This window comes from Eumetopias jubatus, unplaced genomic scaffold (genome assembly GCF_037043125.1).
Source record: "Eumetopias jubatus isolate StellerSeaLion01/CBP00866 unplaced genomic scaffold, mEumJub1_p1.0 scaffold_3, whole genome shotgun sequence".
Taxonomy (NCBI): Eukaryota; Metazoa; Chordata; class Mammalia; order Carnivora; family Otariidae; genus Eumetopias; species Eumetopias jubatus.
Window position 1 is genome coordinate 110,201,556 of NW_028274809.1, and position 144,179 is coordinate 110,345,734.

Here is a 144,179-nt window from a genome sequence, read left to right on the forward strand (position 1 = left end):
TTTAAGTTAATTAAAGAGAGATAATTAAAAGAGAGATCAGCCTGGATGGTCCTGACCTAATCAGGCGAGCCCTTTAAAAGAGGCCTTCCCAGAAATGAGAAATGTGAAGCCAGAAAAGCACTCCTTTGGGCCTTGAAAAGGCAAACCATTAGTTCAACAGGACATGAATTCTGCCAAAAACGCGTGGGCCTAGAAGAGGACTCAGATGAGCTTCCAGCCCTGGCTGATACCATCATTGCAGCCTTGTGAGACCCTGATCAAGGTCCCAGTGCTGACTTCCTGAATCATGGAAACAGTGTAGTAGGGTTCTCCAGAGAAATAGAACCAACAGGAGATATATTTGTATCTATTTACATTTATATTATTTATATCCCATATATATGTCTGCAATAGGATATCAATATCTATCTATCCATCTATCTATGTATCTATCTGAGGAGATTTATTATAGGACTTTGCTCATGTGGTTATGGAGACTAAGAAGTCCCCCACACTGCTGTCTGTAAGCTACAGAACCAGGAAAGCTGATGGTATAATTTGGTCTAAGCTGAAGGCCTGAGAACCAAGGGGCTGCTGATTTAAGTCCAGAGTGTGAAGGTCCAACAACCAGGCCAATGTCCAAGGGCAGGAAAAAACAGCCCAGCCCAAGAAGAGAGAATGAATTCACTCTTCTTTTGCCTTTTGTTCCATTTGGGCCCTCAATGGATTGGGTGGTATTTGACCATATTTGTGAGGGTGGATCTCTACTGAATCAAATGGTAATCTCTTCCAGAAACACTCTTATAGACACAATCAGGAATAATGTTTACCAACTTTGGGGGCATTCTTTAGCCCAGTCAAGTTGACACATAAATTAACCATAACAAGTCTACCCCTTGTCAACTATATACATCTCCTTAAGTCATAATCTCCAAAGAAACATAGTAACAAGATCATAATTTCTCTTAACATGATACTACTATCCTGCCTACAGCCCAAAACCCACTAACCCCTTTCCCAGAAGAGAAGGTAAAGTCCTTGAATGATGTGTGCTCTTTACTTTGATATTCCATAGCTCAAATACCATGATGTAAAATTAACAGTACCTAACACCATGATATAAGCATGTCTATGTTACATGATAAGAGGATAAGAGAGGAGAGGAAACAAAGATATTTTCTTAATATATATATTATATATTTTTATATGTGTTTATATATATAAACACAAGTGTATTCAATACAAAATAAGGAGGAAATACTCAAAGCAATTACAGTCCTCATTTCTGTAACTGGCCATGTGGTCGCAGCTGGTATTTATAACCACCTTCTTCTACTAACCACTTTTGTATTCACTTTGCCTTCAGTTGGTACCTCAGCTGGTCGTGGTTCTTTACGTGGTGGGGTGACTCAAACCTTCATTTCTGAAGGGTCTGGGTCATTACTAGTCTTGCCTGGATTACATTAGACTGCTTCTGCCATGGAAGGGACAGTGTTTTGTTTTACTGGAATAGACACTCTGGATATGGATTTACCTTCCATGCATGCAATGCTTTTGCCAAAACTACCATCTGTAGAATTACAGAATGCCTGTTCCACCATCATGGTATCAATCTTAATAACAGGACATGGAAATACTAAGAGACAGCCTGAGGGTGTCCTGAATTCCAGATATGCTCTTCTTTTCCTCTGTCATGGAGTACTTCAATTTCCCCTTGGTAGTCAGGACCAATCACCCCAGTAACCCCCTTCCTCGCCTGTTGATATTGAGGCCTGAGCAGCCCAAAGTAGCTGGGTGGCAGTCTTCACTTCCAGTTCAATGGAATCTTTGTTGTGTCTCCTGGTAGAAGCATCCCTTCCTTTGGAACTAAGATTTCTAGGCCAGGAGAGTATAAAGTCACAAGAATAGGAAGCAAACATTTTGCTTGTGGATAACAGTGAGTGGTGTCACTCCCATTTCTACCCCTTGATTCCTAGACCCCTGAATCCTGGCTCTGGGAGGAACAGCTCCATATGTTAGTTGCTGTTTTACAGCATATACAGCCTTTTGGAGAACCTTGCCCCAGTCCTGCAAGGTACTGCCACCAAGCTGGGGCTGTAACTGAGTTTCCAAAGCCAGCTACTTCAGGATGGTGGGGACATGGTAAGAGTGAATTCCACGAGCATGAGCCCATTGCTTCACTTCTTTTGCTGTGAAGTGAATTTCTTAAACTGTGGCAATGCTGTGCTGAATACCGTGATGGAGGATAAGGCATTCTGTCGTTCTACGGATGGTATTTTTGGCAAAAACATTGCATGCATGGAAGACAAATCCATATCCAGAGTGTTTATTCCAGTAGGAACAAAACACTGTGCCTTCCATGATGGAAGCTGTCTAATGTAATCAACTTGCCACCAGGTAGCTGACTGATCACGCTGGGGAATGGTGCCATAATGGGGGCTCAGTGTTGGTCCCTGCTGCTGGCAGTTTGGGCACTCAGCAGTGGTCACAGCCAGGTCAGCCTTGATGAGTGGAAGGCCACGTTGCTGAGCCCAAGCATAACCTCCATTTCTGCCATCATGGCCTCTTTGTTTATGAGCCAGTTAGGCGATAGCAGGGGTGCCTGGGGAAAGGCTGACTGATACCCATAGAATGGGTCATCCTATCCACTTGATTATTAACATCCTCCTCTGCTAAGGTCATCCTTTGGTGAGCATTCACATAGGACACAAATATATTCACATTTTTTATTTTTACCCAGAGATGTTCTTTTCATATACCTGTTCCCCAAATTTCTTTGTCACCAATTTTCCAATCATATTCCAAGTCTTTGATCATCGAACCAAATCATTGGCTCAGACATGGATCAGTGTATAATTGCACATCTTGCCACTTCTTCCAAGAAAAGTAAACAAGCTGGTGTACTATCTGAAGTTCTTCCCACTAGGAGGATTTCCCTTCACCACTGTTTCTGAGGGATGTCTCAGAAAGGGGCTGCAGAGCTATAACTGCCCACTTCCAGGTGGTGCTTGTATATCATGCAGAACCATGTGTAAACCCAGGCCTGAGTCTTTTCTTCCTCTGTTAGTCCATCATAGATAACTCCCCATGAGGCAACGGGTGCAGGATGGAGGCAAGAAGGCCATGTAGTAGGAGTGAGGAGCATGGGCATTGGGCCACTTCCTCATGTAATTTACTTGCATCTCAGGGCCTGCCTGGGTTTGATCACATATATACCACTTTCATTTGATGCTGGAGTGTTGCTGTGCATGCCCAACTTTATGACTTGGTGGGTCAAGTAACACTCAGTTCGTGACGGGCAGCTGAGGTCACACATAATTTGGTGGCCCATAGTCAAGCCTTCAGTCTCTTCTAGGGCCCAGAAGCAGGCCAAGAGCTATTTCTTGAAAGGACAGTAGCTATCTGTAGAGGATGGCAGGGCCTTATTCCAAAATCCTAAAGACGTGCAATGCAATAAACCTATAGGGGCCTGGGGCACCTGGATGGCTCAGTTGTTAAGCGTCTGCCTTCGGCTTGGGTCATGATCCCAGGGTCCTGGGATCGAGCCCCACGTCGGGCTCCCTGCTCAGCGGGAATCCTGCTTCTCCCCCTCGCACTCCCCCTGCTTGTGTTCCCTCTCTCGCTGTGTCTCTCTCTCTGTCAAATAAATAAAATCTTAAAACAAAAACCAAAACCTCTAGGGGCCTGTGAAAGGCTCCAGGCAGCATTCCTATCTGCTACTGCCACTTCAAGCACCACTGGACCTGGGGGTCATACAGCCTAAGTGTCAGAGCAGCTTGCACAGCAACCTGGACTGTTGCAGAACCTTCTCTTGTTCTGGGCCCCAGGAAAAACTAGCAGCACTTTGGGTCACTTGGTAAATGGGCCAGAGTAACACACCCAAATGAGGGGTATGTTGCCTCTAAAATCCAAAGAGGTTGGAGAGTTGATATCCTCCTAAGATAGGACAGTGCAGGTGTATTGCTGGTCTTGCTAGCTGAAGCCTGGCTCTGGTGGGCTTTATGGACAGGTATGGAGAAAAAGTCATTTGCCTGATCAATAACTGCATGCCAGGCACTAGGGGATGTTAATTTGCACAATGATGAAGCCACAGCTGGTACAGGAGCTTCACTTGGAGTTACCACCTGGTTTAGCTTGTGATAATCTGATGTTATTTCCTAAGACCCACCCATCTTCTGCATAGGAGGGCACAATGGGTCCCTCCAGGAATGCCAAATGCTTTTGATATGCTATTTTCCTAGGTTTGTACAGTTATAATGGTTTCCACTTGGCCTTTCCCATCGTAATAGACCTCACTGCACAGGTTGGAGAACAAACATGGGGATTCTGTTGGCTGCAAGTTGTGTCTACTCCAATTATGCATTCTGGAACTGGGGAAATAACCACAAGATGGGCTTGGGGGACCGACTGGGCCCACAAATGAGATGGACTGGAGTTAAAACTCCATTGATCACCTGGCTCCCTTGAGCCCCTACTCTGACCAGAGGGCCACCATGACATTTTGGATCTCCTGGAGTCAATGCCTATTCACAGCCAGTGTCCAGTAGTCCCTGATAAGTCTGACCATTTCCTTCTCCCCACTGCAGTTATCCTGGTAAATGGCAGTAGGTCCTTTTGGGGAAGGCCGGGAGAAAGATTAAGAGTATAAATTTTGGTAGAATACTGGGGTCCTTCCTCAAAGGGACCCATTTCTCCTGTTCATTCCTGGGGTTTCTGATCTGTGAACTGGCTCAAGTCTGGGAATTGATTGAGGGGCTGTGACTCTCTATTTTATGATTTCAATTAGACTTCTGTTCCTTTGACCTAGAACTTTTCTGCTTATATAGATCAAGTAAGAATTTGGTAGGCTTCTTATTGATTTCATTTCTAGGAGCACCATCATTAACCAGCTAGTGCCATAGGTCTGTGCCAGTCAGACTATATTCTGCTTGCTTTGATCTGCTGTCCTTTGTGGTAACTACACCCACCTTCCCTTTGATGTTGTAAAGCCAGAAAAAGCACTCCTTGGGCCTTGAAAAGGCAAGTAACCTTGAGTTCAATAGGAAATCAATCCTGCCAAAAACCTGTGAGGCTGGAGGAGGACTCAGATGAGCTCCCAGCCTTAGCTGATACCATGACTGCCACTTTGTGAGACCCTGATTAAGGCTGTAGCTATGTTATACTGGACTCCCGAAGCATGGAAACTGAAATGATAAATGTTGTTTTAACCTAAGTTTTTTTTTTAAGATTTATTTTTAAAATTTTATTGTTATGTTAATCACCATACATTACATCATTAGTTTTTGATGTAGTGTTCCATGATTCATTGTTTGTGCATAACACCCAGTGCTCCACGCAGAATGTGCCCTCTTTAATACCCATCACCAGGCTAACCCATCCCCCACCCTCCTCCCCTCTAGAACCCTCAGTTTGTTTTTCAGAGTCCATCGTCTCTCATGGTTCGTCTCCCCCTCTGACTTACTCCCCTTCATTCTTCCCCTCCTGCTATCTTCTTTTTCTTTTTACTTAACATATATTGCATTATTTGTTTCAGAAGTACAGATCTGTGATTCAACAGTCTTGCACAATTCACAGCGCTCACCATAGCACATACCCTCCCCAATGTCTATCACCCAGCCACCCCATCTCTCCCACCCCCCACCACTCCAGCAACACTCAGTTTGTTTCCTGAGATTAAGAATTCCTCATATCAGTGAGGTCATATGATACATGTCTTTCTCTGATTGACTTATTTCACTCAGCATAACACCCTCCAGTTCCATCCACGTCGTTGCAAGATTTATTTATTTATTTTAGAGAGGAGAGAGAGAGAGACAGCGTATGTGAGTGGGGGGAGGGGCAAAGGGAGAGGAGGAAAATCTCAAGCAGATTCCCTGCTGAGCGTGGGTTCGATCCCATGACCCTGAGATCATGACTTGAGCAGAAATCAAGAGTCAGATGCTTAACCGAATGAGGCACTCAGGCAGCCCTTAACTTGCTAAGTTTCTGGTAATTTGTTACACAGCTTGGAAAATGAACTATGAAAATATGGATAGATGTAATGAGAAGAAAAAGCAGGAATGATTCACATCCCAAATGCAATAATTGCAGCAACCTGCTACCCAGAAATCCATGAGTGCTTTAAAAATACCAATCCCGTGCTACTGAAATGACAAAAGTTAATATATGTGAGACTTTTAAAACACTTGTGTGCCAGTTTGAATGAAAAACATATATATACAATTTTTGGGTAAAGTATCTATTTTGTTTCTTGTAAGATAAAAATGTAAACTATATGTGAATCAAGAATTTTACTAAAGTCAGTCAGGCTGAGAGTCAACTATAAAGGTGTGGGCAGACCATTAGTGATACACTAGAACTGAAATAATATTGTATCACTGAGGCCTTCTTGAGGAATCTACTAGAGAGCAAGTTCTAGACAACAAAATGACTAAGGCACTGACATAAGGACTGGTGGTGAGCATTAAATACATAGTTTTTTCTAGAAATTAATACTAATTGAAGGTTAACAGGGAGAGTATGCTACCTACTGTCAATATGCTCTGGTATTGTAGGTATAGCACAACTATTTAAAAAATTGGGGGGAGCCCCTGAAGGAGGTGGAGCTTAATTCCCTACCTGCTGAATGTGAGCCATATTTCGTGATTATAGAAAGGAGGGAGGGAGGGGTAACTTTACAGTGGACAGCAGGACAAACCTGCTATGTCTGTGTATCTATCTACTAAAGAGTCCTAGCAACAATTACAAACCCAAAAAACAATGACCGTGCCCCACTGACTAGATTGTGCTATTAAAATACTACTTCCCAGTAAATAAAACCAGGGATTCTTGGAGAAATGACCAAAGAGCAGGAAACATATAAGATGTGTCTAGAATATTCTTGCCATACCGGATAGCAAAATCATATCAAAAAGAATCAAGAGCCACAGGACGCCTGGGTGGCTCAGTCATTAAGCGTTTGCCTTTGGCTCAGGTCATGATCCCAGGGTCCTGGGATTGAGTCCCACATCGGGCTCCTTGCTCAGTGAGGAGCCTGCTTCTCCCTCTCCCTCTGCTGCTCCCCCTGCTTGTGCTCTCTCTCTCTGACCAATAAATTAAAAAAAAAAAATCTTTAAAAAAAAAATCAAGAGCCAGCCTAAGGATGCTCCTACAAAAAGATACGATCAACCAATAAGTAACTCCTAATGAAAGAACACAATACCATAAGTAGTCTTCCAAAATAAAAAAAAGTCAAATATGAGCTGACCAAGACTCTGAATCCAGAGGACAGAGAATCATGCTTGAACTATAATATTAAGTACAATCAGCAAAAAATCAGACTGTAGGAAACTTCAAGTTAAAGGATTGGGTGTCTTTACAAATAAGTTGTAAGAAAAAAACAAGGGCCACCTACAGACTAAAGATTTTTTTAAAAGATTATTTATTTATTTATTTATTTATTTGAGAGAGAGCATGAGAGGGGGGAGGGTCAGAGGGAGAAGCCGACTCCATGCTGAGCAGGGAGCCCAATGCAGGACTCCATCCCGGGACTCGAGGATCATGACCTGAGCTGAAGGCAGTCACTTAACCAACTGAGCCACCCAGGTGCCCTAGACTAAAGATTTAAAAGGTGTATCAAAGACAATAAGAAAACAGGCAAGATAAACTGTAATGTTAAGAGAAATACACTTGGTTCCTAAAACTATAGAGAAATTTTTATAAAATGTGATTACTATAAATGTCAGGATAGAGACTTCCATTAATGGCAGAGTAGATTTACTAAGATAAATCACATTCTGGGCCATAAAATACATCTTAACAAATTTAATACTAAAGAAATTAGTAACAGAAAGATAGCTGGAAAATCCCCAAATACTTGGAGATTAAACCACACACTTTTAAATAGCATATGGGTAAGAGAAGAAGTCTTAAGAGAAGGTAAACATTTTGAACTAAGTGAAAATGAAATACAAAGTTCCAAATTTGTGGAATTCAGTGAAAGCAGTGTTTAGAAGGGAATTCATGGCCCTAAACACATATAGTAGAAAAGAAAAGATCTAAGAATAAAATAAAGTAAGCTTCCACTTTAGGAAACCAGAGAAAGAATAGCAATTTCATCCTAGAGCAAGGAGTAGAAATAATTAAAATCACAGCGGAAATAAATGAAATTGACAACAGGAAATGAATGGAGAAAACCAATAAAACCAAAAGTTGATTCTTTTTTTTTTAACAGTGCAGGTTTTTTTTTTTAAGATTTTATTTATTTATTTGAGAGAGAGAGAGAGAGAGAGAGACAGCACAGCCTGGGGGAAGGGCAGAGGGAAAGGGAGAAGCGGACTCCCCACTGAGCAGGGAGCCTGACGCAAAGTTAGATCCCAGAACCCCAAGATCATGACCTGAGCTGAACGCAAATGCTTAACCAACTGAGCCGCGAAGGTGCTCCCAAAAGTTGGTTAGTTTTTAAAGATTTATTTATTTATTTCAGAGAGAGAGAGAGAGGGAGAGAAAACATGGGGGAAGGAAGGGGTAGAGGGAAAGGGAGAGAGAATTTCAAGCAGACTCCCTGCTGAGTGCAGAGCCTGACAATGCGCAGCTCAATCTCACAACCCTAAGATCATGACCTGATCAAACCAAGAGTCAGATGCTTAACCAACTGAGCCACCCAGGCACCCCAAAAGTTAGTTCTTTAAAAATATCAATCAAGGGGCACCTGGGTGGCTGTCATTAAGCATCTGCCTTTAGCTCAGGTCATGATCCCAGGGTCCTGGGATTGAGCCCCGCATCGGGCTCCCTGCTCCTCAGGAAGCCTGCTTCTCCCTCTCCTACTCCCCCTGCTTGTGTTCCCTCTCTCGCTGTGTCTCTCTCTGTCAAATAAATAAATAAAATCTTAAAAAGAAAAAAATCAGTCAGGGGCACCTGGGTGGCTCAGTTGGTTAAGCGACTGCCTTCAGCTCAGGTCATGATCCTGGGATGGAGTCCCGCATCGGGTTCCCGGCTCAGTGGGGAGCCTGCTTCTCCCTCTGACCCTCTCCCCTCTCATTCTGTTTCTCACTCTCTCTCTCAAATAAATAAATAAATAAATGATATCTTTAAAAAATAAAAATATCAGCCAGATTGGTAAAACTATAGGCTAACAAAGGAAAAAATAGAAGTCACAAATTAACTATTATCAGAAATTAAAGAGGGGACATTAAATTATCAACACTACAGAACTAAAAAAGAATCCTAAGGGAATACTAGAAACAACTTTAAGCCAAAAAATTAGATAACTTAGATGAAATGGATGAATTCTTAGAAAGACACAAACCATCAACAGTGACTCAAGAAGAAACAGATCTGAATAGATCTATAGTAATTAAACAGATTGAGATAGCAATAAAAAAAAGTTCCCACAAAGAAAATACCAGGATCAGATGACTTCACTGATGAATTCTGAGGCATTACCCTGATACCAAAATGGAGAAAAATACCACACACACACACATACACACACACACACACACACACAGAGCAGTATCTTTCATGGCTATATACAAAAACAAACAAATAAGCAAAAAAACCTAAAAACAAAAATTAGCAAATGAAATCCATTTATAAATAAAAAGGAGTATACATGATCATCAATGGGATATATCCAAAGGAATGCAAGGCTGATTTAACATCTGAAAATCAATTAACATAATATATCCCATTAATAGGATAAAGAACAAAATCCACATGGTCATCTCAATAGATGAAGAAAAAGCATTTGACAAAATGCAATATCCTTACATGATAAAAACACTCAACAAAAGAGAAGGGAACTTACTGGATTCATAAAGGATATCTATGAAAAACCCACATCTAACACCACACTTAATGGTGAAATACTAAAGGTCTTTCCCCTAAGTTCAGGAAAAAGACAAGGATGTCCTCAATACTTTTATTCAATATTTATTAAAAGTTATAGCTAGGATAATTAGACAAGAAAATGAAATAAAATATATCCAGACTGGAAAAGAAAAAGCAAAACTCTCTCTTTGTAGATGACATGGTCTTATATATAGAAAATCCTAAGGAATCCAATAAAAAACCATTAGAATTCATAAACAAGTTTTGCAAGTTTACAGGACACAAGATGAATATACAAAAATCCACTGTAGTGACATCAGGGAAGATGGCTAAGTAGGAAGATTGGCAGAAATTGCCTGAAAAATTAGACACTGGTAACTCTGGAGTATGTGAAACATTTGCAGCATCCAGCAGAGAGTTTGATGAGAAGGCTGGTAAATTTTCTCAATTGTAACTTTGGTGAGAAAGGGGATACCATTTCCCATCCTCCAGCCCTGGAGAAGGCAGCTATAGGGTCAGCAGCCCATGATCCTGGTGTGGCTTGTTGGATCCAGAGTGGGCAAGAACAAGTTTGTTCTCCAAAAGTCAGGGTTGTGCATTCTGATTCTGTTTTTGGTCAGTGTGTGGCAGGCATGGAAGTTGGTGGTTGTTTCAACTCCCATGAGCTGAAGTGCCTCCCAGCCATGAAAGAATTTAAAGACAGGATGTATTTTTCTCTCTCTCTCAGGAGCCACATTTAAGGAAATCTTTGTCAGGTCACTGGATGACTATAGAGACAACAGAAGGGAAACATCAATGAACACATACAACAAAAAATACACACTTTGCAAGACCATATGGAAAAGCCACAAAGGATCGTTTCAGTCATCAACAAGAAAACCCAGCAATCCCTGATAAATGGGAGAATTAGATTTCCAGAATTACCACAACAATGCTCAGAATGTCCACTTCTCAACAGAAAATTACAACACATACAAAGAAATAGAAAAGTATGTTCCATCCACAGAAAATAGAGTTTGACAGAAATGATCCCTGGAGAAGCCCAGAAATTAGAACTATTAGTCAAAGATGTTACATCAACAGTCTTAAATGTGTTTGATGAGCTCAAGGAAACCATGGACAAAGAACTAAAGGAAATCAGTAAGATGATGTCTGAACAAAATGAGAGTATCAGTGAAGAAAGAAATTATAATGAGCAACCAAAAACAAAAATTCTGGAGCTGAACATTACGATAACTGAAACGAAAAACTCACTAGTGGGATTCAACAGTAGATTTGAGCAAGTAGAATAAAGGATCACTGAACTTGAAGATTAGACATTAATTATCCAGAAGAGCAGAAAGAAAAACAAAATGAAGAAAGTGAATAGTCTAAGGAGCTGAGGGACACCACCAAACATATCAACATATCCATTATAGGAATCCCAAGAGAAGAGAAAGAGAAAGGGGCAGAAAAAATATTTGAAAATATAATGCTTCCAAACTTCCCATGTCTGATGAAAGACACAGCCTAGAAACTCAACAAACTCCAAATAAGATAAACTTACAGGGATCCACACTGAGATACATGACAGTCAAGTTGCTAAAACTCAAAGACAAAAGGAGACTCTTGAAAGCAGCTAGAGAAGTAACTCCTCATGTACAGGGGATCCTCAACAATGTTAACAGCAGATTTCACATTAGAAGCCACGAAGGCCAGAAGGCAGTGGGATGACATTCTTAAAGTGCTAACATAAAACATGTCACCCAAAAATTCTATATCTAGCAAAACTTCAAGAATGATGGAGAAATTAAGACACTTCCAGACAAACAAATGCTGAGGGAGTTCATTACTAGTGTAGCAGCCCTATAAGAAATGCTAAAATGAATTCTTCAGGCTGAGATTATAGGACACTAGAAAGCAACTGAAAAACATCAGAACATATTGAAGAACACTAGTAAAGGTAATTTCATAGGTAAATATAAAAGCCATTTATTATTGTACTTTTGGTTTGGTTTATGTCTCCCTTTTTCCTGTATGATTTAAAAGGAAAATGCATGAAACAGATTTCTAACTGTTTGATAATGGTATACAATGTATAAAGATGTAATCTGTGACAGTAATAGCATAAAGAGGGAGGGATGGAGATGTACAGGAGCAGAATGTTTATATACTAATGGAACTACATTGATATTACCCAAAGCATATTTTCACAAATTTAGGCTGTTAATTTACTCCTAAGAAAATAACCTAATATATACAGAAACTGAAAGAAGGTGGGAATCAAATGGTACACTACAAAAAATCAACTACGTACACAAAAGGGCAGTAACCAAGGAACTAAAGGAACACAAACCATAGAACACACACAAATAAAATAGCTAACTAATAGAAGTAAATCCTTCCTTAACAGTAATCACATTAAATATAAGTGGATTAAACTCTCCTATTAAAAGATAGTGCTTGGCAGATTGGATTAAAAGACAGAATCCATCTGTATGCTATCTATAAGACACTTTAGATATAAAGAAACACAGGTTGAAAGTAAAAGGATAGACAAAGATATTCCATAAAAATAGCCAGCAAGAAAGCTGGGGGCGGGGGTTGCTATATTATAGTCAGACAAAAATAGACTGTAAATGAAAAAGGATGAGAAGAGACAAAGGAGGAACATTTCATATTGATAAAGCTTTCAATACAGCAATAAGACATAACAATTATAAATATATCCATACCTAAGGAGCTCCAAAATATATGAAGCAAAAATAGACAGAATTGAAGGGGAAAATAGTTCAACAATAACAGTTGGAGACTTCAATACCCACTCTCAACAATGGATAGAAACAACCAGACAGATGAATAAGAAAATAGAGAATGTGAACATCATAAACTGATTAGATCTAACAGACAGAGAACATTTAGCAACAGAATACACATTCTTCTCCAGTACATATGGAACATTCTCCAGAATAGTCCATATGTTAGATCACAAAACAAGTCTCAATAAATTTAAGTAGATTCAAACCACAAACAGTATCTTTTTCTTTTCTTTTCTTTTTAAAAAGATTTATTCATTTTAGAGAGCACACAAGAGAGTGAGCACGAGTGGGAGGGGGATAGAGGCAGAGGGAGAGGGAGAATCTCAAGCAGACTCCCTGCTGAGTACAGACCTGAGATTATGACCTGAGCCGAAATCAAGAGTTGGATACTTAACTGATTGAGCCACCCAGGTACCTCCACGGTATCTTTTTCAATCACAATAGAATGAAACCAGAAATGAAAACAGAAAGAAAACCAGACATTTTACAAATAGGTGGGAATTAAAGAAACACTCTTAACCAACCAAAAGAAGAAATAACACGGGAAATTCAAAAGTACTTTGAGACAAATGAAAACATAACATAGCAGAACTTAAGGAATGCAGCAAAAGCAGTGCTCAGTGGGAAATTTATAGCTGTAAATGTATATGTGGAAAAAAGGAATATCTCAAATGAGTAACTTTCATTGTACATCTTAAGGAGCTAGAAAAAGAAAAGCAAACGAAACCCAAAGCTAGCAGAAAGAAGTAACAGAACAGAGATAAATAAAATAGAAAATAGCAACTCAATGAAATTAAAAGCTGGTTCTTTGAGAAGATCAACAAAATTGACAAACCTTTATCTAGATTGACTCAGAATAGATTCAAATTACTAAAATCAGAAATGAATGCAGGGACATTACTATCAATTTTACAGAAATAAAAAGATATTCTACCAAAAGTAATGCAAGAAGAAATGGAGATATGCAAGGGTTGCCATGAGTGAGAGGGTAGTATTGAGGCTTGCTGGGGGAGAAGGCACCCTACACAATTCTATGGCTAGGTATAGACACTCCTATCCTTTTAAGGTAAAAACTTCAGTGGGAACCTTTGTCTGTAAAGATGGAAACAGTGTGGCCTTCTGAACAGACACTAAAAATAGCTCTCATCTCAAAGAACTCAGCACCTGTGTAACAGTATGAGAACTTAGATGCTGGGGAACAGCATTTGGTGAATGAATCCTTCCAGCCAGAGAGAGTTCTCTCTTTGGACTCATCACCTTGCATTTGTAATCAGATTGGATCACCTCCCATCATGACCCCCCTGACAACAGTTTTTCAATGAATCTTATGGTAAGACACCTTCCCCAAAGAAATGCAGTATCTATATACAGTCCATTGGTATATACTGGATCTTCAGGGAACACTACCATTACTAGTGAAGAATATATTAAATGGCTCAAGGGTTACTATGGAGCATTTTTCTATGGCTTCACAGTAAAACTCCTAGAACCACCTCCCATTTCTGCAACTAGGTGTTCCTTTAGAGTCAATGATAATGCACAAAATCCACAAATGTATGCAAGGCACATCCTGAAGGTTTAAACAAAAAGAAACCTGAAGATGTGTTCTGTTGCGGGGATAATGACAATTGATCTTTTTCTTTGGACAGACCTCTTTGATAGATGGTGTGGAAATATTCAGCTTTGCCAGGTTTGACAGTGATTTTTTTTATAGCTCATGATATGAAGAACAAATAGGCTCCAGAAAACATCTTCCAGTGACCATCCAATTTCTCATAACTATTCTATCCCTAAAATGACTAGTATTTTGCTGCTTCAATCTTGTAAGGATTTAGCCAATGAGAATGAACACATATTAAGACTGAAACACTGCCAGGAGCTTATAAGGCTAATGTGAGGCTCCAACTACTTAGAAAAAGCAAATACTGCCTTCTAAATCTTTGCCCCATAAATTTACCCACGTTGCCGTGTGCTGGTTTCAACATATTGTAGAAAGATGCAAAGTGCTGGTGAGGTGGATTGATGGTGAATCTACTCACATACCTGGATTCACTCCAAAACATAGTCATGGGGATAAATGTGAATTTGCCAAAACTTGTGGAAACCTTTAAGGGATGGAAAGAGTAGGTAATAAAATGCCTTGCAGTCCTCCAGAACTAAGGACCTTCAAGTAGGAGTAATTAACCAAATATTTGCACATAAATAGAAACTCCTAATAGACTTACGCTATAGACTTGATGTTTCTGTCCCCTCAAAATTCATGTTAAAATCCTAGCCCTTAATGTGATTATAATAGGAGGTGGGACCTTTGGGAGGTGATTAGGTCATTAAGGTGAACCTCCTGAACAAGATTAGTGTCCTTACAAGATGAGACACCAGAGAGCTTGTGTCCTCTCTCTCTCTCTGTTCTCCCCCATGTGAGGATACAACAAGAAGACTGTCATCTGCAAACAAGAAAGAGTGGTCTCACCAGACATCAGATATGCTAGCCCCTTGATTGTACTCCTCAGCCTCCAGAACTGTGAGAAATAAATGTTTATTCCGTAGTATTCTGGTACAGCAGGGTGAACTAAGATACCTGTAAGTGGTGAGATTGAATTAGTGATGAAAAATCTCACAACAAAGAAAATCCTAGAACCAGGTGGCTTCAGTGGTGAATTCTGCTGAATGTTGACATAAGAATCATTACCACTTATTTGCAAACTAAACAAACTAAAGAGGAGGGAATACTTCCAAACTTACTCTATGAGGCCAGCATTACCCTGATACCAAAACTCTACAAAGGCACTACAAGAAACTACAGACAAAAATTCTCTATGAATATAGATGCAAATACTCAAGAAAATACTAGCAAATCAAATTCAGCAGCACACAAAAAGGCCATCCCATGATCAAGTGGAATTTGTTCCTAAAATGCAAGGATGGTGTGACATATTAAAAAATAATCAATGCAGTAAATTACATTAATGAATGGAATAAAAGCAACAATCTTCTTGATGCAGAAAAAGCATTTGATAAAATATAGAAAAACACTCAATAATCCTGGAATAGTAGGGAAATTCTTCAACATGACAAAAACCCTGTATGAAAATCCAGCAGTTAACATCATACTCACTGATGAAAGACTGAAAGCTTTCCCTCAAAGGTCAGGAATAAAGCAAGTGCCAGGTTTCACCACTTTTATTCAACATAGTTCTGGAGGTTCAAAACCAAAGCAATAAAGTAAGAGAAATAGAAGGCATCCAAATTGGAAAGGAAGAAGTAAAGTTATCTCTGTACATAGATGACATGGCTTTACATGTAGAAAAACTTCATGATTCCACAAAAAACTGTTGGAGCTAATAAATGAATTCAGCAAACCTGCAGCATACAAAATCAACACACAGAAATCACTTGTATTTCTGTGCCCTGGCAATGAACAAGTCAAATGCAAATTTAGAAAACAACTCCAGGGTGCTGGGGTGACTCAGTCAGTTGAGTGTCTGACTCTTGATTTGGGCGCAGGTTATGATCTCAGGGTCATAGGCTCTGTGCTCAGCAGGGAGTTTCTTTGAGAGTCTCTCCTCCAGACGCTGCCCCTTCCTCCACTCGCATGAGCATGCACTCTCTCTCTCTAAAATAAATTAATAAATCTTAAAAAAAAGCAAAATTCCATTTACAATAGCATCAAAAGAATAAAATACCTAGCAATGTAAAATGGTATAGTTGCTATGGAAAATAGTTTGGTGGTTCTCAGAAAGCTAAACACAGAATTATCATATGATTCAGAAAGCCCACTCCTACTATATATCCAAAATGAAGTAAGGTACTTGAACAGATACTGGTATGCCAATGTTCATTAAAACATTATTTGCAATCCAAAAGGTGGAAACAATCCAAGTATCCATCAGCAGGTAAATGGATAAAATGTGATAGATACATATAACAGAATATTACTCAGACATAAAAAGAAATGAAGTTCTGATGCATGTTACCACCTCACTGAACCCTGAAAAGCTTATGCTAAGTGAAATAATCCACACACAAAGGACAAATATTGTATGAATCCATTTACATGAGGTACCTAAAATAGGCAAATCCTTAGAGAGAAACAGTTTAGAGACCACCAGGGGTTGGGGCAGGGGGAATGAAGAGTTATTGCTTAATGGTTACAAAGGGGTAATGAAAACATTTTGGAAACAGATGGTGGTGTTTATATACTGTTAATGTAATTTATGCCACTGAATTGTATATTCAAAATGGTTAAAGTGGCAACTTTTTTTTTTTTTTTTTTTAAAGATATTTTCTCGAGGGCTGCCTGCCTGGCTTGGTCGGCAGAGCATGTGACCCTTTTCTTTTTTTTTTTTTTAAGATTTTATTTATTTTTTGACAGAGAGAGACACAGCGAGAGAGGGAACACAAGCAGGGGGAGTGGGAGAGGGAGAAGCAGGCTTCCCGCTGAGCAGGGAGCCGGATGCGGGGCTCGATCCCAGGACCCTGGGATCATGACCTGAGCCGGAGGCAGACGCTTAACGACTGAGCCACCCAGGCGCCCCTAAAGTGGCAACTTTTATGTTTATATATTTACTGTAACTAAGAGACAATGTAACATATAAAAAACCACTGGGGGCGCCTGGGTGGCTCAGATGGGTGGCTCAGCGTCTGCCTTCGGCTCAGGTCATGATCCCAGGGTCCTGGGATCGAGTCCCGCATCGGGCTCCCTGCTAGGCGGGGAGCCTGCTTCTCCATCTGCCTCTGCCTCTGCCTCTCTCTCTGACTCTCATGAATAAATAAATAAAATATTAAAAAAAAACAACAACCACTGAATTGTATACTTTAAATGGGTCAAACTTATGGTATGTGAATTATATTTCAGTCAAGTTGTTTCCAAATAAATAAAAACTACATTTAGGGTGCCTGGGTGGCTCAGTCAGCTAAGCGTTTACCTTCAGCTCAGGTCATGATCCTGGGGTCCTGGGATCCAGCCCCACATCGGGATCTCTGCTCACTGGGGAGTCGGCTTCTCCCTTTGCCCCTCCCCACTGCTCATGCTCTTTCTCAAATAAATAAAATCTTTAAAAACATTTTTTTAAAAGTTGTATCTGAGTTTAACAAATGAAAAACTTTGAATACTATAGAACACTGTTGAAAGAAATTAAATTAGAACCAAATAAATGGAGAGGCGCCTGGGTGGCTCAGTCGTTAAGCGTCTGCTTTCGGCTCAGGTCATGATCCCAGGGTCCTGGGATCGAGCCCCGCATCGGGCTCCCTGCTCTGCGGGAAGCCTGCTTCTCCTTCTCCCACTCCCCCTGCTTGTGTTCCCTCTCTTGCTATGTCTCTGTCAAATAAATAAATAAAATCTTAAAAAAAAAGAACTAAATAAATGGAAAGACGTCCATGTTCACAGATCAGAAAATTTATTTTTTTTCAGAAAATTTAATATTAAGGTGGCAAAATTTCTCAAAATTATATAGATTCAACATAATACCTATCAAAATCCCAGATGACTTATTTGCAGAAACTGACAGGCATCTTAACATTGACCTGGAAATTCAAAGGACCCAGGACAGCCAGAACAATCTTGAAAAAGAGTAACAAAAGAGAACTCATATTTTCCAAATTCAAAACTTACTAAAAAGTTTAGGTGAGACAAGACAGTGTGGCCTAAGTTTAGACATATAGATCAATGGAATAGAATTGAGAATTCAGAGGCTTCTGGCTGGCTCAGTCAGTACAGCATGCAACTCTTGATCTTGGGGTTATAAGTTCAAGCCCCACGTTGGGTGTAAAGATAAGTTAAAAATAAAAATTTTTTAAAAATTTTATTTATTTGACAGAGAGAGGGAACACAAGCAGGGGGAGTGGGAGAGGGAGAAGAAGGCTTCCGGCAGAGCAGGGAGCCCGATGTGGGGCTCGATCCCAGGACCCTGGGATCATGACCTGAGCCGATGGCAGACGCTCAATGACTGAGCCACCCAGTTACCCCCAAAATAAAAATCTTATAAAAAAATTAGAGTTCAGAAGTAATTCTTCACATATTAGTTATATATCAGATATATATATATATATCTTTGACAAATTTCCAGGACAATTCCATAGTGAAATAATAGTCTTTTTAACACTTTTTAACACATCACAGCATATAAGGTTAATAGTATATAAATTTTGCCTGCTTTCCTATACACTACCAGTGAACAATTAGAATTTGAAATTAAAAACACAGTACCACTTATTTTATTTTTAAAAGATTTTATTTATTTGTCAGAGAGAGAACACACAAGCAGGGGGAGGGGCAGACAGAGGGAGAAGCAGGCTCCCTGCTGATCGGGAGCCTGATACAGGACTTGATCCCAGGACCCTGAGATCATGACCTGAGCCGAAGGCAGACGCTTAACGACTGAGCCACCCAGGCATCCCACACAGTACCATTTACAATAGCATACACACAAAATGAAATACTTAGGTTTAAATCTAATGAAATATGTACAAGATGTATATGCGGAAAATTACAAAACTTTTGAAAAAATAAAACACCTAAATAAATGGAGGTATCCATATTTATGGACTCGAACACTCAACATTATTAAGTCAATTCTTTCCCATTTTACTACAGATTCTATGTAATCCTAATCCAAATTCTAGCAGGGTTTTTCATAGCTATTAACAGATTCTAAAATTTATATGAAGAGTATAACTAACACAACAGTGAAGAACAAAGTTGGAGAACCCATACTGCTCAGCTTCAAGACTTCCTGTAAAGCTAGTGATTGAAACTGAGGGATAGTGGTGAAAGAATAAACAAGTATATCAACAGAACAGGAGAGAGAGCCCAGACATAATGCCACACAAATAGAGTTAACTCATCTTTGACAAATGAAGCAAAGGTAACTTAATAGAGGTAGTCTTTTCAACAAATGGTGCTGGAATAATTGGAAATACACACACACACACACACACACACGTACACAGACCTTACCACTGTCACAAAAATTATCTAAAAACCAATCACAGACCTAAATGTAAAACACAAAAAACTTCTATAACAAAACAGAAGAAAATTTAGATGATGTTGGGTTTGGCGATGAGTCTTTAGATATAATCCAAAAGCACAATCCACACAAAAAAAGATATTGATGTTGTACTTTATTAAAATTGAAAACTTCTGCTCTTCAAAAGGCACTATTAAGTAAATGGAAAGATATGCTGCAGACAGCAAGAAAGCATTTGCAAAATGCCTATCTTTCTGAAAAAGGACTGGTATTCTAAATATACCAAGAACTCTTAAAACTCAATCAGAAGGGTGCCTGGGTGGCTCAGTCTGTTAAGCAGATCTGGTTTCAGCTCGGGTTGTGATCCCAGGGTCCTGGGATCGAGTCCGCATTGGGCCCCCTGCTTCTCCCTCTCCCTCTGCCCCTCCCCATGCTCGTGCTCTCTCTTAAATAAAATCTTAAGGCCAAAAACCTCAATCAGAAAACAACCTAATTAACATATGAGCAAAGATCTGAATAGACACCTTACCAAAAATGATGTAAAGATGTCATATGAGCATATGAAAAGTGCTCAGCGTCATGTCATTAGGGAACTGCAAATAAAAGCGAGATACCACTACCTACCTATTAGAATGGCTAAAATCCAGAATGTGAACTAAACTGTGGAGAGCATGTGGAGCAACAAGAACTGTCATTCATTGTTGGTGGGAATATAAAATGGTACAGCCACTTTGGAAGAGTTTGGAAGTTTTTTTGGTAGTGTTTTTTTTTTTAAGATTTTATTTATTTATTTGAGAGAGAGCATGAGAGATAGCACGAGAGGGAAGAGGGTCAGAGGGAGAAGCAGACTCCTTGCTGAGCAGGGAGCCCGATGCGGGACTCGATCCTGGGACTCCAGGACCATGACCTGAGTTGAAGGCAGTCGCTTAACCAACTGAGCCACCCAGGCGCCCGGTAGTGTTTTATTTTTAAAGATTTTATTTATTTGACAGAGAGAGAAGACAAACAGGGGGGAGCCTAAGCAGAGGGAGAGGGAGAAATACTGCTGAGCAGAGAGCCTGATGCAGGACTGGATCCCAGGACCCTGGGACCATGACCTGAGCCAAAGGCAGTCGCTTAACCGACTGGGCCACCCAGGGGCCCCAGTTTGGAAGTTTCTTACAAAACTAAACATAATTTTACCTTATGTGCCAGCAATCACATTCCTTGGTTTTTATACAACAGATTCGAAAATTTATTTCCACATAAAATCTGCATGCAAATGTTTATAGCAGCTTTATTCACAATGGTCAAAAACCAGAAGCAAGCAAGATGTCAATAGGGAAATGAATAAACTTGCACATTCACACAGTAGACTACCACTCAACTACTCCTTTTACTAAAGGGAACAATTTATGATACATACAACAAATGGATGAATCTCAAATTAAGTCACAAATAAGTATGTACTCTATGATTCCATTTATATGAAGTTCAAGAACAGACAAAACTAATCTGTGATTAATGGACAGATCAGTGTTTACCTTGGTAGGGGGTGGAGGGGTGTTGACTACAAAGGAGCACTCTTTCTAGGGTTATGGTAATGTTACATATATCTTTATTTGGATGTCAGCTAAAGGTGTATGTATTTGTCAAAAAGCATAAAGCTATTAAGATTTGGGTATTTTGCTCTACATAATTGTATCACAATAAAACTGGTTATTTGAAAGAGAAAGTCAAGATAGTGGCTATTTGGGGGAAGGTAAGAGTTGTGATTGGGATGGAGCAGTTGTGGGGCTTCTGAGGTGATTGTTTAACAAAGTTCTATTTTTTACCCTGGGTGGTAATTTCAAAGTTGTTCTTTTAAAAATTGATGAAGCTATACATTTTTTCCATGTAGTTTTCTATATTTGTACTGTAATTTACAATAAAAAAAGTACAAAAAAATACATCCTTTCAAAGGTGTCCATTTTTTCAGATTTGTTGAACTGTATAATCTTTAACTTTTAAACTCTAAAATTGTAATTCTATATTATTACTGTGATAAAATCACTGAAAATGAAAATACTATAAGGTATTTCCCTATTTAATGAAGTTTTGAAATATCCAGGTTTTAAAAAAAAAATGATTTTCTAGACAAAGCAGATGGGTTAATGTTTCTTTGATTTTCCACTGTAGAGAAAAGAAGCCAAATCCAAGTCTTACCTCAAATATATTTCCAATTCTTTCTAATCTTTAAGTTTATGAGTGATACTTTCTGGACCAAAAGTCAGTTGGTCTCTGGACTATCTCCTGTTTATAAATCACTGGAAAGCACAATATAATATCAGCAATTAAAAAGTTATGTACAAATACATGTCCATATAAAGAACATAAACATACAAAAGAGTTGTATCTGTAATAACCCAAACCTGCTAACAGCCTGAGTGTCTTTCTACAGGTGAACGGATAAACAACTTGTGGAACATCCATGTGGTGGAGAGCTTGGTACTCAGCAACAAAAAGCAATGAACTCTAGAAACGGATAAATCTTAGGATAAATTTCCATTATGCTGAGTAAAAGAAAGCACATTCCCTCTCTCAAAGAATACATTGTATGACTTCACTCATATACAATTCCAAAAAATGCAAACTAATCTAGCGACAGAAAGCAGACCAATGTTTGTCTGAAGATGGGGGGCAGGTAGGGACGAGAACGAAGAAATCAGAGGCACCAGGAGAAACTTGGTTCTGATGGCAATGTTCACGACCTTGACCATGGTGATGGTGAAAAGGGCATGCATGTACGTCAAATCTTATCAAATTGTATACTTCGAGATATTTAGTTTATTGTAGGTTAGTCCTCAATAAAGCTGTTTTTAAACAACATAGTATACAGACAAGACTCTCCCAACTTCTGACTGTATAAAGCAAGGAAATACTGAAAACGCCATTGTTCCAACCTGCACTGACAAGCTTCCTTTGATGAGTTGTCTAAGTTTTGTTCAAATTGTGGTGACAATACTTTTGGAGAGAACAGGTCTGTAATGTAGGATCCCAAGTACCTGAATCATAGCTAGCACACCACATGAGATCACTGGGGCAGTATGTGCACAGGAGAAACTGAGGCAAAGGAATGTTCTTCTAGCACAGTCTAGCAAACTATACTGGTGTCTAGCAAACAGCCAATACTACCTTTTAAAGTTGGTTCCATGAAGCATTGGCAATTATTCTGAGGACTTCTTAGCCTAGGCTACACAGGCCTATGTGGCCTAACCAGCCCACTTTGCCTCTTCTCCAGTGCTATACCAGATGACAGCTTACCATTTCAACTGGAGGAAGCCTGTTGTAGGTGAGCCAGAGCGTTGGTCCCAAAGCCCTGGTCAGAACTGGCACAGACTCCGTCTTAAATCTATTCAGGTCAGGGCAAAGGGGAGAGCTCCAGGCCCATGCTGGCAACCCAGGTCCTCAGGAAAGAGAATTTCCAGCTAGAAGGGACAGAGATGCCTGCTTGTATTCAAAGGAAGCAAGCCTAGCTACCATACCATTCAGGCGGCTCAGAGGAAGCAAGAGCAATCTTGTGAAGAAAATACACCCTCCGTGCCAGTTCCACCCCCACTCCTAATTGTTCTGTAATTTGACAAATTTATACCTGCAATGGGACAAAATATAGTCTTGTATTTAAGATAACCAAGAGCCAACAGACTTTACCATGGTGACATCTTCAAAATACCAGAATAGGTGGAACCCATTTATGTGGAATAACAAAACTCTAGCAGAGTAGACTCTCAACATTGTGTAAGAAATTACAGGACACACACTCACGTGGTGATCAGCACGGCACTGATTTACTTTATAAAAAGATGCAAACTGCTCATGTACAAAAACCTCTTTGAGTCCTTTATTAACATTTGGAGATGTGCGGTACATACAATTAACAGCATCACACCAGCTACAGAAGTACAAATAACCAAGAATGTACTTCAGAACAAGGATCTCAGAGCAACTTCAGATGTTGCCTGCTCTGAACCTCCACAAAAACCCAACTCTGACACACGCGGGACAGACACTTTAACAATTTCACTTTGAAATGGTTCTTTAAAAAAAGGACAAGAATTAATAGTTCAAACCCTTTAGAGTGTGAGATGTGGCAAGTCTCTTGGTGCCATGGCACTGCTGTAAAAGGCCGGCTCAGGCATCTGAAGGTCAGACAGAGTAAGACCCGGCTGGGATGAGGGGAAGAGGTTTGATTTTCAGTGTAGAGCAATAACAGATGGTCCAAGTGGATACTTTCAGTCCAGGCTCAGTATGGGTCCTGCAGGAGTCCACCAGATAAATACAGTTTATAAACCAGAAGGCTGAAAACTGCCAGCCATTCATTTGTGTCACTGATTCTAACTGGCAGACACTGATGCATCAGGAGTCATTTATGACACAGCGAGTTTAAGAGGGATACGCCTGAAAGAGAGAATGGAGTTCACTGCATCAGAATAGCTCTGATCCGTTTGTGCCACTGGGTACCATGGGTCCCTCTGCTTTCTTGTGTGAATTAAGGAACACTTCCTTTATTTCAATGTTCCACTTTGAAAATAACCAAAACCCTCCCCCCACCCCACCATCATTCTTCATAAATTCTGTTTCCAAAGTCCTGATTCTTCTGGGTCTAGACTTTTTCCTTTCGCTTCAATTTTGACACCTTCTTGACAGTCCCGTTCTTGTTTAGAAGCTTCAGGACACGATCTTTATGATCTAAAACCTTAAGCATGGAGTCTCTGGCCTCACTGATCTGGTCCATCACAAGTTTACACCGCTGCATGTTTCCCTGCAACAGAAGACATCATCACCAATCAGTAATCGGGAGACTACCAGGCTTTCAAATAACTTTTCACCTATGGACTGAGGTCATTTTGAGGCTTCCACGTAGAAAAAATGTTTTAGTCTTTCTTGGTAATGCATGCTAAAGTAAATAGGTTTCTCTTTTTTTAAGATTAATTTATTTGAAAGAGAGCGCGTGCGAGCGGGGGTGGGGTGGTAGGAGGAGCAGAGGGGGAGGGAGAGAGTCTTAAGCAGACTTCCTGCCGAGCACGGAGCCCAATGTGGGGACTGATCCCATGACCCATGAGACTGTAACCTGAACTGAAACCAAGAATTGGACGCTCAACCAATGAGCCACCCATGCGCCCCAAACAGTAGGTTTTTACTAAAGATATTAGTGAAAGAGGGAAGGAAATGGGAGAAGTAAGACTGTCTAGTGACAACCCCATAAACTGGATGATCAGAGGGAAAGGGCTATGTCAAACCTGTATCAGTTCATTTATTCGGTGTAGATCATCATCAGTTGCCGCTTTTTTCTTTGGGATAATCCCTTCCTGTAGGTTGGTGAGTCTTTCATAAACATCATGTTCTAGATTTGTCTGCAACACACAAGAGGTAGGGCATCATGGCCTCAGAGATACTTTTCCTTGGTAACCTCAGGCAAATGCACCCACCTTGAATCACTTCTGTAAACTGGGATGAGAGCTGTTTGGGTGATAGAATCCTTTCTCCCGAGGACTAGGGCACTAATGTACAGCAAGGGAAATTGATCAACAACGATTAATAGGACAATCTGTCATAATTTAGGGCCCATCTTCAAGGATAACTTTTAAATACTGCCCTGAATTCACAACTGCTCTAAAAAAACAGTCTAAAGGTTTCAGTCTAAAGGAAACATGCTTTTCTAAATAACAAAAAGTAGCCATGGCACTACTTTTTTTTTAAGATACTCATAACAGGCATTGTTCTTCAGATCACAGCTACTCCAAAGATGGGAAAACTTCATGAGGTTGTTGTTTTCATTGCCCCCCTCCCTTCACCTCCTTGGTGAAGGAAGGATTCCCGCCCTAGGGTTATGGAGACGGACAAGTAACACCCGCCAACACTGGACACAGGAGATCAATAGCAGTTTACTAGTCAATATACTCACAGCCCAGGGGAGGAGGACACCACACACCACGCAGGGCCACGCAGGGGCTGCACTCAGGAACAGAGTGAACAAGCAGGGGCTGTAGGAGGCAGGCTTTGTAGTATCGAGAGGGAGAGGTGTTCCCTGGTTACCATGGGGACTGTGACAGTTTATTTAAACAATATCGCAAACTGGCAGGGAACTAAAGCCCACTAATCAGGAAGAAGTGGGAGTTGAGCCTGGTCCCTCTGATAACGAGCATTGTGGGGAGCAAGGACTTACAGTTAGGCCATTTGAAGCTGTTTCAGATTCACAGCAACACAAAATATAGAACCTTAACTGTAGGTCTTATACACAGTTGTTCAATGTGTTTTGGTTCTTGGTACCAGACTAAGATATGTTCGAATTATATCTATGGGATAAATATAGTAATTACAATACTATATTATATATTATACATAAAAATTCTGTATGACCCATGCTAATTGGGAATGCTTCAGAATTACTCAAAAGGAAACACTCTATGAACTCAGATGCCTCCAGCATCTGTTCCTCTCTTCAGCAGGACGTAACAACTACTAGAACTTTACCCACCAGCTGTAGCAACTGAGCAGCACAGAGGTGAACTTTCCAGCCTTGAGCACGACAGGATACCCCTTTCTGGTTAGCTATTTCCTGCAGCATAGCTTTCTTCTCTTCTGGAACCATAAAAAAATAAAAATAAAAAGTATATTTCAATTTTTATAAAGCAAAAATAATTTGGGTTCAAGCTACTGACACACTACTATTTTATCAAGAATTTCTTTACTTAAGTATCTTTAAATAATTCCTTTGCATTTAAGTTATTAGGAACAGAGGTCACAACATGAATAAAAGTTTCTCCTTTTGTTCACCCCAAAAGAATGCTGTAAAGACTTACTCTGCTAATCTAGTGAGTTTGAAAGAGAGCAAATTAATATTCTAATCTCTTAAAGGAAGGAAATGGTCTCTGGTGGTTTGGAGCCTTGCTCATGTGTGATGTTTGCAAGCATGCAGAGAATTGGGCATGAAGTTTTAGAAGCTTTTTGGTGTTATCTAGATCTTAGAGAAATGAAAGAATCAAATTTGAATAGAATTTCACATTTGGATAGAAAAGTCCAGTAACCGGAACTGTAGTAAAATAAATATGAAATGTATTATTTGGATTGGGGAGAGGGAAAGTAGGATTTAAGGGTACTTGTCAAAGGTGAGTTGAGCTGTGTATCTGAAGTTTTAACTACTGTTTAACTACAACTTAAAATGTATTTATAGGGGCACCTTGGGTGGCTCAGTCAGTTAAATGTCTCCCTTCGGCTAAGGTCATGATCCCAGGGTCCTGGGATGGAGCCCCGTGTCGGGCTCCCTGCTCCTTGGGAAGTTTCCTGCTCCCCCTGCTTGTGCCCTCTCTCTAATAAATAAATAAAATCTTAAAAAAATGTATTTATACATTAATTAAAAATTTAAATAATTAAAATTATTTAAAAATTTTTTTAAAGATTTTATTTATTTGAGAGAGAATGAGATAGAGAGCATGAGAGGGGGGAGGGTCAGAGGGAGAAACAGACTCCCCGCTGAGCGGGGAGCCCGATGCGGGACTCAATCCCGGGACCCCAGGATCATGACCTGAGCCGAAGGCAGTCGCTTAACCAACTGAGCCACCCAGGCACCATATTTTAAAATATTTTTAAAATTTTACTTTATTTAAAAATTTATTCTTGAAAAGACTATATATTTGTCAAAACACACAGAATGTAGAACACCAAGATTGAGCACTAATGTAAGTGATGAACTTTGGTGATAATGATGTGCTAGTGTAGGTTCATCAAATGTACCAAATGTACCACTGTGGTGGGGTGTTGACAGGTATGCATGTGTGGGGACTGGGGGTACATGCAAAATCCCTGTACCTTCTATTCAATTTTGTTGTGAAACTAAAACTGCTCTAAGAAGTTCAATTAAAAAAAACCCAACCCCTTCCAGTAGGCAAATATTAGCATGCATATGATTTGAAGAATTTTTTAAACTTCTGAGGTAATTGGAAATTCATTTGCAGTTAGTTGTAGGAAAGAACACAGAGATCCTAAGTACCCCCCCTTTTAAAAAGATTTTATTTATTCATTCGAGACACAGAGATACAGAGAGAGAGAGAGCACGAGCAGGGGGAGAGGCAGAGGGAGAAGCAGGCTCCCTGCTGAGCCAGGAGCCGGACGTAGGGCTCAATCCCAGGACCCTGGGATCATGACCTGAGCCGAAGGCAGATGCTTAACCATCTGAGCCACCCAGGTGCCCCAATCCTAAGTACTCTTTACCTGACTTCCGCCAATGGCAGCATCTTGTAAAACTACAGCACAATACCACAACCATGATGATGATGCAGTCTGACTATTCAGATTTTACCAGTTTCAGATGTACTTGTGCATTTCATTTTAAACATTTAAAAAAACTCTTTAGTTTGACATGATAGATTCAGAGAATGTTGCAAAGATGGAACAAGGATATATCTGATAAGAGACTTGTATATAGAACAAATGAAAAATTCCTATAGCTCAATAGTAAAAAGAAACCAATTAAAATGGGCAAAGGATCTGAACAGATATTTCTCCAAAAAAGACATACAAATGGCCAATAAGTATGTTCCAGTTTCTGCCTATTCCAAAAAAAGTTTCTATGAACAGCTGTGTACAGATTTTTGTGGGGACACAGGTTTTGATTTTTCTGGGATAAATGCCCAGGAGTATAACTGTTAGGTCATACGGTAAGTATATGTTCTAGTTTTTATGAAACTGCCAAACTGTTTTCCAGAGCAGCTAGCTCAGCGAAGTACGAGAGACAACTGACCTGTGGCATGACAGCGCTCTGCTCACCTGCTCTCCAGTGAAACTGGTGAAAATTTTAAAAATAACTATTTAGACCTATGGAAAGGCTCCTAAGGGGAAATAGAAAATCTATTCATGCAGTATCTATTCAAGCAAATCTGTGGTAAGAACAGTGAGTCCATGGTATCTGAACCAAGACCACTCCCTCTTTTCCTCTCCCAGCTCAGTGAGGTGGATCTCCACGCAGACTGCTGCAGCCCAGAACATGGGGTTCCCTCTCCTCCAGCTGCCAAGTGGAAGGCTATCTTCCCAGGAGGAGCAGGTCATCAGCATTTCCCAGCCTGCTCCCTGCTACTCAGGCTAAGTCCTAGGTGAGTACAACTGAGATGCAGGGGCTCTCTTCTGTTCAATCCCTAGTCTAGAATGGAGACTGTACCTTAGGGCAAGGTGTGCGGAGAACACTGTGAAACTTTGTGAAGGGATGGTTTTATGCTAGGAGAGGGAAGCCAAGAGGACCCCATGCTGCTCACTCCTCTTCCCCTCCACTTGATGCTCACCTCCTAGAGTAGGGTGTTACTTAAAGAGAAGGCTGCCATTATCCTCACCCCACCTCCAGAGGCCTAGCTCAGATTCTGCCTGGGGGAGAAACAGCCCATTTAACAGGTAGCTTCTAATCTTTTCCTAAAGGAACTGACTCCATTTGCCACAGACTATGAAGCTGCAACCTAAAAGTGCTCCTAAGAACAGTGGAGGTTGTAGTGAAAGGCCATCGGGAGATTTGTAGATCAAATGAAGATACAGACTAGACTGTGGGCTGACTAGTTTGTAAGAGAGACAAAGAGTATGATGGCTACGAGGAGTCCTTGTGGGGGCAGAACAAATATCAAACAATGACTTCAGTAACTACTCTGAAAGGAGCTATGATTTGACTGGAAGAGTTTGCAGAGGGATGTAATTTGTGTTCCAGAGCACATTCCAGTACTGTGTTCTGGTAGAGCAAATAGCACGGAATTAGCGGGGCTAATCAGCTGGGTGTGGTCAGGGAAAGAGTGGGCGAGAGCTCTACCAGTGCCAGTCATCCCAGGATGACTGCCAGCATACCTGAAGCTATGCCTCCCTAAGGAACAACATCGAAGGCTCAACACTTCTGGTGGTGGAGGTGATGAGACTTCACTACAATAATCTAACCAGTCACTACACAAATAAACAAGCAAATAACAATAACAAGCCTGGGGTGAGGTGGGGAAAGACCAGTATCCAGAGTTACCTAGACTGTCTAGTTTCCAACAAAAAATTATGAGGCATGCAAAGAAATAAAAGAAGTGTGACCCATACATAGCGGGGGCGGGGAGAAAGCAGGCAACAGAAAGAGCGACCAGACGTCAAATTTACCAGAAAAAGATTTCAAAGCAGCCACTATAAAGAAATTCACTGAATGGAAGGGATGTAGGAGTGAAGAAGAAAGGTATGATGATCATGTCAAATTAAGTAGAAACATCAATAAAGAGGTAGAAATTATAAAAAGAAAGGAACCAAATGGAAATTCTGGAGTTAAAAAGTAAAATAAAATACTTAAAAAAATTTACTTAGAGGAACACAACAGTAGATGGGAACTGGTACAAAAGAGAATTAGTCAAGTTGAAGACAGACTGATAGAGATTATGCAGGCTGAAGAAGAGAGTAAAAAGAATGAGAAAAATAAGCAGGGCCTCACAGAAATGTGAGACACTATCAAAAGCTTCAACACACAGGTGATGGGAGTACCAAAAGAAGACAGAAAGAAATATTCAAAGAAAAAAAATGGCTATGTCCCCAATTTATTGAAAAACAATAACCCAAATATCCAAGAAAGTCCAGGAACTCCAAGTATGAGAAATGCAACGATCTCAGAGCATCAACACTTGTTTTAAGGAGAAATGAGAGAGGCCAGAAGGCAGTGTGACTACAGGTTCAAAGTGCTTAAAGGAACGTACAAGAAATCTAGTTTCTCTGCATCCTCACCAGCATTTAGCATTATCAGTATTTTTGTTTCAGCTGTTTTGATAGGTGTGTAGTGACACCTCGATTTCAATTTCTTTAATGGCTAGTGATGTTGAACATTTTCTAAAAAATAAATTTTATGGTCCAGGACCCAACGAAAATAAATACTTCAGTACATTTTACTTGTTATGTCTCCTTCGACAACTCTTAGCTTGATGGTTTCTCAGATGGTCCTTGCTTCTGATGACCTTGACAGTTTTGAAGACTACTGGTCAAGTACTTTTGCAGGCTGCCATTCTATTTGGATTTGTCTGATGTTTATCTCAGGAAGGTATGATGATCTACCAGTGCCACAGTCATCTCAGGATTAGAATGTAGTTATAAGGGGCGCCTGGGTGGCTCAGTCGGTTAAGCGACTGCCTTCTGCTCAGGTCATGATCCTGGAGTCCCGAGATCGAGTCCCACATCGGGCTCCCTGCTCGGCAGGGAGTCTGCTTCTCCCTCTGACCCTCTTCCCTCTCATGCTCTCTCTCATTCTCTCTCTCTCAAATAAATAAATAAAATCTTTAAAAAAAAAAAAGAATGTAGTTATGAGAGGAGACATAGAGGTAAAGTGCCAATGTGGGAATATACTATTTTTTAAAAAAATTTCCAGTGCACATATTAGTTTCAGGTGTACCATATAGTGATTCAACAACTCTATACATTACTCAGTGCTCATCATAATAAGTGCACTCTTAATCTTGTTCACCTATTTCACCTCTGGCCCCCACCCACCTCCCCTCTGGTAACCAGTTTCATCAGTTGTTCTCTAACTATAGTTAAGAGTCTGTTTCTTGGTTTGTCCCCCTTTTTTCCTTGTTTTTATAATTCCACGAGTGAAATCATATGGTATTTGTCTTTCTGTGACTTATTTCACTTAGCGTTATACCCTCTAGATGCATCCAGGTTGTTGCAAATGGCAAGATTTTAATTCATGTTTACGGCTGAGTAATATTCCCTTGTGTATATATATCACATCTTCTTTATCCATTCACCTGCCAATGGACCCTTGGGTTGCTTCCATAGTTTGGCTATCGTAAATAATACTGAAATAAACGAAGGGGTGCATACAGCTTCTCAAATTAGTGTTTTCAAATTCTTTGGGTAAATACCCAGTCGTGGAATTACTAGATCATATGGTAATTCCATTTTTAGTTTTTTAAGAAGCCTCCATACTGTTTTTCACAATGGCTGCACCAATTTGCATTTCTATCAACAGCGTGTGAGGGTTCTTTTTTCTTCACATCCTTGCCAACATTTGTTGTTTGTTTTTGATTTCAGCCATTCTGACAGGTGTGAGATGGTATCTCATTGTGGTTTGGATTTGCATTTCCCTGATGAGTGATGCTGAGCATCTTTTCATGTGTCTGTTGGCCATCTGGATGTCTTCTTTTGAGAAATGCCTCTTCATGTCTTCTGCCCATTTTTAAATTGGATTATTTGGGGTTCTCTGGTGTTGAGTTTGAGTTTTTTTTTTTAAGATTTTATTTATTTGAAAGAAAGAGAGAAAGCACAAGTAGGCAGAGCAGGAGGGAGAGGGAGAAGCAGGCTCCCCGCTGAGTGGAGAGCCCGATGTGGGGCTCGATCCTAGGACACTGGGATCATGACCTGAGCCAAAGGCAGACGCTTAACTGACTGAGCCCCCCAGGTGCCCAAGTTATAGAAGTTCTTTATGTACTTTGGATACTAACCCTTTATCAGACAGGTCATTTGCAAATATCTCCTACCATTCAGTAGGCTTTTAGTTTTGTTGATTGTTTCCTTTGCTGTGCAGAAGTTTTTATACTGATGAAGTCCCAATAGTTTATTTTTGCTTTTGCGTCCCTCACCTTAGGAGACATATATAAAAAATGTGGCTACAGCTGATGTTGGAGAAATTACCGCCTGTTCTCCTCTGGGATTTTTATGGTCTCACGTTTCATATTTAGGTCCTTAATTCATTTTGAGTTTACTTTTGTGTATGGTCTAAGAACGTGGTCCAGTTTCATTCTTCTGCATGTTGCTGTCCAGTTTTCCCAATACCATTTGTTGAAGGGACTTTTTCCCAATGCATATTCTTGCCTCCTTTTGTCAAAGATTAAGTGACCATATAATTGTGTTTATCTATGGGTTCTCTATTGTTCCAATGATGTGTCTGTTTTTGTGACAGTACCATACCGTTTTGATTACTACAGTTTTGTACTGTATCTTGAAATTTGGAATTGTGACATTGTGACACCTCTAGTTTTTTTTTTTTTTAAGATTTTTATTTATTGAGAGAGAGAGAATGGTAGAGAGAGAGCATGAGAGGGAAGGTCAGAGGGAGAAGCAGACTCCCCGCCGAGCAGGGAGCCCAATGCAGGACTCGATCCCGGGACTCCAGGATCATGACCTGAGCCGAAGGCAGTCGCTTAACCAACTGAGCCACCCAGATGCCCTTGTTTTTCTTTTTCAAGATTGCATTGGCTATTCAGGGTTATTTGTGGTTCCGTACAAATTTTAGGATTATTCATTCTAGTTCTGTGAAAAATGCTGTTGGCATTTTGAAAGGGATTACATGAAATCTGTAGATTGCCCTGGGTAGTAATGACATTTTAACAGTATTTGTTTTTCCAATCCATGAGCACGTAATATCTTTCCATTTGTGTCATATTCAATTTCTTTCATCAATATTTTATAGTTTTCAGAGTACAGGTCTTTCATCTCCTTGGTTAAGTTTATTCCTAGGTATCTTATTATTTTTGGTGTACTTGTAAAAGGGACTGTTTTCTGAATTTCTCTGCTATTTCATTAATAGGTATATAGAAACACAACAGATTTCTGTATATTGATTTTGTATCCTGCAACCTCACTGAATTCATTTATCAGTTCTAGTAGTTTTTGGTGGACTGTTTCAGGTTTTCTATATATAGTATCATATCATCTACAAATAGTGAAAGTTTTCCTTCTTTCTTCCCAGTTTGGATGCCTTGTATTTCTTTTTCATGTCTGACTGCTGTGGCTAGAACTTCCAGTATTATGTTGAATAAAAGTGGTGAAAGTGGACATCCTTGTCTTATTCCTGATCTTTGCAGAAAAGCTCCCAGTTTTTTACCACTGAGTATGATATTAGCTGTGGGTTTTTCAAATATGGCCTTTATTATGCTGAGGTCTGTTTCCTCCAAACCCATTTTGTTGAAAGTTTTTTTTATTATGAATGGATGTCGTACTTTGTCAAATGTTTTTTCTGCACCTACTGAAATGATTGTATGGCTTTTTTCCTTTCTCTTGTTGATGTGATGTATTATGTTGATTGATTTGTGAACACTGAAACACCCTTGCATCCCAGGTATAAATCCCATTTGATTGTGGCAAATGATTTTTTTAAACACATTGTTGGATTCAGTTTGCTAATATTTCGTCAAGGATTTTTGCCTCTATGTTCATCAGAGATATTGGCCTGTAGTTCTTTTTTTGTGTTGTCTTTATCTTGTTTTAGTATCAGCATAATGCTGGCCTCAGAATGAATTTGGAAGCTTCCCTTCCTCTTTTATTTTTGGAATAGTTTGAGAAGAATAGGTATGAACTCTTCTTTAAATTCACCTGTGGAGCTGTCTGGTCCTGGACTTTTATTTGATGGGAGTTTTCTGATTACTGATTTAATTTCATTGCTGGTAATTGGTCTGCTCAAATTTTCTATTTCTTCCTGATTCAGTATTGGGAAGTTATGTTTCTAGGAATTTATCCATTTCTCCTAGGTTGTCCAATTTGTTGGCATATTTTTCATAATATTCTCTTATATTCCTTTGTATTTCTGTGGTGTCAGTTGTTCTTTCTCCTGTTTCATTTCTGTTTATTTGAGTCTTCTCTTTTTCTTTTGATGAGTCTGGTTAAAGGTTTATTAATTTTGTTGATGTTTTCAAAGAACAAGCTCCTGGTTTCATCGATTTGTTCTATTAAGTTTCTATCTCATTTCTTTTTTTTTTTTTTAAAGATTTATTCATTTAAGAGAGAGAGAGCAAGCAAGAGCATGAGCAGGCTCCCTGCTCAGCAGGGAGTCCGATGCAGGACTCGATCCTAGAACCCTGGGATCATGACCTGAGCCAAAGGCAGATGCTTAACCAACTGAGCCACCCAGGCACCCCTCTATCTCATTTATTTCTGCTCTAATCTTTATTTCCTTCCTTGTACTGGTTTGGGGTTTGTGTTAGGTTGTTTACTTGAGATTTTTCTTGCTTCTTGAGGTTGGCCTGTATTGTTACAAGCTTCCCTCTTAGAATACCTTTTGATGCATCCCAAAGATTTGGGGTCACTGTGTTTTTTCACTTGTCTCCCTTTGGGGTCACTGTGTTTTTTCACTTGTCTCCATGTATTTTTTGATTTCCTCTTTGATTTCTTGGTTGACCCATTCATTGTTTACTAGCATGTTATTGAATGTCCATGTATTTGTGTTTTTTCCAGATTTTTTCATGTGGTTGATTTCTAGTTTCATAGCACTGTAGTCAGAAAAGATGCATAGTATGACTTCAATCTTTTTTAATTTATTAAGACTTGTTTTGTGACCTAACAGTTGATCTATTCTGGACAATGTTCCATGTGCACTTGAAAAGAATGTGAATTCTGCTGTTTTGGGATAGAATGTTCTGAATATATCCGTTAGATACATCTGGTCCACTGTGTCATTCAAAGCCAGTTTCCTTGTTGATTTTCTGTTTGGATGATTTATCCATTGATGTAAGTGGGGTGTTAAAGTCCTCTACTATTATTGTATTACTATTGACTATTTCTTTTGTTTGTTATTAGCTGCTTTATGTATCTGCATGCTCCCATGTAGGGTGCATAAATATTTACAATTGTTACATCTTCTTGTTGGATTGCTCCCTTTATGATTATATAGTGTCCCTCTTTGTCTCTTGTTACAGTCTTAGTTTTAAAGTTAATTTTGTCTGATATAAATATTGCTACTCTGGCTTGCTATTCACTTCCATTTGCATGATAAATGCCTTTCCATCACTTCACCTTCCATCTACATGTGTCTTTAGGTTTGAAATGAGTCTCTTGTAGGCAGCATACAAATAGGTCTTGCTTTTTTTTTTTTTAATAAAGATTTTATTTGTCAGAGAGAGAGAGCGTGCGCACAAGCAGGGGGAGCAGCAGAGGGAGAGGGAGAAGCAGGCTTCTGGCTGAGCAAGGAGCCCGATGTGGGACTTGATCCCAGAACCTGGGATCATGATCTGAGCTGAAGGCAGATGCTTAACTGACTGAGCCACCCAGGCATTCCTAGGTCTTGCTTTTTTATCCATTCTGTTATCCTATGTCTTTTGGTTGGAACGTTTAGTCCATTTACATTCAAAGTAATTACTGATAGGTATCAATTTGCCATTTTGTTACCTTATTTTTTTTCCCAGAGAGTGAAAGCATGCACACGAGGAGGGTGGTGGAAAAGGAGGGGCAGAGGAAAAGGAAGGATCTCACGAAGGCTTGATCTCACGACCCTGAGATCATGACCTGAGCCAAAATCAAGAGTTTCATGCTCAGCTGACTGAGCCACACAGGTACCTGCTGTTACTTGTTTTATGGTTGTTTTTGTGGTTTTTCTCCGTTCCTTTCTTCTCTTGCTCTCCTCTCATGGTTCGCTGGCTTTCTTTAGTGATATACTTGGAATACTTTCTCTTTATTTATTGGGTATCTATTACCAGTTCTTGATTTGTAGTTATTATCAGGTTTATACTATAAAGCACCTTACACATATAGCAGTGTATACTGACAGTTGCTTAAGTTTGAAGAGAATATACTATTAACATGATCTTTCATTATTCATATTGACCTTGAGCACCTGGCTGAGATGGTGTTTTGTCAGGTATATCCATTATAAAGTTACTCCTTCACCCACCAAATTCAACTCTGTAAGAAAGTCTATGTGCAGACCACACTTAAGGCCTGGAAATTTCTATTCCCTTGAACATCATCTTGTGCATGTCATCCAAGTTATCCTCTTTGGTGAAATGTCTCTTCATGCCTTTTTGTCCATTTTCTAATTGGATTATTGTTTTTATTTATTGTTAAGTATTGGAAGTTCCTAATACATATATTCTAGATATGAGCTGTTTATGAGATATGTGGTTTGGTAATACTTTCTCTCAGTCTATAGTTTGTCTTTTCATCTTCCTAACAGGATCTTTCAGAGATAAAAAGCTTTTATTAAGTCCAGTTTATTTTCCTTTTCTTTTGTGGACAGCGTTTTTGGTGTTACGTCTAGGAACTGTTCACCATGCCCTAGGTCGTGAAGACTTTATCTCAGGTTTTCTTTTAAAAGTTTGGTAGTTTTACATTTCATATTTAAATTTATTATCCATTTTAAAGATTTGATTTATTTATTTGACAGACAGAGATAGTGAGAGCAGGAACACAAGCAGGGGGAGTGGGAGAGGGAGAAGCAGGCTTCCTGCCGAGCAGGGAACCCGATGTGGGGCTCGATCCCAGGACCCTGGGATCATGACCTGAGCTGAAGGCAGAGGCCCAGGCACCCCTCTATTATCCATTTTAAGTTAACTTCTGTATAAGATGTGAGGATTAAGTTTGGGTCTCTGGCTCTCTTTTTTTTAAACTTATGGATGTCTAGCACGATTTGTTGAAAATAAGACTCTCTTCCTCCACTGAATTTTTTTTTCATTGGGTCAAAAATCAGTTGAGCATATTTGTCTGGGTCTATTTCTACATTTTCCATTCCACTCCAGTCATTTATATGTATATCCCTCTGCAAATACCAACCTGTTTAAACTACTGTAGATAAACTATGCTTTAATATCAGAAAAAATGATTTCTCTTGTTTTTCAAGGTTATTTTAACTATTCTACTTTCTATATAAAGTTTAGAATAAGATTTACTGTGTCTACAAAAACCTTTCTGTGAGTCTGGTAGAACTATATTAAACCTATTGATCAATCTAGGGAAAACTTACATCTTTATGTTGAGTTTCAAATCCTTGAACATTGCATGTCTCTTCATTTATTCAGATCTCTTTCATCAGCATTTTGTAGTTTATAGCCAACACATCCTGTAATATTTTGCTATATTTATACCTAAATAGGTCATTTTTGGAGGATCAACTGCAAATGCCATTATGTTTTTTTTTTTTTTTTTGCTATTATGTTTTCATTATCAGTTTGCACAAGTTCATTCCAAATATCTAAAATTAAAATTGATTTTTGTGTGCTGACATCGTATCCTGTGACCTTGCTGAACTCATTTACTAGTTCCAGGAGTTTTTTTGTGTGTGTGTGTGTGTGGAATCCTGGAGATTTTTTTATGTAGACAGTGATGTCACTTGCAAATAGAGACAGTTTTATTTATTCCTTCCCAACCCATATAGTCCTTTATCTCTTTCTTGACTTAACGTGGTGTCTAGAACTTCCAGTACTAACGCTGAGTAAGAGTAGTGAGAGAGAGACCAGAGGACAGCCTAGTCTTTTGGCTAATCTCAGGTAGAAAGCATTTGGTCTTTCACTGTTAAGTACAATGTTAGTTGTAGGTGTGTTGCAGACTTTTTATCAAGTTAAGTCTTCTTTCCCTGTTTTTAAGAGATTATGAAAAAGTATTAGATTTTGTCAAATAATTTTTCTGCATCAGTTGATATGATTATGTTTATTTTTCTTCTTTAGCTTTTGCTATAGGTTGAGCTGTTCCCCCTCAAAAGACATGTTGAAGTCCCAACCCTTGTACCTATAAAGGTGACCTTATTTGGGAATAGGGCCTCTGCAGATGTAATCGAGTCAAGAAGTCATACTGAATTAGAGGGGGCCCTAAATCAATGACAGATGTCCTTGTAAAGAGACAGAGAAAGAGACGAGACACAGAAAAGAAGGCTATGTGAAGATAGAGGCAGAAACTGGAATGATGCAGTGACAAGCCAAATAATACTAAGGATTGCTGGCAACCAGCAGAAGCTAAAATGAGGCAAGGACAGATTCTCTTCTACAGCCTTCAGAAAGAGCATGATTCTGCTGAAACCTCACCTTGATTTTGGATGTCTAGCCTCCAGAACGCTGAGAAAATAAATTTCTAATTTTAGACCACTGAGTTTGTGGTACTCTGTAATGGCAGCCCTAGGAAATTAATACAGCTTGTTAATAATGGTGAATCACTGATTTTCAAATGGTGACCCAGCCTTGCATAACTGGCACAAACCCCACTCGATCAGGGTATAAAATGCTATTTATATGTTGCTGTATTTAATTTGTTAACATTTTGTTAAAGATTTCTGCATTTATATTCATGAAGAATATTGGTAATTAGTTTTCTATATTTGTACTCTCGTCTGGTTTTTGTGTCAGGAAAATACTGGCTTCATAAAATTAATATGGAAATGCTTCCTCCTGTATTTTAGAAGAGATTATAGAAACTGGTGTTGATTCCTCTTTAAAAGTTTAGTGGAATTTCCCAGTTAAAGTATCTGAAAATAGAGACTTCTGTTTGGAAGCTTCGAAACTATGGGTACAACTTATTGGTTATGACTAACAAGATTGTCTATTTGCTTCTGATTGAGTTTTGGCAGTTTGTGTTTTCAAGGAATTTTTCTGTTATCTTTCTCTTACTGGTTTTTAGTTTGATTCCATTCTGGTCAATGAGGATACCCTGTATGATTTCAATTCTTTTATATCTGTTGAAGTTTATATTTTATGATCCAGGATCTGATTTATCTATGTTTTGCAGGCACCTGATACAACGTGTATTCTGCTGCTGTTGGGAGTGTATTAAAGGTCTGTTAGATATGGTGGTGTGTAGTCCTTGCTGGTTTTTTGTCAAGTAGTTTTACTAGTTGCTGAGAGCAGGGTGTTGAAGTTCGAACTACCACTGCTCATTTGCCTACTTCTCCTTTTAGTTGTCCTATTCTTGCTTCATCTATTCTGAAACTCTTCATTTCTGTTCAGTACTTTATTAGTATGTCCTTCTTTGTCTCTAGTAATTTTCTCTCCTCTGAAGTCTACCTGATTTGACATTAACATAGCCACTCTTGCTTTATTTTTGCATTCTATGTATCATTTCCATCCTGTTACTGTCAATCTACTTGTCATTGAATCTGAAGTGAGTTTCTTAAAGATAGAATGGAGCTGGATCATTTTGTGGATCCACTCTGCCAACTGGTGTTTTAATTGGTATGTTCAGACTATTTAAGGTAATCACTGATATGTAAGGCTAAGTCTGCCGTATTATTATTTGCTTTCTGTTTATTTCCTGCATTTTTTGTTCTTCCATTTCTCTTTTCTTTCCTTCTTATGAAATTACCTGACCAATTTTTACTATTCCATCTTGATTTATATGAACATGACTTTAAAGCTTGGGCAAAGCAGATCAAAACAGATTAAACTATAAGTTTAATAGTTAGGGCACCTGGGGCTCAGTCATTAAGCGTTCTGCCTTCAGCTCAGGTCATGATCCCAGGGTCCTGGGATCAAGCCCCGCATCGGGTTCCCTGCTCCACGGGAAGCCTGCTTCTCCCTCTCCCAATCTCCCTGCTTGTTATTCCCTCTCTCTTGCTGTGTCTCCCTCTGTCAAATAAATAAAATCTTTAACAACAAAAAAGTCTAATAGTCAAGAGCCTATTTGTATCAATACTTTCAGCTGTCATATTACCTTTCCTGAGATAGTTTTTGAAGAATGAGTCCCAGAAAGCGGTAACAATCTTTCAGAATGGCTTAAAATGTTACCAGGCAATACTTGAAAACACTTTCCTATGATATGGAATTCTTGTGATGTGAAGAGACGTTTAGTAGCCCATGTCCTTCTTCCATTAAAGGTCACCACTCCCTGACCTTTGGAAATCTAGCTTGTTTTCAGAGCTCAAAGTATCTCATGAGGAAGAACCACTGCAAGGGCAGCCACCTTGGTACTTCCATTCAGAGACTAAATTGTCAGAACCCTCACCCTCGTTCGCAGACATTAGACAATACCATCCAACTCTGACTCATCTTGAGGCTTCAAGGAAACCCTCAGAGAAATTTCCAAGTAGAATTTATGCGAGGGAGTGGGGAATGTGACCAATTCTCTGAAAACTTACACTTCTCTGTGCAATTACATTTGAGATTAATGATGCTTAAAGCCTATCAGTAGAAATATTTGTAGATATTTGCAAAGTACTATCAGCTATTTTTACTACATGTGGGTTTATTAAAATATAATTCTCTGGGGCGCCTGGGCGGCTCAGTCGTTAAGCGTCTGCCTTCGGCTCAGGTCATGATCCCAGGGTGCTGGGATCGGGCCCTGCATCGGGCTCCCTGCTCTGCAGGAAGCCTGCTTTTCCCTCTCCCACTCCCCCTGCTTGTGTTCCCTCTCTCGCTGTGTCTCTGTCAAATAAATAAAATCTTAAAAAAATAGAATTGAAGGTTCAATAATTATGTAAAACTGCTTTTATTAGAACCAAAACTAAAGCTTACAGATTTTTCTTTTTTTTTTTTTAAGATTTATTTTAGAGATAGAGTGCACTAGCAAGAGAGAGCAGGAGTGGACAGGAGAGGGAGATGTGGGGCTCGGTCCCAGGACCTTGGGATCATGACCTGAGCCTATGGCAGATGCTTAACCGACTGAGCCACCTAGGTGCCCTGAAAGCTTATAGATTTCTAACCACAAAAGTAAAATTCTCTATAACTTTCTAACCAAAAAGTCAAAGTCATATTCATATTTACAACTGTGAATAACAATCCACATTCTTGGTTGGGTAAATCGAAAGCTTGACCAATTGCTAATTGCATTAAATACAGCAAACACATATATTCATGACTATGGGTGAGACAAAGCCTTCTTTAGATATGACACCAAAGGGTGCCTGGCTGGCTCCAGTCGGCAGAGCGTGCAACTCTTGATCTCCAGGTTGTGAGTTCAAACCCCATGTTCAGTGTAGATTACTTAAAAATAAAATCTTAAAAAAAAAAGATATGACACCAAAAGCACAACCAACAGAAGAAAAAATAGATAAAATGGACATCATCAAAATTACTTTTGTGCTTCAATAACACCATCAAGAAAGTGAAAAGATGGGAGCACCTGAGTGGCTCAGTTGTTAAGCATCTGCCTTCGGCTCAGGTCATGATCCCAGGGTCCTGGGATCGAGCCCCACATCAGGCTCTCTGCTCTGAGGAAAGCCTGCTTCTTCCTCTCCCACTCCCCCTGCTTGTGTTCCCTCTCGCTGTGTCTCTGTCAAATGAATAAATAAAATCTTTGAGAAAAAAAAAAAAGAAAGTCTGCCTACTCCTGGTCTAGATGTTGTTTCTCAAAGTGGGTAGGAATGCAAAGATTTAAAAAAAAAAAAAAGAAAGAAAGTGAAAAGAAAATCCATGGAATGAGAGAAAATTTCTGCAAATAATAAATCCGATAAGGGACTTGTAGCATTTAGAATATACAGAGAACTCTTACAACTCAATAATAAAAAGACAACCCGGGGTGCCTGGGTGGCTCAGTTGGTTAAGCAACTGCCTTCAGCTCAGGTCATGATCCCAGGGTCCTGGGATCGAGCCCCGCATCGGGCTCTCTGCTCGGCGGGAAGCCTGCTTCTCCCTCTCCCACTCCCCCTGCTTGTGTTCCCTCTCTCGCTGTGTCTCTGTCAAATAAATAAATAAAATCTTAAAAAAAAAAAAAAAGTAATTCTCAAGCACAACAACAAAACCATTTACTGAGTGTTTGCCCTGGACTATTTCAAGAGCTTCATATATGTTAAACAAAAGGTCTTTTGGAAAATAAACTTCCTGGGGCTTACAATGTATGTACATCTGACATCCTCGGGACCAGTGTGGACTATGTCAAATAACAATCTAGTACAGCTCTTCCGCAACTACGCTGGGGGCTGAAGAGGTCATCCTGTCACCACTTGGGTTTTTGGAAACTAGAAAATTATAATTCTAGCTTCCTATTCTACTGTGATTATAGTCAAGTGAAAGACCAATTTCATGCAACTAACCTTTAACCCGGACATCACTGTACCGCTGAAAGTGGTGGTAAGCAGCCTTCCAGGGGTTCCGATAGTGACGGAGCAAAGTAATGGGAGGTCTTGGACGCACTGGGACATACCTCACACCTTCTTCATCTATTCAGAAGAAAAGAAAAGAAAGATACTAAATAATTTATTATATATTGTCAAGAATCCTCACAGTATAACTCCAAGAAGTGATCCCTAAGTGAAACCCAATTATGTAAACAGCCTCAGCGACAGACTCCTGACTTAAGTGGGAAAGCTTCACATGACAATAGCTAGCCCAAGTGACCATTACCATTACCAATATACTCCTTGGGTGGAGACTTGCGTTTCTCAGCCTTCACCAAAAGACTCTTGGCAGTGGACTTCTCATCATCAGTGCTGTTTGTCTCCATCATATCCCCTTCTTCTGTTGAAATCACGTGCTGTTGCTTTCGAGGCTTTTTCCTTGGGGAGGCACCAGGTGGTAGGTCACTTGTAGGCATGGACAGGTTGTTAGCCAGCAATGCAAGAGATGGAGACACAGTGCTGGTAGCCAGGGGAGGAACTGCTGTCATAGGAAAAAGAGTACATACATGTATGAGAATCCCAAAATAATGGAAAGCTTCACTTGATTTCCAACCAATGAGAATGGTTAAGAAGACAGAAAAGAGAACTACCACTTACTGAGTCTTCCTATGTGCGTGGCACTGTGCTAAGCACTCTACTTAAGGCAGAGGGTGCCAACTGCTTTCTAAGATACCACAACTTCACCATCCTTAGAATGAGGACCCTCACAATTGGAGATGGACACACTTGCCATTCAGCTGAAAGACTCTATTTACCTGCCTCCTTTATAGACAGGTGTGGCCATATGAAAACAGAAGTGTGTTGTAGCACTTTTAATAAGCTACCTTAAAAGAAGGTGTGACCTTCTGTTCCTTGTCTTGTCACTCTGGAACTCAGATATGATAGCTAGAGTTCTAGCAGCTATCCGGAATCAAAAGCATGAGGGTCAAACTAGGGGTGGTAGGAGCCTGGATCCCTAATGATTTTATGAAGTCCACGTACTATCCCTGGACTGTCTACCTGAACTGTCTTTACTATTCAGAGCATACTAGGCATGGTCCTGAGGCCTGGAATGTTCTTGTTCCAGATATCCTAATGACTAGCACTTCATCTTTTTTAATGTCTATTCAAAAATCACTTCCTCAGTGAGGCCCTCCCTTTAAAGCTCTTCTTAAAATCACAGCCCCAGCCCTAACTTTCCCTTACACAGTCATACCTCACTTGATTGTGCTTCGCTTCATTGCACCTCGCAGATATTGCATTTTTCAAAAACTGGAGGTTCGTAGCCACCCTGTGTTAAAAAGTCTATCAGCACCATTTTCCCAATAGCATTTTCTCACTTCATGTCTCTGCATCACATTTTGGTAATTCTTTTTCATACTTTTTCATTATTATTATATTTGTTTTGGTGGTTGTGATCAGTGATTATGACTCACTGAAAGCTCAGATGATGGTTAGCAATTTTTAGCAATAAACTTTTTTCAGTAAAGTATGTACATTGTTTTTAAAGACATAATGCTATTATACACTTAATGGACTACAGTACTGTGTAAACATAACTTTTTTATGTATTGGGACATCAACAAATTCATTTGACTTGCTTTACTGTGATATTCCCTTTATTGCAATACTTGCTTTATTGTGGTGATCTGAAAATGAACCCACAATCTCCCTGAGGTATACCTGTATTTTGTCACTGCTTTATTTGGCGGTTTCTCTCCCCTGGTAAAATGTAAGCTCTAAGATGATGGAGATGTACTTGTTTTGTATAAGGCTGTATCATCAGTACCTGGTGTAGAGCCCGACAGTTTAAGGCATGATTACTGACAACTTCCTATCACAGAGAGGTTAAAGAGGCTATTCAAATCAAGAGAGAAGAACAGTAAAATTGAAAACATTTCATTTCCCCTCCTGGGTTATCCGTGGTGTCTTTCAACGAAGTCCTGAGGCTAAATATGGGTAAGATAGAAGAATATTTCATGGCGTAATAAATGAAAACAAACAGCAGGTTTAACAACTGCAGACACAGCACCACCACACCTCTTACTGAACAAACAGCACGGGGAATGGTAAGAGGGCAGTGCCGGCTAAAATGACTTGCCTTCCACTTTGGTTTTATTTGTATTTCATAAATTTTGTTCATTAAATGCTATTTTTGTAGTCAGGGGAAGAAGCAATATTTCTCAATAAATTACTAACATATAAACAAACAAAAACAAAACCTCCAAAGCGACCTGCATTTCACACATTGGAAGTTTAGAGTTGAGGAGAGGAGGGAAAGAAAGCAGTGAGGAGTTTTACGATTTTACTAATCACATGTAAGTTTATCAAGTTTCAACAACACAAATCTTGCTTCACTGTGTAACAGGGCAACAAAAATTGGCAGGGAATAAATCGTAAATAATTAGCACTTAGCTATGATCTTATTTTGACCCTTTCTTCTATTTTTAATTTTTTTATACTATAAATGCTTATAGTAAGGAAAAAAGTTCAAATAAACATTATACCACAAAGAACTAGAAAAAAAAGAAACTTAAATGAAATCTGGTAGAAGGAAATAACAATGAAAAATCAGAGACCAGAATAAACAATAACAACACTGAAAGTAATAACCAGTTTTTCCAAAACGAAGCAAAACAGGGAATGCTTGAACTACATTAACTAAGAAAAAAAGAAGACTCAAAACCAAAATGAGAAATAGAAAATATAACCACAGCAGCTTTATTTAAGGATATTCTTGGGGAAATGTTAATCTTTATGATTTGGTAAGAAATAAAATTGATGCTAAAAGGGCAGCAAAAATGGTTTTAGTTTTGAAAGGAGCCTAGCAGTCCCCTTCTTAAAATGAATGACATGCAAATTTACAATGGGCACCAAGGGGTCAGGCTTCACAACTGAGGGTCACGCAAGAGTCTGGCCCTCGAGGAAAGTCAAGTAAAGAGGAAGCAGCACGTGCCAATGAAGAGAACTCCATGAAAGAACCTACCAGAGACTGGCCTCATGATGTCCATTGGTTCCACTTCCTCTTTAACTTTTATCTCAGGTACTGGAGGGCCCAACACAGAAGAGAGACTGCCAGCTACAGCAGCTGATGGTGGAGGGGCAGCCGCAATGGTAGTGACGGGGGGAGTGACGGGGACTGCTCCTGGAATGGTTGAGAGGGCGACAGCTGGCTGTGATGGGGGGCTTGCGGCTGCGATCATGGTTGGGATGGTTGGTGGAGGCTGCTGAGCCGTGGGAGGGACTGCGATGGTGGGCTGATCATTATTTTGACTGGACACAGTCTCCATGGACACAGTAACTGGAGTGGCCATCGATACGTGGATCTCTGACTTAGGCTTGGCACTGAAACACAAAAGCAAAGATAATGCGGCAAACATCTCAGAGGGCGAGTGTTTGTCCAGGTCTTTTTGTACAATGTGTAGCACAACTTAGACTCTATTACTTGATTCTAGAAGTTGAACTTTAAGGTAAGCTTTAAAGGAAATTTAAGTTTTAAAAATATCCCTTCCTTGTGCCACCCCCGCCAAATTTTATAAGCAGTAATAAAATTAACTTAGAAAATAACATTTTAACGGAATCACTCAAAGTCATGTCATCAAAAGGCAACCAATTTTCACTGTGATAGTGTCTTTTTTTCTCCCGGAATTCCTTAATGCATATATTGTCTTAGGAAATTTCCTGTTTTTTAAAATCACAATTGTAGGCTCCATAGCTCAGGGGTTAGAGCACTGGTCTTGTAAAATCACAATTGTATTTACACTCAACCTATTTCTTATAGAAGAGGAAACTCACATACGTGGCAAAGACCAAAAGAAAATAAACTGAAAATAATTTTTCTCCACTTTACACACCCAGCCCTCTACCCAGAGGCATCGGTCTTACAACTTTCCAGTGTATTTTACCAAAATATTCTAGGCATCTAAAGTAGCTACAAATTTAATGTTTAAAAGTGTATACCCGGGGCGCCTGGGTGGTTCAGTCGGTTAAGCGGCTGCCTTCGGCTCGAGTTATGATCCCAGGATCCTGGGATCAAGCCCCATGTCGCGCTCCCTGCTCAGTGGAGAGCCTGCTTCTCCCCCTCCCTCTGCCTGCCTCTCTGCCTACTTGTGCTCTCTGTCAAATACATAAATAAAATCTTTAAAAAAAGGACAACTGTATATCCTTTTTTTCAGTTTTATTGGAAGTATTCACTCTGTCATTATAAATTATTCTTAAACATTTTTTTCAGTAAAACATATATATATACATATGTATTTTTAAAGGTTTTATTTTTGTGGTACCTGGGTGGTTCAGTCGGTGGTGTCAGACTCAAGTCATGATCTCATTGGTTGTGAGATCGAGCCCTGGGTCGGGAATCTATGCTCAGTGGGGAGTCTGCTTCAAGATTCTCTCCCTCTGCCCCTTGCCCCACCTGCACATTGCACCCCCATGCGTGTGCACGCACTTTCTCTAATAAATCTTTTTTTAATAAAGATTTATTTGACAGAGAGAGTGTGTGCAAGAGCATGAGTGGGGGATGGGCCAGAGGGAGAAGCAGACTCCCACTGAGCAGGGAGCCTGCAGTGGGGCTCCATCCCAGGACTCTGAGATCATGACCTGAGCCAAAGGTAGCTGCCCAACTGACTGAGCCACCCAGGCACAGCCTCAAATAAATAAATCTTAAAAAAAAAAAAAAAGATTTTATTTTTAAGTAGTTTCTGTACCCAATGTGGGGTTTGAACTCATGACCCTGAGATCAAGAGTCACATGCTCTACTGACTGAGCCAGCCAGGCACCCCAGTAAAATATTTCATTTAATAGCTGTAAAGGCTTACCTACTTATAGTACTAACCCTAAAAATTCAGGATAGGAAAAGCAATACAAAACAGTACCCCTCAAGTTCAAGGACAAGAACAACTGAATTTCCATAGGCAAAAAACTCAACATCAAACCAAACCTCACACCATACACAAAAATGAATTCAACACGGGTCATAAATCTGAGTGTAAAATGTAAAACTATAAACGTTTTATAAAAAAATACAAAAAACCCCTAGGACTATGTAAAGAGATCTTAAGACATGATACCAAAAGCACAATCTAAAAGAAAAAAAATGATAAATTGGGTTTTATCAAATTAAAAACTTTTGCTTTGCTAAAGACTATCTCAAGAGGTTGAAAAGACAAGGCACAGATTGAAAAAAAGTATTTGTGAACACATTGTTAGTTCCATTTATATGAGGTACCCAGAGTAGGCAAATCCACTGAAAAAGAGAGTAGAATAGTAGCTCCCAGGGGCTGGCGGTAGGGAAAATGGGAGTGGTTGAATAATGGGTAGAGCTGCTGTTCTTCAAGATCAAAAAGATCTGGAGATAGTTGCATAGTAGTAAGATTACGCTTAACGCCAATGAAATGTACACTTAAAAATGTTTAAGACAAACATACAAACCAAAACATGTATGTATGAAAAAAGAATTATATTCACAATAAACAACTCTGTAAACTCAATACTAGAAAACATACAATCTCATCAGAAAATGAGCAAGAAACATGAATAATGAACACACACTTCATTAAAGAAATATCCAGGAGACAAATAGGCACATGAAAAGATATTCAAGGGGGTGCCTGGGTGGCTCAGTTGTTAAGCTTCTGCCTTCGGCTCAGGTCATGATCCCAGGGTCCTGGGATCGAGCCCCGCATCGGGCTCCCTGCTCCACGGAAGGCTGCTTCTCCCTCTCCCACTCCCCTGCTTGTGTTCCCTCTCTCGCTGTGTCTCTCTCTGTCAAATAAATAAATAAAATCTTAAAAAAAAAAAAAAGAAGAGAAAAGATATTCAATACCAGTAGCCATTAGAGACATGCAAATTAAAGCCTCAATGATTTGGCACCATACCTCTATCAGAATAGTGAAAAGAAAATTTAAAAACTTCCTAACAGCAAGCATAGGAAAGGATGTGGAGGAACTTGATCTACAAAAACCTCCTAGCACTAAAAATGAGTTTAGCAAGGTTTTAGAATAAAAGGATCTCACATGCTGCAGGTGGGAATTTAAAACGGTACAGCCACTTCTGCAAAAACGGTTTGGAAGTTTCTTACAAAATGAAAAATATATGTAACTTAGCAACTGCACTCTTGGGATTTTTATCCCAGAGAAATGAAAATGTGTGTCTATCAAGAAAGTTGTACATGACTGTTCGTAGCAGTTTTATTCGTAATAACCCTAAACCAGAAACAACCCCCATGAACTTCAATAAACAAATGGATAAGCAATTCTGGTATATCCATATGATGTATCATTATCCACTCTAAAAAGAACAAACTACTGATACACGCTATAATTTGGATGGCTCTCAAAAGTACTATGTTGGGTGAAAATAAGCCAGCATCATTAGGTCATTGTATAAGAAATATGTATTTATATAATTACAAATATATAATTATATAAATAATTTAAGTAACTTATGAGATTCCATTTACACACAAGTCTCAAAATGACAAAATTCTAGTGGTGGCACAGCTAAGTGACAAGGTGCTAGGTTTGGGGGAAGGGTGTTTTTTTAAAAAAATATTTTATTTATTTATTTGACAGAGAGAGACACAGCGAGAGAGGGAACACAAGCAGGGGAGTGGGAGAGGGAGAAGCAGGCTTCCCGTGGAGCAGAGAGCCCGATGCGGGGCTCGATCCCAGGACCCTGGGATCATGACCTGAGCCGAAGGCAGATGTTTAATGACTGAGCCACTCAGGTGCCCCTGGGGGAAGGGTATGGTTGTAAATACGGGAATGTCTTTGTGGCAACAAAACAGATTCACATTCTGATTATGATAATGGTTACATAAATCTATTCATAGGTGAAATTTCAAAGTAGTGTACACCAAAGGAAAAAAAAACTGGTGATATTTTAATAAGATTTATAGTTAGTCAATAGCATTGTATTAATGCCAATTTTTTCTCAATAATTTTAATTATTCGAGAGAGTGCGCATGTCTGCACGCTTACACACACACACACACACACACAAGTAGGTGGAAGGGAAAGGGGAGAGGGAGAAGCAGATTCCTTGCTGCGCAGGGAGCCCACATGGGGCTCCTTCCCAGGACCCTCAATCCCAGGACCCTGAGATTACAACCTGAGCTGAAGGCAGATGCTTAACCAACTGAGCCGCCCAGGCACCCAGCCCATTTTTTCATTTTGAAAAAGTACAAGGGTATGTAAGATGTAATCATTGGGGGGAAGCTGGGTAAAGGGTACACGGGAACTTTCTGTATTATTTTTAAAACTTCTGCGAGTCTTAAATTACTTCAAAATAAGTAAATAGGGGTTGGATACAGGTTAGGATTATTCTGGAATTAAAGAGAATTAAACGATAAAACAACCAGAAATATCAGCAAAAATGTGGCAGTAACAATCTCTGAAAATTCTCTTTCATAAAAGCAAAACTGACAAAAATACCAGAAGCAATGTTTTCAGAACTCTGGAAATTAATAATCTGGCAAAATTAATCAAGAAAATTAGCTGAACCTCAGTAAGACCAGTAAACTCTGAGGGGTTTAATTTGCCCTATTTCTGTTCCTTCATCTCTACCACCACAATAGGCATGCAGACCAAGAGTCCATGCTCACAGTGAAAACCAGCAGCCTGGCAGCTACCAGAGGGATTAGAGCCCCTTCAAACCCTCTTTACCAGAGAACTGTCATTATATAACCTCTCTGGTTGTTCCCATTTGCAAGATTGTCTTATTTGATCTGGCCTGTCCAGTGTAAACAGCTTCTTCCTTACAGAGTTTGTTGGTATGTAACTGATCAGTTTCCCCACTGACTGATAGGATGGTAATATGTAGGGCAAATAATAAGCTACCCAAAAAGCTTTGAAAGAAAAATTGGAGAATGAAATGTCCACAGGTGCTTTGAAAAGCTCCAATGTATTTCTGGCAATTTAGGAAGCAACATATACTTGTAGGACTATGTGTATACCCTGGACTGTACTTATGCCCAGGAAAGAACTGAGAGGGACCCAAGTTCTTACCTCCAGCTGAGTGTGAGGCTCTGTGCAAGCAGGAAGAAAAAAAGTAAGACAGAGATGTAAAACTGCCTGCCTCAGTGTTGATGGGCCATTCCAAGACACACAGAGAGGCCCTTGGCAAACACAGGAGACTTATTGGTTCCAGACATTCAAGGAAATCTGTTCCATCATTAGCTGACTACAAAGCTAACAGAGAATTCAGTGGTCATGCTAGACAAAGATAATGATTTTAAAGAATTATTTTATAAAAGTCCCTAAACAAACAACCACAACTACAAGCAGCAACAACAAACCCTGGGGAGAGGTGGGAATCTGACTTTCAGAGCTGCTACATTACACTGTTTAAAATGCCCAGTTTTCAACAATAATTCCTAGGTATGTAAAGAAAGAAGAATGCACCGTTCAAACACGGGGAGGAAAAGCAAGCAATAAAACTGTCACCAAGGATGCAGACATGTTATAGACTTACTAGTTAGAGAATTTAAGTCAGCTATTATAAATATGTTTAAAGAACTAAAGGAGATCATGGCTAAAGAACAGCATAAAATGATGTCTCAGCAAATAGATTAATAAAGAGATAGAAATTATAAAAAAAAAAAAAAGACCAAAAAGGAATTCTGCATTTGAAAAGTTAAGAGCAGAAAGGAAAAAAAAAAAAAACTGGACTCAAAAGTATATTTCAGGAGCGCCTGGCTGCCTTAGTCGGTAGAGCACCCAACTCTTGATCTTGGGGTATTTTGAGCCCCACGTTGGGTATAGAGATTACTTAAAAAAAAATATGGCAGTTTTAAAAAAAAAAGTGTATTCCAGCAGTCATTAGAAGGAATCAATAAACTCAAAGATAGGTCAATTGAGATTATCCAGTCTGAGAAACTAAAAAAAGGAGGGAGGGAGGTGTACAGGAAGAAAAATAAACAAAGCCTCAGAGATCTTTGGGATAGCAGTAAGTGTACCAACATACACATAATGGGAGTCTCAGCAGCAAAGGAGAGAGAGGGGCAGGAAGAATATCTGAAGATATAGTGGCCAAAAACTCCCTAAATTTGATTAAAAACGTCAGTCTATTTATCTAAAAGTTCAACCAACTCAAGTAGGAAAAATTGGAAGAACCCACACTTAGAATACATCATAATTAAATTGTCAAAACACACAAGTAATTAAGCATAAAATTCTGTAACTTAATTACACCAAAAAAGGTAATATATGGCAAAATATTAAAAATTAAATCTAGCTGAATACTGTTTCCTCTATTTTACTATATGTTTACAGGTTTTCATATTAAGAACTTTAGAAGAGAATGTTCTAAGATAAAGTTGAAGACATCATCTACAAAGAAAAAGAGATTTTTAAAAATTAAGCAAGTGAGTGAGCATGAGCAGGGAAGGCGTAAAGAGAGAGGAAGAGAGAGAGAAAATCTCAAGCAGACTCTGCACTGAGCCCAAAGTGGGGCTCAATCTCACAACCCTGAGATCCTGACCTGAGCCGAAATCAAGAGTTAGACCTTTAATGGACTGAGCCACCCAGGCACCCTGAAAAAGAGATTTTCAATTTCAACTTCTCCCAGCCATTGTATTATTTAAGTGTGCAGGTAGGAATTTTGTTTATGGAAAGATGGCACAGACCTACTTTTTCCTGTTCTTCCTGCTAAGTATAGCTGAAAATCATGAGTACTATATATAAAACAATCAGAACAGCTGTTGAACGATGAAGACAGACTGGCTAGGGACCTCAGGACCAAAGGAATGACACTGCAGGGAATTCCTTGGGTTTCCTTTTTGCCTCATCTGTTCCAGACTGGGTCCTGGAGAACCACAATACAGAAATGTCAAAGGGCACAGACTAAAGTCCTAAGAAAAGTCTGCTCAAAGAACCAAGACAGGAGCAACTCAGCAAGATGGAAAACTTTTAGACAGTAACTGCTCTGCCCCGGAGAGACACCACAGAAGCAATTGTGGTCTCATCTCCATTCTCTCTTGCATATCTGTGGAGATCCCAGGCTTCCACACTTGCCAGGCTATAATAAGGCACCTCAATGTTCTCTCTACAATCTCACCACTGAAGTGGTGTCAAAACAGGCCAAACAGGGAACCTGGACTTCAGTCCCCCACTTGGCAGTAAGGAGGCAATGCTTTCTATTCCTTAACTGGGGTCGTCTGAGAGGAGAACTGCTAAAACATGAGGCTATAAATAAATTCTAGGGTCTTATAAGACCATAAATGTTCAGGTCCAAACAGAAAACTACTCATCTAATCAAGAGCCAGGAAAATCACAACTTGAATAGGAGATGAATGATGAAGGTATTATCAGATAAGGACACATATCATAAAAGTGCTTCAACAAGCAATGACAGATTCACTTGAAACAGATGAAAAAATAGAAAAATCTGAGCAAAGAAATCAAAGTTATAAAAAGAACCAAATGTAAATTATAGAACTGAAAATTACAATTGACCAAATAAACTCACTGGATATTGTCAGTAGTAGAGTGGAGACAGAATCAGTAGGGTTGAGGACAGATCAATATAATTTACCCAATCTCAACAACAGAGAGAAAGTGGACTTAAGAGTGAATGCACTCCACAGTGTTTGAGCTTGGAGTTGAGGCCACTGGCTGATCGATGAACTCACAAGTGTAGGTAGTGTGCTACATGAGGGGCAAGTCTTTCACTAACACTGCAAGGGTCTCTGGCTCAATGAGTGGAGTTTGATAGTAATTCTTGCTACAAGTAAAGAGGGCAGAATAAAGCCATTATCTGATATGCAAAAAACCCTGACATCTTATGTACTCCTTCTCTGCCACAAAAGAGATGCTCTAACAAATCAGAGAGTAAACCAAGTTAAAGGAAGTATACAGGCACCTGGGATGAGTTGAAGGGAATTCAGAGAATGATGGACAAAGGAAACACCAGGGATAATAGCTGGGCACCAAGTCCAGAGAGTAACCAGTGCAGACTGGAGTAGGTAGAACCAAGGCTTCAAGGAGGGAGGGATATAATCAAGAAAAAAATGGAACCGAGAGATCTGACACATTTGCCTGTATTTGGAGGATTTCTTTAGGTTTGGTGGAGAGTCTGAGGATGAATTAGTGACTGACAGAAAACACCTAAGCATACATAAGTAATAGCCTAGTAGTATTATGTGACTTCTTTTAAAATTCAATTTTTAAATTTATTTGAAGTTTTTGGATTTACTTCCTAAATCTATTTTGTTTTATAATATTTTAATTTTCCTTATTCTTTGGGCTTTGAATTAGTAATATATTCATGTTTCAAAAGATGTACTGAGAAGTCTCCCGCCCTCCCTTAACCATCCCCCTACTATCTCCAAACAACACCACTTGACTTCAGTATTTCACTGAATCTAAGCTGCCAGTAGTTATATATCAAATTTTGTGTACCACTTAAAAATACATTAATGATAGTATTGTGTCCTCAATTTTAAATCACATATCGGTTTCTGAGATGTTGACATGTATACGTTAGATCTTACTTGTATCATACTATGTTCTACATGGTTTTTGCTTCTTTTTAAAATTTTGCTCACTTTTTCCATTTCTATCCTCTATGTCTATACTGTTTTCTATTTTAATTTTACCTTCATTCTGTGGTTTCTTCTAGGTCTTTACTGAGTTCTGTCCCTTCACGTGTCACCCCTTTGTGTTCTGTCATTTAGTCTTGGGAGCCTGCATTTCATCTTTGTGTGTTTTTCTTCACTGAGGTGGTGCTGACTTCATTAAGTAATGTGAATTCACAGTCAGATTTTTTTTTAATATTTTATTTATTTATTCATGAGAGACAGAGGGAGAGAGAGAGGGGGGGAGAGAGAGAGAGAGAGAGAGAGAAGCAGAGGGAGAAGCAGGCTCCCAAGGAGCAGGGAGCCCAATGCCGGACTCGATCCCAGGACCCTGGGATCATGACCTGAGCCAAAGGCAGACGCTTAAACCATCTGAGCCACCCAGGCGCCCTTCACAGTCAGATTTTTAAGATAAGTTTCATCTGTCCTGCTTTTCTGGTAAGTGTTCTTACTGAACAAATGAGTATATTTTGTTGCTCTTTTTCTACTTTTTAATTTTAGTTGTCTTCCCACAAATATCCTTTTATTACTCATCAGTGAATGAGTTGGGCTATTCCTAAAAACAGCAATTTACATGAGATTCCGTTCACTTGGGCGTGGGAGTGTGGGGAGACTGCTCTGATTTCAGCTAGTTATTTATCACAGTCCAAATGCTCTCTTCTTTCAGGTGCCACAGAAACAGACTGCCAACTGCAAGTAAGGCCAGCTGGGACCTACCTTGAAACCATACTCAGTCCAGGGAAGACTCTGCAAATAGCCCCTCCTCACCCAAGTTTCTGCTGCTTACAAGGAATATACTTTTGTACTCCACAGAGTGCTCTTCACCTTCAGGAACCCTATTTTTTCCTAGCACCTTAAAAGTAACTCTAGTGCTACTTAAAAACAAAACAAAACAAAACACTTTTAGCAATGAAAAGTAATGTATTAAATTTGTAAAATTATCTAATGTTGGCAACAATGTGAAGAAATTGGGAACACATTTCATGAGAATATAAACAGGTACAGTGATTGGGTATCAGAATTTAAACTCTACATGTAATTTGACCCAGTAATGCTACTTCCAGAAATATATTCCAGAGAAATGTTTGCAAAGGGGCTCAATGATAAAAAGATCCACTGTATTACTTGTTTATTACAGTGACAAATGGAAATAACTTAAGTGTTCACTAATGGAGGATTAATTATGGCACCAACACATCTGGGAACATCACATAGTATAGGAATACAATCTCCTTTTCTAGTTTTTCATTTTCCTGATCTCCTAAAATGACATATCCTAAGGCATGGTCTTTGTACCACTTCTACTCTCTATTTATACTATCAATGGACTTTCTTCCACTCTCATGGTGTTAAAAAACATATATCTGCTTGTAATTCCCAAAACTTAATCCCCAGCATAATATATCTCTATCTTCAATTCTAGAAATGGACCTACTTTGGAATTTTTTAGGCAGCTATACACTTGACATCTCCACTTGGCTGTATCTAACCACTTGGAGATCTCAAAAGTAAAATATTTAAAACTAAACTCTTAGATTTTTTTCCCCTTGTTATTCCCGTAGCCTTCCTTACTTCAGAAAGGATAATTTCTATCTGCAGCTGCTCATGCAAAACCTCCCAGCTATCACTGGCTTCCTTCCCTTTTCTCTATCAGAAAATTCTGTCAGCTGTACCTTCGATACATATCCAGAATCTGAACTCATTTTATGACTTTTACTACCTCCATTCTGGTCCAAGCCTCTACAATAGTCTAAGGTTCCATCATCTCTCACTTGGTCTCCCCGCTTCCACTTTTGCTTTCTTGCAGTTTATTCCTAGCATGGTAGCCAGAGTAATCCTTTTAAAAATAAGTCAAATCATGTCACTCCTATGGCTGAACCCTCTGACAACATTCAGTCTCACCCAGAATAAAATCCAAAGCATTCTGAATGGCCTACAAAGCCCTACATCATCTGGCCCTCAGTTATATTGCTGAACCATGTTGTGCAACTCTCCCCTTGTTCTAGGTTGATTTCTCTTGCTGTTCCTTGTGTGTTCCTAACACACAGGCAGTCCTGACTTTGTAGATCCTGATATGTGCGAATTCTACTATATTGTATAACTATATTAAGCTAGTCCCCCACCAACTCTGTTCAAATTTCAGTTACCACTGTATTTTAACTGTGAGTAGTTACATAAACTATGCAACATTATGCAAACTTTGCTGCTAGCTTCTCAGTCCACAAATCACTATGTAACTAACAGTTATGCATCATGATCTATGACCAATCACATCACTTCCTTTGAAGTATGTCCGTGAGTGGTCAATGCACATCTGTTATTCAGTTTATGCAGACGGCAAACTGTGGAGCTGTACTGTCACAGATGGCAAACTGTGGAGCTGTACTGTCTCTTGTTTCCCAACTGATAAACCCAGGTGAAATTTTACAATAATGGATGAAAGAGAGTGAGAACTGGCCAAGAAAAATGAAAATGCAGGAAAAAACAGTAATTCTGGAAGTAAAATTGGATGTAATTAAAAGACTTGGAACAAACAACAGCAAAGACAGGATGAGCCCTAGGCTTGTGTGAAGATATGGTATGGACCATGTAGAGAGAATCCAATGAATGTTAAAAAAGATGGTAAAGTCATCTCATATCATCTTTTAGTTGAGACTACACTTGGAACAGAAAGCCACTATGGTGAAATGCAATATTTACTTCTACTTTGGATTGATGACTACTGAATGAATGAATGAATGAATTAAATCCCAGTCATTTAGGCCAAAGTGTTACAGTTAGCTGCTACACTGAAAGGAAATGGCCACTTACAAGGAGAATGAAAAACAACAATAAAACCTTTTTTGGCCAATAAAGGCTGGTTTATTTCAAAAGTTAAAAAATTAACGTTGATGAATTAATGTTAAGCTATGTGGTGAAGCTACAAGCACAGTTAAAAGATGCTGCGTGAAAGGGGTATGTGCACCCTGATGTTTACAGCAGCAATGTCCACAATAGCCAAACTATGGAAAGAGCCAAGATGTCCATCAACAGATGAATGGATAAAGATGTGGTGTACACACACACACACTGGAATATTATGCAGCCATCAAAAGGAATGAAATCTTGCCATTTGCAATGACGTGGATGGAACTGGAGGGTATTATGCTGAGCGAAATAAGTCAATCAGAGAAAGACGTTTCATATGATCTCACTGATATGAGGAGTTCTTAATCTCAGGAAACAAACTGAGGGTTGTTGGAGTGGTGGGGGTGGGAGGGATGGGGTGGCTGGGTGAGAGACATTGGGGAGGGTATGTGCTATGGTGAGCGCTGTGAATTGTGTGAGACTGTTGAATCGCAGACCTGTACCTCTGAAACAAATAATACATTATATGTTTAAAAAAAAAAAAAAAAAAAAAGAAGATAGCAGGAAGGGAAAAATGAAGCGGGGGAACGAGCCATGAGAGACTACGGACTCTGAGAAACAAACAGGGTTCTTGAGGGGAGGGGGTTGGGGGGATGGGTTAGCCTGGTGATGGGTATTAAAGTGGGCACATACTGAATGGAGCACTGGGTGTTATATGTAAACAACGAATCATGGAACACTACATCAAAAACTAATGATGTAATATATGGTAATTAACATAACATAATAAAAAAAAAAAAGACTGGATAAACAGGTTACGTAGACCTACCTACTTTCAGAGATGCTTTTCTTTTCCCTAACTTTTGTTTAATAGGTCCAAATATTTTACCTAGAATTATAAAGACTTGTTTGCACAACCCAGCATATTCTTTCTATGCTGGTAACCAATCAAAAATGAAAACAGTGAGATGTTACCTACCATATAAACAAAACATCTGGAAGAATGGTCACATATTTTTATCCAAAAAGCCTAAATCAAGCAAAATATGCACTGTGGGACACTTAGTTATAGTGTATTATTTTCAGCTTGGATAAAAACATTTTTTGAACAGAGCAGATTCCTTCAGATTGTAAATGCAATTAAGTTTCCACTTGGAATGATGTAATGTATGGTGATTAACATAACAACAACAACAAAAAAGATGCTGCGTGAATGTGCACCCGGATTCCACACATTAGTCAGGGCAGAGGGTTTTGATGAAAAAGATGAAGATGTCCTTAGAAGTGATGCTGGCAGAAAGTTTCACATTAAAGAAACTCTTGGAGATAATTTGCCACCATTGAAAAGACAAAGGATAAAATGTCAGAAGCAGATCCAAACTTAGAAAGGAGCATGACAATTCACCAATGCATGGAAGGACTATTGTGCTCTTCATCATTGAGTTATACAATGTGAAGGCAGCGAGCAATGTTCCAACTCCCCGATTAGTTTTTAAAAAGAAATAAAACTTTAATTCTCAGTGTTTCTCATGTTTAAATTACAGTGTACCAAATAAACATTAATTTTACTACTTTTTTCACTTCTCTATATATGGTAACTGACATTAAGAGTTTTGAATATTTTCATAATGTTTTAAAGGTCAAGAGAATAAGCACAACCCCTACCCCCTAAAATTAAGCTCAGTTTTCACAGCTTGCCCTTGCATGGTTATTTTTGCTTTACTGCACTAATGTGCAAGTAACGACTGCATGTCCTCCTACATCAAATTCTTGGCCCCTGCTCTTTCCTTGGCCTGACGCAGTTGGACGTCAGGAAGCATGTGGCTTTTCCTTCATGCTCTTAAACCTCTGCTCAGAGAAGGCTTTCTGGACGGCATCACCTCTTCCTCCTATTGCCTATTGCCTCTTGCCTTACATTCCTTTCACACTGCCTTCTTTTTCTTCACATATTGACTTCTCTACATCTACTAGAAAATAAGCTTAAAGAGAATGGACACTTCATCTTAGTCATTCTCCTATATTCCCAGATTCTAAAAAACGTTACCTGGCCCATACAGGGCAATCATCATTTTTTCTTGAAGTTTTATGATGGTGTAAATACATCACACTATGGCAAGCTATTACCGATATAAGTAAAAACTGAAAGATGCAGAACAATCTAATCAGCAAGATCCTGTTTTTAAGACTCAATCTACATGTGTACATAGAGAAAGACATGTGGAAAGATACTTAAAACTGTTACCAATCAGTATGATTCCTGGCTAGGGAGATTGGCAAGGTGGATAGAGAATAGGATAAAGATTTTCACTTTACATTTTAAATATTTTTATATTGTCTCTCTCTTTCCCAAAATAATATTACTTGTGGAATTAAAAAGAATAAAGAAAACAGCATATATTACCTACTGTCATGATGCCATTTTTTAAAAAAGATTTTATTTATTTGAGAGAGAGAGCATGAGCAGGGGGAGGAAGAGAGGGGGAAAGAATCTCAAGGAGACTCTGTGCTCAGTGCAGAGTCCAATGCAGGGTTCGATTTCACGACCCTGAGATCATGACCTGAGCCGAAACCAGGAGTCGGTCACTTAACCGACCAACTGAGCCAGCCAGGCGCCCCATGACGCCATTTTTGATAGCAATAATAATTGGGGATTACTGTGAGGCAGGCTCTGTCCTCTTTAAATGCATCATTTCATTTAAATACGTAAGAATTCTATGAAGCAGATGTTATAAGTATGGCTATTTCATAAATAATAATCAGAGAGGCTGAGCAATGTGTCCAGGTCACACAGCTAGGAAGTGGATGTAAAAAGATGCACATAGGCCAATTACAGAAAATTTGTCACATGTGCTGGGCTTTTTCCTCTCCAATTATGTGCAGTTGGAAGCAAGAGTGATAACATTTATGTGCTCACCCTGCAGGCCTAGGTGACCCGGATGTACTCCGCATAGAGCTCTCCACTCGAGGGCTAGCCACTTCAGGAGGCTGAGGAGGAATGAGGGTTTTCCGAACTGCCATTCTGAAAGAGACCAGACAAACCCAGAAAACAACAGTCCGAGGGCATTAAAGGATATGAAGTACATAGCTGCTAGGCATACCTATGGAAAATAAAAGCACTACACTGGCTAAGCCATTTTTAAAGTGGATTTTAAAATTTTATCAAAGTAATAAAATTACATTATTGAAAAAGCCAAATCGCACTAAAAAGGTTTTAACAAAATACAGCAGGTCCCCACCCCAGCCCTCCCCATTTCCTGCCCATCTCTCTCCAGGAAGCAACCGCTATGACTCTTTTAGCTGATACTTCTAGTACGCCACATCTCCTTTCTACTCATGATCAAACCTGAAATCCATAGTAAGGTTCATGATTATTATGTCTACATATGTATGTATGTATTTAAAGATTTTATTTATTTGACAGAGAAAGAGACAGTGAGAGAGGGAACACAAGCAGGGAGAGTGGGAGAGGGAGAAGCAGGCTTCCCGCTGAGCAGGGAGCCTGATGTGGGGCTCAATTCCAGGACCCTGGGATCATGACCTGAGCCGAAGGCAGACGCTTAACGACTGAACCACCCAGGCGCCCCTATGTCTATGTATTTATATATTGACCTGAGAAAGTTCCTGGAAGTCAAATGAGAAAAGTTGATTAAGTTAGTGTCAACTGTGCCATGCAGTAGAGGCCACATACGGCTCAGACTGAGAACCACTGGGCTCAGCAATGTGAAAGTGGTGAGTAATCGTGACATGTTTAGTTTTGGCACAGTGGTGGGAGCAAATGCTAGACAAGAGTGGGTTAAGAGAATATGGCTAGAACCAGAAAATACCATTTTGCAAAGCCTAATTAATGGATCTAGATAGTAATCATCAAGTCTGCTAGCATCTCAAAAAGGGTAACCACCAAACATCATTTTAATTTATAAAGTGCTCTTGCCAAAAAAAAAAAAAAAGATATGCAAATCTAATCAAGCTTTAGATTCAAGTAACAACTTAAGAGAAAATGTGTGGAGGAGACAAGAACAGCAAAACTTTACTACAGGGGTAGTGGGTTAAATTGTGGTCCCTAAAAATATATCCAAGTCCTAATCCCTGTATCTGTGAATCTAAAAAAAACAGGGTCTTTGTAAATGTAACTAAGTTAGAGATCTCAAAGTAAGATCCTTCTAGCTTTGGTAGACCTTAAATGCAATGACTGGTATCCTTATCACAGAAAGGAGAGGGAGATTTGAGACACAGAGACACAGGGAAGAACATGTGAATATGGAAGCAGAGATTGGAGTGATGTATCCACAAGCCAAAGGTGTGTCAAGAGCCATCGGATGCTAGGAAGGAGGCATGGAATGGATTCTCGCTGGGTGCATTCAGAAGGAACCAACTCTGTTGACATCTTGATTTCAGAACTTCAAGCCATCAGAACTGTGAAAATAATTTTTTTTTTAAAGATTTTATCTTTAAGCAATTTCTATACCCAACATGGGGCTCAGCAGAGTCACAGTCCCGACATCAAGAGTCACACGCTCTACTGACTGTCAGCCAGGCACCTCTGTGAGAATAAATTTCTGTTGTTTTAAGCCATCAGATTTGTGGTAATTTGTTACGGCAGCTCTAGGAAACTAATACAATGTGGATGCAGTTGAAAAAAATCCAGGGAGGGAGAGGGAAAAGTCTACAGGACAAAAGACCAAGTTTCTTCAACAAATAAATCTCACGCAAAAAAAGAGATGAATGAAACCTACAGAAGAGTCTTAGGAGACCTATCAACTGATCACAATGTGGGCACTTTATCAGAATACTGATTCAAATCAACAAAAATTTTGTGACATTTGAGGCCACTGGAAATTTGAACAATGACTAGATATTTGATGATATTACAAGGTTATATTTTTTAGTGAGTATCTCAATAGACACATACTCACATACTGAAATATATACAAATGAAATGATGTGCTCTCTGGAATTTGCTTCAAAATAATATGGAGAAGGGGGTGGGCAGGCATGTAGATTAAACAAAACTGGCCATGAGCTGATAAATTGATAAATGAAACTGAATGATGGGTATACATTCATAAGTTCAACATTTTATTATGTTTCAAGTTTTCCATAATAAAACGTAAAAAATAAACAAGACCAACTCCACTAACCCCCCAGAAAACAAAGAAAATAATTAAACCCAATGAGATACACCACTACACAGCCACAGAATAACCAAGCTTAAAGAATAACAAGTGTTAGTGATTATGAATGCAGTGATGATCCCCACCTGCTACTTAGAGTGTACAGGGGTATAAACACTTGGAAACACTGTTGCCAGTGTCTACCAGAGCTCAACATATGTACAGCTTACAACTCAGCAAATCCCCTCCTAGGTATGCATTTACCATTGTATTAAAGGTCATACACAAAAACATTCAGGATAACATTAAGGCCCCAAACTGGAAACAACCCAAAGATCTATGGATAAACTCTGCTATCATTATACAATGGCGTTTCATATAGCAATAAAAAAATTATAATCACATGCAATAAAGTGGGTGCATTACATCAAATCAAGGGAGGGAAGGTGGACTCACACAAAAACGTGTTAATATATGATTCAGTAGAAGTTCAAAAAGAGGAAAAGCAAATCGACAGGGTCAAAAGAAAAACTGGTTAGCTGCCTTTGGGAGGTGTTGGTAATGTTCTTTCTCTTGATGTAGATAGCGTTGCATGCTGTGTTCACTTGTGCTAATTACACCATACATGCATTACCTTTGCAGTTTTCCATACCTTAGTGAAAATGCTAATAGAGAAAGAAACTGGAAGAAAAACTGGAGTTAGCAAAAACACATAACTCCTTTCTTTGAAAATAGGAGCAAAAAAATGGGGTAGTTAGGGGAGCAAGGTGACTTAACAGAAGAGTTTTAAGATGGAAGAAATAACAGCATGTTTATACCTGCTATGTGAATGATACACTAGCAAGAAAACGCTGACTAAGTAGGAGAGAGGGAGAAGTGTTACAGCACTGTTCTCAGCAGGTTAGAAAGGCTGAGGTCAGCGAAGCACCGAAGCACCGAGAGTCCATCCATAGGAACAGATGAGATGAGTAGAGCATGGGATACAGATGCTGGCAGGTAAGGAGATGTGAAAGCTAGAGTTGGTGAAAGTTCCATTTTTCTCAAAAAATAGGGAACAAATTCATTAGCTGGTGGCTAACACAGATGAGGAAGTGTGGAAGCTTTGAGAGGAGCAGAGGTAAAAAGCTATCCAGGAGAGAGGCTTAGGAAGCATTCTGTGTTGGTCCCCTGTAAGATCCTAGTGGAGGTTTGTGAGGTTAAGCAAGGCCAGTCAACAAGCTTGTTTACCCCACCACAGTCTGCTGTACAAATTCAGCGGGAAGTTGGATTTGACTATTTCTGACAAAGTGAAGGGGGGGGGGCAAGGAAGTGATTGTAATGGACCACAGAAACTAAGTCAGGAAGAACAGAGAAAGGCCATGAAAAGCAGTGAGGAATAATGCAAAGGTGGTAGCATCAATGGATCGAAGGTTCCCCAGTGGGTACTGTTGCAACACCACTGCCCGTGAGGTAGGAAGACAGAAGGTAGGCTGTGGGACACTGAAGACAGAAGAGGTCAAGGAGAGCTTGCACTTATGGGTGTGTGCTGCTGATAGAGGAGGGAGGACAGGGAAGCGGTTAAGTAACTGAGAAGCCAGAGAGCTGGGAAATCATTTCGGACAGAATGAGCGCCAGACATTATGGACCTTCTGAAGGATGTACAAACATACGCGGAAATCAACTGGAATGTGATCAAGCCTCTTGAGCTGCCCTGACCAACAAGCCATATGGGGCTACAAAGCACTTGACTGGTGGACTAGGAGCAAAATTTTTAATGGTAGTTCATTTAAATAATTTGAATTTAAAACTGTTATCTGATTCAGTTATTAGAAAACGTTGCAGTGTGCCTGGAATAACTTGGATATGTGAAAGTACTTTTTCAACTGCAAATTTTATGAAATCTGAATACAGACTGAGTGCTTTCCAAGAGGGATGGCATGAAAGTGGCAGTGAGGCACAAAGACATCAACCCCACCACCAGGCCTAGTGACAGAAGGATGGGGAGGAAAGACGGTCACTACTTTGGAGAGAGTGCAGGAAGTCAAGACCCCATGGGAGAACCAGATTCTAGTTAAAGAAGGCAGGCACAGAGGGGTTAGTCAGAGTCTGTGGCAAATGAGAGCAGTGTGCCCCATGGAGGAGGCAGCAGCCAGACTCTACCTCGGAGACTTCAAGCCCTCCAAGTCCACACAAAAACGAGCACCATCCAGTGGCAAATAGGCAGATTCTCTACAAGGCTCTTCCCGGAAAAAAAAAAAAAATGTGAATGTGTTCCTATAGCAATGCAGACTACAGAGAGAAATCACAACCAGGACTGGGGTTGAGGGAAATGCAGGAACTTGTACATGTGATGGGGCTGTTAATTCATGGTTTGTTTTGGAAGGCACTTCGGCAATATCTGTCAAAACTAAAAATGCACACACCCCTTGATCCAGAGTTCCCTCTTCTTGAAATTATCCTAAAAGCTACCATGAGTCCACAAGGACCACTGGAGGATAATGTCTGTCTCGGCAATGTTTGTAAGAGTGAAAAACGGAAAACTATCCAAATGGTTTATCAGTAAGACAGTGATTATGTACACATATGATGGTCTACCTTTATATTTAAATATTATGCATTCTTTAAAAAGAATAATGTAGATCTATGTGTAGTGATATGAAAAGATGTCTACTTTGTATGAAGAAAAAAACTGTAAAATCACATGTAATATTCCATTTTTCTAGAAAATGTGTATAATACATTAAAAGAACTATGTATCATCTAAATACATTATGTATCACCAAAAAAAAAAAAAAAAAAAAGGAAAGCCGGTACACTCAAAGAGAAAGGATACAGGGAATTCTGATGATGACACAGTCAGTTACGGGGGCACAGCAGAAGGGTTGTAGGGAGGTGACGAAGTGTAGGAGAAGGGGGAAGATCTTTTTATCTCCGCAGTTGTGAAATTTCAAGATGTTTATCTTGGTGTCGGTTTATTTGTGTCCACAGTGTCTATTGTGCTGGGCATTTCGTAGTTCTTTAAATCAGGAAACTCATGCCCTTTAGGTTTGGAAATTTTCTATGAATTATTTTGAAGTGATCTCCTTCCTTTTCTCTGATCTCTTGCTGAAACTCCTTTACTTGAAGGTGGGCCCTCCTGAACTAATTTTCTTGTCTTTTGTGTTTCTTATCTTTTTGGTTTTTTTTAACTCTACTTTTGAAAGATTTCCTCAACTGTATTTTCCAACTCTTCTACTGAGTTCGATTTCTACTCTTGTAGTTTAAATTTCAGGACGCTCTTTTGTCCTCCAAATGTTCCTTTTGTGTAGTGCTGCCTTCCTGTTTCATGGATACATCTTTTTTTGTCCTTTGAAGACAGCATTCACAGTTTTGGTCTTTATTTGCTTTTGCTTTTTGTTTTTAGTTTTATTCTCATTGCTTAGCTTCTGCGTCTTCCAGGCTGCGTTTTCCAGTATGTCTAATGGTTTGTATCTTGCACTGCTAGAAGGCCCCTCAGATACCTGGTTATCCCTGGTTGCGTGTTCATGATGAGGAGTGGGGGACTAACGTTGGTTGGAACCTCTGAACTTGAAGAACTTGCCTATTTTTTTTTTTTTTAGAGAGGCAGTGAAAGAGAGAGAGAGGAGTGGGGGAGGGGCAGAGGGAGAAGGCGAAAGAGTAAGGCTCCACGCCCAGCACGGAGCCCGATGAGGAGTTCGATCTCACAATCCTGAGATCATGGCCTTAGCTGAAATCAAGAGTTGGATGCTTAACTGACTGAGCTACCCAGGCACCCCAGACATTGCCTACTTTAAGTTTCACTGTAGGGTGATCTGGTTCCTGACCTTACGAAATCCCTAGTGTTGGTATCTTTGCATCTTTCCTCCTGGGCTGGATGATCCTAGAAAGAAAGTGGAGTCCTCATCTCACTTTTTGTCTACAGCAATCAACTGCCAGGGTCCTGCCAGCTAAAAGGGAGAAGTGGACTGGTAGTCTTAGCACTCTGCAGATCTGTGTCTGGTAAAATACTCCTGGCCCTCCTTACGCTGATTGATCCCAGTGGACCAGCTGCAGAATTTAGCCCTCTGGGTACATTCTGGGGTTGGGAGGAGCAGTGTACGACAAAGTGTGGGTAGCGAAGGGGATGCAGGGCTCTAACCTTCTCAAACACATTTCAGCCCAGCTTCCTTCCACCCCTTGTTCTTTCTGTTCCTGTTCCTTCTGAAGCTTCAGCAATTTAAATGAGGATGCGTCTCAACATTCTCTACAGACTTAAAATTCAGCTTTTGCACAGTTAAGTGAGTGATCACCCATCTACCTGCTTTCCAGCTTCAAAGTTTGGTTGCTGTTGTCTTCTCCTACTCTACCCATCCTTGTGTGTTTACATCCTTTTAAAAAGCCTCTTTGCTAAAAGTTCTATAGGGTTTTGAGGGGAAAAGAAATTTAGAAGTGTGTGTTCAGCCTGCCATGTTAAGCATGAGCTTTGCCTTGCATTTTCACTGATAAGGTTCCTTTGCCACAGACTGACTTATCTTTAAAAGAGGCTCTGGTTGAGGCAGAGTCCTGCACATCTGGAAACCCCGTACAGACGTAGCAGCTTATGTTCTCGCTATGCTTTAACCTTTATAATCTTCTGCTGTTGAAGCACATGAGCTCCGTGGAGCCACAGAAATGCTGCTCTCTGAAGTGTGACTGCCCATCTTCCACCTCCCAAGTTTTCAAGTGAAGTTTCAGGGCACAGCACATACCTTCCTGCCCAGGACCCACACCAACTCAGAGGTCCTATGACGACACAGTACACTTGTGCTACTAAATATGACCCTTACTTAATACACCTGGGATATTATTTGCCCTGAGCAACAATTCATGCTTGTCAATAAGGAAAAAAAATACATAGTACACATTAACGTGCCTACCCAGACAAGCCTGAAGGGTCTATTAGAAGCTACTCAGAGAGTCTAGAATTAAACTCCCATAAACTAGAGGGAACTCCTATAGTATGCAATGGCTGCTTATAAAACTGGCCCCGCCCCCGCCATGACTCATGGATTCTTACTGTCCTACAGTCTTTGCTTGGCAAGGCTCTACTGAATAAGCCTGTGGTCAAGTTATTTTGAAAGATTAAAAAATGCTACAGAAGATGAGAGCTTAGAGTCTGCTACCAGCACTGGACGAGCGCCTACTGTTTCTACTAATTATATCCAGAATTAGAGGTGTCGTGTGGCACTACTGGCTCTACCTACCCATCCGTGGCGGGTTTCTTCCGGAGGATACTTGGCCGGGGGGATGAGCCCTGGGCTGGAGCGTTGGTGCTAGCACTCTGGCTGTGGGTCTGCACCACTGTTGTTGCTGCGGGAGCAGCACTGAATGGATTGCTAATAGGGTTGGCCACAATTGTGGCTCCGTCTGCCAACACCACAGCTGGAGGACAGGGAGGGGGCAGGAGAGAACAACGAAGAAAAGGAAACAAAAGAAACATTACTAAAATTTCACTTAAGACAAAAACAATTAGATCTCCAGAATTAAGAGTACCCATGCTATGACTGTCCAATTTCAAGAAAGTAAGGAATGAACACAATGTTCATCTGTCTCAAAGCAGATGGCAAAGTGAGAGAGGTTACTAAGTCTGCTGATGCATATTTCTCTTTGCTGTGTAATCATAACTACTAATAAATCAGGTAAGTATGTAGCATACTTCAAGAAATAATGTCCCACAATTTTTGTGAAATACCATTGCCTCTCAATCCTAAAAATGATACCAACAATCCCTAAAAATGATACATTAATTTTACAGCTTTACATACAAGTCCAAAGAAAACCTTAAACAGAATCAGAACACTATAATAAAGGTGAATTTGCTCTCTCAACTTTACAGAGTGCTTCTTACCACATGCAAACGCACATTAGGCTGTTGATGTACATAATTTTTAATGTTTACAATGACTCTGACAGATAAATTCTACGCAACTCATGTTAAAAGAAGAAACTAAGGCACAGAAAAATTACTCAAGACCACCAAGCCTGTATGTGGTAGAACCATGATTTAAACCTAGTATATCTTTCTTCTACACCAACTTCCACGCAAAAAACTCAAATTACCTGAAGTCTTTCCTTCAGGCTGAGGCTGCTGAGTACCCATTGGTGCAGGCTGAAGTCCCTGTGTGCTGATTGGGGTTGCTGAGTGGATTCCCTGTGTGCCCATTGGTGCTGGCTGTATTCCTGGAGTCCCGATGGGGGCTGGCTGTATCCCCTGTGTACTGATGGGTGCTGGCTGGATCCCTTGGATATGTCGAGCATGAGAAGTATCCACTGTCATCAACTGCATGGGGTTTAGGTGGACTGTGGAAGCCACCCCAACGCCAGTCTGAGCTGTGATGGCAGAATTTGGAGCCTGAGCAGAAACTGAAAATGATGCAGAAAGTGACTACAAGAATGTTAGCTCTGATTAGACATAGTCCACATAAAGAGAAAATAACACTAAAATGAAAATAGAGTATTCCACTGTAAAAGAACTAAACCTTCAGTTTTTGTTTTTTTTTTCTTTTTTTTTGAGAGGGAAAGAGAGAATCCCAAGCAGGCTCCACACTCAGCAAGGAGTCTGACATAGGGCCTGATCCCATGATGCTAAGATCATGACCTGAGCTGGAATCAAGAGTCGGATGCTCAGGTGACTGAGCCACCTAGGCACCCCAGTCTTTTTTTTATTTTTTTATTTTTTAAAGATTTTATTTATTTATTTGACACAGAGAGAGAGATAGTGAGAGAGAGAGAGAGAGAGAGAGATCACAAGCAGGGGGAGCAGCAGGCAGAGGGAGAGGGAGAAGCAGGCTCCCCGCAGAGCAAGGAGCCTGATGCGGGGCTCGATCCCAGGACTCTGGAATCATGACCCGAGCTGAAGGCAGCCGCTTAACCAACCAAGCCACCCAGGCGCCCAGTCTTTTTTTTAAAGATTTACTTATTGGGGCACCTGGGTGGCTCAGTTGTTAACCGTCTGCCTTCAGCTCAGGTCATGATCCCAGGGTCCTGGGATTGAGCCCCACATCAGGCTCCCTGCTCAGCAGGAAGCCTGCTTCTCCCTCTGCCCCTGCTTGTGTTCCCTCTCTCGCTGTCTCTCTCTGTCAAATCAATAAATAAAATCTTAAAAAAAAAAAAGATTTACTCATTTATCTGAGAGAGCGAGTGCATGAACACAAGTGGGAGGGGCAGAGGGAGAGGGAGAAAGAATCTCAAGCAGACTCTGTGCAGAGCACAGAGCCTGATGTGGGGTTTGATTTCACAACCCCAAGATCATGACCTGAGCTGAAACCGAGTTTGATGCCCAACAGACTATGCCACCTAGGAGCCCCATAAAACCTCTTTTTTTTTTTTTTAAACAAAGCACTACATAAAGCTCTATATATATTGGAGTTTTTTTCCCTCACCTCCTATCAGCGTGATATGATCTTGCTGCAGATTACTAGAAAAGCATTAAAACAAGAAAAAGGAAATCATCTATTAAATTCCAAATGTGAGCCAGGCAACTGTCCTAAAGAATTAAAATAAAACTTCTGAGCTCCATCCATGGCTCCCAGGTCAAGAATCTTTGCTCTAATTGATGGATCCACCATCACAGGCATTTTTGATATACAGTAATTATGAATTTTAAATTCCATATATGCGCTGATGAGAGAGAACAAGCAAGTTTCCTTTTTTGCTACTGTGTATAGTAAAAACAAACTCAACAACAAAACTGAAAACAGCAGCATTCCCAGGAAGCAAAAGAAAAGGAATTTCTATTTGTGGAAAGAAAAATACAAATGATGTTTCTTCTCAGTCATCAAAACAATCCAGAAAAAGATATATGCACCCCATATGCACTGAAATGTTACTTATAATAACAAAGATATGGAAACAACCCTAAGGGTCCACTGATGGATAAAGGGACAGAGAAAATGTGACATTTATATCTACACACACACACACACACACACACACACACACACACACGGGAGAGTATTACTTAGCCTTAAAAAAGAATTAAATCTTGCCACCTAAGACAACATGGATGGACCCTGAGGGTATTATGCTAAATGAAATAAGCCAGCAAGGACAGAAAAACACCCATATGATCTCACTGATATGTGGAATTTAAAAACAAACATAAACAAACCAAGTTCATAGATACAAAGAACAGACTGGTGGTTGACAGAAACGGAATGGGGGATGGGAGATATGGATGAAGGGGATCAAAGGTACAAACTGCCAGTTATAAAATAAATAAGACTTGGGGATGTACTGTACAGCATGGTGACCATGTTTAATAATACTATATTGGGTATCTCAAAGTTGCTAAGAAGACAGATCTCTAAGTTTTCATCACAAGAAAAAACAATTTGTAATTATCTGGGGTAATGGATGTTAACTAGACTTATTATGGTGATCATTTCATGATATACACAAATATCGAATCATTACGTTATCCACCTGAAACTAGTATTTCATGTTAATGATATCTCAATTAAAAAAAGGGGAAACAATGATGTAATTTAAATTTTATAAACCATATAGTGGTTTAAAAAGGTAAATTATTATTATCAATGAGAAAAATATAGCAAAATGTTAGTACATGTAAATTCATAGTTACTGCTATACTGCAATTCTTCCCTTGTAAAAGAAAGAGAAAAAGAAAAAGAATCAACCCAACAAAGCTATTAGTTTCTTCCTGAGAAGTGAATGAACCTTTGTTTCTGTTCAGTAACAGTTATGGGCACCTGATTGAACATTCAGTCTAGTCACCACCCCAAGCCTTTCAAGATCCATCTCATTCCATGTGCTGCATCCTCACTCACACTACATTTCTGCCAAAACCAAACCACTCTATTCTGAGTGCATATTCTGTGTTAATACTTTATTCACACACAGAAAAGTGCTTTCCCCCAATGCTGCCCTGTGGTTCTGTCCTGGGCATTCTAAGAGGCTTTCCAAATGTCACTTCCTTTAGGAAATCACTCCTGACCTCTAATCCTACCCTCTCAAGTAGAAATAACCTTTTAGCTCAGAAGTAGGCTGGCTTTGTTCAAGTTTCTTTTATTGGAACTTGGCACTTTCTCTCTAGTAAGAGCTCTTCATGTCTTATCTCCCTATGAGGCTCTAAGTTTGTTCAAAGTGAACAGTTTTAAGAGTCAACTGTACAAATAGAGCCTAACAGGGGCACCTGGGTGGCTCAGTCGGTTAAGTGGCTGCCTTTGGCTCAGGTCATGATCCCGGGGGTCCTGGGATTGAGCTCCATGTCTAGCTCCCTGCTCGGCAGAGAGCCTGCTTCTCCCTCTCCCTCTGCCTGCTGCTCTGCCTGCTTGTGTTTGCTCTATCTCTGTAAAATAAATAAAATCTTTAAAAAAACCCAAAAAACAAAACAAAAAACAAATAGAGCCTAACATAGGACCTTACATACAATAACAGGGTTTCAGTAAGTATGAAATTAATAAATGCATGAATGAGGGCACCTGGGTGGCTCAGTCAGTTAAGTATCTGCTTTGGGCTCAGGTCATGATCCCAGGGTCCTGGGATCGAGCCTCGCATTATGTGTCGGCTCCCTCTCAGCAGAGAGTCTGCTTCTGCCTTCTCCCTCTGCCCTTCCCTTTGCTCGTGCTCTCTAATAAATAAATAAAATCTTAAAAAAAGAATAAATGCATGAATAAATAAATGAATGAAGTGGAAAACATCTCTGAAGCAAGTGAAATTTCAGGAGCAATCTGAGAGGGATTACTTGCAAACTATAAAAATTATGCATATATATTCATAATTACATGTTTATATCTACATCTAATACCTAATGAACAAACAAGATTCCATCTTTATAAGTAACCAGAGCCCATGAACAACTAGTCTAATTTATCATAAACTATGTATTACAACAATCGCATACTTGGCCCATTATATATAAATTTTCCTGTCCTCTTCCTGATTTGAAAACATCTGCTTTTATATCATTTAAAAGGAGCCACTTGAAAACAGGACATTGTAAGCTGATTAACAAATCATTCCTTCAGTTGTGTCCATCCATGCCATGTCTCAGAAATAACACAGGTCATCTGCACCAACAAGGGACAGTATTGGTATTGGAAGAAATAAATTGCTGTTAACTGGACTACTCATTTTTCTGTGTTTCTATCCATCAGGACTACTGTAGTGTTGAAAGAAGACACTTGAAAAAATAATAATGTAGAGAAACAGATGGCTGGCAGGATCCCCAATACTTCTGACAATGCTCTTACAATGGATTTTTACAAATAAATGTTTATCTAAAATGATAGTGTCTGCATAGATTGTTCTAGCTCAAGAGAGCCTCTGCAGGTCCTTTTCAGTTGGATAGCATTGAGAGAAATACATATTGGTCATGAGTTACCTACCCCAGAAAGGCAACATGACTGCATTGTTATAGAAGTATCAACTGGCGGAGGTAGATGAAGGAACCTGAAGGAAGTGCTGTTACTAAGAGACTTAAGAATTTTCAGCAATTAGTGTAACACATACATGAAATTTACTTAATTGTCAACATGGTTCTACCATACTTTTTGCATCCTACTTTTGACCATAATTAAACATGGTTTAATAAATAATTTATAGGACTGTTAATAAAGAACAGTTATAAGTTTCCTTTAAAAAGATGTTATTACTTTGATGTACAGCAAAACAGGACAAAAAACTTAGAACAGTTCATCAGCTACTTCCCCACATTAAAATAAACCTTGGAGAGGGGCGCCCGGGTGGCATAGTTGGTTAAGCATCTGACTCTTGGTTTCGGCTCAGGTCATGATCTCAGGGTTGTGAGAAACCGCGTGTCTGGCTCCACGCTCAGTGCGGAGTCTGTTTGAGACTCTCTCCCTCTCCCTATGCCCCTACCCCTTGCATGCTCTCTCTCAAATAAGTAAATAAATCTTTAAAATAAATAAATAAATAAATAAACCTTGGGGGAAAGTTTTATGGAAAAACAAAAACAAAGACAAAAAAACCCAATGCAGTGAGTGAGGAACCTGTTTCCAAAGCTATTTAAATACCTTAGAATTTGGACGTTTTAGACCAAGTTTGTCCAATGGAAATATAAGTCATACATGCAATTGTAAATTTTCCAGTAGCCATATTAATAAAGTAAAAAGCATGCCAAATTAATTTTAATGATATACCCTGTTTAACCCAATATATCCTAAATATTAAAATTTCAAAATATAATCATTATAAAAATTAATAGTAAGATACTTTACATTCTCTTTTCCGTATTATGTTATTTTCAAAATTCAGGGTATATTTTACTAATAAAACACATTTCAAATCAGATACTGAGTTCAGTTTTTATCAGATAAATTTTTATCAGAAATATTTTATTTGTATTTTGATTCAATATAATCTATAATTTTGAAACAGTAGTTTCATATCACTAAGTTGTTCCAAACATATTAAAAATTTCTCTAATTTTAATTAAGTAAAACAAAAAAATCAGTTATTCATTTGCACCAGGTCCCCCTTCAAGTGCTCAACAGCTCCATGGAGCCCTGGCTGCAGTCCTGTTTCGCACAGAAGAGCAACGCCCACAATCTGGACAATTGGCTTTCTTTTGCCTAAAGTGAGCTGAGGGTCTCATAGGAAAAGAAAACACAAACCCTGAGGATTAAGTATTTTTTTTCTGGATTGGCAAAAAGAACATTATTTACAAGTCAGGATGGTGAGTGTTGAGCATAACTGGACTAATACTAAAAACACAACAGATACCCACAAAACAATAGAAACCCCATAAAAGTATGGCTTTTACCATTTTAACTGTACTGCCATTTTAGGGTATAACAAATTGTTAACATAATTATCCTCAGGGTGGGATAAAATCATACAAATATACTAATAAGTGGCAACCTTTTTACAGATCACAGAGATGTGATCTAAAACCTTAAAGTTTCAGATTTTAGCCTTATGTGAACCTGAAGATTGACGGTGGAATAATTAAATCCACACTACAAATACCCACTGCTCAATTTTGATCTCATTGCTTGCAAAAACTGGAATATTAAAAGTCCTCTTAACAGCAGGGCTCATACCTGGATACTGTCGGATGGTGGACACGGAGCTGGTGATTGGGGTGTACGTGTGTGCAGCCAGTGGATATGCAGAAGGTGGGTATGTTGGCAAAAAGTACTGGAACTGAACAGGAACAGACGGTCTACAGATAGAAGACAGATAATATGAACCAAAACGGGTCTATCTTCTTCTACACTTTCAAATGATCCTATCCCCCAGATTGTCTTCATACCCTTATATGCCATACCAACATTTCCCCAATTGTGTCCCAAATAAACTGTTAGATCAAAGGACACACACCTGGAGAGAGTAATATTTGTAAAAATAAATGGGTACTACCAATACATCCATAAACATAAAAACATACAGTAACAATTACGAAAACCAATGTAAAAATCCTCAGTAATGAAAGGTTTTCTCTGCTCAATTCCACTTGAAAGACTCTAAGTTTACACTGGCAAATCTTATCAAATACAAGTAAAATAGATAATCCCAAACTTACACAAACTGATTGAGAAACCAAAAAAGAAACAAGATCAAACTTAACATAGCCTTGACACCAAAACTAGATAGGGAGGATAGGAGAAAAGATTATAAACAAATCTCATTCTCTACATCAACACAAAAATTTCTAAATAAAATGGAATTAAATACTGTATAAAACAAAACATATTATGATCAAATAAGGTTTACCACAGGAAGATAAGCATGATTGAATATCAAAATTTCTATGAATGTTTTAGACTCTTTAAAAAATTAAGAGAACAATCATTTGAAATATCACAAAAGATATGCAAAAATATTTAAAAGAAACATAATACTATAGGTTAGCTATATTAGAATTAAAAAAAAATTACTTCCCCCTCCAAATTTTGATAGCATTCAATACTTACTGATATAAATAACTGAAAAAAAGGAATGGAAAAAATCTTTGTTCCTCAATCCGAAAACAGCATCTACAAAATCTATTCTGAAATTTCCCAAGAATTCCCATTTAGGTCAGGAATAAGATAAGACTGTTCACTATCTCTGCTCTATTCAACATCATACTGGAAGAAGCTCCAGGTAACAAGAGAAACACAAGTATGAAAAATGGAAATGAAAAAAATCCCTCATCCTTCAAAAAATTGTCTTATTTGTAGACAAAATAAAAACCTACATAGGAAATCCAAGAGAATCTACAAACTTTTAGGGCTAACAGGTGTGTTCAGCAAGGTGAATGCACAGAAAGACCAATATATTAAAACCTATAAGCATTCCTACACACAATACTCAAACAAGAACATTTAAAAATGATCCAATTCTGAAACTACTTCATATGCACTGTACCAGATTCTCACTGGAAGAGAAGAGATACAAATATGGAATGGGGAAGGTAATGGGGTTGAACTAGAAGGATCAGCATGTACTAAAGAGTTTTGTTTTTTTTTTAAAGATTTATTTATTTTACAAAAGAGTGAGAGAGCAAGCTGGCGTAGGGGCAAAGGGAGAGGAAGAGAATTTCAAGCAGGCACCCCACTCAGCATGTAGTTTGATCGGCAGGGGCTCAATCTCACAACTCTGAGATCACGACCTGAGCTGAAACCAAGAGTCAGATGCTTAACTGACTGAGCCAACCCTGCTCCCCTAAAGAGTGTCTATGACATCACATACTTCCTATTTCTGTCAGCTAAAAGAGCCTGGAAGAAATGACAATCAAATAGCAATAAACAGAGCTAATGCTCTGGTTTCTAAATGATGAAAAGGAATCAGGGCTCCCTGGAGAAATGGTAGCTTCCAGGGCTCAAACAATATTCAGGAGAAACCTGGAATATTTTGTTGTGGTGGGAAGTAAGGAAGGAGTAGACTGTATGGGATATGGAAAACCCACAGGAACTGGTCTGAAGAAGCTCCCAGAGATGATCTGAGCATCAAAACAGAAGACAATCATGAATTATAATAATGAATAAACTAAATCCATGAGTCCATGCTCATTTTAAAAAAATAAAATATGCAACAAAATAAATGGGGATAGATAAAATTTATTTACATAAACATGTCAACTGATAAATGTGGAAGAAATGATAGAAAAAGACACTATTTTGCAACCATCATACTGCAACCATCAACTGATTTGGCCAAGAATCCTCAACAGATACTAATGCCACTGAGTCAAAGTTTACTGAAAAACAGGGTATTTAAAGGCTCCACGTATTTTCACACAGATTAGTGCTTTACAAAGGAGAAAAATAGGGGTACCTGGGTGGCTCAGTTGGTTAAGCATCTGCCTTTGGCTCGGGTCATGATTCCAGGGTCCTGGGATTGAGCCCCACATTGAGCTCCCTGTTCAGTGGGGAGCCTGTTTCTCATTCTCCCTCTTCCCCTTCCCCCTGCTCGTTCTTTCTCTCAAATAAAATCTTTAAAATTTAAAAAAAAGAGAAAAATATACCTTTATAGAAAAATGTGGCAAACACCACCCTTACTAGGTAGTTAGTGCTGACATGGCTAACAATGAGTGGCATGAGCTCTCTGATGTAGTAACGGTGAGAAGAATGCATCACCTAAATGTTATTTGCTCTAAAAATGCATAACCTAATCTGACTTTGAGGAAACAACCTAACAAGCCTAAGCTGAAGAGTATTCTACAAAAACAACTGGCCTATCTATACTCTTCAAAAATGTCACTGTATGAAAGGGAATGGAAGGCTAAAGAATCATTTTGGATAACTGCACTGTGGTTACGAGAAGGTCTTTGTTCTTTCGGGATGAAAATGAAAGTACTTAGGGATAAAGGGTCATGATGCTGCAACCATACTCTCAAACCAGCTCAAAATAAATCAAACACAGAAACACACTAAATGAAAAAGTAGATACCAGTAGAATACCCATCAAAAGAATGGCTAAATAAACATAGCACATTTTCATAAAATGAAAAATAAATTATACACTGTATTATTTTCAGGAGAAAATCTGAAAATAAGAATAAGTATATATATACTGTATTTCTCGGACATTTTATGTTATTGAAAACTCAAAACAATTAATGACACAATGGGGCAGTGTAACTGGCGTATTCCCTCCTACCTATTATCACTTCGGGTTTCCATGGCCACAGGATTTGGAGAGGCCCGATGACCTGAAATGGGAATCAGGCTACTCCTCTCTGCAGGGTAATCAGGCTGGATCCGAGGAGAAGTGTGTGTAATCTGCTGAGGCACCACCTTAGCTACAAATGCAAAATCCAATCATATTACCTCTCATGTGCTTTTATTGGCATGCCAAAACATTTTTGGCCAGCAATAATCTTAAGAACGCAAATAGTAATAAGAAGCCTGGATCTTTAGTTTTAATCAAAATAAAAAAAGAAAGATGAGTACATAAGATTCAACTGAATTATTTCAAGCCAATAATCTACTGATACATTCATATGTTCATACTGTTACTTGCCAAAGCAGGGTTCACTATCAATACTTTAACAAAAATACCAGCAATCAGGCCCTTTCTCCCTGACCTGTCTTCCTGGAGACCTTTTTTAAAAGGAGAAAACATTTTAACAACACCAAAAAAAATCAACAAAATTTGAATACCAACATGGCAAAGACCTTAGCTTCTACTGCAGCATCCATAGCTAATTAGTAATGAATCAATCATTTTAATTTCTAAGTCTCAGTTTCCTCATCTATGGGAAGGCCTTCTTTAGATAATCACTTTATTTCTAAAATCCTTTCAATGTCTTATGATTTTGCACAATACTTTATAGCAAAATCAAAATGACTATAGAGTTTTCAAATCTAATCTGAGGTTCAAAGTTTGCTCTCCTTTAGCATTTGCAATCAAATTTTGTTTAGAAGGTACAGCTGAACTGGTACATACTTTAGTGTTCTTACAGACCTGTCTGTTAACTCTAGGAGGGAGTATTTGGAAAGAAAAGCTGCAACCTACATTAGATATATAGAAGGACAGCTACCATCTGTGTAAGACCCCAGTTACACCAGTGACAGGCACATAAACACTGGAGACTAGGATGACGTCACCATATTACCTAAAGTGCAGTCCACTGAATAACAAAGGTAAGCAGCACAAGCCCACCAGGATTCCCAGCTATTTCGTGAGGGAGGCAGCTGGAGAAGTTTCTGAAGGATGACAGCTGGGATGCCCAAGTCGACCACCGATGGTGACTTGGCAGAGAGAAGCTGCCGTGAAACATTTTCTGTCAGTACTAAGTAGAGGGGGAGCTGAGTGGGAAGCAACTAAGCCTTATTTTTCCACTGTGCCCAATAAAAGGTAGGAGAAAAGAATGCTCCCAATAGGAATGCAGCTGTCAATTGGCAAAGTGGCTAACTACTTGTTGGTAAACCATACACATGCCCATGAATTTATATCTGTACCTTTTTTCTAATTAAAAAAAACCACACATTGTCAGTTATCAAAAAAAAAAACACTTAAGGAAAAATATAATGCAAAAATCGTTAAGTTGAACATAATGCCACCTCCAAAGATGATCCCTGTTTTCTGAATGCTGTGATCATCTGATTCCGCTTTTTAGAATTCCGACACCACTGTCATATGTGGGCCAGAGCATGGAGAAAATAAAGACGGTATTCTATTGGAAATGAGCATTCATTAAAGGCAAATACTCTATGCTTATGGTTAATCAGGCTTTTCCCCCCTGACTAAAAAATGGTTGAATTCAGTATTTAACTTCACTTGGAGAAAAGAAGTGTCACTTGGAAAAAGCTGCTTAGGTGATTTTAATATACCCACTAAATCCCCACTTGAAAATCAATACTCTAGGGTTAATATCAGGTATCCTTTCTCAACTGAGGTACCTTTGTACAGGGATCCTATAGTGATGTAACAAAGAAATACCTGGCTTACTATGAAAGAAGAAGAGAAAACCAGTGCATAAGCCTGATGGAACTTAGATAAAATCTATCACATTAAGTGGTGGATGTTAAATCTGTTTGGACGCTTCTGTCAGATGGTTTTCACAACTACAATTTAGCAAATGGTTAAAAATCAAAGATAAAAGAGCTGGGAGATACAGAATATAATACTGTAACTTAAGGCAGGTAAAAAGTTGATAGTCTTAGCCAAATGAATGCACATACTTCTGTCTCCTGGTACTCTGAGCTTACTTCCACAGTGTGATCTCTCAGCAAGATACAATGACATAAATGAGAACTAATCTCTAAATAATTCTTTACAGAGATGATTCAAGATGAAACCAGAGAGCCCCTGTAGGGTACACTGCCCTCTTTTATAGGTCTAATTTTCTCTTTAGCTATAGATACGCTAGTGAGACTCTCGACTATAAAAACGGCAAGAATAAGCCTGGTTCTGTTGTTACAGTGCTCAGGATAACTGATGACACTGTTAGATACAGTTGGAAAACGGTGTGAAGTGACAGTTATGGAACAAGCAACAATCTTTTTCAACAGAAGTTCATCAATGCTAATATCACACACACACTCCCACCCTCCGCCCCACTCTTCTTTTCACAGGAGGGAATGAACCACCTTCACCTCACAGAAGAAAGAAGTGTGCTCTCTCTGATGCCAAGTTGCCCCCGTGAGCAGTAGCCTGAGAAAGAGCCAGCAGCAGTATTTTCACTGCTAGAAGCCTACCGTGGGGCTTAGTACCAATTTAAGGATAGGCATGGTTGTGTTATCTAAGGGAGGAGGAAGGGTTTCCTGGGATCCACTACCATTCCAGAAAAGTCCTCCAAGTATGCGCAGAGAGATGTGAAGCTGTCTTACATGGGAAGGAAGGAACTACCGCAGTGCTGGGACGTAGCAGTTGGGGAAGCCATACTTCTGTGTCTGGTCACCAGATTTCTGACAGTTAAGTATGTCAGTGTGTCATCTTACAAAAAGCACTCTTCTAAAAGTTTATGAAAAATATGGCAGCTGTCCCATGTCTCTGGGAGTAAACAGTAAGATGACATGCTTATTGTCATATAACCAAGGCAAAGCTAATACCAGAAACTAAACCCGGGGCTTGTGAATTAAAGAAAGCAGCACTCTGCCTCAGAAGCCAATCTCTGCTTTGGAAGCTGTGACAGTGAGACACAGCCCCTAGGACAGGTGTCGGCAAACTGTGGGCAAATCCTGCCCGATGTGTTTCTGTATGGCCCGTGAGCTACATGTGGGTTCATACTTTGGAATGGCCGGGGGGGGAAAATCAAAATAACATTTCATGACACATGAGAATTATATGAAATCCAAATTTCTGTGTCCATAAAAGTTCTGCTGAAATGTAGCCACACTCATTTGTTTACGTTATCCACAGCTCAGCAGTTGTGACATGGACCTATGACGCCTGCAAAGCCTAAAATATTTATTATCTGGCCCTACAGAGAAAGGTTGTCAATCCCTGCTCTTTATGACTCTTTGGCTGCCAGAAACTTTTCAAAGATTTTTTAAAAATATTCAAAGCATATATTTAAAAGGGGAATAAACAAAGCCTAGAAGAAATTTTAGGATGTTCGTGAAGTATCTTGGGGTAGCAGTCAGATGAGAACTGAGGGTAATCAACCCGAGGTATCACCCTTCCTGCTGTGCACTGCCCAGAGAGTTTTCCTGAACAATCCATCAGTGTACAAGTTCTCTTCATTCCAGATCCTTGCTTCTTCCTTTTTCTGTGGATCTCATCTAACTATGTCAATGAAGTTAACTTATTTCTTTAAAAGGCACACACAGGAGAGGTAAAATCTGATGAATGAGGAGTCAAGGTTGTGTTAAAATAAAATTTACTTTCAGCTCTCAAAGATTATTACCCTCTTTTCCCCACTACAGTCAACATCAAGTCTGTATGACAAATATACAAAAATCGAATTCAGTGTTGCTTTGAAAATCAACAATAATTAAAAAAAAAAAACACCCAATACTAGCCCTCAATATGAAGACCTCATCAGAGGGGCTGAAAAATCCCTTTTAAGCTCTGTGTGAAGGCTGCAGGACACTTACCAACTGGGATGTTTGAGGTGGTCACAGCGGTAGCATGGGATGAATGTGAGGGCATTGTCATGGTAACAATTGTACTCGTGGGAGCTTGTGTGTGTGACACAGATCCTGAAATTGGAGAAAAAAAGTCTTCAACAGTGGCCTCTCTACCCACACTAGATTCTCAAATACCCGAGGAAAGCTCTTGGGAAAAGAGAATTCACCCTATTCTTTTTCTCTGACTGAAGCTGAGAAATGAAAAATTAACTTACCACTCATGCCTCACACCTCCTTAGGAGGAAAAGCAGGGCTGCAAACTTACCGGCCGTGGTAGCTGAAGGAATGGTGTTGGTTGCCAGAATAGGTGCTACGGTTGCTGCAGCCACTGGTGTGCCAGTACTGAAGATAGTTTTCTGGAGGGGGAGGGAGGGGAGATATCCCATGACACAGTTATAAACAAGAACATTTCCCCCTCCATCCAGTTTATTTATTTTAAAGATTTTATTTATTTGACAGAAAGAGAGCGAGAGAGGGAACACAAACAGGGGGAGTGGGAGAGGGAGAAGCAGGCTTCCCGCCGAGCAGGGAGCCCGAGGCGGGGCTCGATCCCAGGACCCTGGGATCATGACCTGAGCTGAAGGCAGACGCTTAACAATTAAGCCACCCAGGCGCCCCTCCACCCAGTTTAAAAGCAATCACTGCCTTCAATATTACTAGGTTCTCGGCAAGTTTTGCACAAATCTGGTTTTAACCCACAGCCTCCAAAGACGGGCTGACCTCTGGTTTTACCTGCGCCATGGTATGAAGTTGTTGCTTTGGCGTCCCCAATGCAGGATGAGATGGCAGTGTGATTCTTGTGGTTACATCCCGTGACTGCGCAGGACGCTGAATACTAATTGCTGCAGATGGTGGATGCTGGATAGACAAAGTTGGCCGACTGAAAAAGATAGAAAAGACATGATTTCTCACTTGTCTCTAAACACAATGCAGGCAGTTCAGGCCATTTACTATCTTATACTAGACCATCATCATATGGCTGTATTTTTAGGTCTGTGACATCCACAGGTGAACCAATGAAGTAAATGGTCTGTCAAGTTTCTCTTCTGTAAGTCCCATAAACCTATTTCCAAAGGTATCAATATGCACCATGAACTGAATCAATTAATCCTTAGTCATTTTCAGCACTCTCAATGTAGTTAACCAACACTCTAGGACAATCTTGAGTAAGCATTATTATAATCAATACACTTCACTCTGTGGACAAAGCTGGAGATACACACTAAGGTTTTCACATTACGAGGGAGGATTACAGACAACACTGAGTAACAGTAGTGCACCCCACTGCCCCCAAAGCACTAACCCGCTCTCAATTTCCTATCATTCCTTACCATATGATTCCTTCAAAAGTTAGTTATGATTGTCTAATGATTAAAAGGGATATCAACACAGAAACCATGTCAAATTAACTGGCAGCAAGCTACTGAAACTGCAGCAGTGGCAAGAAAACTTGACATTATAACAAAGTTGGCGTCTCAAGTCAGAGGGGGATGAATGGACTATTTAATAAATGATGTTGGGAAGACTATGTAGCCCTTTGAAAAAAATAAAATTGGATCCATGCTTCATGCATTACTACGCCAGGATAAATCAGAAGAGGATCAAAGATTTTACAGCAAATTAAAAAGTACATGAAGAAAAGACAGAAGGATTCTTTTATAACCTCAGAATGGATGAGAGCTCTTTAACTACTAAAAGCTTTCAAAATCCAAAAGCTACAGAAGATCAAAAATTTTACTCTGTGAACAAATAAGCAAACCTACATAGCAAAACACACAAACACACTGTAAGCATGGTCAAAAGACTCATAAATGGAAGTGTAATCTTCTTACTATACTAGGAGCTCCTTGCAGTCAGTGAGAAAAACAGCCCAATAAAAAACAAGCAAAGGATATACATAGCCAGTTCACTAAAAGGAAAACACAAATGGCTCTTTAACAAAGAAATGATGCTCACTCCCACTCATAGGAAGAGAAATACAATTTAAAATACACGGAGATATCACTGTTCACCTATCAGACTGGCAAAAACCCCCAAAATGGACAGCATAATGTTGTTCAAGCTACAAGGAAATAGGCACTTCTCAACATTCTGGAGGGAGTGCTAACTGGTACAAACCCTAAGAAAGGCAATTAGTAGGTACTGAAATTATAACTGCATATACCTTCTGATTACTTTTGGGAATCTGTCCTACAGGTATTCTTTTTTTTTTAAAAGATTTTTTTTATTTATTTATTCATGAGAGACACAGAGAGAGAAAGAGAGAGAGAAGCAGAGGGAGAAGCAGGCTCCCAAGGAGCAGGGAGCCCGATGAGGGACCCGATCCCAGGACACTGGGATCATGACCTGAGCTGAAGGCAGACGCTCAATCATCTGAGCCACCCAGGCGCCCTATCCTACAGGTATTCTTGCACACAGAGATAATGACTGAAGTATAAGGTTATTCAATGCAATATTACTTATGATAGTCAAGTACGAGAAACAATCTCAAATCCATTCACACACACAATGGATCACTGTGCTGGTACTAAGAGAAAAACGAGGCTGTCTAAGTAATGAAACGGGAAACTTTCAATACATGTTGTTATATTTAAAGAAAGTAAAGAGAATATAGGAGTTAATTTGGGGTAAAAAGGATAAAAATAAGAACTGTATTTGAACCTGACTATATTAACACTGGAAGGACATCAGTTAGATATTACCAGGTAACTTAAAAAAGGTAAAAGGGAAGAACAGAGGAGAGAGTGACACACCCTACTCATCTTTTTATGCTTTTATATTTTGAAACCATGTGAACACAAATTAAAAAGAAGTGAATAAGCTGAACTTGTAAGGGTAAAAACTTGATTGGGGCCGCACGTTTCTAAACTAAGCAATGGTTTCATCATAAGCATCCTCTCTCAAAATGCTTTAAAAACAGACAGGACAGGGCGCCTGGGTGGCTCAGTTGGTTAAGCGACTGCCTTCAGCTCAGGTCATGATCCTGGAGTCCCGGGATCGAGTCCCGCATCGGGCTCCCTGCTCAGCAAGGAGTCTGCTTCTCCCTCTGACCCTCTTCCCTCTCGTGCTATCTCTCATTCTCTCTCAAATAAATAAATAAAATCTTAAAAAAAAAAAAACAACAGGACAGGATATCTGTGAATAAAGTGTTTAAATTGAATGAAGGATGGTTTTCTCTCTGAAGAAAGACAGCTAAATGCTTTATCATTTGAGTTCAAAGGAAAGCTGAAAAACTGGCCATGGATACAACTATGGAACTTGGTGGAACTCACTGAGGAGAAAGCCTACTACTGGAGACTGGATCTTTATGCTTTCCAGGATGAGCCATTTCCCCAGGCCCATTCCCTATGTTCACCCAAAATGTAAAGGACCCCAAAAGATTTCCTTAAGTGACTCTCATGTTCTCAAGCCAGAAAAAAACCTAGAAATCCTAATTGTAAATCAGGATTGTAAATCCTAAAAACCTGGATAATCCTAAAAAGTCCTGGGGTCATTCTTTTTAAGCCTTTCTAGTATGCCTCTAACACTAGTCATTTTTAAAAGGCTGGGAACGAGGAATGGATGTTCTCTGGTAATTTAAATGACCACTTTGAGATTTTGTTTAGGTTTCATTCTCTATCCACATTATGGTAGAATCCACTTTTTATTATGAATAACATAGCCCAAAAGTTACATCCAGAAACACAAAGAAGAAAAATACAAGCCCTGTGGCTATTCCACAGTTAGCCTTATCATCACCGGCAGGGCAGCAGCACACTGGTAAGATGACTACTAACTTAGCCGGTACGTGGTAGGCCAATTCTGACCAGGACCTCCACTACATCACTGACAGTTCAAGTACCTCTGTGGATCCTGAAATTACTGAAGATGACCATTACACCAGTTGTCATGGGAGGTCAAATGCATGCTGTAGGGTCAGGTGTTTGGTACAATCCCTGCGGAATCAGCCTGAGGATATTACTCTTGATGTGGCAAGTGGAGACGCAGACCTTGCTCAAAGTAACAGGATTCTGAACACCACTGGTCCAGTCAGTGAATAATAATTAGGATCTTGTTTTGCAGCCTGGCTTCTTCCCTGTATGGCTTTCACACCCTCCTGAAAGGTGACTTTAGAATAACATGAGAAGAATGATATTTGCTGACATAGACCACCTGCATAAAAGAATCGTCACTGCAACTATCAGGATGTCTCTGTGGCTTTAACAGATAAAAATCCATTTTGGAGACTGGAGTTTTAATAGTTGACAACATACTACGCTAAGCACAGTGCCATGTAAGACACTGGCTCCCAGCATTTATGATGAAAACCAGAGAGATATATGTATATATAATTAAAATAATGACAAAATTTAGGACAGATGAACTTAATTATAAAAATAATTTTGAAGTCTCATAACAAAGAATAATGTCAATATTCAAATCACCAGGAAAGGGTCTCCTCAATTCACCTGAAACATACTCATATTTAAAAGGTCTGGGTCATAAAAAAAAAAAAAAGCCAGAAAACAATATTTATGTTAAGTATTTAAATACGTGTTTAAGTGCTTTTAAAAGCACAGACTATAGTACATGGTAGTCTCTGACTTTCATTTACTCTTAATGAAAAAAAAAAAACTACAAACATGTCAATAAGGTACATTACATGTTAGGCATATTTTAATTCCTTTACATATATTAATATAAGCACTCCTTATAATGACCTGTGAGGTAGGTAGTATTATTGCCATTTTCTTTTTTCCCCCATAGATTTATTTATTTGAGAGAGAGAGAGAGAGAAAACACGTGCATGAGACGGGGAGGAGCAGAGGGAGAGGGAGTATCCTCAAGCAGACTCCCTGTTGAATGTGGAGCCCGACATAGGGCTTGATCCTAGGACTGTGAGATCATGACCTGAGCCAAAATCAAGAGTTAGACACTCAACTGACTGAGCCACCCAGGCACCCCTATTATTGCCATTTCTAGGTGAGGAAATTGAGGCATTTACTCTTTGGCTTAGCACTCCCACTTCCACAGATCTTGAAAGTATACCATCACAAATATGCAACAGCACACGCTGAAATGTCCATCAGTACGTCCGTAAGCTGGGGTACAACAGCTAAAAATAAAGAGAATAAATAAGATATCTCTATGTACTGACTTGGATCATCTCCAGAATATATTAAGAGAAAAATAAAGGTAAAAAACAGTATATATAAATACAATATGCTGTATTTTCTTTGAAAGTTACGTCTTTTTTTTTCTTTAAAATTTTTATTTGAGAGAGAGAGCCAGAGAGCAAGCACAAGCAGGGGGAGAAGAAGAGGATGAGGGAGAAGAAGACTCCCCACTGAGCAGGGAGCCCACCATGGGACTGGATCCCAGGACCCCGGGATCATGACCTGAGCCGAAGGCAGACACTTAACCGACTGAGCCACCCAGGCGCGCCCCAGGATGCTATATCTGAGGGACAGAGAGGAGAGTGATACTCTTCACTGTATACCTTTTTGTATATTTTTATTTTGGAAATATGTGAATGTAAATTAAATAACAGAAAATGTTACTACATATCTCACAGAGAAAACAATCACTTCAAGTGACCTCTGAATATATTCTCACTCCGTTTTGTGGGATCTAGTTTGAACACGAAAGAACGGGGAGGAAGTCTTAAACTTCACACTCAGTCTTATTGTTAATCTACAGAAAATAAGGGGTTGATTTAAGACGTGAACTTGGGACTCTGAATTGTTACTTTGAAACTTTTTTTTTTTTACATTATGGACCAAAAAACCAAGTAGTTATGTTAATGTCTTGACACAAGGTTTGCAGTGTAAGAGAAAAGATGTACAAATATAAAACTGAAGAAAAAAAAACCTATTAACGTTAAATTTCATTTGGAAGTATCAGTATGAAGACATGACTGTATTTACTACATCGATTACTTCCGTCCACAGAAAGAGCCAAAAGCAACGATACCCCGGGAGCAATGTATACCCTTAGCTCCCAGATCTTGGGTTCTAATTACCATTCTCCACTAAAAAGAACCAAGAACTGTTGGAGAAATGGCTGATTTCAAGACTAGGGAGGCAGAAAAATAAAAAACGGCCTCATTTACCATGTATCAAAAAGTAGAAAGTACTCAAAGTCCAAGAGGAGTTATCAAAATGACACTCAAACCAGTCTGAAGGGGTTCTCACTAGCCAAATTTGGGGCAACTGGGAAAAAAAAGGATTTTCATTAAAATACACTGAGTAAATAAAACACCCTGAGTCCACAGTGGCAACTCACCCCTACACAAAAAAGATCAGAGATTAAGCAGGGTCAGTCAGCTAGAAAGTGCTCCCACGTCTGTTGTCTTAATCAATATACCCTTTCTCCTAGTGATGAGATTTTCTTTAATGGTCTCAAAGACTGCTCTAGGGATAGAGACCCAATTTAGAAACTTGACAGAGAAAATATGCAGTTAATTTACAATGAGTGAACCTGTGACCATCCTCCAGTGTTGAGCTGGATCTTTGTTTGACTTCTTTAGAGTGAGGACAAGAAGTATTGCAGGCAGAGACTGCTGGTGTGGGATTTTCTCCTCCTCTCAGAGAACAGTAACAAAACAAAAAGGAATGCAGTCTCCATCTTTGGCAACATTAAGAGACACCTGAAACCTCAAACCACAGAGGAGGTAGCAGAACTGCCAAGGGCAGTGATACCCAAACAGGGACACAGGAGTCAATGCACACAGGATCTCTGCAGCTACAAGTTAAGGGACAAATCCAGTTAAATATAATTCTCCAAAGTGAGGAGCGCACTCTGACACAGAAAACCAAAAACTTGTGTTTGTAACAGTAGGAGCTGTCAGTGAAGCAGGACCTGGACACGTACCAGTTCCAATATCCAATAATCAACGACGTAGGGCTGAACTAAGAACCACACACACGGATAAGCGCCATGTGAAAAACAGCATGTGGTGAGGGGTGCCTGGAAGGCTCAGTGGGTAGAGCGTGTGATTCTCGATCTCAGGGTCATGAGTTCAAGCCCCATGTTGGGCACAGAGCTTACTTTAAACAAACAAACAAATAAACCAAAAAAAAAAAAAGACCCCAGCATGTGGTGAGACCCGAGGAAAAGAGAAATTGCCATCTGGAGCAGTCTATTTTCACTGGCAGGTGAGAAGTACAACAAAGAAAACACGAACAGAGTATCCTGAGTCGTTAGGAAAATTTCCCCTAATCCAGTACACAGCCCAGCCTACAAGAACCAATTACAAATAGCTGATGCAGAGTAAGTTCAACTCCACTGAAAGATGAGTACTCAGAAAGCAACCAGCACAAGATCTATTTCATGATGCTACAAGAAAAATGGTGGACAGAAAAACGGGAATTTCACTAGAAAGGCTTTCACTAAATAGATGAAAATTGTACCATGAATGAAGAAAGGTAATGAAATAACTCCTTCCACGAAATGAAAACACAAAGCAAAGATGGAAGAGCTCATTGGACAAAATGATAAGACAACAGGAGACAGGCATAGCTCAATAAATAAGCATAGCTCAAGAGAGAAAGAGAAGAAAATATCCAGCTGCATCAGGAGTGAAGGCAAAACTAAAAGTAGAGCATGACAGACAATGCTGGAAACTCAGTAAGAAACAGAGAAGACTGTGAGAAAATTAAGTAGAATCAAAAGGGAAAAAATTAAAGCTTAGATAAGGAAGTTGTGCAAAAAAGATCCAACAAATACGTAACTGGGTGCCCCCTCACTAAAATGGAATAGAATGAACATATAAAGATACATTCAAGAAAACTGTTCATAAATATAGTTTCATGCTGCAGATTAAAAAGGTACACCATGTTTCAGAACAAAACAATACATAATAGTCACTACAAAACTATTAACCAATCTCATCATCTCTACCTGGGTGCTCAGAAGTCAGCACAACCTTCCAATGCCCAAAACTAGTCTGGAATTCCTCCCCAAAACCTACTCCTCCCACTGTTCCTCATATCAAGTTACTGCAACTCCACCTTCCTAGCTACATAGGCCAACTAGCAGGGCCAGAATCCTGACTCCTCTTGTTCTCTCACTGCCCCTACGTAATTCCTCTGAAATCCTCAACCAACTTCAAAACTCTATTCTGAATCTAACCATGTCTTTCCACCTCCAGCAATGATCTCTTCTGGATTCCTACATACCTTTCTAAACCATCTCTCCATTTCCAGCTTTACCTCTCCACAGGAGCCAGGCTTCAGACCATGACGCTGCTCTGCTCAAAATTCTGCTAAGGCTTCCCGTTGCACCCCAGCAAAGTCTAAACCTGTAGAGGGCTTCCGAAGGCCCGAATCTGGAGACCCTGTTACCTCCTAAAATAATCTCTTGCCGCTCTCCTACCATTAGCCTCTTGCTTCCTCTTACTATGGCAAACACACTCCTGTCTTGGGGCCTTTACACTTATTGTTCCCACTGCTTAGAATGCTCTTATCCCACACAGCCACATGGCTCATTTCAATACATCTTTCAATTTTCTGCTCCAATCTATTCTTTTTTTTTTTAAAGATTTATTTATTATTTATTTTTGAGAGAGTGAGAATGAGAGAGAGAGAAAGAGTACATGAGAGTGGGGAAGCAGGCCCCTCACCGAGCAGGAAGCCCGATGTGGGACTCGATCCCGGGACTCCAGGATCATGACCTGAGCCGAAGGCAGTTGCTTAACCAACTGAGCCACCCAGGCGCCCTGCTCCAACCTGTTCTTAACAACAGTCCTCCCAGATCACCTTACAGGAAATAGTAAGCCTGTACTGCCTAACCTGTCACTCCAAATCCCACCCTATCTAATTTTTCCCCAAAGCAACTTTTCACCATCTAAAAAACTTCATTTTTTTATTTGTATGTCTCCAGCCCCTAAACACAGAAACTCTATGAGGACAGGCTTTATCTCCAGCATCTAGAACACTACACAGCTCATAAAAAGCGCTAAGTATTTACTGAGTTAAATGAAAGGAAAGGAAAAAGGGAAAGGAGGAGGGCCTGATCTCCAAATCCCCAAATATACCTAAGTGCTGAATCAGTAGCATGTGCTGCAGTTGTAGTAATGACTGGAGACTGAGCTCTGGTGGCTGAGACAGTTGCTACCACAGCAGGAGGGATGGTATTAGAGGTGGTCACAGGTGGACGAGACTACCAAGAGAAAAGAAAAAATATTTCATTTAAAACAAGAAGCAAAATAAAATACAGTAAGCCAATCACTGAAAGTACAATTTGAAACTTGGGCCTTCAAACAAGCATGTTTGTGTCCAAATGAAAGCAAATTCTCACCATTCTGATTAAGAAATTCTCTTTTCAGATAGGTAATTTTAACACCCAAGAGACAGAATTACCAAAAAATACCCTATTTTGGCTGGATGGACTATATAAATTCCTCCTTTCATCCAGTAGGACTGGATGAAACATTTTGTTCTATTAGTAGGAGTTGGGATCCAACCCTTCAGATCTAGAGTGCCCGCAGATTTGCTGGTTCTGGTGTAGACATTTTACACTACCAGACAACCAAGTGCTTTCCACAGGGTGATCTCAGCCGTCGGATGGAACTCCTGGCTCTCAGTCCCTCTAAGCTAGCAAACACATGAAAAGAGCACTTGCCTGTGGAAGATTCAGGGTGCCCAGAGGCTCTCTGGCTGTTTTCACATGGAAGTACTTCCTGTACCTTGCCCTATACTACATGTGTGTGTAAAATCTTCACCAGACAAACGAGTTTTCCACCCTGGGCTTCACATGCTTGTCCACCATCGATTCTTTCCATCATCTGAGCTCTCCTCTGAGTAGTCCCTTTCTTGACCCTGATCTACACAGTTAAATTCGCAAATGCCGCCCATTCTGGATCTACCTCTCACCTCCAGACCTTTACCTGTTGTGCCTGCTGTTACAGCTCGTTGTCTCACAGTAGGATCGTCACACTATCTTTAGTGAACTCCTTGTCCTGGTTCTTTCTCTAATCCTTTCTATATACCATTTATGCTCCAGGGGCCTAATGAGCCTCCAAATGTGTTTTATTAGCCAGCAAGGTCTCTTATTTTGTTTTAAATTGAAAACTCTACGCTGGACATGTACTATCTTGTGTCCCACTCGGCACCCTTCCTTATTGTCTTAAATCCTGCTGTTCCACATACATTACCAGTCTGGCCCCCAAAAGTATTTGAATTTTCATCTCCTGTCTGTGATTCAGCTCATTAATCTTTCAAGGATATTTCTTTGATCGTATGTTACTGTGTTCAAAAAATTTAGTGGCTCTCTGTTGTGTACAAAATCAAATTTATACTCTGTATCTTAGAGCTCTGAATTTAGAGACATCACAATGTCACCTCATAACACACTATACCTCAGTAGTACTGCGCTCACAGATTTCCTTGGAAAAAAGTTGAAAGGTACAGACCGTCTTCCTTGAAAAGCATGCACACGTGCATAATAACATGCACAAAATATGCAGGGGCTCATAAATCCTGATCTGAACAAAAAACTCTCAGTTCTGGCTCGCCTCTACTAACACTGTACGTAACCACCACCGTCTTCCTCACCACCATTCACGGTATTGCTCCCTTTCGCTGCCTCTCCACTTCTCTGAATCCCTGTTACCACACCCATCCCAGCGAAAGCTTCCCTTACCACAGCTCCTCTAAATCCCGATGGCTGATCACATCACAGTGTATATAACTCAACTTTCCCGGCCGCCTCTTGGCAACTAGATCAAAAGTCACTCGAGGTCAAAGGACTCTCCCAGGCTCTAGCAGAGTCAAGAACTCAGAGCAGGCACCTAGTACTTGCGAATGACTACCCACAACCTGACGTGCCTGGATTGGTTGGTGAATGATGTGCTGTACTGCTGGCTGAGCTGTAGCAGCATTTGGCAACTGGGAAGTTGGCCTCAGGACTGTGGTTACTTTAGAACTGGACATCACAGCAGCAGCAGCTGCTCCTGGAAAAAAATTGTTTTCATTAGTATGGCTTAGGGGCTCGTAATTTGCATGGTTCCAATTATATGCCCTAGGAAAATAGTGTGAACCGTTTCTAAACCTCAGTAAGTCAGTAATTTAGCAGAGATGCTGTATGTATATTTCCCTTCCCTCACACAGGAAATTAGGAAAATGTGCACTCAAGGGTTGTGATTTGATAAGATTAACAACCTGTATTGCTTTTTTTCAAGGACATTCTTAAATGAAATTGGCTGTTGTTTTTTTTTTTTTTTCACTACAAGTATGTAGAAGAGAAGCACACACTCAATAGCAGAGCGTGGTGCCACCACCTTCATTTGGGCCAAGGCTCCAGCAGCGTAACCACCAGTGAGGGTTCACTTGAACCACCACTGCCTTTGTATCGTCAGCGCGAACATCAACACGGTATGACCGGCAAATGAAATCTTAGTATTTTCACGAAAGTAGTTTTGACCTAACACAGACCCCCTTGCAGTCTATGAACTTCACTCTGAGAACCACTGAATTATGTTATGACCAAGTAACCTGGTTTTGTACTTGTGAGCCTGATTTTGCCAACAATGATTTAACACTCGTCAATAGAAGGCTACAATTTCTGATCAAGTAGTTGAAAAAAATCATTAAATTTAATACATGACAACCTATTAGAACTTAATTGTAAGAATAAATTCATCTTATGGCTACGTTACTCGAGTAACCACCATCACTAAACTTTAAGAATAGTCAGTATTTGTATTTCTGACTTTCTTATTAACAACAAGGACCATTTTGGACTATCACAGCTTTGAGGAGTCCCTCATTACAAAGGACAATCTTTAGATCATACTAAAAATTTGAATTGCTTTACGTTTACACACACAAGCATACACACACTTGTTGAAATGCAACTATAATTCGCATATACTAGATCATACTTAAAATGTGTATTGTTCTAAGTTTATTTCTGTTGTCCTGTAACTTTAATAAGATGAGTCTAGATATATTTTTTAACGGTAACAGAACTCTCTTACCAAATATGTATCTGCCACAGCATTTTGAAAATTTGAACAGAATGTGCAGTTTTTACCTCGAGGTAAATGAGAAGCTCCGATGTGAAGAGGGGGCCCAGGAGCGTTGCTGCGGATAATAGACATCTGTACATTTGTGGTCATGATGTGATGCAGGTTACTGGGATGTCCCTGCAAGAAACAGGATATAATGTTATTTTCACATGCTTGGTTTTAGCCACTGATGCTTAGCCATTGCTTCTAGGAGGTCAGTTGCCTCCAAATGTGGGTCGGGGTATTCCTTTTAGACAGTGAGTATCCCAAGGGAAAGGACATTTCGCTTTTTTTTTTACGCAACACACTGCATGATGACCTGTGCCAGCAGGCATGTGGTGACTGTGAGGACCCTTCAATGCCTCAAGCCTAGCTAGGTGCTAGAACTCTAATAGATGGACATATTTGACTGTCCACTTTGGGACACTCTCATCTTCAGTATTAGTTTTTCACACTTGTTTTCTCTGCCTTGGCCAAAAGCTTATTTTTTCCTATCCTATTTTCTTTACATGCCACTGCATTCCTTTAGGCTATGCAGGACTTCTAAGTAAATGTCCATTAGCACCCAGCAGGTACTCCCCTACGAGTTCTTCAGCTCCCCACTTAGCTGTCCCTTCCTCACATGCTCCCAACCCTGACGCCAGTGTTTCCCAGATGCGGGTTCCAGTACTGCTGGGAATACTCAGCAGTACGACAGAAGAAAGAAAACATAGTGTGTCTTCTTGGACTACCGATTTTTTCTTGAAAACTTGACGGGAAAGGTTTTAGATTCAGGTTTTTTCACTCTCAGTAATTCAAAATATTTAAGTAAATCATATACATGTTACAGAGTAGGAGTAGAATTTCAGGAAAAAATTTATCTTAAAACATGAGACTATGAATAAGTGTTCACGACTGGTGAGCTGCTCGAGGGAACCTGCTAGGCGCCCAAGAGATACACATTCATTCTCCTCAGAGAAAATCCTAGAAATGCACTACTGTCATGAGGCTTTTCTCAATCCCACACAACTGGACTCTGAGCACCTCAAGGATACAGAATGTCTCATCTAGATTTGTATCTCACACTGAAGGTGGTGCCTCACACACAGCAGATGCTCGATACATACTGGCCAAATGACAAACACCACTGTGCATGTTGGTTTTACTTCCTGCAGATATCCTTCTCTCTCAAACCTACTATCTTCCCCTTCCAGAAATCAGTGACCATTCAATTTTTTATTTAGTACAGTGCCTAATGTACTGCTGGCATTCAATAAATAATGATCAACAGTTTGGCATCTCAGTTTGAAAATCAGCAAATTAAGAGGAAAAAAACCTGTTGTCCACTGATTGTTGCCACAGGAATGGCTGAAGCTTGAGGGATGCTACTCTCCATGGTAACGGTAACCTGCCCTGGAACCTTGGGGGGAAGTGACAAGGTAGAAGGTGGAGCAGGAGCAATGGGACGGCTAGGCATGGTGGGCTTCGGGGGCGGCTGCAAACAGAAAACCACACGAAACATATCAATAGCTTTTTACGAGTGATGCATTTCATTCTATAGTTAAAAGTACACAAATGAAACCTGGAGAGTGCCAGGAAAGATCCAGAAGGCTTATATATTTTATCTCTTAGCATCACAGCTTTTCCACTGAAGTACCAGCATTTCCATTTTACAGATGAGGAAACATACAAAGCAAGGCTATGTCACCTGCTCAAAGCCATGCAGACAGTAAAAACTGGAACTGGGACTGAGGCCCAGATCTGCATGGCTCACAGCCCACATTCTTTCTTCTATACAATGCTGCATCCCACATTTGGGCGGAAGTAAACAAAACTCCCAGTAACTGAACCATAGCCACGTGGTAATATACAAGGCAATATTCTCAGATATCCCCGAATTAGCAAGCTTTAAAACAAAACCTTGGAGAAGAGTGCCACTCCAAGATAAAATCTGAGTTAGCATGCCCATAACTTGAATAATATCAACGTCAAAACGGATACTAGAAAAGATCCTGTGATGCCAACTGCCCAGCGGCACAAGACTAGGCACTGCAGAACAGCAGAGCTCTAAGTGACAGAGAAGAGCTGAACTGATGGGTCAAAAAGAAAACACTAAGATCCTGGATACAGCCTAAGACTTTGTGGAAATTGTCAGGAAGATTAGCCAGTCTTTAGCTGTGGTTTAATGTGAAATTTTAAACCTCTCCATTACCTTCATAAGTCCCTCGGAAAAGGAGAGTGGCACTGCTGGCGTCAGATGGGCTGGTGGGGCTGTCACTGTGACGGGTGTGCCCGATGCAACAGCATGGTGTGTAGACAACATCTGCACCTGTGGATAGGGCCTTACCACAACAGGCTCTTGCTTCTCTTCGCGGGACTGTAGGGAGCTGCTGGAACCCATGTGCTCCCTGGCAGTGACTTCAGCCTCTCGGCTAGATTCATCGTTGACTAGTAAGGACATTAAGGGAGAAAGCATGTCACACGCTTCCAATATTAATTAATATTAATGAATGGCAAGGCACACATAAGAGTGGCACTTGCAACTAAGTTTCAGGGTTGATAAAGTGACCCTTTCTTTGTGAGATTTTCTTAAGGAGAATCTGGGCATGAGGTTCCCCTAACAGATATCAAACGTAACAGCCACGCCTATGGAACACAGGACTGACTTTGGCTATTGTGGCTTTTCCACTCCTATGAACACAGGGCCTGATAACTACCTAAAATGAACTCAAGGGGCGCCTGGGTGGCTCAGCCAGTTAAGGTTCTGCCTTCAGCTCAGGTCATGATCTTGGGGTCCTGGGATCAAGCCCCACGTTGTGGTCCCTGCTCAGCGGGGAGCCTGCTTCTCTCTCCTCCTCTGCTCTTTCCCTTGCTTGTGCTTGTGCTCTCTCAAATAAATCAATAATCTTTAAAAAAAAATGAACTCAGAAGAGCAAAAGTAGATATGATGCTTTCGTTTAAGGTATTCATTTAAAAAGTTAGAAAAACCTAACATTAAAACGATAATTTAAATACAATTCTTTTTTTTTTAATTTTACTTATTTACTTGTGAGAGAGAGAAAGAGCACACGCATGTGCATGACTAGTGGTAGAGGCAGAGGGAGAGGGAGCAGATTCCCCACTGAGTGTGGAGCCTGATGTGGGGGGCTTGACCCCAGGACCCCGAGCCAAAGTCAGACAGTTAACCAGCTGAGTCACCTAGGTGCGCCTAAATACAATTCTTAAGTCTAAGAACATATAGGTTTTCGAAACAAATTTCCGACAAAGCAAACATGGAAATCTCCATCATTATTACAATGCACACAGCCTTTGAAACTCAACAATTCCACTTATAGGAATGCATCCTATAGATACGTGGTATATGTCTAAAATGACGTATACAAGATTATTTGTTTCCCCATTTTTATTCCAGTAAAGGAAGTTTTAAAACCTACATGTCTATCAACAGGGCACTCACTATATAAATTATGGTATACTCTCACAACAGACTACCATGCAACTGTAAGAATAAAATAAGGAAGCTTTTTAGGTACTCTCATGAAAAAACTGACAATGAGCATTATGCAAAAATACTAAGAATATACAGATGAAAAAAGCAAGGTACAGAACAATGAAAAAGTAATGAAATATACACAAACATTTATGTTTATTTTCCTATGTAGAAACATAACTCCCAAAGCATCTTGATTTCTTGACAGGAAATAAAGTGGATTCTGGGATAAGAGAAATAACTTTTCACTGTATACCTTGGGAATTTTGGACCATGAAAACATGTAACCTATTTAAAAACTAACTTAAAAAATCAAGGCCCTAATCTAATAAAAGAGAGTTTGTGAAAATATTATCTCAGGACGCCTGGGTGGCTCAGTTGGTTAAGCGACTGCCTTCAGCTCAGGTCATGATCCTGGAGTCCCGGGATCGAGTCCTGCATCGGGCTCCTTGCTCGGCGGGGAGTCTGCTTCTCCCTCTGACCTTCCCCCCTCTCATGCTCTCTCTTTCTCTCAAATAAATAAATAAAATACTAAAAAATATTATCTCATATCTGTCTATCATTTTCCCAAAATATTAGAAAACAGAGATTACACTTATGTAAAAAAATTTAAACATCTGTAAAACTACCAAGAAAATAAAGATGCTCCCAAAGTCTATTCCCCAAAGGCACCAAGAGTTAATATGTTGGTAAAACCTTGAGACATTTCTTACCTCTCTAATTTTGGGTGGGTTTTTATTTATGCAACTTTTCAGTGAACTGTAACCTTCATAAAGTGCACAAATATTAATTGTATAGCTCAATGAACTTACACAAACTGAACACACCTGAGTAACCAACACCCAGCTCAAGATGCAAAACATTCCCCAGAAGCCCTCTGTTCAGCTGGATTCCTCAATATCCCTTCCAAGGATACTCACTATCCTAACCCCTAGCACCAGAGATTACTGTTATCTATTTCTGAACTTTATATAGACTCATAGCAAATGTACCCTGTTGTATCTCGCTTTTTTCACTTACAAGTATGAGATCCATGAATGTCATTGCATGTAGCTGCACATCTTTCATTGTCAGTATAGTAGGTCATTGTAGGAATCAACTGCAAATTACCCATTTTACTGTTAATAGGCATTTAGATAATTTTCAGCTTTTTGCTATTATGAATAGTAGTGCTAGTAATACTCCCACATATCTTTTGGTGAACTATTTACCATTTCTATTGGATATATACCCAGAAGTGAAACTGCTGAGTAATATTGACTATATACTACCTCATTAAAAAAAATGCTAAATGAAATTCCATTGCATAGATATACTATAGCGCTTTTTTGTTTTAAAGTAGGCCCCACGCCCAGCATCGAGGCCAGCTTGGGGCTTGAACTCACGACCCAGAGGTCAAGACCTGAGCTGAGATCAAGAGATGGACGCTTAACCTACTAAGCCACCCAGGCACCCCAGCTATAGCTTTTTTAACCATTATATCACTGGTGGGCTTTTAGGTTATTTCTAAATTTTTTGCTATTATCAACAACTCAGATAAAAATCCGTACGTACTTTGAGTCCTTGTTCAGTGATTTCCTCAGGAAAAAAAATTTTTGAAAATACATGTGCTGGGTGAAAAGACTGATTTATATTTTACATTTTGTTATATATTGATTATTCTCCCTGATCATTCAGTTTTTTTTAAACTTTTATTTTTAAAACCACTTTATGGGTGACGGGTATTAAGGAGGGCAGTTATGATGAGCACCATCTGTTACATTTAAGTGATGAATCCCTAAAATGTACACCTGAAACGAATATTACCCGACATGTTAACTAGAATTTTTTTTAAAACTTGAAATCAAAACAAATAAAACCACTTTATTGATGTACAATTTACATACAATAAAATGGCTATTTCTAAGAGTGGAGAGCTCAACAAGAGTTTTTTTACATTCTTACCAATAACTTAGGAGCAGAATGGCTGGGTCAAATGGTAAGTAAATGTTTAACTTTATGAGACTGCTGGAATACCTTCCAAAATGGTTGCATCCATGTTATGTTCCTGTCAGCCAGTGTATTAGAGTTCTGGCAGCAACTCATCCTCCAATTCCTGATACACAGATATTCCAGTGGGTGTACAGTGGGTCTCTTGTTGTGGATTTATTTAGAATTTCCATGACTAGTGATGTTGGAAATCTTTTATGTGACCACAGGCCATTCATATATATCTTCCTTTGTGAAGTATACGTGTCTATCTTTTGTCCATTTTTTAGTCAATCAGCTTTACTGAGATACAATAAAAAACCCACTAATTCTTTACAGAAAATTAGATAAAAGTTTACAAAAGTAGACAGTACTACAGGGGTCCTGCATGGCTCAATTAAGCATCGGACTCTTGCTTTCGGCTCAGGTCATGATCTAAGGGTTGTGAGATCGAGCCCTGTGTCGACATTCTCTCCCTCTGCCCCACTCTCTAAAAAAAAAAAAGCATACAGTACTGTAACTACAATAAAATCACGATACAAAACATTTTCCATTATTCTCACTGGTTCATACATGCCCCTTGGCAGGCAATTCCCTCCCTCCCACCCTCCTAGCCCTTAGAAACTACTAATCTGCTTTCTAACACTATAGCTTTGTGTTTTCTGGAATTTCATGCAAACAGAATCATACGATATGTGGTTCTTTTTTTTTTAACGATTTTTTTATTTGAGAGAGAGAGCACGTGTGTCAGTGCGTTGGGATGGAGGTGGGGAGAGACAGAAGGCAGAGGGAGAGAATCCCAAGTACACTCCCCACTGAGCCCAAGGCAGGGCTTAATCCCAAGACCCTGAGACCACGACCTAAGCCAAAACCAACAGTTGGACACTCAACCAACTGAGCCACCAGGCGCCCCAGTACAACATGTGGTCCTCTGTGTCAGTCTGCTTCCTTCTCTTAGTACAGTTGACCCCTGAGCAACATGGGTTTGAATTGCATGGCTTCACTTATATGTGGATTTTTTTTAAGACTTTATTTATTTGGGGGGGGGAGAGAGAGTATAAGTGGGGACAGGGGACAGAGGGAGAGGGAGAAGCAGACTCCCTGCTAAGCGGGGAGCCTGGTGGGGGGTGCTCAATCACAGGACCCTGGGTTCGTGACCTGAGCCAAAGGCAGATGCTTGGCCAGCTGACCCACTCAGCTGCCCCTATGTTGATTTTGTTTTTGTTTTTTTTTGATAAATACAGTATAGTGCTATAAATGATTTTCTCTTTCTCATGCTTTTAATACATTTTCTTTTCTCTAGCTTACATTATAAAGTACAGTATATAATACATATAAAATATAAATATGTATTGATTGTTTATATTATCAGTAGGGCTTCCGTTCAACAGTAGGCTATTAAGTTTTTGCGGAGTCAAAGTTATACTCAAATTCCTGACTGCACAGAGAGTCATTGACCCTATAACCCCCAAGCTGTTCAAGGGTTAAGTATGTATGTTTTTGAGGTTCATCTATGTTGTTCTATATACCAGCTGTTTGTTCCTTTTTAATGTTGAGTAGTATTCCATTGTACATATAAGCCAAACTTTATCTAGTCACCAGCTAATAAATTCTGGATTGTTTCCAGTTTTTGGCTATTATGAATACTGCCTCTCTAAACATGTAAGTATGGGTTTTTGGACATACATTTTCATTTATCTGGGTAAATATCTAGGAATGGGACTGCTAGCTTGTATGGTGAGTTTATATTTAACTCTATAAGATATTGTCAAACCGTTTTCCAAAGTGGTTAGATTATTTTGCATTCCCACAAATAACGTATGACTTCTACTTGTTCCGCAAACACATCAAGCTTGGTATTTTTAGTCATTCTAGTGGATGCCTACTATTTTCTGTGGTTTTAATTTGCATTGCCCTGAGGATTAATACTATTTAGTATCTTTTATGTGCTTATTGAACATTCAGATAGCATCTTCGGTGATGTGTCTATTCAAATATTTTGCCCATGGAAAAAAAATCAGGCTGTCTCATATAGCAAAAGCTACTGAGTTACAAGAGTTCTTGTATATTCAGGATATAAGTCCTTTGCAGATACATTTACTTCAACCATCTCCTCAATTTGTGGCTTGCCTTTTTATTTTGTTAATAGTGTCTTTTGAAGAGTAGACATTTTTAATTTTAATAAAGTATAATATACCAGTTGCTTTTGTAATTAGTGTTTTTTGCAACCTAAACAATTTTCGCTTACCCCAAGGTCATAAGGAGTTTCCATGTTTTCTTTTAGAAATTTTAAGTTTTACATTTAGATCCATGATACATGTGAGTTAATTTTTGTGTATGGCGAAAGTAAAGGTCAAGGTTCATTTTTTCCATATGGATATTCTGGTGTTCAAGCACTATTCTGTTGAAAAGACTATCATTTCCCTATTGAATTATCTATGTACATTTGTAAAAATCAATTGACCATTATGTGTGGGTCTATTTCTGGATCCTCCACTTTCTATGATCAATATTTCTATCTTTATGCCAATATCACACTGTCTTGATTAGTGTAGCTTTACAGCAAGTCTTGAAGTAAGGTAGTAGAGTCTGCCAACTTCCTTCATTTTTTTTTTTTAGGGGTCAAAATTGCTTTGGCTATTGTAGGTCCTTTGGCTTCCATATAAATATAGATTCAGGCTGACAATTTTTACAAAAGGACATAATAGGATTTTGATTAGAATTTTTTTTTAAATGTACAGATCCCTTTGGGTAGAACTATTATCTTAAAAATACTGAGTGTTTCAATAGATGAGCATGATTGATCATTTCATTTATCTAGGTTTTTAACTGTTCTCAGTCATGTTTTTCATAGTTTTCTAACCCCAAGTCTTACATACATTTTGTTAACTTACCCTTAAGTGTTTTGTGGGGTTTTTTTTTTTTTGATGCTATTGTAAATGACATTTAAAAAATTTCATTGTTCATTGCTAGTACTAAAAATAATTGGTTTTTATACACTGAACTTTTATCCTGCAACCTTTACTAATTTTACTTATTAGCTCTAATGGCTTTTTGAATATATGATCTTTATAGATGATCATGTTGTGAACCTTCCCTGTTGTCCAAACAGATATTCCCGATTAAATTTTTAAGGGAAATGGACAATTTCATAATTTTCTCCCACACCTATTTGCTCAGGAACATTTTGGTTTTTGACAATTTCGTTATGATATAATGTACTGACTATTCCCTGTTAAGCTCTTTTTAGAATCATTTAGAACCAAAAGGATCTTGAAAGAATAGTTAAGAAAACTTGTTGTAATCCATACTTCTGACCTTTGAACATGTATTTGAAATCCTGATATGCTTAGGATCCCAAATTAGTTCTTCTAATAAAAACTTCTAATAAAAACAATAGGAAATATAGAGAAATATTTAACTCCTTACAGAAAAACTTTTATTTTCTTTCTCAAGAGTCACTGAAGGAAAAAACACACTATTCAGAAGTAAAATTATAAACAATTTTGGTCTAAGTCAATGATTTCCTTCTCAACAAAATCTGAGGGCAATTACTGCTAACTGACACCTTTTTTTGTTTTGTTTTTAAAGATTTTATTTATTTATTTGACCGGTGGGGTGGGAAGCTAGCACAAGCAGAGGGAGCAGCAGGCAGAAGAAGAGGGAGAAGCAGGCTCCCCATGGAGCAGGGAGCCCAACTTGGGGCTCGATCCCAGGACTCCAGGATCATGACCTGAGCCGAAGGCAGATGCTTAACCGACTTAGCCACCCAGGCACCCCGACACCGTTTTTAATAAGCAATATAATTCTTTGTAAATAGATGTTCAAAAATATTCTCTTTAAGCTATACTTCTTTAAATTATTCTATGAATTTATATTAAAGATGACTTGTCAAAAATATCTGTTAAGTAGCAAAGAACTTTAAGTAGCTCTATAAGGACTTGTTGACCACTATTTTTGTGCCCTACAATGTAGCAAGTATAGCACATACAAAGGTACACAAGGTTCCAGGTTCCAAGACATGGTTCTAGTCTTCAGGTCCTGCCCTTGACTCCTGTGGTCTAGCCGCAAAGACCTCCTAGAGAAAGTGACATCTGAGATGAAACTCAAGGAAGGACAGGAATTAACCAGATAAGTGAGTGTGTAAAGGAAGAAGGAAGATTGTGTATAAAGACTCAAGGTCAAAAATATTGGGAACTTTTTGTCATTTAGAAAATGAGTAGTTACTATTAAGCAGGAGACAAGAAGTAGCTTAAAATTACTTCAAGTCTAAAGAGAACTCAGATAAATTTGTAACAAAAACTAAGCTGGCTGGAGGGAAGCAAAGGGATAATAAGGCTGAAACATCAGACAAAGGTCCAAAGCTTACATATAAGAGCCAGACAGAAAGAGCAGTTAAAGATGATGCCCGTGTTCCTGGTTTGAGCAATGAGCAGACAGTGATACCATTTACCATGATAAAGAACTTAGAAAGCAGGCAGTGAAGAAAAAGGAATAGAAAAAGGAATACTTTACTTCGCAATGTCATCTTTTTACTTGATATGTATATATATATACACAGAGAGAGAAAGAGAGAGAAAGACTACTTGAAGGAGTACCTCAACTTTAGCACTGTTGACTGGACCAGACACTTTGTTGTGGACGGCTGTCCTTCCCATTTTGGATGTTTAGCAGCATCCATGGCCTTTAAATATCAGATGCCAACAGCACCCCCTACTTGTGACAACCAAAAATGTATTCAGACATTGCCAAATATTCCCTGGACTGCAAAACCATCCCTGCTAAAGACCACTGACCTACAGCACTCAAAGTACACACCACTAAAAACTAAGTGCATAAATGTGTACATATTCAGTTGACCCTTGAACAATGCAGGGGGTTAGGGGTGATGACCATACCTGCAGTCAAAAATCTGCATGTTAACTTTTGACTCCCCAAAAGCTTAACTACTAATAACCTACTGTTGACTGGAAATGTTGCCTGTAATAGTCAATTAATATGTATTTTGTATGTTATATATATTATATATTCTTACCATAAAGCTACAGTGAAAATATTGAGAAAATCATAAGACAAAATACATTTACAGTACTGTACTACGTTTATTAGAAAAAACTCACATGTAATGGACTTGTACAGTTCAAACCTGTGTTTTACAAGGGTCGACTGTACTTTTTCTTTTAAAACCTTCTTTCCTAGCTCATAGGCTCCTAAAAGACAAGAACTATGCCTTAAACACCTTTGGACTCCCTCATGGCACTATTATATCTCTGGGCCTTAAAGGAGAACAAGGAGAACACATTAATGTATTTAAAATATAGTTCTCATAGGCATGCTTCGCTATAAGTTTCACGTATACTCTAGTATATGTGAAAGGATTAAAAAAGGAATTAAAAAAAACTTGTTTATAAGGGGGGAGGGGCAGAAGGCGAGGGAGAGAGACTCTTAAGCAGGCTCCATGCCCCGCGCAGAGCCTGACGTGGGGCTCAATCTCACAACCCTGAGATCATGACTTAGCTGAAATCAAGAGTCAGACGCTTAACCAACTGAGCCACCCAGGCAACCTCAACAAACCTTGTTTAAATTGAAATTGTGATATATCCTTTCTCCAAATTCAATAACCTAGTACTTACTAAAATCCCACAAGGTGGGAAAAAAACTGGCAATATTCTTAAAGCAAGAAGCGATAGAGAAGACTGTCACATATCTCACCTGTGGCAGCTGGGTTTATCAATCCTGCAGAACCACTGTTTGCAATCTGTGAAGGAGCTTGGCTTAGCCCAGTGGAAGGGGTTCCTAACCGAGGAAACTGCTGAGAACTCATTTCCACCTGCAGTACATACAGTCATATGGTTATTACTAAATTCTCACATGAGAATCAATAATGAGAAATTAAAGCATCTCCAGTACCTATACTTTCCCTTAGAAAAGCAAATGCAGCTTCATGCACCTAGAACAATTACTTGTGATCAACATACGGTGCAGAAATGGTCCAAATTCTGTAAGTTTTTAAGGGACATGGATTCAAGTAATAGTAAAATCGTTTGCGTGGTGTTGGGGTATACTATGACACTCAGGAAATACAGATTACCACTCTAAAAAATCAACACTGAATCCTGTGCAACAGCCATATAATGGGTATTAACCCAATACATAGATATCTGTATAAAGTTCTGTGGAAAACAGCATGTTCCTTTGAAAGACTGAAGCTCACACCAAGGTGAACACAACTGTCATCAGTATGTCGTAGGAGGAACCCGAGGGGAGATGCCCTGCTCTAAGAAATCGGAAAGCTTACATCAAGACCTAATCCAAAAGGAACTCTCAAATGATTTTCTGCACAGGCCTCCGATTTCCTACTCCTTTTCTCATAGACCCCCTACTGAGCCAGAGGGACCAGAGACGTTCGCCACTTTCTCTACAATCGACCCCCACTTTTCCCTCAGGAGCCAAGCTCTACCGATATTCCCAATTCGCACGCAACCCCACCCCCACCCTGAAGCCCACCGCTGATATCGCAGAAAACAGGTTTCCAGAGACATTTCGGGTGTCTGAGACTTAGTCTTGGGGGGTGGGGGAGGACGGCGTTCTGGGGAGCCCCAGGACAAGCGGTGTGCCTCTTTACCTGCAGCCGCCGCCCGCCGCCCGCACCTCCGGCTTCCATCTCGCCGGGCTGGGGGTGCCGCGGAGGGCCCATCTCGGTGGCAGCGCTGGGTTCCTGGGTCGTGAACAGGGCACCCCGGAGCGCGCCTCGGGCCCGCCGCTGTCCAGCCCCGCCGGCCCCGCTCACCCCCGCCACCCCGCCGCGGCTCCTCTCCAGTCTTCTTCCCCCGAACCTGCCCCTACCTCCCCCGCCCGCCCATTGGCCCCACGCCGGGCGCGTCACTCGGGGGCCCGCACCAATCCGCGGAGGCCTGCGCGCTCTGATCCCGCCCCACCCTCCCGCCGACTCCCAGCCAATCAAGCGCGAGCCTCGCAGGGGCAGCCCAAACCCCTCGAGGCTGAGCCAATGGCAAAGGAAGACAAGCGCTCCCGGCGAGGGGGGCGGGGAGGAAGGAGGCCCCGCCTCGGTCGGGGTCTGAAAGCGGCGGGCGCAGGGCCCGGATGTGGAGAGTCACTTTAAACTGCTCCAGGAGCCAAACTCCCTGGGCCGCCCGCCCGCCGGCGCTCCCCCAGCCGCTCCACTTCCCCGCCAGGGCCCACGCCCGCCACGCCCCCAAGCCCGAAACAGCCCACCCCTCCTGGAGCCTCTCCCTTCCTTGCCGCAGGACACCCGGTCCCTGCCGCCGGCCAACCGCCGTGCCCAGCTTGTGAAAGAGCCTAGGTTTGAGCCGCAGCCGACGAGGCACCGCTGCCCTTCCCCAGGGACGCACAGCGAGACGGACGCTGCAGCCCGGCTCGGCCGCCCCGCCCCCTCGTCTCCTCCCCTCTCCTCCCCTCCCCTCCCGGGCGCCCGTCCCGCCATTACCTGGGTGCTGCGCCGAGGGGCCGCCGCGCCGCCTCGAGCTTGCTCCCGTGCGCTCTCCGCCTGTGGGGCCGACGTCCTCGGGCTCCGGACCCGCCGCCGCCGCCGGGGCGCTAGCACTCTGCCCCCCACCCCTCTGCCTAGCGCCGCTGCTTCCGCCGCCGTAACGAGCCTCTCACCTATTGGCTGGGGTAGGCCCCGCCCTCCTCTGGGGAAGCCAGTCACCTCTCAGTATGAGCGGGAGAGCGGACGGGCCTGCCCCTTGGGGTCGCGGAGACCTCTGGGAAGTGTAGTCTCCGATGTCAGGAGGGCGGGCCTGGGCGGGACCTCCAGGCGACCCGGCCGGTGCAACACACCCCTTTGCTGCCTAGAGTGGGTTCTGCCTTTTCTCTTTGCTTAGTGAAGAGGTAGTGGATTCCCACCCTTCTGCCTCAGCTGATTGCACTAGGTTTCATTTTACCAAGGGAGGTGCGGCACGGGAAAAGGGTAATGGAGGCCGACTGTAGCGGGACGAAGAGGCCGCAGGCAGGGCCGAGGGTTTTCCTGACTGTGCTCACTTCCCCGCGCCGCGCTGTGGGACTTGATGTCACCACCGAAGGCGACAGCCGGCAAAGCTTAAGCATCGTTGGAGAATCGGGTGCGCTGAACTGGAGCGACTCTCGGGTTTGAGCTGCGCACCGGCCTCGGCAGTTTCAGAGCCGGGCTCCCTCTGGTTAAAGCAGGCTGACTCAGGGGCTCTAGGCACAGGACTCGGGCACTGTGCACTTGCTCATTTTTTCCAGATTACAAAGAAGAGAAGGGGGATGGTGTTGCTTTGTTGTTGTTTTGTTTGGGGTGGAGGATTGGAATTTGTACACCTGTGGAAGTCTTAGCCAAAATTGGTGAGGCAAAATTTGGATCTGTTAATAGAGATTACGTCCCCCTTCTCTTTTCCCAGATGGTAATTTAGGCCTGGAGTTTTGTAACTAGTTAGAAATAAGTGTGTGTGTGTGGGGGGGGGGTCAAATCCCTCCTTCCTATCCTGCACAGCCGTGTAAGATAACTGCTGCTAGGAAGACAGTAGCTCATAGCAACAAGGATGAGTCTCAAGTACCCCTCTCCTTCCTCTAGCCACTTTCCTTTCTCACTTTCTTCCCTTCTCAAATTTCTTCTAAAAGTAACTGATGTGACATACTGTAGCCTCCTCTCTCCTTAAGCAATCTATAACCCTTGCTGGATTCTGCTCCTGCCACCCTTCTCAAACTGCTCCCCGAAAGTTGCCAGTGACCTACTTCACCCAGTGGTCCTTGCTTAGCCCTCCTCATGTCTAGCTTACCAACAGTAATTCCTCCTTAAAACGTTCTTCCCTTTTCCTCTATAACCACGCTCTCTCCTGGTTCTACTCCTATCTGTATCAAGCTCCATTATACCCTTTCTTTCTCACAAATACAGCATTCTCCAAGGCTCCTACCATCTTATAATGCTATACTATCTTCCTAACTGGTTTAATGCACTCTCACATTTTCAACTATCATTCTTGATAATGACTCAAAATCTTATCTACACTATGACTTCCCTCTGAGTTGTACACCTACAGTTCCACAAATATGTCTTACAACCCCTGGATGGTAACAGATTGAACACCTTTATTGATTTGCCTCATCTATGAGCTCCTTCTGATTTCTGGGTTTGATGAATGACATCACCATCCTCTCCAGAGGCCTTTGGTTTTATTGTTGTTTTCCACTTTTCCATCTTCCAGTGTCACCATATGTACCTCTGTCCCCCCTTTCCAAAGGCTTCCATTACCTTGGCTCAAGCTTTCACGATTTCTTGTCTGGATTATACTAGTGCTGTAATCGAGTGCCCGCACCTGAATCTCTTCCTACTCCCAATCTGTCCTCCACAGAGTTCTTTTTCTAAAACATTAATCTGAGTCCATTCTTCCCATCCACGATATTCCAATAACTTCAGAATAAATCTTTAAATCCAGTATTCAAGGTCTGAATACTTCAGTCCCTCCTACTCAAACATAGAGTACTCTCTCAACAGTAGTTTCCACTAATTCTCCACACAGTTTGACTTCCAGGACTTTGCTCAAGGCTGATGTGCCTTCTATACAGCCCCAACATTCAGCGATCATCTGGTAGAGTTCTGCCGATTCTACACTACCTACCTGGAAAGAAAATTATTTATCTTCTCCTGCAAGCCTTCCTTGAATTCCTCTCCTCCCCTCTCCCCCCCAACAGGATACTTCCTGGAACTTCTTCAGTACTTCTGATACAGCACTAATCTGTCTACTCTGTATTACTCCTGGAGTAGGCAGAGAGAGAAATTACTCATCTTTAGATCTCCAGTCAACAGGAAGGATTCAATAAATGCTGATTATAGTCACAGACACATCATAATACATGGATGAAATCTGAGTTTTCCTTAGTTATTAGGAACAGTCTCTGCTGCTTTTTTTGTATGTCTCCTGTCCTTCATATCATGGGTACTTGAAGGAAAATCCATGGTTATGTTGCTAGGTTTTAGAATCCCCATCCACTGAGCTTGGTGTGCTGAAGACACACCAAGACACTCCTTGTTCCCCATCTGGGCTGAATCTTCCATACATCTCAGGTATTCAAGCCCCCTGTCAGTTTCAGGGGCTTATTAGTATCTTGGGTCTTGATAATGATGTTGCTCACATAAGATAGTTTGGATGGATTGAGCAAAGACACCAACAGGTACCACAGCTGCTGGGTGGTTATCTAAAGTCAGGCAAGTAACTACTGCCCTTTTCCAACAAAGAGGACAGGTTCTCAATGCAAGTGTCCTGTGGTGGTCAGTCAAGTGTCAGTGGCCAGTCTCTAAGTGTTGGTGAATCTGTAGCAGTCCTTTGGATCTCAGTGGTTCTCAGTCTGTAAGAGCCTGGGTAGTCTAATGAAACTTTTTGTGGTTCCTCTAAGTCCAGATACTCCCCTTGGCCCAACTCTTCAGCTGGAGAAGAACAGTCCCTTCCAGTTCACTCATCTGTAAAGTGAGAATACCATTACTTATCTCCATCCTGTATAGATTAAATGAGCTACAGATATAGAGGGTGTAATGCTTTTGAACTTTGTCATATCCATTTTTTAATTTTTTATTTTTTTAATTAACATATAATGTATTATTTGTTTAAGGGTACAGGTCTGTGATTCATCAGTCTTACACAACACCCAGCGCTCGCCACCGCACATACCCTTCCCAATGTCCATCACCAGCCATCCCATCTCCTCTCCCCTCCAGCAACCTTTAGTTTGTTTCCTATGATTAAAAGTCTCTTATGGTTTGTCTCCCTCTCTGGTTTCATCTTGTTTCATTTTTTCCTCTCTTCCCCTATGATCCTATGTCTTGTTTCTTAAATTCTGCATATCAGTGAGATCATATGATAATTGTCTTTCTCTGATTGACTTATTTCGCTAGCATAATACCCTCTAGTTCCATCCATGTCATTGCAAATATCCAGATTTCATTTTTTGATGGCTGCATAATATTCCATTACACACACACACACACACACACACACACAAACACACATATATATACCACATCTTCTTTATCCATTCATCTGTTGATGGACATCTGGACTCTTTCCATAGTTTGGCTATTGTGGACATTGCTGCTATAAACATCGGGGTGCAGGTGCCCCTTCGGATCACTACATTTGTATCTTTGGGGTATATACCCAGTAGTGCAATTGCTGGGTCGTAGGGTAGCTCTATTTTCAACTTTTTGAGGAACTTCCATACTGTTTTCCAGAGTGGCTGTACCAGCTTGCATTCCCATTCATTCTTTTTATAACCTTCATCTGTTTATTACTCAGGCAGTCTCAGCATCTATTTCCTCCTGGTGCCACGTTCTGTGCCACTGTCCCTACCCCAAATGCACCTATGCCGGGTGTGGTGGATAGACCCTAGGATGACCCCTCGTGATCCTCCTCCTGGTGTTTCTTCCCTTGTGTAATTCCTTTCCCTTGAATGTGAGCAGGACCTGTGATGTGTTCTAACTAATAGAAAATGGCAAAAGTGATGAGATGTCACTTCCTTGACCATTTTATGTTCTTTGAGACTGTCTTGCTGTCAGACTTGCTCTAGAGGCTCCCACCTGGCCTGATGAAGCAACCGTGTGACATGGCAAGGAACTGTAGGTGGTCTGTAGGAACTGCAAGCAACTTCTGGGATTTGAGTGTGGCTTCCAGAAAACATCTGCAAGAGTTTGGACCCTCAATCCTACACACCAAGGAAATGAATTCTGCCAACAACTGGGTGAGCTTGGAATTTGATTCTTCCTTAGTTAAGCTTCCAGATGAGAACCTAGACCAGTTGATACCTTAATTGTCACCTTATGAAACTCCAAGCAGGAGACCAAGCTAAGATACACCTAGACTCCTGACCCACAGAAACTATGAGATAATAAATGTGTGTTGTTTCAACCTGCTAATTTTGTGGTAATTTGTTAACATGCAGCAATAGCTAACTAATACACCCAGAGTAGGGTGGCATCTGACCCTAGGGCATCTATTCTATATAGGCTGTCTTAAAGGAATGTTCTGCCCAAACTAGAAGGAATATAATTACCCAACCTTTTCAATTCTCTCCAGAGTTTGAAAGTGGAATTTGAAATATAGAGAAGAAGAGAAGGAGCAGAAGCTGAAAAGCCTGAGCTTCATGGAAGCCCCGAGAAAAGCAAGCCAGAAATTGGCTGAAACCATAGACGGAAAAGAGCAGCATGGAGTTCCTGAGAACCATGGGTAGTCAGGGGAAACCCACAGAAGCAGAAACACATAGGGGCCAATTTGCCAGGCAGTGGGTGGGAGATGGACAAACGCCTCTTAGAAAGCCAGAGCAACCAGCTAAGTCTCTGGAATTGACCAGGAGCCTTGTGGGTCTTCATCTGCAGCCCACTCTTCATGAGCCAGAGTGAACCCATCTTCTTCACAGCCATTCACTTCTTGTTGATAAATGCACATTAACTTGAGTGAGTCTCACTATGGCTGCCAAAAGCTGTCAAGGTGAAGTGTGAAATCTGAAGGTAGGCAGTGCAGAATGGATACAGTGGTTGCACCATCTATAAAGATCCAGATTACTGTCTTCTGCTCTGCCACATGTCATCTGCTGCCTCATGATCCAGATTGGCAGCACTGGCGCTAGCCATCTACTACTCTGTTTCCACCCCAACTGGTCTAATGTTAAGTGGATACTAGATACAAGTGAATTGTGACACTAACCACTCAGTAAGTGCAGGCCTCACAGGTGGAGGGCAGAGTCCACCACAGGCTGTCCTCACTTCTGATGCCAGCCGCAAGTCTCAGGGGCCCCCCAGGGCACCTGAACTTCTGATTGACTGGCTAGAAATTCAGGGGTTCCCATTAATTTGTTTAATAATTCACTAGGATGACTCACAAAACTCAGGAAAGCACTATAGTTACAGCTAATGTTTCATTATAAAGGGTACACAGAGGGGGAGATCTGAGAGGAAGGGCAGATCTTCCATGTCCTCTCCTCATAGAATTGGGGTGCATCACCCTCCCAGCACATCAATGTGTTCACCAACCAGGAAGCTCCTCTGAACTTCAAGGTGCAGAATCTTTATCAGTTTCATTACATAAGCATGATCAATTAAATCATTGCCCACATGATTGAACTCAATCTCCAGCCCCTTTTCCATCCCCAGAGCTGAAAGTCCCTGCCCTTTGCCCCCATCCTTAAAGCTATCTAAAGGCCCACCAGGAGTCACCTTATTAACATAACAAAATCACCCTCATCATCCAGGTAATCCCAAGTGTTTTTGAACCTTGATGCCAGAAACCCAGCAGAAGGACCACAGAAATTATTTATTATACCACAGCATTACATCTGTATTTTAGCCAGGAGGAAGGAGCAAAGAAGGCCCCATCCTTTCCACTTGAAGACACTTACTGGAAGCTGCACAGGACTATTCCACTAATATCTAGCGGCTGGAACACGGACCCCATGTTGCAAGGGATTCTGGGGACTGCAGGCATTTTCCTTAACAGTAATGTGTCTGGCTAAAAACTGAAGATAGTATTTTTAGGAAAGAAGGGAAGATTGGTATTTCAGTAGGCAATGGGTGGTATATGCACATAACTCATGCAAAGGATGGGGAGAAACACAAAAGGCAGAAAGAAAGTTTTTTCATTTCAGCCTCTGTGGGAAGTTGAGATGTCAAGGAGCCACTAACACAGCTGTGAACAGTTTCCATGGTAACAGATGCCAGTGTCCTGGCCCCCAACCCTGAGATCTGGCAGTGGCTGCCAGGAGCAGAGCTGTGAGTGTGCCCACATGAGAGGCTAGGTTACTGTCTATGGTGTCAAGAAGGGCAAGAGAGATCACACCAGCAGCCAGAGGCGAAGACAATGGCACACATCCCATGGAACAGACAGGAAGAATGGACCACTCATTCCACCAATAGACTGAGTGATGGGCACTTCGCAGAGGCTGGTTATGCAGAGCCCAATGAAATATATCCATCACCACCCTCGGAAAGCATATATAAATACAATAAAATTTCCCTGCAGAGGGGTAGAGGCAGAATCACAGAACTAATAAGTGGTGACCGTTATGTGTGGCCATAGAAATCCCAGTGAAGAACCATTGTTCAAACACTTTTCATAGAAGAATGTGAATGAACACTACAGTGAGCAAGTGGTGTTTTGGCTGATCCATAGTCCTTTCTTTCAGTCCTTTCTCCACAACCCCACGTTTAGTGATGACCATCACATGGCCCTGTCCCCTGACCTCTAGGATGGGTGTGGGCCCTGCTGGAAGCGAGAATTCTCTCCCTCAAACTGGAAACTTATGTGGAGACATGCAGAGATTGAATGAGAATGGAGCCCAGACACCGCATGGCAGCCCTTCAAGGTTCTGGTACACAAGATGCCAGAGATGCCTGGGCTCCCACCCTTTCTGGAATCTGCTCCTTGGGCTCTTTGAGCTATCTGAGCTTTTCAGTATGTATCTGAATTAGTTTTCTATTGCTGTTATAACAAATTACCACAAACTGAAAGAACCCACATTTATTGTCTTAGTGTTCCACAGGTCATCTGTCCAATGTGAATCCCACCTGGTGTCAGGCAGGCTGCTTTCTCTTCTGGAGGCTCTAGGGAGTATCTACTTCCTTGCTCATTTGGGTTGTTGGCAGAATTCAGTTCTCTGTGGTTGTAGGACCAAGGTCTTGTTTTCCTGCTGCTGTCAGCTAAGGGCCCACATTTCTTGGGCCTGGGCCCCTTCCTCCATCTTTAAATCCAGCAATACAAGTTGGGTCCCTCTCATGTTTTGAATCTCCTCTCCTTCCATCTCATCTCTCTGAGCAAGCCAGGAGAGTTTCTCTGCTTTTAAAGACTCCTATGATTAAACTGGGCCCACCAGGATAATGCAGGATAATCTCCCCATCTTGGGCTTTCTACCCTTAATTACATCTGCAAATTCTCTTTTGCCATGTAAGTTTCTAGGGATTAGACAGATGGTGGGCATCTTTGGTAGGCTGTTATTCTATGTGCCACGCTACCTGTCTGATTAATTCCTGAGGGTCAGGGATCTGATTTGTATCCTGACTCTGCTTCTAGTCAGCTGTCTGACACTGGACCAGACACTTCTGTCTTTATGCTAGCAGGTCACACCAGGAGTTCCTGTCTTGATAAGCCTTGTTGGCAGAGCTGCCATACAGGCTGTCACAGGGCAAATGTAACAGGTCTGTTTCCTGGAGGAATCAGGGTAGATTATGAGGGTGAAAGCAGAGCTGCTCCTGAGGAAGAGAGCCATGGGGCCAATTGGAGAAGCCAGAGAGGAACAGAAGCATTGGAACTGGGGCTTCTCCATGAAGAAAGGAAGAGGCTGGGCTACCATGCCTAGTGGCAGCACAACGTGAATGGGAAGTCAGGCAGCAACAGGGCACAGCCAGGCCTACAGGGAGCAGAGCCAGATCTCATACCTACTCCCTGGTCCTAAGGCCTCTGCAGACTGCATGGGCCTTTTGAGATGTTCAGTCTGGCTCCTTTTGACTCTTGGTGGCCTTGTAGCCTCAGGCCCTCTGAACAGTTGGGAGGTGATCCCATTCCTGGACGCATTCCCTACGTCCCTTCCCCCTGCCACACAGAAGCCACGTGCCATATAAAAGTCCAGTGGGCGCTCTCCCCAGGTGCTTGCTCCAGGTCTGCTCCCTGCCCCCTCTACAAAGCTTTGTTTGGCAAATCCCCTGGAGTTCCCCACTGCCTAGCTACTTCTAATGACCATACCTTTGGTCAGCTAAGCTATTAGTTGGAGTACAGCCCCTTCAGGAAGAAGGCAAGCCACGAGTAGACTTGGAGACACTGCAAGCCCCTCTTGGATCTGGAATCGGGAAAAGCTCAGGTGGCTTGCCAGACCTGTCTGGGCCCTTTTTTCCTTCTTGATCCACATATCTCAAAATCACCTCATGCTAGGTTGAGCCATCCAGCTCAAAGACCACTGTTTTCGAGCCTCTCTTTCTGGGAAGCTGGCCTTGAGAAAAACTCTCTGCTTTGGGAATAGGAAGTCCTTACCATAAAGGTCACCTTTGGAGGCTTGACTGTCTGGGGTTCAGCATCCTTGCGAACAGTCCTCGGATGGCTCTAGAGCTGGCAGGCCTGCTTTCCAGTATTTGAGTGTATCTCACTATTTACTTTTTTAATCACGGCATTTATAAACATTTTAATTCCAGTATAGTTAACATACAGTCCTATAATGTTTCAGGTATACAATATAGTGATCCAACAATCCTATATATTATTCAATGCTTATCAAGATAGTGTACTCTTAATCCCCATCAGCTATTTCACCCATCCCCCCATGCACCTCCCTTCTGATAACGATCAGTTTGTTCTCTATAGATAAGAGTCTGTGTTTGGTGGGGCGCCTGGGTGGCTCAGTCGTTAATTGGCTGCCTTCGCCTCAGGTCATGATCCCAGGGTCCTGGGATCGAGCCTCATATCGGGCTCTCTGCTCAGCAGGAAGCCTGCTTCTCCCTCTCCCACTCCCCCTGCTTGTGTTCCCTCTCTCACTGTGTCTCTCTGTCTCTGTCGAATAAAGAAATAAAATCTTAAAAAAAAAAAAGAGTCTGTGTTTGGTTTCTCTCTTTTTCCCCCTTTGTTCATTTCTTTTGTTTCCTAAATTCCACATATGAGTGAAGTCATATGATATTTGTCTTTCTCTTGACTGGCTTATTTTCGCTTAGCGTAATACACTCTAGCACCATCCATGTCCTTGCAAATGGCAAGATTTCATTCTCTTTGATGGATGAATCATATTCCATTGTATATATAAACCACATCTTCTTTATCCATTCATCTATCGATGGACACTTAGGTTGCTCCTAAAATTTGACTATCGTAAATTATGCTGCAATAAACATAGGGGTGCATGTATCCCTTTGAATTAGTGTTCTCATATTCTTTGGATGAATATCCAGTAGTTCGATTACTGGATCATAGTAATTTTTGAGGACCCTCCATACTGTCTTCCACAGTGGCTGCACCAGTTTGCATTCCCACCAATAGTGCATGAGTGTTCCTATTTCTCCACATCCTTGCCAACACTTGTTGTTTCTTGTGGTTTTAATTTTAGCCATTTTAACAGATGTGAGGTGATATCTCATTGTGGTTTTGATTTGCATTTTCCCGATGATATGTGTCTTTTCATGTGTATGTTGGTCATCGGGATGTCTTTGGAGAAATGTCTATTCATGTCTTCCATTTTTTTTTTAAGATTTTATTTATTTATTTGACAGAGACACAGTGAGAGAGAGAACTCAAGCAGAGGGAGTGGGAGAGGGAGAAGCAGGCTTCCTGCGGAGCAGGGAGCCTGATGCAGGGCTCGATCCCAGGACCCTGGGGTCATGACCTGAACCGAAGGCAGACAATGACTGAGCCACCCAGGCACTCCATGCCTTCCATTTTTAATCAGATTATTTGTTTTTTGGGTGTTGAGTTTTATGTTTTAATATATTTTGGGTACTAACTATTGAATATGTCATTTGCAACTATCTTCTCCCATTTTATAGGTTGCCTTTTAGTTTTGTTTGTTGTTTCCTTCACTGTGCAGAAGATTTTTATTTTCATGTAGTCCCAATAGTTTATTTTGCTTTTCTTTCCCTTGCTTCAGGAGACATATCTAGAAAGAAATTGCTATGGCCGATGTCAAAGAGGTTACTGCCTGTGTTCTCCTCTAGGATTTTTATGTTTTCAGGTCTCACATTTAGGTCTTTAATCCATTTTGAGTTTACTTTTGTGTATGTTGTAAGAAACTGTCTCTTTGTTGAAGAGATAGTCTTTTTCCCATTGGATATTCTTTCCTGCTTTGTAGAAAATTAATTGACCATATATTATGTGCTCATTTCTCAGCTTTCTGTTCTGTCCTATTGATCTGTGTGTCTATTTTTGTGCCAGTCCCACACTGTATTGATTACTACAGGTTTGTAATATAACTTGAAGTCTGGAATTGTGATACCTCTGGCTTTGCTTTTCTTTTTCAAGATTGCTTTGGCTATGTGGGGTCTTTTGTGGTTCCATACAATTTTAGGATTGTTTGTTCTAGTTCTGTGAAAAATGCTGTTTTTTTGATAGGGATTGCTTTAAATGTGTAGATTGCTTTGGGTAGCATAGATATATTAACAATATTTATTCTTCCCATCCATGAGCATGGAGTGTCTTTCCATTTCTTTGTGTCATCTTCAATTTCTTTCATCAGCATTTTATAGTTTCAGAGTACAGGTCTTTCACGTCCTTGGTTAGGTTTATTCCTAGGTATCTTATTGTTTTTGGTGCAATTGTAAATGGGATTGATTCCTTAATTTCTCTTTCTGCTACTTCATTATCAGTGTATAGAAATGCGACAGATTTCTGTACATTGATTTTGTATCCTATGACTTTACTGAATTCATTGGTCAATTCTAGCAGTTTTTTGGCGAGTTTTCCAGATTTTTTTAACATAGAGTATCATGTCATCTGCAAATAGTGGAAGTTTTACTTCTTCCTTCATGATTTGGATGCTTTTGATTTCTTTTTGTTGCCTGACTGCTGTTGCTCGGACCTCCAGTACTATGTTGAGTGAGTGGTGAGAGTGGATATCCCTGTTTTGTTCCTGACTATAGAGGAAAAGCTCTCAGTTTTTCCTCACTTAGGATGATATTAGTTGTGGGTTTTTCGTATACTGCCTTTATTATGTTGAGATATGTTCCTTCTAAACCTACTATGTTGAGGGTTTTTTATCATGAATTAATGTGCTTTGTCAAATGCTTTTTCTGCATCTATTGAAATGATGATATGGTTCTTATTCTTTTATTAACGTGATGTATCATGTTGATTGCTTTGCAAATATTGAACCACCCTTGCAACCCAGGAATAAAGCCCACTTGATTGTGGTGAATGATTTTTTTTTTTTTTTTTTAGTATATTGTTGGAATTAGTTTGCTAGGATTTTGTTGAGGATTTTTGCATCTATGTTCATCAGGGATATTGGCCTGTAGTTCTCTTTATTCGTGGTGTCTATCTGGTTTTGGTATCAGGTCAATACTGGCCTCATAGAATGAATTTAGAAGTTTTCCCTCCTTTTCTATTTTTTGGTATAGTTTGAGAGTAACAGGTATTAATTCTTCTTTAAATGTTTGCTAGAATTCAGCTGTGAAGCCATCTGGCCCTGGACTTTTCTTTGTTGGGAATTTTTTGATTACTGATTCAATTTCTTTGCTGGTTATTGGTCTGTTCAAATTTTCTATTTCTTCCTGTTTCGGTTTTGGGAGGTTATATGCTTCTAGAAATTTATCCATTTCTTCTAGGTTGTCCAATTTGTTGGCATATGGTTTTTCATAGTATTCTCCTATAATTGTTTTTATTTCTGTGGTGTTGATTGTTTTTTCTCCTCTTTCATTTGTGATTCTATTTATTTGGTCCTTTCTCTTTTCTTTTTGATAAGTTTGGCTAGAGGTTTATCAACTTTACTAATTTTTTCAAAAAACAAGCACCTAGTTTCATTGATTTGTTCTATTGTTTTTTTAGTTTCTATGTCATTTTTTCTGCTCTATTTTTTTTTTAAAGATTTTATTTATTTATGAGAGAGAGTGTGAGAGAGAGAACACAAGCTGGGGGACGAGGCACAGTGGGAGAGGGAGAAGCAGACTCCCTGCTGAGCAGGCAGTCTGATGTGGGGCTCAGTCCCAGGACCCTGGGATCATCACCTGAGCCGAAGGCAGATTCTTAAACAACTGAGCCACTCAGGCACCCTCTGCTCTAATATTTATTATTTCCTTCCTTTTGCTGGCTTTAGGCTTCATTTGTTGTTCTTTTTTCTAGCTCCTTTAGGTATAAAGTTAGGTTATTTGAAATTTTTCTTGCTTCTTTAGGTAGGGCTATATTGCTATATACTGCTTCTTGGGGACATGCTCCCAGAAGAGTGAATAATCTCCCCACTGTGTGCCCCAGGTGCTCTTCAGATCACGGTTTACATGCTATAGGCCCCCCAGTTTGTTTGCCTGCCTTATCTCTAAGAGCAGCACTGTGCCCTCAGGGCTCTCTCCCATCTGAGTCCACTAACCTTTAAAACTCCAGGCTTTAAGCCCCACTGGTTGCAAGAACTCACAAAATTCAACTCCTCTTGCTTTCCAAGCCAACAGCTACCAGTAAACATTCTCCTTGTGAACTCCCCTATGTGCTCTTCGTTCTCTCTTTCTCTCGCCACCCCCCTTGCCTTCTCCATGACCACAGCTCCCTTCCCTCTTCAGCAGTCAGGATCTGTTTCTCCTTTACACTTCCTACCTCCTTCAGTCTGGCCTGTTCTCTCCCTTTAGTTCAGGAGTTTGTTCTGTCAGGTTGATTTCTAGGGTGTTTAGGATGATTTCATAGTTATCTAGTTATATTCATGGGATGAGGGAAGCCTAGGGTCCTCCTACTCTGTTACCATCTTCCTCTCCAACTTGGCTTATAGGGAATTTTTTCTTAATTTCTCTTTCTACTACTTTGTTATTAGGTTATAGAAATTCAACTGATTTCTAGGGTGCCTGGGTGGCTCAGATGGTTGAGCGTCTCCCTTTGGCTCAGGTCATGATCCCAGGGTCCTGGGATCGAGTCCTGCATCAGCAGGGAGACTGCTTCTCCCTCTGCCTCTGACTCTCATGAATAAATAACTAAAACATTTTAAAATAAAAAAAAAGAAATTCAACTGATTTCTATAGGTTAATTTTGTATCCTACAACTTTACTGAATTCATTTATTAGTTCTAATAATTTTGGTGGAGTCTTTAGGGTTATCTACTTATACTAGCATGTCATATTCAAGTAGTGACAGTTTTATTTCTTCCTTACCAATTTGGATGTATTATTTCTTTTTCTTGTCTGACCTCTATGGCTAGGACTTCCAGTACTCTATTAAATGAAAGTGGTGAGAGTGGACATCCTTGTCTTGTTCCTGACCTTTGAAGAAGGCTTCCAATTTTTCACTGATGTTAGCTGTGGGTTTTCATATATGGCCTTTATGATGTTGAGGTATTTCCCCCTAAATGCACTTTGTTGAGAGTTTTTTTTCATGAACAGATGTTGAATTTTGTCAAATGTTTTTTCTGCATTTATTGAGATGATTATATGATTTCTATCTTTGTAGAAATGTGGTGTATCATGTTGATTGATTTGCTGATACTGAACCATCCTTGCATCTCTGGAATAGATCCCACTTTATTGTGGTGGATGATTTTTTAAAAATGTTTTGTTGAATTTGGTTTGCTAATATTTTGTTGAGGATTTTTGCCTCTATGTTCATCAGGGATATTGGCTTGTAGGTTTTTTTGTTTTGTTTTTTGTAGCATCTTTGTCTCATTTTGGTATCAGAGCAATGCTGGCCTCCTAGAATAAATTTGGAAGTTTTCCTTCCTCTTCTATTTTTTTGGAATAGTTTGAGAAGGATAGGTATTAACTATTCTTTAAATGTTTAGTAGAATTCAACTGAAGCCATCTGGTTCTGAACTTTCTTTTGTTGGGAATTTTTTGATTGCCGATTCAATTTTGTCAGTAGTAATCCTTCAGTTCAGTTTTTCTATTTCTTCCTGATTCAGTCTTGGAAGTTTATGTGCTTCTAGGAAGTTATCCATTTCTTCTAGGTTGTCCAATTTGTTGGCATGTAATTTTTCCTAGTAGTATCTAATAAAACTTTGTATTTCTGTGGTGTTAGTTGTAACTTCACTTCTTCCATTACTGATTTTATTCATTTCGGTTCTCTTTCTCTCTGATGAATCTTTCTAACAGCTTATCAATTTTGTTTGTATTTTCAAAGAATCGTCTCTTAGTTTTAGTGAACTTTCTTTCTTTTTTTTAAGTCTCTGTTTAATTTATTTCCACTCTGATTTTCAGTATTTTCTTCCTTCTGTTAACTTTTGGCTTCATTTGTTCTTCTTTTTCTAGTTCTAGTTTCTAGGTGTGAGTTTAGATTTTTGCTTGAGATTTTTCTTGTTTCTTGAAATAGACTTATGTCACTACAAATTTCCCTCTTAGAACTGCTTTTGATGCATCCCAAAGGTTTTGAACCATGTGTTTCCATTTTCATTTGTGTAGGTATTATTTTATTTTCTCTTTGATTTCTTCATTTATCTATTGGTTGTTTAGTAGCATGTTGTTTAACCTCTATGTGTTTGTGGTCTTTTTCAAGTTTTCTTCTTGGAACTGATTTCTAGTTTGAATCTCTGTGTTTGCAAAGATGCTTGATATGATTTCAACCTTTTTAATGACTTGTTCTGTGGACTAACATGTGACCTGTCCTGGAGAATGCTCCATGTGTGCTTGAAAATAATGTGTATTCTGCTGTTTTTTTGGATGGAATGTTCTGTATATATCTGTTAAATCAATCTGGTCTATTCAAACCATTCTTTCCTTATTGAATTTCAGTCTGGATGATACATCCATTGATATAAGTAAAGTGTTGAAGTCTCCGATTATTATTATGTTACTGTCAAATTCTCCCTTTATGTCTGTTAATGGTTGCTTTATATATTTAGGTGCTCCTATGTGGGGTGCATAGAGATTTACAATTGTTATATCCTCTTATTGGATTGATTCCTTTATCATTATATAATGCCATTCTTTTTCTATTGTTAGCCTTTGTTTTAAAGTCTATTTTGTCAAATATAAGTTTAGCTACTCCAGCTTTTTGTCACTTCTCTTTGAATGGAATATCTTTTTCCATCCCTTCTCTTTCAGTCTGTATGTGTCTTTAGGTCTGAAGTGAGTGTCCTGTAGACAGCATATAGATGGTCTTTTTTTTTTTAATCTATTCAGACACCTTATGTTTTTTTATTGGATCTTTTAGACCATTTATATTTGAAGTAATTATTTTATTATTTTATTATTATTTTTTAAGATTTTATTTATTTATTTGATAGAGAGAGAGAGCACAAACGGGGGGGCGGAGGTGGCAGGCAGAGTGGGAGGGAGAAGCAGTCCTCCCTGCTGAGCAGAGAGCCCGATGGGGTTTTCGATCCCAAGACCCTGGGACCATGACCCCAGCTGAAGGCCGACCAAGTCACCCAGGCGCCCCTGAAGTAATGATTAATACGAATGTATTTATTGACATTTTGTTAACTGTTCGCTGGTTGTTTTGTAGTTCTTCATTTTTCCTTTCTTCTTCTCTTGCTCTCTTCCTTTGTGATTTGATGACATTTTTTAGTGCTGGGATTGGATTCCTTTCTTTATTTTTTTGTGTATCTATTATAAATTTTTGGTTTGTGGTTGCCAGGAGGCCCATATATAACATCCTATGTATATAGCAATCTCTATTAAGTTGATTGATGGTTGTTTAAGTTTGAACAAATCCTAAAAGCACTTAATTATTATTATTCACTCCTCTCCACAAAAGTACAAGAGTGAGAGTTGAGAGTTCCCTATTTCTAGTTGAAAAGCAATCTCATTTGGAAAATATTTTAAAGATGTGATTTGAGCAACAAAATTGGTGTATTTAATTAATATTTTTGGCATTCTTTTTTTAAATTTTTTATTGTTATGTTAATCACCATATATTACATAATTTGTTTTGGTGTAGTGTTCCATGATTCATTGTTTGTTCATAATATTTTTGGCATTCTTAATAAACTAAATTTGAAACCACAGGAGAAGCATGATTTCCACACATTCAAGATACTTAATGGTTCAAAAACGTTGTTAGAGAAAGTAAAAAAAAAAAAAAAAAATGATTGCCCTAGCTACAATATGAAGAAAATGTTACAATGAAGATTAGTTTGAACAAACACAATTGGAGATATTGTTATATCTCACATTATGTGTCTCAAACTTTTGTTATTTTCTACAAAAAATTGAAACATTAAGGAAATGTAGTTTGATAAAATATCCATTTGCTGGTAATTTAATTAAATTTTCAGCTTGAAGAATGAGCTGGTTTCATATTTATCTTGAAGGATGACTCTAAGATGTTAAGATGAAAAAATTTTGTTTGTCAAGGAAAAAGAATGTATTGTTTTATTGTTTTTGTAGTCACTGTTCTATTAGTGTGAACTATAATTTTCAATGCTGACCTAATAAAAATCAAAAGATGGACTTGACAGTCCATCAGCTATGCACATTGCATTGTCCCATGTATTTCAAGCCATATTAAGCCTACCAATTAGCACACTCACACATTGCAATATATTTTTCTTAATTTTGGGGGGATTTATTTGTTACATTTAAGTATTAGTAAATAAGATCTTATGTAAGTGTGGTTATGATTTCACTTTACTATATGTTATAGGCTGAATTTTGTCCCCACAAATTCGTATCTTGTTGTCTAAACTCCCAGTCCCTCAGAATGTGACTATATGGTTGGGGTGGTTTCCTAATACAGTCTGGTTGGTTTCCTTACAAGAAGAGGAAATTAGAACAGACAAGCACCAAGGGTTCAGGTGCACTGAGGAAAGTCATATGGGGACACAGTGAGAAGGCAGCCATCCTCAAACCAAGGGGAGAGCCCTCGGTAGAAACCAAACCTGCTGATACTTTGATCTTGGACTTTCAGCCTCCAGAACTGTGAGACAATAAATTTCTGCTGTTCAAGCCATGTAGTCAGTGATATTTTGTTTGGCAGCTTGAGCAAACTATATATGATATATAGACAATATGTTGGCAAGGGTATTGTTTTGTGAAATCTTAGTTTCAGTTGTGTGTATGGGTACTAAGTCTCAATGCAAGATGCATTTCTTATTATGGGTTATAGGTTTAAATATTTGAAAAACATTGAATTAGAAGAAATGAAGGATTTTGCCTCCCAGCTCTAACACAAGCCAGTTGAACTAGATACCTGTATTAGGCAAATTTGGAGAAACACTGGCCCCATCTTTCACAGAGAAGCTAGGGAAAAGAAATGGCTTTGCCTAGGCTTTGTGCTCCTTGTGAAAATAACTCTAGAATAGTACTCTAGGGTGGAATTTGGGGCTAGAATGTACAAGGTTTATTAACTTGGATGGGGAAAATGTACATATTTATTTTTACTAATGTGTATCTGAAAATTAGCCTTTCTATCAACTATAAATGGAAGCAACAGATTTCAGTAATATTAGGAGTACCTGTAACTTTGTCACCAGTAGAAATCAGACATGTTTTCATATCATGTCATACAAACTGTACCTTAATAGACAAATTACAACCATCATTATATCAAAAGTATATGAGCCAAGATGTCCATCAATAGATAAATGGTTAAAGAAGATGTGGTATTAAAAAAAAAAGATGTGGTATACACACACACACACACACACACACACACACACACACAATGGAATATTATGCAGCCATCAAAAAAATGAAATCTTGCCATTTGCAACGACGTGGATGGAACTAGGAGGTATTATGCTAAGCAAAATAAGTCAATCAGAGAAAGACATGTATCATACGACCTCACTGATATGAGGAATTCTTAATCTCAGGAAACAAACTGAGGGTTGCTGGAGTGGTGGGGGTGGGAGGGATGGGGTGGCTGGGTGATAGACTTTGGGGAGGGTATGTGCTATGGGAGCACTGTGAATTGTGTAAGACTGATGAATCACAGACCTGTACCTCTGAAACAAATAATACATTATATGTTAAAAAAAAAAAGATAGTAGGAAGGGAAAAATGAAGGGAGGAAAATCGGAGGGGGAGATGAACCATGAGAGACTATGGACTCTGAGAAACAAACAGGGTTCTAGAGGGGAGGGCGGTGGGGGAATGGGTTAGCCTGGTGATGGGTATTAAAGAGGGCACATTCTGCATGGAACACTGGGTGTTATGCACAAACAATGAATCATGGAACACTACATCAAAAACTAATGATGTAATATATGGTGATTAACATAACAATAAAAATTTAAAAAAAACTAATGATGTAATGTATGGTGATTAACATAACATAATAAAATAAAATTAAAAAAAAGTATATTGGTGGGGCGCCTGGCTGGCTTAGTTGGTTAAGCGTCTGCCTTCCCTGTGGGGGGGGGTCCCTACTCAGCAGGGAGCCTGCTTCTCCCTCTGCCCCTCCCCTTGCTCCTGCTCTCTCTTGCTCACTCTCTCTCCATCTCTGTCAAATAAATAAGTAAAATATTTTTTATTTCTTATTTTTATTTTTTAAGATTTTATTTATTTGAGAGAGAGAGAATGAGAGAGTGAGCACTTGAGAGGGGGGAGGGTCAGAGGGAGAAGCAGACTCTCTGCCAAGCAGGGAGCCCGATGCGGGACTCGATCCAGGGACTCCAGGATCATGACCTGAGCCGAAGGCAGTCGCTTAACCAACTGAGCCACCCAGGCGCCCTAAGTAAAATATTTTTTAAAAAGTATATTGGTTATTAGATTTACTGATAAAACTTGTTTTTTAATATATTAATAAAGAAACACATATATTACTACAATGCACAGATTTTAAATATATATATGTATACTTTTTTGAGAGAGAAGGAGAGAGAGAACCCTAAGCAGGCTCCATGCCCAGTGTGGAGCCCAACACAGGGCTGGATCTCACAACCCTGAGATCATGACTTGAGCCGAAATCAAGAGTTGGATGCTTAACTGACTGAGCCACCCAGGCGCCCCCCAAAATATTTTGATAATAACCATGTTTATACATAGTTTGATCCCTTTGGAGCCCTGTGTGTTTTGTCTTATGCATTTAAGAACATTTTTCTGGCAAAGGCCTATAGGCTTCATGAGACCGTCAAAGGGGATCTGTGGCAGATAAATGGTGAAGAAAATCGCCTCTACATCTTCATCCTGATGGCCTCATAGCCCCCCTCTGCTATCCTTCACCTGAGTCTTTTCTTACCTGTCTCTTTCAGCTTCTACCCTTTTGGTTTTTACCAGGACTCTTCTTCTGACAAATTTATTTTAACTGAGGAGTTCTTTGGTTCTGACTTTGACTTGTCCTGTTCCCAAAGGCTGCCTCTTCATTTGCCACCTCTTGCAGTACTGCCCAAGGATAGTGTTCCACCCTGGTAACAGGGCCAGGAAAGTGACCCCCAGGACCGTGACCTCAGCACTGCTGAGCACCCGCCAGAAGAAGCTGCCTTCGTTCCGTGGCCCCAAGGCCACCCAAGGAGCTGATGGCCATTTGAAAAACACCTTATATAATCAGCAGCACAAATGGGAGCCCTTCTGTTCAGGTCCCATGGACCCGTTCCTGGCTCCTGAGGGTGTTTGGCTTACTTTTATGGTTTTCCCGATTCCATCATTTCATATTTAGACTCCCCAGCTCATGACCTGAATGTGTAGCATTATGTCTAGCCCTCTAGACTCCAGACACCACATGTCCATGGCTCATTTGCACCATCAGTGGCCATATAGGGTGTGTCCACCTCCCAAAGTGTGTCCTTGCACAGCCCGTCTGCCAGTTCACAGTAATTTGGATCTTTACTCACTGGGATTTCCCCATGCATACGGCATTCCCATTCTGGCTTGCGCATCTGGTCAACACTGGGGGAAATCCCACACTGTGCCAAGAACAGAGCGATACCTTCCAGTGGTACCAACCACCCACTTTTTGTGGGAGGGATGATCCTAAAGAGAAGGAGGGGCAATTCAGCTCCTGCACCACCCATGTGTCAGTGGCACACTTTGGCCTCTAGAGGGATCCTCATGAATGAGGAAGAGGAGATGAAGCAGTTCTGAGCCTTCTGGGAGCAGGAATCTGGAAACTTTAATCACTAGCTGTCCTGGAGAATGGGGCTCATGTCTCGGCCACATATCCTAAGTTCACTGCTGTCCTTTAGTGTTCTTTGGGTAGGAATGCCTTACTTGATGTATCCTGTCTTTTCTGTCCTCCCACCAGCCTCTGCCCACTGCCAACTTTTATCTATGTGGGGGTCACAAGGCAAATACATTCTTAACAGTTTAGGCTCAGCCTGGCCTAAGTATCCAAGTACTTAGTACTAAAGGACTCCCTCAGTGGAGGCTCCAGATGGTGGCCAACAGTTTGCAATGGGTGTATCTAGAAAGAAACCAGTCAGGAACAAATGCACATCTCTAACCTCATCTGGGCTTCTATCTAGGAATAAACAATGCTCTGTATCATGTTCAGTTTTGTTTTCCTTTTACACTGATTGTTAGAAGGGCTTCAATACATGATTTTTCTTTTCTCACTTTTTTATTCAGAAATATTTCAAACACACAGAAGAGTTGAGTCGCATAATGGCTATATTCCATCCACCTAAAGTTAACAATTTTTAACATTTTGCATGACAGTTTTTAACATTCTGCTGTCTTTGCACCCTCACCCATCTCCTTGTTTGTGTGTGGGAGATTGTGTTTGTTCATATATGCTCACTTTCCTCCCCTGCTGACCACTGGAAATTAGGTTCAGACATCAAGATGCTTCATCCTAAAATACTTCAGTATGCATCTCCTAAGAACTGTCTCCTACAAAACTTTCTAAACCATAAGATTTACTCTGATGAGCTCCATAACCCCAAAGAAAGAACCCAGGCCCTTTGTTATTCGGCTGGGAGACTGGTTTTCTCAGCAGGTGTGTCAGAATCAGTGGGCACCGGGGTCCAGGCTGTTGCCTCTGGCTGCTCCCTAGGGCCAGCCCCTGGGCCTGCCTTTTATTGTTCCTCGGGGCCTAGTCCTGATTCTGATTAAGAAGCCAGACACTCAGGGCCTGGGCTTCCCAGGCACAAATCATCCACCCATTCTTCTATTTTATATTTTTATTTTTTTTAAGATTTTATTTATTTATTTGACAGAGAGCACAAGCGCGGGGGGGGGGGGAGGGGGAGGTGGTGGCAGGCAGAGGGAGAGGGAGAAGCAGGCTTCCCTCCAAGCAGGGAACCCGATGCGGGGCTCGATTCCAGGACCCTGGGATCATGGCCTGAACCGAAGGCAGACGCCCAAACGATTGAGCCACCCAGGCGCCCCTATTTTATATTTTAAATGTTATTCTTTTGAGTAGGAAATACATTCACATGTTGCAAAAGGGCGAATAATGCAAAGCTCTCCGCTCTCCCCTCACTCCTGTCTCATAGCCCCTCCGTGCCCCTCCCTGGAGGAAGCCCAACTTATTAGGTTCTTGCCAGCCATTCCTCAGCTTGCTTATATGTTTACAAGCAAATTCATGTAATATCAATGGCTCCCTTTCATTACAGAAATGATAGCACATTATACACACTGCTCTGCACCTATGTTTATCAATAACTTTAAAAATATGGGGCACGTGGGTGGCTCAGTTGGTTAGTCATCTGCCTTCAGCTCAGGTCATGATCCCAGTACCCTGGGATCATGACCTGAATCGGACTCCCTTTTCAGCGGGAGTCTGCTTCTCCCTCCTCCTGCTCTTGTGCTCTCTCTCTCTCTCAAATAAATAAATAAAATCTTAAAAAAAATAACTTTAAAAATATATAACTAAAAGATAAGCACAATCCTATATTTGAAACTGGTACCTAAGTTCAAACTTCTCTGTTGTACTCAAGCTTCTCAACAGTTACATACATATAAACACCACTTTCTGTGGGAGCCTCCATTCTCACAAAGTGGTTTCCCCAGAGACTCCTGCCAAGCACCATCAACAGAAATCCAAAATCCAAACTGCATCTAATATGAAAGACAATCCTATCTAGCACCAAACATAACCCTAACTAATACAGTCCTGAGACTGTATCTTCCTAGCATGACGTATACCATATTAAGTACCCCTTTCTAATATGTAACTTAACATATAGAAGTAGTAGACAGCTCCTACATTTTGGAGCCTGCTGAAATAATTTATATTTGCAAATCCTAAACCCTTATCCTGTCTACCCTGCCTTGCTCATTCCTTCCCCTGGAAACCACAATAATAGCTCTTGCCCAGGTTTTCCTCTTGTTCTCTTTGTCTCCTGACTGACCTGGTGCTTACCACATGGACCTGGATGGCATAACATGCCCCTGCCTCTTAGAAACTATGAGTAACTACCTTTTTAAGTTCTTAGTTTATTAATCCTCTCATGAAAAATCTGCACAATCACCACAGATAAAGTAGAAAATTACTCCTTCTGTGGAACTAGAGGGTATTATGCTAAGCGAAATAAGTCAATCAGAGAAAGACAAATATCATATGATCTCACTGATATGAGGAATTTGAGAAACAAGACAGAGGATCATAGGGGAAGGGAGGGAAAAATGAAATAAGATGAAACCAGAGAGGGAGACAAACCATAAGAGACTCTTAATCTCAGGAAACAAACAGGGTTGCTGGACTGGAGGGGGGTGGGAGGGATGGGGTGGCTGAGTGATGGACATTGGGGAGGGTATGTGCTATGGTGAGCGCTGTGAATTGTGTAAGACTGATGAATCACAGACCTCTACCCCAAAACAAATAATACATTATATGTTAATTAAAAAATAAATAAAAGAAAATTATTCCTTCTGTTGTCCAATCTCCAGCTCACTTCTTTTTGCCAGCACCAACATTGGCTTTGGTTGTCTCCCTGAATTTCTTCATTCTGTTCTTACATTCCTTTCACTATTTTCTCAACATCTTTTTCTTCTTATATATGCCATGTCTTTCAAGTCCATGTTTGGGTTCGTTTTTCTCTGCGTTATCCGAAGAATCATAAATCATGCCAAAGCTAGTAGTCCTGCCACCACCAAAATGGATTCTGAATCCAAATACAAAGATGACATCTGGTGTGGTCTTGTACATTTTGGCTGTTCTTCCTGAATGTCTGCCTTAGGTACTGTTGCCTTTCCAGGGTGAAGAATATCAATGACCATCTGTTTCTGCCGAAATAGTCTGTTGGTCCTGAACTTCCTGGTCTGGATAGTTACTGATGATGGTAGTCAAGCTTCAAGCAGCCAGGGAGGAAAAAAAAAACCTATCTTTTCAATGGCAACCATTTCCTGGTCTGTTGGCCTCACAATGCCTGAATAATATTTAAACCTATATTTTAAAACAATCATGAAGTTTATATAATTAAAGGAAGATATGGTAACATCTCAATTGAATGTTACTTAGAAGTTATATATCTGTGTAGGTGGAGTACAAGGGAGAATTGCAATGGCCTGTCCAATACTAGATAAATTAAGTTAAATTATTCCCAGGACAAAATGGCAAAATGAGAGTCAAAGCCAATGAATTTGATTCATGCTGATTTATCAGGTAAACTGAACATTTAAAATTGAAAAAGCAGAGCTAACCATTTGATTTCTTTACTCATAAAAGGGAAATTTAACTGTTTTCTTAGTAGTCTTCAGATGTTCCTTCCGTTACAAGAAGTAAAGAGCATGGCACCTAGTTCTGTCTAGAAAAAGGTGTAACTTACAGATTCAACACAATATCAAAATCCTGGCTAGATTTTTTTTTTAGAAATTGACAAGCCAAAATTTATATGGAAATACAAGGCATTCACAATATCCAAAGCCATCTTAAAAAGAACAAAGCTAGAGGACTTGCATTTCCCTATATCAAAACTTATCACAAAGCTATGGTAATCAAACAGTATGGTACTGGCATAGGATAGGTGTATAGATCAATGGAATAGAACTGAGAATCTAAAAATAACCCCTTACATTGTAGTCAGTTGATTTCCTAAAAGGGTGCCAAGATAATTCAATGGGAGAAAGCATGGTCTTTTCAACAAATGGTGCTGGGTCACTGGATAGCCACATGCTAAAGAATGATGTTGGATCATTTGCTTACATCACAAACAAAAATTAATTCCCAATGGATCATATAAAACTATAAAACTCTTAGACGTAGGGGTCTGAGAAACAGAAGTACGTCTTCATGACTTTAGGGTAGGCAAAGTCTTCTTAGGTGTCCATCAGAAAAGTGAAAAGACAGGGGCGCCTAGCTGGCTCAGTTGGTAAAGCATGCAACTTGATCTCAGGGTTGTGAGTTTGAGCCTCATGTTGGGTGTAGAGCCTACTTAAAAAAAAAAAAGTAGGGGCGCCTGGGTGGCTCAGTCGGTTAAGCATCTGCCTTCAGCTCAGGTCGTGATCTCGGGGTCCTGGGATGGAGTCCAGCTTGGGCTCCTTGCTCAGTGGGGAGCCTGCTTCTCCCTCTGCCTGCCACTCCCCGTGCTTGTGTATTCTCTCTCTCTGTCAAATAAATAAATAAAATCTTAAAAAAAAATTAAAAGACAATCCACAGAGTGGAACAAAATATTTTCAAATCACATATCCGATAAAGAACTTATATCCAAAAATATGTAGTCTTATATCTCAATAATAAAAAGACAACCCAATAAAAAGTAGGCAAAGGATATGAACAGACATTTCTCTGAAGAAGACACGCATGTGAAAAGATATTCAGCATCATTAGTAATTAGGGAAATACAATTCAAAAGAGTCACATCCACTGTGATGGGTACAGTAAAAGGGAAAATAACTAATGTTGGTGAGGGTATGGTGTACTTGGAACCCTCATACACTGCTGGTGCAAATGTAAAGCAGTGCAGACATTTCGAAAAAAAGATTGTCATCTTCTGAAACACAGAGTTCCCATATGAACAGAAATTCCACTCTTATGTATATATCCTGGAGACATGAAATATGTGTCCACGGGAAACTTGTACGTGAACTTGCAGTGTTATTCATAATAGCCCCAAAGTGGGAACAATTCAAATGTCCATTAGCTGATAGATGCGTAAATCCAATGTGGTATAGTGATACAATGGAATATTTTTTCAGTTATAAAAAGCAATGAAACACTGCATTTAATGCAATGAAGTGCTACAAATGGAAGAACTTTAAAAACATTATTCTAAGTGAAAGAAGCCAGTTACCAAAGGCCACATATTTTATGATTTCATTTATATGAAATGTCAAAAAGAGGCAAATCCATGGAGACAGAAAATAGATTAGTGGGGATGGGGTGGAGAGTTGATGGGAAATGGGAAGTGACTGCTAATGAGTACAGGGTTGCTTTTAGGGTGATAAAATATTCTAAAATTGATTGTGGGCGATGGTTGCACAACCCTGTGAATATAGTAAAAACCACAAAATTGTACACTTAAGTGTGAATTGTAGTCTATGTGAATTATATTACGATAAAGCTACTTTAAAAATGTGTAACTTACTTATCTTAGATGCATGAATAAAATATTCATGCCAAAGGGCACCACACTTCCATTGTATGATGGAAAGAATGTTTTAAGTCCAGGGTAGCCCTTAACCTTTGATATCATTTAAGTTTTGCATTATATTTTATGACATCATAGATTATTACATGTAGCAATCTTTTACTTTATAATCCTAAAGTTAAGAAAATAAATATAATAGTTGCTTGAAAAAAGTTATTCCCAGTAGCCACTTTTTTTCCCAGAGAAATTGAGTCTTCTAGATCTTAGTGTCTACCCGGTCCAAATCGGTTAGCATGAGTCATGAATCAGACTTTGTTTTTGTTAATAAAACAAAGGGACCATTTCCTAAATTCCAGACAGGTCTCTTCACTTAGAATATTGGGGGTGGGGTGCTTCCCCTGAATCATCACTGGCTTGGTGTTTTCCCTTTTTGACTGTGTTAATTGTCTTACCTACTCTCTTTATTATGGTCCTCCATGTAAATGTGAAACATCCATTAAAACCCTCCTCTGAGAGCTGTAGGGGGAGGAAGCTCTGGAGAAGGAAAGTCTGAGACAGGAATATTGGCTATTAGAATCTCTTTGAATTTCTCTACTTTTGCTGCAAACTTCTTCAAAGGAACTCGATAAACTTTTTTCAATTGTAATTTTGGTTGTTTATTTTTTCATTTTTCAGGGTTTGCCTTCAGGGAGTGGTGCTGTTGATGCTTATTCTTTTTATGAAGCAAATCTAGTAGTGAGTTTAAGTGAGTTTAAGTTATTGCACCTTGCACTAATAAGAGGCATAACATTTTGGTGGGCCACTTTGGATCGATTCTAGAGGGAACATATACATTTGAGTGTGTTGTCTGACCTGATTATTGAGTAACACATAATCTTTCAGTTTTGAGACAAAAATTCAGAGCAAGAGAAGGTACTGATTCAATTTTAGTTCTAGAGGGAACATATACATTTGAGTGTGTTGTCTGACCTGATTATTGAGTAACACATAATCTTTCAGTTTTGAGACAAAAATTCAGAGCAAGAGAAGTTACTGATTCAATTTTATTGCTGGCTGCCCTGCCACTCAAGCCTAACGACCCAGCAGATACAGTAGTTCCCAAAGTATTTCTGATATTTTGATGGATATGATGGAGCTTCTGGAAAATCCCAATAGAGGATCTCAGCTAAGACTTCTAGGATTTTGGAGCAAAGCAATGCCATCTTGTGAAGACAGAGATTCCCTTTCTGAGAAACAGCTCCTGATTTACTTCTTAGCCTTGGTAGAGACCAAAGGGAAACTCAATTATCATCTGACCTCAGTTGCTTATCCTGATCTGGGTGTTATTGGATCCGTGAAGCCATAAAGTTGGTCATGCATACTGATAATTCAACATCAAGTGGAACAGTATATAGGAGATTGTGCATGAACATGTCCTGAAGGAGTAAGTTGTGTGAGCAAATGGCTTGGATTTGCATGGTAGTTACTCCTGCTGTACTGATATTTTTCTCTCAGCCCACATTATGGCCTCATGGGGAGTTTCCTATGACCAATTGAGAAAGACTAGTTTCCTTCTCAGGATTGGTCTAGGTATGGTTCTGCGTGATTTGCTAGTAATGATCTTAAGGTGTATTTTTTTTTTTAATTTGTGTGGTATATTTTATTTTATTTATTTTTTATTTTTTAAAATATTTTATTTATTTGTCAGAGAGAGAGAGAGCAAGCAGAGGGAGAAGCAGGCAGAGGAATAAGCAGACTCTCTACTGAGAAAGGAGCCTGATGCGGGACTCGATCCCAGGACCCTGGGATCATGACCTGAGCTGAAGGTAGATGCTTAACTGACTGAGCCACCCACGCATCCCATATTTTTGTTTATTTTTTTAAAAAAAGATTGAGAGAGAGAGAGAGGGAAAGAGAAAGAGGAGGGTAGGGGCAGAGGAAGAATCTTAAGCAGATTCCACATTGAGCACGGAACCCGACGAGGGGCTTGATCTCATGACCCTAAGATCATGAACTGAACTGAAACCAAGAGTTGGACACTTAACCAACTGCACCACCCAGGCACCCCATTTTTGTTTATTTTTTAAGCAATCTCTACACCTGACATGGGGCTTAACCTCACAACCCTGAGATCAAGAGTTGTGTGCTCTACCAACTGAACCAGCCAGGCACCCCATTAAGGTGTATTTGTTAATATTAACCTTATAATTTAGAGTTTGCAGTATATCAAAAGTGGATTGTAATTGATCTAGAAAAGGAAGTGAACATCACTTAGAGAGCGATATAATGACTTATAAGGACTCAAGATCTTACTTTTGTAGGGAAAACACAGGAACATCTCTGATGGTATGAGGTAGCAGGATGTTTGGCAGAACAGGATGATGGAAATATTATTGTTTGTTGGCATTTTAAATAGGAGTGGAAGGGTATTCATGCATGCCAAGTTTTTATTTTGAAAAAGTTTAGACTCACAGAAATTTGTGAACATAGTATAGAGTTCACATATACTTTTCACTTATCGTCCCCTAATATTAACAACTATATAATCATAGTACAATGATTAAAACCAGGAAATTAACAGTGATACAATACTATTAACTAAACCACTGACCTTCTTAAAATCCCAGCAGTTTTCCCCCAATGTCCTTTTAATGTTCCAGGAACTAATCCAAAATACCACATTTGCATTCAGTGTTTGTATACCCTTGTCTCCTCCAATTTGTTTCCTTATTTTACCCCAATTCATTTCCTTGTCTTTCATAATGCTGCCACTTTCCATGAGTGTTGGTCAGGCATTTTGTAGACTATCTCCTGGTTTAGGTTTGTTTGATATTTTCTCATGGTTAGATCGAAGTTATGCATGGAATGTGTCCTTCCCAGTGCATCATATCAGGAAGTAAATCTTGATCACTTGATTAAGATGGTATCTGCTGGGTTTCTCCAATGTAAAATTACTAATTTTTCCCTGTGTAATTATTAAATGTCTTGGGGTAGATAACTCTGAGATTATGCTAACATTCTGTTTTGCTGATTTTAGTATCACATGGTAAAACTTGCTTCCAATTGCTATGGCATTTGCTTGATGGGTATATAAAATTTTTCTTATTCCTTCTACATTTACAATTGGTATTCTTCCATGAAGAAGAGTGTCCCTTCTCTCACATTACTTACTTACTTAATTAATTAATTAATTTGTATTAGTATGGATTCATGGATATTTATTTTATTATCCAATACTATTATTTTTTAGTTTAGTTCCCATATTGCCCCAGCTTTGGCCATTGATAACTCCTTCTGTTTGGCTCTGTGTCCTATTGACATCCCTTCAAATTTATTAAAACACTTCCTGGGGCACTTGGGTGGCTTAGTCAGTTAAGTGTCTGCCTTCTTGGCTCAGGTCATGATCCCAGGATCCTGGGATCAAACCCCATATCTGGCTCCCTGCTCAGCAGGGAGTCTGCTTATCCTTCTCCCTCTGCCCCTCCCCCCTGCTCATTCTCTCTCTCTCTCTCTCATAAATAAATTAAAAAACCCCAAAGCCCCCACTTCCTTATTTTATCACATCACAAGGTATTCAAAATGCATCCTATATTTTCCTTTGTATAAGATTTTGAAGGCAGAAGAGAATCTATGGTGGCAATTTCAGGCAGATAGAGGGCTGATGATGAGTTCTAAATCACTTCAGTGCTGTAGGCAGCTGAAAGAGTCAGTATCAGCCTCCTGGACTTTCATTCCCTGAGCCTTCCAATAATTGTTGTATTAGCTCTCTATCACTACATCATAAATCACCACAAACCTATAGCTTCAAACAAATCACCTTTCTTATTTCATAGTTTCTTTGGTCAGGAGTCTGTCAAGGTTTAACTGGATCTTCTGCATCAGAGTCTCTCACAAGGCTGAATTCAAGGTGATGCTCAGGACTGGAGTTTCATCTAAGGATTGACTTGGGAAGGGTCCACTTCCAGGCTCAAGTGGTTGTTGGCAGAATTCAGTTCCTTGTGGCTCACTGGAGGGAGGGCTTCAGTTCCCAGCTGACTGTTGGCTGGAGGCCACCATCAGCACTGTGCCATGTGAAACTTTCCAACATGGCTGCTTGTTTCATCAGAGAAGGCAGCAGAGTCTGCTAGCAGGCTGATGTCACAGTCTCATATAACCTACTCACCAAAGTGACCTCCTTTGATGTCCTTAGCATATGATATGCTTCTGTTGCATTCTATTGGTTAGAAGCAAGTTGTTAGGTCAGTCCACATTTATGGAAAGGAAATTGTGTGTGGGTGTAAATACCGGAAGAGAGGGATCACTGGGTCCATTTTACAGTGTTCCAGCACAGTTGTGTAAACCTCTAATTTTTTTCTTGGACCATCTAGAGTAGCTTCTGTTTTATTGATAGAATCCTGGTTGACCAGCCATCTTGTCAGGATTGTATCTATATCCTTTCTGTGAACTAGGAGACTGCTGTCTGGACTAATCAAAGCTGTGGAGATCATAAAACCTACAGCTTCCATCTTCATGCATCCAAATAATCTTTCCCAGCAGACTAGGCTGTTTGGAAATGCCCTCCACCCCTGAGATTCTTCAACTCTAAGAGATGTTAGAGGCCAGTTGCAACAGCAGACACTATGAGCAGAATACAGATCAGAGGAACTCTTACCCTATAACTTCTAGTATAAGAATTTGTGGAAGATTGATGTCTTTCAAAGGAGGCTGGATTTTACCTTCCTCACCCCACTCACACACATTTCCTGATAACAAAGTGAGAGGAAGGCATGACCCCTAATGTGAAAAGTAAAGAAAAAAGTATTACAAAAAGGTCTTTTCAACAAATGGTGCTGGATGATCAACTAATCTCTGACAAAGCAGGAAAGAATATCCAAAGGAAAAAAAAGAGTCTTTTCAACAAATGGTGTTGGGAAAACTGGACAGCCACATGCAGAAGAATGAAACTGGACCACTTTCTTACACCATACACAAAAATAAATTCAAAATGGATGAAAAACCTAAATGCGAGACAGGAAACCATCAAAATCCTAGAGAAGAACACAAACAACAATCTCTTTGACCTTGGCTGTAGTAGTTTTTACTAGACACATTGCTGAAGGCAAGGAAAACAAAAGAAAAAATGAACTGTTGGTACTTCATCAAAATAAAAAGCTTCTGCATAGCAAAGGAAACAATCAGCAAAATTAAAAGCAGGTTACAGGAGAAGATATGTATAAATGACATATCTGATAAAGGGTTAGCATCCCAAATCTATAAAGAACTTATCAAATTGAATACCCAAAAAACATATAATCCAGTTTAAAAAATGGGCACAAAGACATGAATAGACAATTTTCCAAAGAAGATATCCAGATGGCTAACAGACACATGAAAAGATGCTCAACATCACTCATCATCAGGGAAATACAAATCAAAACCATGATGAAATACCACCTCACATAAAATTAACAACATAAGATGCAGCAGGTGTTGGTGAGGATGCAGGGGAAGGGGAACAGTCTTGCACTGTTGGTGGGAATGCAAACTGGTATAGCCACTATGGAGAACAGTATGGAGGTTCCTCAAAAAGTTAAAAATAGAACTACCTTATGATCCAGCAATTGCACCACTAGGTATTTACCCAAAAGATTCAAAAATACAGATATGAAGGGATACATGCACCCTGATGTTTATAGCAGCATTATCTACAAGAGCCAAACTATGGAGAGAGCCCAAATGTCCACTGACTGACGAATGGATAAAGAGGATGTGGTGTGTGTGTGTGTGTGTGTGTGTGTGTGTGTGTGTGTGTGTGTGTGTAATGGAATATTACTCAACCATCAAAAAGAATGAAATCTTGCCGGGCGCCTGGGTGGCTCAGTCAGTTAAGCGACTGCCTTCGGCTCAGGTCATGATCCTGGAGTCCCGGGATCGAGTTCCGCATTGGGCTCCCTGCTCAGCAGGGAGTCTGCTTCTCCCTCTGACCCTCTTCACTCTCGTGCTCTCTGTCTTTCATTCTCTCTCTCTCTCAAATAAATAAATAAAATCTTTAAAAAAAATAATGAAATCTTGCCATTTGCAATGACATGGACGGAGCTAGAGTGTATTATGTTAAATGTAATAAGCCAGAGTGTATTATGCTAAGTGTAATAAACCACTCAGAGAAAGACAAATACTATATATGACTTCACTTATGTGTGGAATTTAAGAAACAAAACAGATGGACATATGGGGGGGTGGTGGAGAGAGAGAGAGAAAGGGAAACAAACCATAAGAGACGCTTAACAATAGAGAACAAACTGAGGGTTGATGGAGGGAAGTGGGTGGGTGATGGATTAGATAGGGACTAGGTATTTAGGAGGGCACTTGGCATGATGAACACTGGGTGTTGTATGTAAGTGATGAACCACTGAATTCTGCTCCTGAAACAAATATCGCACTGTGTATTAACTAACTAGAATTTAAATAAAAATTTGAAAAGAACACCCAAATGGTGCTGGGAAAACCGGATTTCCAAATTCAGAAGAATGAAGTTGGATCCTTACCTAACACCATATACAAAAATTAATTCAAAATGTATCAAAGACCTAAATATCAGACCTGAAACTATGAAAGCATAGAGCAAAACTTGATGACATTGGATCTGGCATGATTTCTTGGATAGGACACCAAAGGCACAGTCAGCAACAACAAAACAGATTAGACTTCACAAAAATTTATAACTTTTGTGCATCAAAAGGCTGTATCAACAGGACAAAAAGGCAACCCACAGAATTGGAGAAAGTATTTGCCAATCATATATTGACAAGGGATTAATATCCAGGATGTCTAGAGAACTCCTAAAACTCAACAACAATAAAACCAAACAACCTGATTAAGAAAATGAACAAAGGACTTCAGTAGATATTTCTCCAAAGAAGACATACAGATGGCCAACAAGCACATGAAAAGATGCTTAACATCACTAATAATCAGGGAAAAGCAAACCAAAACCACAATGAGAACTATCTCCCACTCATTTGGATAACTACTGTCAAAAACAAGAAGCAAGGGTGCCTGGGTGGCTCAGATGGTTAAGCATCTGCCTTCGGCTCAGGTCCTGATCCCAGGGTCCTGGGATCGAGTCCCGCATTGGGCTTCCGGCTCCTTGGGAGTCCGCTTCTCCCTCTGCCTCTCTCTCTCTTTCTCTGTCTCTCATGAATAAATAAATAAAATCTTAAAAAAAAAACAAAACAAGAAGCAAAACACAAGTGTTGGAGGATGTGGAGAAATAGGAAACCTTGTGCTGTATTGGTGGGAATGTAAAATGGTGCAGCCACTGTGGAAAACAGTAGAGCAGTTCCTCAAAAAATTAAAAATAAAATTATTATATGATCCAGTAATTTGACTTCTATGTATGCCCAAAATGACTGAAAGCAGAGTCTCAAAGAGATATTTGTACACCCATGTCAATGGCAGCATTATTTAAAATAGTTAAAATATGGAAGAAACCCAAGTGTACATCAGGGGATGAATGGATAAACAAAATGTGGTCTATACATACAATACATATAATTACATATAGTAATTCAGCCTTAAAAAGGAGAGCAATTCTGATATATGTGATTACCTGGATGAAACTTGAGTACTTCATGCTAAGTGAAATAAGCTAGTCACAAAAAACCAAATACTGCATGATTCCACTTATATGAAATACTTAGGAGTCATCAAAATCATAGAGACTGAAAGTAGAATGGTGGTTGCCGGGGCTAGGTGGTGGGGGAATGGGAAGTTATGGTTTAAGTTATGATTTAGGTATAGAGTTTCAGCTTTACGAAATGAAAAGAGCTCTGGGGACGGATGGTGGTTGTGGTTGCACAACATTATGTACGTATTCAATACAACTGAACTACACACTTAAAAATGGTTAAGATGGTAAATTGTATGTTACTTATCTCTGTTTCATTAAAGTTTCTTACTGAGGTTTTACTTGTTCTTTCATTTTGAGTATATTCCTCTGCTTCATTATTTTGATTGACTCTATGTGTTGGTTTCTATGCATTAGATGAAACAGCCACGTCTTCCAATCTTAAAAGGAGTGATTTTGTGTAGCAGATGAACTTTATCATTCAATCCTGCCCTAGCTCTTGGTTGTCTCTGAAACTTGTAATTTTTCCAAGCAGCCTGTTTTTTAAAAAGACTTATTTATTTATTTTAGAGAGAGAGAGCAAGCAGCAGAGCAAGAGAGAAAATCTCAAGCAGATTTCCTGCTGAGCATGGGGCCCAATGTGGGGCTCGATCTCATGACCCTGAGATCATGACCTGAGCCAAAATCGAGAGTTGGATGCTTAACCGACCGAGCCACCCAGGCACCCCTTGCCTTATTTTTAATAGCTTCCTGTTGTTGAGGGTGTGCCAAGACCAATCAGTGTCCCAAAGGGAAGGATCCCATCTAGCACCTAGATTCAGGATGTTTGGAAGGCAGACCCTCAGGAAGTGGCTTTTGAAACATATATATGCAAATATATAGAGTCCTGTGGGGCCACAAGCATAATTCCTGCAGACCGCCAAGCCAGGTGATCTAGAGATACCTCCTTGGAGGCAGTTGCAAAAATTGGGGCTCCAGATAGGTAAGTTCTTTTTTTTAAGATTTTATTTATTTATGTATTTGAAGGGGGAGGGGCAGTGAGAGAGGGAGAGAAAGAACCCCAAGCAAACTCTGCAGAGCCCAGAGCCTAACATGGGGCTTGACCCCATGACCCTGAGATCATGACCTGAGCTGAAATCAAGAGTCAGACACTCAACCGACTGAGCCTCCCAGGTGCCCCTGTAAGTTCCTTTTTGAGAGATACCAGTAAGCTGTAGTGAGGCAGAGGGAGAGCACAAAGATGGCATCCACTGGCCTAGTTCTCCAAGAGCACCTTTGTAGCCTCTAGATGTGTGCCAGACCTGAAACCTCTCCATCAGGGTGAAGCTCCTGGACAAATAAATAGGCCTCTTTCACAGAAAGACTGGGACTGCATTTCAGTCTGCTGTCTGTGCCGTGTCCTGGTTATGGTACCCTGCCAAGAACTGTCTCTCTGATTGTTACAATCCTATGGGATACAAGAACTCAAGGACATTGAAGATGACACAGACAAATGGAAAGACGTTCCATGCTCATAAATTGGAAGAATTAATTGTTAAAATGTCCATAGTACCAAAAGCAATCTATAGATTGAATGCAATGCCTATCAAAATACCTGAAGTATTTTTCCCAGAACTAGAACAAATAATTCTAAAATTTGTATGGAACCACAAAAGACCTTGAATAGCTAAAGTAATCTTGAGAAAGAACAGAGCGGGAGGTATCACAATCCCAGATTTCAAAGTATACTACAAAACTATAGTAATCAACACAGTACGGTACTGGCACAAAAATAGACACATAAATTAATACAACAAAATAGGGAGCCCAGAAATAAACGCACGCTTATGTGGTCAATTAGTTTATGACAAAGGAGGCAAGAATTGTATGTAATGGGGAAAAGACAGTCCATTCAATAAATGGTGTTGGGAAAACAGGACAGCTACATGCAAAAGAATGAAACTGGAATACTTTCTTATACCACATACAGAAATAAACTCAAAATGGATTAAAGACCTAAATGTAAGACTTGAAATCATAAAACTCCTAAAAGAAAACTTAGGCAGTAAACTCGTGGACATTGGCTTTAACAATATTCATCTTGATCTGTCTCCTCAAGCAAGGGAAACAAGGGCAAAAGAAACAATGGGGACTACCTCAAATTAAAAAGCTTTTGCACAGCAGAGGAAACCATCAACAAAATGAAAAGGCAACCCACAGAATGGGAGAGGATATTTGCAAATGATATATCTGATGAGGGGTTAATATCCAAAATACATAAAGAACTCATATAAATCGATACCATCAAATCCCAATCTGATTAAAAAATGGGCAGAGGACCTGAATAGACATTTTTCCAAAGAAGTCATACAGATGGACAACAGACACAACCTTGACATCACACTAATCATCAGGGAAACACAAATCAAAACCACCACCTCACACTAGTCAGAATGGCTACCATCCAAAAGTATATAACAATATAACAATTGTTGATGAGGATGTGGAGTAAAGGGAACCCTCCTGCACTGTTGGTGGGAATGTAAATTGGTTTAGTTACTATGAAAAACAGTACTGAGTTTCCTAAAAAAATTAAACATAGAAATACCATATGACCCAGTAATTCCACTTCCGGGTATTTTCTGTGAAGAATACAAAAACACTAATTCAAAAGATATATCCATCCCTATTTTTTTTAAAGATTTAAAAAAAAATTTATTTGACAGAGAGGGAGAGACAGTGAGAGAGGGAACACAAGCAGGGGGAGTGGGAGAGGGAGAAGCAGTCTCTCTGCCGAGCAGGGAGCCCAATGCGGGGCTCAATCCCAGGACCCTGGGATCATGACCTGAGCCAAAGGCAGATGCTTGACGACTGAGCCACCCAGGCACACCTCCATCCCTATGTTTATTGCACCATTATTTATAGTAGCCACCATTATTTATAGTATAGTGGAAACAACTTAAGTGTGCATTGATAGATGACTGGATAAGGAAGATGTAGTGTATACATACAGAGAGAAATAGTACTCAGCCATAAAAAAGAACGAAATCTTGTCATTTACAATATGGATGGAACTAGAGGGTATTATGCTAAGTGAAATAATTCAGACAGAGAAAGACATGTACCTTATGATTTCACTTATATGCAGGTTCTAAAAAGCAAAACAAACAAAACAAAAAAACTAGAAACAGATTCATAAATATAGAGAATATGGGGGTTGTCAGAAGGGAGAGGGGTGGGGGGATGGGTGAGATAGGTGAAGGGGATTAAGAGATACAAACTTCCAGTTATAAAATAAATAATTCGCTGGGATGAAAACTACAGCATAGGGACTATATAAAATATTGTAATGACTTTGTATGATGATAGATGGTAACTATACTTACAGTGAGCATTTTATAATGTATATAATTATTGAATCACTATGTTGTACACCTGAAACTAATATAAAACTGTATATGAACTATACTTCAATTGAAAAAATAAAGAAAATCTACAGTTAAAATAAATAAATAATAAATGAGAATAAAATGAAAAAAAAACAAAACAAAAAACAACCCAAACAAAAATCCAAGCTCATAGTTACAGAGAACGTATTGGTGATTACCAGAGGCAGGGGGTTGGGGGTGGGGACAAATGGGTGGGGGGAAAAAAGGAACTCTTTCTCCTTTGGTTGCAGTCCTGTAGGATCCAAGAGTGTAAGCCTCACTGGTTATTAGAGTCAGGTGATGTAGAGGTGTCCCCTTGGCAACAGCAGCAAAAATCAGAGTGTTAGAGGAGACTATAAGTTTCCCTCTGGGAGATACTGGTGAGCTGGAGCAAGGCAGAGGAAGAGCATAAAAACTGTGTCCGCCAGCCTCCGTTCCCTGAGGGAAACTTAGTAGGCCCTTAGTTATTTGCTAATCCAGAAGCCTGCCCATCAGGCTGGAGCTGCTGGACAAGCAAATAGGCCTCTTTCACAGAAAGACTGGGTTTGTGTCTCAGTCTGCTGTGTGTGCAGTGCCCTTGGAGTATAACTGATTGTTACAGTCCCATGGCACCTGGGATTGGAAACTCCCTCTGGCCTCCAGAGACAGGTGATCAAGAGGTGTCTCCTAAGCAGTAGCTGCAAAAAACCAGGGCACCAGACTCATGTAAAAGTTCCAAATGGGGAGATCCTGGAGCTCTGGAGTATGGCAGAGGGAGAGTGAAGATGGCACTTCTTCACTGGAGGGCAGTGGGAGAAGAAGAGAAAAAAAGATAGTGCCTGCCAGAGAGCAGGCCCCTAGATGTGTGCTAAATCAGATGCCTGCCTCTCAGACTGACACATTGAAGTTAGCAAATAAGCCTCATTCACAGAAAGTCTGGGTGCCTCTTGATCAACAGTCTCTGTGCTGAGCCTTGGGGTTGGTGAGTCTATGTGAACACTTCAAGAGCTGTTTTTTAGTTTGGTCTAGCATTGTGAGTTTTATGGACTTGAGCCTCGTTGGTTTTCAAAACTAGATGTCTTGGGGGGCTTGTCTCTCAGGCTTAGGTCATAAAATGGGGGTACCTAATGTGGGTAAAAGCAAAATCCTTTTCTTCTTGGGGAGAAGCTCCAGGTTTTGAGTTTCCTCCCAAATCCCTCCCAGCTGAGTTCCCTCCCTGGTCACTGTGCCAGGGATGGGGTTTATGGTGAGATATGGTGAGATTGTGCCCCAGCCTCTCCTGCTTGCTTTGATGTGGGCCTTCTCTTATTGGCCCTATGTGTAGGACCATAAGGATCACTCAGCCTGTTTTTGTTGTTGTTGTGGTTGTTGTTTCCAGAAGAAGTTCTTTAATATGTAGCTGTAGATTTGGTGTGTCCCTGGGAGCAGGTGAGTTGAGGATCCTCCTAAGCTGCCATCTTGAACCAGAACCTGGTAAATTTTATGTTATATGTATTTTAACACAATAAAAAAATTTGGAGAAAAAGATAGTGATGGCAAAGGAAGGGACAATGTTCTATCTTATTCCCAGTAAAACCATCAGTATTCTGCATGGGATCTTGGGGTTGCAGAGCTGTGAGGACCCGGCACATAGCTAAGGTCAGTTAACAACTAACAGAGCTGCCAGTGGGTCCCCACAGGACCAGAGGAACAGGGGCACAAATGCCAGGACAGCATTCTGAGGGCTTGGCGGTGCCTTTATGGGGGCACTCCCACGGTTTTGGCTCTTACTCTGGAGTAAGAGCAGTAGAGAGATAGGATGTTTGGAGACAGTGTGTGACAACCTCTTATGACAGACAATAAAGTACACATTGATAGTATCTAATGTTAATGAAACTTCTTAATATTAAAAATGCCCTGAAGCATGTGTACTGCCTTCTATTGGGCAATTCTAGGGACCCCTGGCTAGGCCTGATATTCCTCTTTATTTTTTTAAATGTTGAAATAAAATTTTA

At 40.1% G+C, this 144,179-nt stretch overlaps 1 protein-coding gene, 1 non-coding gene and 2 pseudogenes across 11 annotated transcripts; 2 read left to right on the top strand and 2 right to left on the bottom strand.

The window, feature by feature from the left end:
- Positions 1–13,687: 13,687 nt before the first annotated feature.
- On the top strand, positions 13,688–14,899 carry LOC114207248 (archaemetzincin-2 pseudogene; annotated as a pseudogene).
- Positions 14,900–23,392: 8,493 nt separating this feature from the next.
- On the bottom strand, positions 23,393–105,839 carry SAP130 (Sin3A associated protein 130). 10 transcript variants are annotated; one of them, XM_028101339.2, is made up of 21 exons: positions 105,695–105,839; positions 103,939–104,056; positions 94,981–95,216; positions 94,105–94,263; positions 92,816–92,927; positions 91,609–91,733; positions 89,817–89,941; positions 81,533–81,680; positions 81,066–81,156; positions 80,768–80,872; positions 76,884–77,025; positions 73,841–73,962; positions 67,875–68,177; positions 67,019–67,196; positions 59,621–59,725; positions 45,271–45,629; positions 42,532–42,786; positions 42,222–42,347; positions 26,052–26,155; positions 24,814–24,927; positions 23,393–24,335 (listed from the first exon to the last, which is right to left on the bottom strand). In XM_028101339.2, the coding sequence occupies exons 2-21, from the start codon at positions 104,048–104,050 to the stop codon at positions 24,177–24,179; spliced, it is 3,180 nt and encodes a 1,059-aa protein (XP_027957140.1). In that variant the 5' UTR covers positions 104,051–104,056; positions 105,695–105,839; the 3' UTR covers positions 23,393–24,176. The 10 variants fall into 10 exon arrangements, with proteins under 10 accessions (XP_027957140.1, XP_027957139.1, XP_087877893.1 ...); XM_028101338.2 differs by lacking the exon at positions 105,695–105,839 and adding an exon at positions 104,852–104,956 and having other exon boundaries at positions 94,105–94,188; XM_088021767.1 differs by lacking the exon at positions 105,695–105,839 and adding an exon at positions 104,852–104,956 and having other exon boundaries at positions 42,532–42,783.
- LOC114207379 (small nucleolar RNA SNORA62/SNORA6 family) lies at positions 52,861–53,014 on the top strand. Its single transcript, XR_003608852.1, has one exon. It is a non-coding gene; the product is annotated as a small nucleolar RNA SNORA62/SNORA6 family (small nucleolar RNA).
- A 22,737-nt stretch (positions 105,840–128,576) lies between the features above and the next one.
- Positions 128,577–128,965, bottom strand: LOC114207346 (small ribosomal subunit protein eS24 pseudogene; annotated as a pseudogene).
- Between the last annotated feature and the right edge of the window lie 15,214 nt (positions 128,966–144,179).

Coding starts and splice junctions, on each gene's coding strand:
- SAP130 (XM_028101335.2), bottom strand. CDS start 104,923: ATGGGCCCTCCGCGGCACCCCCAGCCCGGCGAGATGGAAGCCGGAGGT. Junction 77,026..80,767: donor CACCTCAAACATCCCAGTTG/GTAAGTGTCCTG, acceptor TTGCATTTGTAG/CTAAGGTGGTGCCTCAGCAG. Junction 24,928..26,051: donor CTGCTCAGTTGCTACAGCTG/GTGGGTAAAGTT, acceptor TGTGTGTTGCAG/ACAAATCTAGAACATGATGT.